General features: G+C 42.3%; 1 protein-coding gene, 1 long non-coding RNA gene and 1 pseudogene across 4 annotated transcripts; 2 read left to right on the top strand and 1 right to left on the bottom strand.

The window, feature by feature from the left end:
- Positions 1-1,422: 1,422 nt before the first annotated feature.
- LOC145714814 (U4 spliceosomal RNA) lies at positions 1,423-1,536 on the bottom strand (annotated as a pseudogene).
- Positions 1,537-14,072: 12,536 nt separating this feature from the next.
- Positions 14,073-29,350, top strand: MSL3 (MSL complex subunit 3). Of its 2 annotated transcripts, XM_081793401.1 has the most exons (13): positions 14,074-14,229; positions 15,587-15,669; positions 16,051-16,146; positions 16,477-16,577; positions 17,360-17,445; positions 18,035-18,157; positions 18,852-19,012; positions 19,807-19,965; positions 22,111-22,373; positions 23,032-23,141; positions 26,986-27,085; positions 27,535-27,619; positions 28,539-29,350. In XM_081793401.1, the coding sequence occupies exons 1-13, from the start codon at positions 14,128-14,130 to the stop codon at positions 28,636-28,638; spliced, it is 1,569 nt and encodes a 522-aa protein (XP_081649527.1). In that variant the 5' UTR covers positions 14,074-14,127; the 3' UTR covers positions 28,639-29,350. The 2 variants fall into 2 exon arrangements, with proteins under 2 accessions (XP_081649528.1, XP_081649527.1); XM_081793402.1 differs by lacking the exon at positions 16,051-16,146 and having other exon boundaries at positions 14,073-14,229.
- A 42,722-nt stretch (positions 29,351-72,072) lies between these two features.
- On the top strand, positions 72,073-140,840 carry LOC145713520 (uncharacterized). Of its 2 annotated transcripts, XR_014136626.1 has the most exons (5): positions 72,073-73,118; positions 79,008-79,208; positions 86,911-87,032; positions 125,185-125,314; positions 140,666-140,840. It is a non-coding gene; the product is annotated as an uncharacterized LOC145713520 (long non-coding RNA). The 2 variants fall into 2 exon arrangements; XR_014136627.1 differs by lacking the exons at positions 125,185-125,314; positions 140,666-140,840 and adding an exon at positions 106,494-106,660.
- The last annotated feature ends 3,339 nt before the right edge of the window (positions 140,841-144,179 follow it).

Raw genomic sequence — 144,179 nt, 5'->3', positions numbered from 1 at the left:
TGCACCATGGAGAAAAGACTGTACAGAGTCCAGACTAGAAGCAAGGCATCCGGTTACGAGGTTACCATGCTGATCCAGGAGAAGGGTAGCAGTGGCTCAGACCACTGTGGCAATAGCAGAGATGGAAAAAAATAAAGTAAGTTGGACAAGTGTTTAGGTGACAGAACTTGGTGCAGGATCAGTGAGAGGGCAGAGAGAAAGGGGGTGTGAAGGATGACCACAAATTTTTAGAGTTGTTTAGGAAGAACTGATTGAATGGTGAAAGTGAGGAAGAAAAGTGAATAGGTGTTATCCAGACATATGACATGAACGATAGAATGTATAATGATTTAGCCACTGAAATTTACTGAGACACAGCAGCAAGTTTAGGGAGAAAGGTGATGAGTTTCATTTTGGACTCACTGCATTTGAGATATTTTGGGTATTCCATGGGTACAAGACAAGCAGGTAGTTTGAAGACCAGGGTCTGACACTGTGAGCAGAGTGTCTGGAGTAGAGACAAAGGTGTGGGATTCCTGATTTTGCAGGTTACAGCTGGCCCCCTCAGTGGGATTGAGATGGGACTCTGGGGGAGTACTACCAGTAAGAATTAGGATTGCTGCAGTGCCTGGGTGGCTCAGTCGGTTGAGCATCCAACTCGATTTCCACTCAGGTCATGATTCCAAGGTCGTGAGATCAAGCCCTGCGTAGGACTCCGTGCTAAGCATGGAGCCTGCTTAAGATCATCTCTCTCTCCAACTCTGCCCCTCTCCCCGCCTCGCACTCGCACTCTCCCTCTAAAAATAAAAATAAAGGTGCGTGGCACACCTGGGTGGCTCAGTCGGAGGAGCGTGTGACTCTTGATCTCGGGGTTATGGGTTCAAGCCCCACATTCGGTGTGGAGATTAGTTAAAAATAAGATATTTTTTAAAAAAGAATTAGGGCTGCAGGTCTTACAATCCCTTAAATTAGAACCCAACCTCTTTCCAGCCACATGTTTATATAGACCCTAAGTAAATCTTATCTTGTCTGTGCAAACTCCTCAGGTTTAATTACAACCTTTCCTGGCTGGGTGCTAGTGATTGAGAATCTGATTGAGAATCAGATACACTATTTTCCTCCAACGGAAACCAAGTGCTGAGTAAAGAAAAGCAGAAGAATTTAACATTTTCACCTCTTTCTGTTCCTATATGAGAACTGGTCTTTCTCCATCCTCTCTAGCCTCTTCATGCAACAAACCAACATTCATGAGACCGTATGCACAAGCCAGGCTTGTGCGTGCCACGCTCAGAAAACCATGTGCAAACCGGGGATGCGATTTATCATTATACGTAATAATTATTTGCTATTAAACTTTAATTGCACACCCATACAATGAAAAATTAAATCTGGTATAAGGCTTGTTTGTGGACAACCTTGCACCACGCCAGTACAACCTTTGGTACAATCTTTTATATTTCACATCGTCACAGTGGGATATCGGGAAAAGTTTTCAATTAGCAATAATCACAGTTCAGATAAACCTCATTGACTACGATCCTGCCCCTGTACAAAGCTACAATCCTCTACATTTCAAACGTATAACAAACGTATTTCAAACGTCCAAAATAATTTGGCTCACGTTCCTGCTTTTGCTACATACAAAAATAGTGGCCCTGTCAGCAGGTATTCAGTATGTTGACTATTACATTCATTAGGACTCCTGGTTGCAAGCGGCAAAAACCCATCTGAAACCAACTTCGAGAAAAAAGAACTATTGCCCTTGATAGCCAGGTAGCTCAATGAACCTAAGCAAAAGCCACAGAATCTGAAAAATCAGGGAACCCCACTACCAAGACGCTTTACCCATTGGGATTTCAACTTGTTTCTGCTTCTCTTTATAAGTTAGTTTCACACATTGTTATTGTACATCATCCTCTCCATGGGGTGGGAGAGATGTCACCCCAGTCAGGTTTTGGCTGCTTCCTTTCCACTCAGGTTGCTTTCTCCCCATGTTCAGGTAGCAAGAACAAGGAATGATTCTGTTTGGTGGGGAGACACGATATTTCACTGGGCCAGGCCTGGGCCAGAGAGATTTGCCACCACAATAAAGAACATGGCAACTCTTTTGAGGCCTATCAAAGAAAATCATTACCATACAATCCAGTCATTACCATACAATCCACACAACAGTGATGTTGAAAATCTAATCTTTTGGGTGGCATGAAACAAGCTGTGGCAATACCTCAGAATCATCCTTCTGAATGTTAATTCTCATTGGGGACTATTGTGCGCATAGGCAGAGTAAGATTGGGGGTGGAAGCCTCAATGTCCCTGAGCATCCCTAAAATATCGCATTTGTAGTAAATGTCAACCTCTAAAAAATGAGATATGAAAATCATTTTCAGTTACTTTTGAACCCAAACTTGCCAAGTTTAGTCTAGATTTTACTACATGCAAGACAAGTTTAATAAAGAGTAATCTAAACCAGTAACTTTTAATTTGGTGAACAAGCTAATTTTTTCATGATCCATTAATCACATACTCATATGGTATTCTCTTCACAAGATTCTGTTTTTCAAAAATAACATCAGCATGACATCTTATAAACATTAATTACAGATTTGAGTAAAGAGGAAGTATACCTCTAACCATGATTCCTGGGAGAACTGAAAACTAATGAACATTTACTGTAGCTCAATTCTCTTTACCGGGCCTTCTTCAAAAACAAAAAATTAATTATAGAGACCAAAAAGCCATTTTCCAAACATGATAAAACCAAACAACACTGTTTGCAAGATTCACTTACTGGAATGGGAACACTTAAGTGATTAAGAAACTAATACATTTCATAATACAGTTAACAGCAAAATGTACAGCTTATGTGAATTTTGTTTCCCAGTCAAGGTTCACCAGTAATTCAAAATATACAATTAGTTTTATTACTCACATTACAAAGTCATTTTTATGTAAAACTAGCCTAGAATGTGTTTTACACCGAAATGTCATCTGAGTCTTAAGTAAAGCAAATTTGAGATGAATTAGACATTCAGTGCTCCCTTTAAAATTACTGCACCAAACTTCAATTAGGCTTTAATATTCCAGAGGCCTTGGCATGTGGACTCTATTATGTAAGTCAATTTTTTTAAACACTGATTTGGTATTTTGGACCTTGTATAAAACTATTTTCTATAAATTTCTCTGGAATTCCAACTCTAAGGAGACTTTTTATTTATTTATTTTACTTTTTAAAATTTATTTGAGAGAGAGAGAGAGAGAGAGCGCGCTCCAGTGGGGGAGAAGGGCATAGAAAGAGGGAGAGAGAATCTTGAGCAGACTCCACGCCCAGCATGAGCCCAATGCAGGGCTTGATCCCATGACCTGAGTCGAAATCAAGACTTGGACACTCAACCAAATGAGCCTCCTAGGCGCCCCTCTAAGGAGACTCTGAATCTGGCCATTGTAGCTGATCTGACTCTCAATATCATGAAGACTGAAACGATTCTCTGACTGTAAGCTCCGTGTCCTTTTCTCATGCAAACGATATTCTGTGCAAGTGTGCATTTGATATATCACAGGTGCAGAGAGCATAGATGACATGGTAGTGTAAAGACGGACATTTGAAACCCTTTTAGATTTGTGCATGCCTTTTTTGAAGCTTGTAAAACTTGCTGGAATGTTAACAAGTAAACTGAGAAAGTAGCAGGACATGGGAACTGCGATCAGAATGACGCAATCATTGACGTGTCTCCTTGGACAAGTCCTTCACTGTCCCTGTGCCTTAGTTTTGTTTTTAAGTGGAGATAATAGTAGTTACATCAGAGGCTTGTTTGTGGCAATAAATAAAATGATGAATGAAAAACCTGGCATGTAGCCACTTCATAAATAGTTATTATTTGGTTCTGTTACAAGGAGTAAGCCTCAGCCTTGAGCATTTAATATTAATTTTGGTTGAGAAACAAAAGTTATTTTTTGGATTTATCACTAGGGACAAACCTAATGCCAACAGTGACTTTACTCAAACTTGCCAATGGATGTATATAAATGTAAAATGTCCAGAAGGAATGTTAAATAGCCATGTCCCACAGTTCTGGATTCCTGAGAACCCAATTCCATGCTGGGTGTTGGCCATCAATATTCTTGATCACACAACAGGAAAGTCTGATGAGCATCTGCCTCGGTTTACCCCTCAAAATGCTAGGCTTAGCCTGTGCAATGAGTTCAAATTCCTCAGGTGCCTGGATGGCTCAGTTGGTTAAGCGTTTGGCTCTCGATTTCAGCTTAGGTCATGATCTCACAGTTCATGGTTTTGAACTCATCATCAGGCTCTGCATTAACAGCGCGGAGCCTGCTTGGGATTCTCTCTCTCCCTCCCTCTCTCTCTCTCTCTCTTTGCCCCTCCCCACGCAAACACATGAGCTCTCTCTCTCTCAAAAATAAATAAACATTAAAAAATAAAAAGTTCCTCAGGTGAGCAGAAATCCAAATTGTGTTTTGTAATGCCTTTTGTTGCTAATGTATCATTAGCAGTTTTTCCATGTCAATAAGTATCATTTTACAACATGATTTTAAATGGATTCACAATATAGATGTGCTGCTATAATTTGTTTCAGATTTGTGCTTGGCTTCTAGTTCAGGCAAGGCACCTTGTATATCCTTGCTACTTACAAAGTGACCTTGACTTGAGTCTTAATGCCTAGGCACAGCCTTATGGTTTTGTAGACCTGAGTGGTTAAGACATCATGGGCTCTGACATCAGTCTGAACTCACACCCCAACCTTGGAAAAATTGGTTAGCAATGCCGGTGCCAGTTTGTACATCTGTTAAATAAGAATGATCATAATGCCACCTCATAAGATGGGGGTGATTCAATCTGAATATGTAAACTACTTTGCACAATGCCTAGCACAACAAAAACACTCAAATCTTAACTACTGACAAAAAAAAAAAGAAGAAGAAAAAAGCAGCCTCTGGCACCCATAAGCTAGCCAGGCCTTCCCAGCTGCTTCTGGCTGTTTTCCTACTCACCATAAACGATGTCACAGAGTATTAGACAAGCCCACCTTAGTGACCGCGGCCAGTAGGTGACCCACTCTATAATCCTGCCTGAACACGGACAAAACACAAACATTGTCCAAACCACAAACAAGGAAACAGCCCTTCTCCCAGCCAATGAGCGGCTGCTGCTTCCTTGCCCGTTACAGCCTCAGCATTACTCTGGTGTCCTCCTAGGTAAGATGTCCTCAAATATCCAACCAGAAAAATCCCTTCTTGTTGGCTGCATCCAATGCAAAGCCAAGCCCCAGTTCCTTACCTCCTCCCCAAATAACCTAACACAAGCCCCAATTCTCTACTAAGCCCTTTCTAACCTCCTCACCGAGGGAGACGCCTCACAGCTCCGCAAGGTATACATTCTCCCTGGCCGCAGCGCATGATAAACCCACCTTGTTCCACTCAAGCTGAACGAGTGTGTTCCCGGTGGTCTTCAGCTGGAGGGCACTGCTGGTATTATTCTGGAACCCTTTCTTCATAATGGAACTACAATGTAGGAAGCTTGTTTTCACCTTGGAACTACATCCGTGTATCATTTGGAAAAGCAGAGGTAGGAGCCAAGAAGCAAAGGTCATCTCCACTTGACTTGAGAGAAGCATCAACACAGATTAGGGATTAAGAAGCACTGCAACCTTTGGGCGCCTGGCTGGTTCAGTCGGTGGAGCATGCGACTTGATCTCGGGGTTGTGGGTTCGAGTCCCACGTTGGGTGTAGAGACTAAACATAAAATCTTTAGAAAAAAGAAGAAGCATTTCAACTTTTGTAAAAGGGTCACAACTTTTTATCAGAATATTGTTTAACCACAAAACAGATTGTTAGAATGTTGGCCTGCATATTACTCAAGACTAAAAAGTTTTAAGTGTCTAGCTGTTAAGGCCGTAGGTTGTTCCTAATTTATAAATGGATTGTTCTAGAAATTCACTTAAAGTTCGTTGGTAACAGAGCTTCCAATTTAAACCATATCATAAATGATCATTAGGTTTACTGTTCATCCCCAAAGCCTATTTATTCCTGAATACATGTGAAGTACTATCTCAAATGCACCATCATTTATGCCTTACTGTCCAGGTAAAAATGCATTCTCACTGTGGGACTTCCGTCTCACCAATATAGCCAAAAATAGCAGTGTATATCATGCTAGGTGCCAGTAACTTAAGTTCCTACAAATGTAGAAACGGTATGCCCAGGACAGGGTTTATCAGAGTGCATAGCAAGAACCTTGGAGTTAAAGCGGCAGGGATGGTTAATTCGGTGAGTCGGCCGCTGAAAAATGTATCAAGGAGTCGAGTGAGCGAGCCCACCCCTATCTCTCTGCCCTTGTAAGAGTATCATGGCGGGCTGCCGCGCTTAGCCACGTTCCAGCACAGACAATAAATCCCAGAGAGGAAGACGAGACTTTATGCCAGAGCGATCCCTTCCTGAGGCAGGGGAACCTTCTCTTAGAGAAATGCTCCCCCCTCCTACAATTTCCCTCACCGTGCAAACTTCTCTCATTGGCCCAGGAGTGTATCACATGACCATGCTGAAACTGACCACCGCAAGAGGTAAAGTTCTCAGAATCACCTGGGAGCTTTGGAAACAAAATTCCAATTCTCAGCAACAGTAGGTTTTAAAAGTTCCCCAGCTGTTCCAAGAGTATACTTAGAAGCCAGGCCTACTGCCCTAGCCTCATCAAGTTTCACCCCTGCCTGGGCTTTGGGGCTCTGCCAGCAGCCATGGCGCAGGGAACAGCTAAGGCCATGGGTGACCCACGAACTACACCTAGCACGCGGACACACCTTTTGCTATAGCTAAGAAAAGGGGTGTCTGCAGCTCGGTCCACCCGCTAGAAGAAGAAAGTAAAAAGATTTGTTATAAGAGATCTGACGCCTATCTTAATCCTTAATCCGCTGGAAAAAGTGGAAAATGAAGAAAATACCTTATAAACTTCCGCTCCTGAGTGTTGTTAAACATACAAGCCTGTAGACCGAGGTGGCTGTAAGGCTGTGGCACCTTACGGAAGCAAAGCAAAATCTAAGTCTCTAAATGCCTCAAGGTTATGAACTCAAAACGCTATGAACAACCAATCACAAACAGCCAACGAGGCTTGAAGCGATAGCCCATCCACCGTCTCCTGGCTTTGCTTCTGCCTTTCCTCCAGAAAATCTCTCGCCGGAGCTCCGGTCGGCGGAGCCCACCCAACCACTTCCGGTTCGGTGCTGCCACATTCAAAAGGACTTCGGCTCAAATAAACCCTTAACATTTTTCATATGCCACCGTTTATGTTTGAAGAGTTCTCATCTCAGAGCAGGGAGCCGGAGGAGGCCCCCCACAGCCCCCAGCAGCCCTGAGCAAGGAGAAGTACCTGCTGAGCCCCTCGTACTCGCTGCTCTGTAGGGATGGCGGGCAACCCCCTCGGATCCGGGTTCTGGCTCTGCAGCGGCACCTGCAGCTTCCCGCCTCATGAGCTTTCAGGCGTTCATGGCTTATTTGAGCATTTCTTTTTCCACACGGCTCCAGAAAGCGGCTGGCGTTGGACTGGGTCCGACTTCAAAACCAGACCGGGTCCCGGGCGGACGGGTTCCGCCCTAGAAACTGGTCCCGGAAAGGACTGGGTCCGCCTTAGAAACTGGGCCGGGTCCTGTGGGACACCTCAGCTGGATAAAATTTTGTCTTAAGGCGGAACAAGTAATAAAGATAATCTTCAGTTACAGTGAAGAACTTTTAACCATCTTAGATAATATTAACAATTTACAAGATGCCCTAAAGAAAAAGGGGGCTTCACACTCACTGTAAAGGGGAGACAGAGGGGTGCCCGGAGGCTCAGTTAAGCATCTGACGCTTGATTTCCACTCAGGTCATGATCTCAGGGTTCATGAGTCCGAACCCTATGTTGGGGCTCTGCGATGGCATGGTGCAGCCTGCTTGGGATTCTCTCTCCCCCTCTCTCTCTGCCCCTCCCCTGCTAGCCCTCTCACTCAAAAATAAATGAATAAACTTAAAAATAAAGACAAAATTCTTTTCCTCCTCTACACTTTCTGGCGACCAGCATAAGACCCGCAGGGCCACCCCACTCACTCTGGAGCGTACAGACAGCATCGTGGGAAAACTGGCACAAGCCAGCAAAGGGTAAGAATTCTTACCAAAGTCAACTCTCCCAGACCTCTGTTGCCTGGTTGAGAGAAAGTAAATTTCATGTTTTCCCTTCCTTTCCAAATTCAGATTGGCAGAAAATATATCAGTTATTCATCCTTTCTCTCCCAACGACAGGTATTGTGGCCAGATAAGGCTGGGCAGAAATGCGGACGGCATTCCATTTGCAGCTAGGGTCCTACCAACTGTTACGATACCCCAGCAATTGCGGCTCTCAGGGGGACTGTCCAGGTCTTTCTCTCTATTGGGTATTTTTCACAGTGGCTCTGGATTTGGGTAACTAGTATCATCTGCACCTCTTTGAGAACCCCCTCTTAGCTCCATGGGGTGGCTCAATACTGCCAGAAATATTTACTGTTTGCTCCAGCTGAAACCTGGCAAGATACTCAAAAGGATTTTTTTAAGTAGCTCTGTGGTCATAAATTAGCCAAATTGGAAGCTGATATTCAGAGCCTGATAAGAACTTTTTTAGGCCTTCTCCCCTAAGCTAAAACAAAAATATTTGCCCAGAAGAAAGAAAAGCATTGTAAAGGCACTGTGGAAGGATTTACTAAAATGTTGTAAAGAAACCCAGCTGTAAATCTAGAACATACAAATCGTTTGATTTGTTGCAGATCTTCTCCCTGATACAAAGAAGCAAATGGAGGCTCCCGTACTTCCATGGCTGGGTCAGGGGCTACATATTCAGATTGCAACCTTACTCTTTGAAGAATTAAAAACAAATGCACTACAGTATCAGTCTTTCTAAGAACAGAAATGCAGCTCTAGAAACAATACAAGGCCCACCTATCCTCTCTACCAACCCCAAATCCTCCCCTATTCATCTCAAAAGGCTTGCACATATTGTAAAAGATCTGGCTTTAAGAAACAAAAGCTCCTCTTGGAGAAACATTTTTTCTCTGTGCCTTTGAGATGCAAATGTTCTACCTAGTTTTCTCTAGGAACTCAGAGCCATCTCTTGAAGTACTGACTTCGGGGAGATAATTCTTATCAGAAAAACAAAAAGAAGCTATTTGGAAATTAGGTGAATGAATCCAGAAATATTAATAAAAGCTCTAGCCATCGGAGCAAGTAACCTTAACTTATTCCATCTGCCAGAAACACAATTTAGATACAACCATTCTTTTTAAACTAGTGAGTTTTGGGGTACCTGGGTGGCTCAGTTGGTTGAGCGTCCAAAATAAATAAACATTAAAAAAAATAAAAGCTAGTTTAAGTTTGTCGGCTTAATTAAAACAGGCATGTCTTCAGAGTTACCAGCATTAAACAGAATACTTCAATTCTACCTAGGTTTACTAAAAGTCAAATAAGCTAATATGTTATCTGTGTTACATAATATGTCAGCAAGAATGGTTAACTGGGGCTCAGTCAGTTAAGCATCCAACTCTTGATCTCAGCTCAGGTCTTGATCTCAGGGTCGTGAGTTCAATGAGAATGAAACGGAAATGAAGCCTAGTTAAAAAAAAAAAAAAAACAATGGTTAGCTGTTTAACATCTCATGAAATTTTCATAAGCACAGTAATCTAAATATAATTGTTAAGAACAAGTGAATTAAATAAATGTAAGTGAAAGTTTTAAAAGATATTTTTCAACAATAAATATGGTTTGTGGTAGGTCTACTTAAGATAGTTGCCAAAATCTTGAGAACTTGAAACCTTAGTTATACTGAGATAAGTTAAATGAGGGCTATTCATTGAATATCTCAATCATCCCAAATATGATAAAATACTAAAACAGCAAATACTGAACATGGGTTTATCCACTTTTGCCTTTCTTTTACAGAGGAACTAAATATATTGGGATCTATTAGTAAATATCTTTTGTGCCACACTGAAAATTTTACTATGAGAAAGAAGGTACTTCTAGAAATTGTGAAATGTATTTATAAATTTCCCGAATCCATAGAATGCTAGTGTAACAGACAGTCACATCGCTGACTTCTTAGTTTTCACAAGGAATAAAGGATCCTAAGGGGTAAGAATTCTAATCAACATAATTAGTAATTACAACTACTTAGGAATAATAAGGGTGCAAGGAAACCACTGGGTCTGTCTGTAACCTGAACTGGGCCCTGAACTCTCCTAGTTTCCTCAAATGTCTGGCGACAACTCTCCAGACTGACATTTCCCATTTTCTCCCACCCTTCTGACTTGGAATCACTAAGCACAAAGACTGCCCTGGAACCTCCCTGGAAGAAACCATCCCAGGTCCTTCTCACTGCCGACACCACAGCCAAACTTCAGGGACTGGAACCCTGGGTCCACATCTCCCCATTAAAAAGGGCTCCCCCAGACTCCTGGAACCACACACCAGCTGCAGACCTAAAATTAAAGTTATTAGGGAGGTTCCTCCCCAGAAGCAGATGGCATCTTGAGGTGGACAGTTCCTCCAAGATCATGGCTCAAGAAGATCTTCATCTCCAATATGAAACCTTTATTCCTTTTGCCTTTCTGCTATTTGCCTCTCCTCCCTGTGAATGCACAGGAAGATGATGCTCTTTAACTCTGGCAACGATCACTGAATGTACTGCTAAGGCCATAGCTACACAACAAAGTCTCTGGACTTTCTTGCTAAGATCGTTTCAGATAATAGAACTGCTTTAGCTTACTTCTTGGCTGAAAAAGGAGGAGCTTGTGCCACAGCAAATACCTCCCACAATACCTGGATCAACACCTCTGGTGTTGCAGCAAATATGATAAATTAACACATCAGCCACTTGGCTAAAACAGCTTGATGTCCCTTCTTTGATTTATCTGATACCATTTGGTTTGGCTCATGGGGGCCCTGGCTAAGGCTTCTGTATAGTTGTCATCGTAATGTCCCTTGTACACTATGTTCTCTCAAATGCCTTAAATGCATGTTCACAGCCGTCAGCAGTACATACATCGAATGGTCTCACTGGGCTTGGAGAACCAGAAACAAGATAAACGAGGAGATGAACAGGAAAAACATTTTTTCCATGGATCTGACATCATAACCCAGGAGTTTCACAGTGAGACAAAGAGCAACTTTGATGGTGGCCGAGAGTGGCACTAATACCAAAGTTCTGGTCACTCCTTCACGTAGAAGATGACCAAAAGGGGGGAATGGTTAATTCAACAAGGAGGCTGTTAGACTGAGGTAAGGCTAATGCCTTGGCAGCCTGAAACGTAAGCCTGTGAATGTCTCAATGTTATGAAATAAAATACTAAGGATAGCCAATCACAAACAGCCAACCAGTCTTTACACTGTAGCCAATCAATAACTTCCTTATTTCTGCCTTTTCTCTATAAAGTCTCCCTCTGAGCTCCTGACACTGAAGTGCTCTGAGTGCTTCTGGTTTGGCACTGATTCCGACTGATTTTTGCCTGAATTCTTCAAGATGTTTAATATGTTTCAGTGTATTATTTAACAAGGGAGACTTCCTCTCTGGAGTCTTTTCTGACACTCTCCCTCCTCACAGGGAGATGTAAGCACCTGTGTCTGCTCTCTTCCGTCCTGCTCTGTCAGAGAGCACGTGTGACGTTTGCATTTATTTGTATGCTGCTGTGCCCCTCCTGAAATGTGTCTTCTTCAAGGCCAGGGTAATATCTGCATTCTACTTTGTGCGTCTAGCATCCAGTACACAGGAGGCCCCATAAATCTTTGTTGAGTGGGGCCTCCTGGCTGGCTCAGCAGGTAGAGCATGTGACTCGATCTCAGGGGTCTGAGTTCAAGCCCTCACACCGGGCATAGAGATTACTTAAAAAAAAAAAATACATTTGTTGAATGAATGAATTAGGTAGAGGAGAAATGGCCAAGCAGTGCCTAATATTAATGGCAAGTGTTTATCCAAAACCTATTATACGCTAGGCCCTACGCAAATGCAAGTACATGGAGTAGATTTAATCCTGAAACAACGCGATGAGGTAGGAGCCACTATTACCTTTAAATATAAGAGAACTGCATCTCACAGAGACTAATCACTTGTCTAAGGTCACAAACTAGCAGTGACGGGTGTGGCACTGGATCACAGAGCCCACCAAGTCCTTTACCTTTACACTCAAGAGGGAGAAGGATGCTTCACCCACATTAAAGGAGAAGGCTTCTATAGTGGTTCCTAATCTAGAGAAGGCCTGCAGAGGGGACTGTCATTGGTGGGATTTGTAGCTTTGGGGATCCTGGAGGCTTCTGCATCCTTGGATTGTTTAGGGGGAACAGGGAAGAAGGTGTGGCTCAAGGACATAAGAAGGGGTGGAAACGGAGAGACAAGAAAGGATCTAAAGTCTTGCCCTGCAAGGTTAGAATCTGAAGAGGAAACCTCCATTCTCCCACAAGAAACATTTTTTTAAAAGCTAATATTCAGTTGTGGTTTCGCCACGGCAATTACTTGTGCCCTGGAGCTTCCCCTGTCATTTATGGGGAACATCACCATCAAGGGCTCATTCCTAATAAACCACAACCTGAAGAATCACAGCTCCAGTTCTGGTCCACCACTGTATCGTCATTATAGACATAGGTCACTATCTGTCCATCTTCCCCCAACCTGTCCCTCTCACGGCCCTTATTCTGGCCAATGGATCTATTGCTTACTCAAATCATTAGGCCAGAAAATCTGGATGTCTCTTGAGATTTCTCCTTTCCTCTCCCCCATCACATCCCATGGGTGACTTGAGTTTTGGGGATTCTATTTCATAAATCTGTAATGTTTATTTGTTAAACATTTATTGTGTGCCAGGAACATGCGGTAATGAACTGGATGAGATTCATCCAGTTCCCCGCAGCTCTGCCCTCCCAGCTTCAAAGAGATGGGCATCTTATGGAGGATATTTTGCAAACGAACAGCCCATTGTACGGCGGAGTACAGTAAACACAAGAAACGGAGAAGTAGAGGGCTGGGAAGGGGTATGTAATTCACCTGGGGAAGCCCGAGGGTTGTTCTCCTGACAGTATCCAAATTGAAATGTGAAGGATGTCTACCAGGAAACCCAGTGAAGCGGAGGACAAGTGCAAATTTCTGGAGGCCAGAACAGAGCCCAGAGTGTGGAGAACCGGCAGTTCACCACGACATCAGAGTCTCAAAGCTGGTCTCTAGGCCGGTCTCAATCCAGTAACTACACTACCCACTTTCCACCCCTCAAAGAAAGCAAAAAACCCAGCACCGTCCTTCCTGTGCCTGCAGGTTTGCCCTTCAAGAGTCTCGGAGCACTTGCCATAGGTTCATCAAAGATGTCCTGAGCACCCCCTCAGCGCAGGTACCTTCCAGGACCAGCCTCACAGTACTTTCCCCCTTTAGGGAGTATTCAATGTATTGCACCAGACCTCGAGGGAGGAACTCTTGAGTGCTGGGGGTTGAAAGACCACGCTGGAAGCGGGACTTAAAGATGTTAATGACCAGGCAAGGACTCATGGGCCTCACTGCTCACCCGCTGTCACTGGAGGGCTCCAGGTCTGCCACTACCTTGTCCCAACCCAGCTATGCCCCAGTGCTTTCTTCACTCCCCCTTCCTTCGCATATCTACACCCGACTCCGGCCAGACGTCCTCCTCGCGTTGCCACACTCGGCGGCGCGCAGCTCTGCTAAGATGGCCCACGCGGCGCGGCCAGTGGCTGCTGGAGGGCAGCGGCCGGCAAACCTGCCCGCCGCCAGTGCCCACCCCAGAGAGGCTGTCTCCTGGGCGCCTGCCACCCCCGGGCCAGCCACCTTTCCCACGGGGGCGGGAGGGGCCGTTCTGCCGAAAGACCACCGCCGAGGGCAGCGGTCCCCGCCGCAGCCTTCACCGGGCCCGGCGGGGACTCGCGGAGACGCGCTCCGGCGGGAGCGCGCGCGCCCGGAGGCTCCGAGGTCCGGCCGCGGCGCGGGGCGGGCCGAGGCGGGACTGAGGGCGGGGCGGCCGCAGCCTCCGCCATTCCCCGCTCCCTCCCCCCACCCCCGCCGAGGCGCGCCACCTCCCCGCCCCCACCCCCCCTCCCCCACCGCGCGCGCTCCGCCCGCCCCGGAGCCTCGCCCTCCGCCACGATGAGCAAATGAGCGCGAGCGAGGGCATGAAATTTAAATTCCACTCAGGGGAGAAAGTGCTGTGCTTCGAGCCTGACCCCACCAAGGCGCGAGTGCTGTACGATGCCAAGGTGCCGCCGCGGAGGGACAGGGAGGAGGCGCGGGCCGGGGACCCCGGGACGGGTGGCGGAGGCGGATGCGGGTGCGGACGGCGGCGCGGCGCAGGGGAAGTGGCGGGGCCCGGCGCTCCATGCCGGCTGCTCCTCGGCTTGCGCGGCGCCGTGCGTGCAGCAGGGGGCGCTCGCGGGACGCTGCGCGGGGGAGTCGGGGCCCGGGCGCTTCCGCTTCCGCCGGCGCGGGGCCGCGCACGCGCCTTCGGAAACGAAACCTCGCGCGTGCAGTGTCGCGAGGCCGGGGCCGCGACGTCGGTTTGCGCACGCGACGCCAGCGAGGGCTGCGCGTCGAGGAGGCCGTTTGCCGGCGGCCTCTACCTTCGTGTTAACTCTCACCGTTCTGCGCGGTGCATCGTTGCTTGGGCTCCCGTGCGGCACCCTGACTGACCGAGCCAGGTCCTAAACTGTAGCGCCAGAGCACTGGCCGTCGACCAGCGACGTCGTTGCCCTGGAGCACCAATCGTGTCTGGGCCCGATACCTCCCGTAGGCCGGACCCCCTCCCCCCCAAACCCGAGGGCAGTGTTGACCCGGAGCTTTCGTTCCTCAGCGTCTTGCAGCATTTAGGTTTTCGATCCCCGACTCGCGCCCCGTGCCATCTAAATTTCGGGGGCTGGGGGAAGGTGGGGGGCGGGGGGGAAAGTGAGCCATAACTGCAGCTCCTGGGGTTTGGATGGCGAGTGGGAGTGGGCCCCGTAGGCCGGGGATGGGGGCTGGCCCCGGGCCCCAGGGCCCCAGGTGCGTCTGGGCGACGCCGGCCTTGGGGGAATTCCCGAAGCCTCCGGGCTTTGTGAGTTCCGTCTTCCGGCTCCTCCCCCCGCAGCCTTGGCTGTTTGCTAACCCACCTCCCTCCCCTCCTCGAGTCTCCCCAGGGGTGACACGCCCCATCGTTTGCCCCAGGTGTTCCCTCTGGGGACTCCGCTGGGAGGGAGGGCGTAATCCTCTGCCGTCCTGGCCCTGGACGCAGCGGAGCTGGGGAGACTACAACTCCCAGAGGTCTCAGGGCTGCAGCTCTCTTGTCTGGCCTGGACTCTTGTGTTAGTGACAAGTCGGTCGGCCAATGGCTTCAGGAGCTGAACTCAGTCTCGGTATCCGAGGCCAATCGTGGGTCGGTTGGAGGGATGTTTCCTATTTTGAGGCATCCACTCAGGAAAAAAAATGGAATTGAAAGGGAAAATGTTTCAACCCAGCTTTCAGTCTAAAAAAGGAGAGAATGCGTTCTTTTCTTTTAAAAAGAGATCTGTGATCTAGTTTTCCTGATCTAGCTTGCACTAGTCTGTGTGTTCTGTCATTGTGGACAATATTTCCTGGTTTCAGATTGTCGATGTTATTGTTGGGAAAGACGAAAAAGGCAGAAAGATTCCAGAATATCTGATCCATTTTAATGGTTGGAACAGAAGGTGAGTGTACTTGTTAAACGGGATTGAAGATTGGTCATCTTTGCAGCACAAGAACATTGCAAACTTAAGTTTTAGAAACACTTGTAGAGAAGCTTCACTTCCTGTTTCTGCTTTTTTATCAAACCTTTCCTATTCTGAAGAATGATTACTTTCAAGTCAATTGTGTTTGGATTCTGGAAACCCTAGTTATTTCTGTGCCTGAATGAGTTCCTTTTTCAGTTTATTTGCATCTTTTTTGTGTGAATTTAAAATATTTCAGTAGTGTTCTAAAACTTCAGTACTTTTGGGACACTTCTGCTTCTGTGAGGTGCTGTTAGTATTTGTTCATACCAAACTAAAATACTGAATTTTGTATCCTTTTCTCTTTTTTTGTTTGATTAGCTGGGATAGATGGGCAGCTGAAGATCATGTCCTTCGTGACACCGATGAAAATCGGAGATTACAGCGTAAATTGGCAAGGAAAGCTGTAGCTCGCCTGTAAGAATACAAAAGTCATGAAATGAATGTTATTTAGTGTGCTTTCTCTCAATGTTTCGAATTTTTTAAATATAAAAGTAAAAATACGATAGACCTGGTTTGTTAAATAGTCATATGTTTAAAGCGTGTTAATGAGGAATTGCTATTCTAACTGCCGTGTTTTCAGAGAGGTTACTGTGGAATCTTCTGAGGTGGAGATTAACATTTATGTTCTAGGATTTAATGATTTTTAGGTCCCTAAGAATCGTTGCTGTTATGTCTTGTTTGTACCTCCAGACCCATATCAGGTGGCATCGGAATTTATTTCAGCGGTGTTTGGTTTTCTTTCAGAAGAAGCACAGGAAGAAAGAAGAAACGCTGCAGGTTGCCTGGTGTTGACTCTGTCTTAAAAAGCCTCCCTATTGAAGACAAGGATGAAAATGATGAAAACTGTGAGTGGCTTGACTTCGTTTTCTCTGGCTGAAAGAACTTTTACCTCGTCCTTTTATGTCACAGGATTGAGGGGTGGATTCGCTGCAATTACAGACAGGGAACCAGTTCAAGCTCGAGCTCGTTACGTGTAATGTCTACCCGTTTTGTTTTTGACAGTAGCAGCCCATAGTATCTCATCAGTCTTGCCCGTGACCACTGCCTTCTCAGCCAGTGTCTTTCTTTGTACTAACCCCTTATGTTTCCTTCTTGCCACTTCCTGGGCCTTGACCCCAGTTACGAATGCAACAGAGAACCATAGGCTCTCCTAGGTGACCAAACACGTTTAGATCATGAACTTGTGTGGTTTTTACCTTCACTGAAATCAGTGTTCCATTTCTCAAAATAAATTTCTTTTCCAAAAGGTCCAGTATTTGTGTTCAGCATGTAAAACATATGCAGGGTTGGGGCGCCTGGGTGGCTCAGTCGGTTAAGTGGCCGACTTCGGCTCGGGTCATGATCTCACAGTGTGTGAGTTCGAGCCCTGCGTGGGGCTCTGTGCTGTCGGCTCGGAGCCTGCTTTGGATTCTGTGTGTCCCTCTCTCCCTGCCCCTCCCCCACCTGCAATCTGCCTGTCTCTGTCCCTCAAAAACAGATAAATGTAAAAATAAAATTTTAAATATACGCAGGGGTACAGTTAATTATTGCCAGCGGCAAGACACACGTGCCACCTTAGCGAATTATGAGTGTAAAGGTTAAGGAAGTATATGATGCCGGTTTGCCTGATATTTTCTGTTTTACCTAGCAATAAGCAGTTCCTCTGATGACAGTAGTGAAGAAAAGGATGAAGAAATAAGTGAAGAAAGTGATATTGAAGAAAAGACGGAAGTGGTATGAAGTTTTTATTGTAAAATCTCTGTCTTAGGTATATATTTAGTGGTAAAATTATGTGATAAAATTCTCCACTTGTGGATCATTTTCTAAAAATGCATTTGCTTAACCAGATATTATAGAGCTGTACTTGATTTTTATGGGAAAATAACCTTTATTTATATTTATAGTCACCGTATGAACCTCTTGGTGGCTCTTCTTACCCATAAACTGTTTGCATGAATCATGGTTACTTCTTTCTTTCCAATGAAATCATGAACTTTATTTCTGTGATGGTGATTAGTGTTTAAATGTCGTGTATCAGAGTTCCGTATCTTCCGCCTGCCTTCAAAGTTAACATACATCTCACTGCCAACGCTGAAAGGAGACAGAAGCAAAGTAAGCATTTGCAACATGCTTAGTGCCCTAAAACCCGTAAACCTGGGGCCTTTCATGTGCTTTTCTCTAGGACATGTGGCATCATTACTGGTATGAATGTTGAGGATTAACTGCGTTTGTTTCATAGTAGGCTCTCATGTGTTTGTCTTTGGATATAGACCCCCCCTCCCCCTCATTATAAGTAGTTAAAGATGCAATTGTGACATTGCAGAAGGAAGAACCGGAGCCACACACAAGAAGGGAAATGGAAGAAAGGACAATAACGATAGAAATCCCAGAAGTTCTGAAGAAGAAGCTCGAGGACGATTGTTACTATATCAACAGGAGGAAACGGGTATACAGGGAGAATACATAAAACGTGGATTTGTAATAGAGCTTTCATTTAGCCATATTTTGCAATCACAGACTCAAATAATTAAAAACCTTGTAAGAATGAAATTCATATTTTAAGTTTTGTACTGAGTCAGGTTCTAAAGTTCCCTGACTGTGGCATTCTTGCTGATTGCATTAAGGCGTGCAGTCTTTCCCAGCCCTGGTTGTCCATTAGAACCATCTAGGGAGCTTTGCCAAACTCCTTATGCCTGGGCTTCATTCAAGAGGTTAAGACGTAATTGATCTGTCATGGAGGCCGACTGCCAACATAGTCTCCCCAGGTGGCCCTAATTGATCACTAAGATGTGAGTCACTGCTTACATTTATTTTGAAAACTTATACTGTGATCTTCATGGGGATATGATTAGGAGAAGCAATCAAGGAGCCTCAAAGTATATTTAAAAGATTCTCCTCAAGCAGAATTGGCTTTATTTTTTTAAGATTTTATTCTTCAGTGATCTCTACACCCAGCGTGGGGTGTGAACTCACAGCCAAGGTCAAGAGTCGAATACTGTACTGACTGAGCCAGCCAGGCACCCTGAGAACTGGCTTTATTTTTGAGTTAAAAAGTTTATAGAGACAAGAGCACTGTTTCTTGGAATGTACGATTTACACAACGAGATGTGTGCATCAGATGTCTATGTTTTCATTAACAGTTAGTGAAGCTTCCGTGCCAGACCAACATCATAACTATTTTGGAGTCCTACGTGAAGCATTTTGCTATCAATGCAGCCTTTTCAGCCAATGAGAGGCCTCGGCACCATCATGCTATGCCACATGCCAATATGAACGTGCACTATATTCCAGCAGAAAAGAAGTGAGTAGTGGGGAGGGGGGGATTGGTGGCTCAGTGGCTCACGCTCTCTGTGTATTAGAGAAGTGACTTCCATTTAGGATAGGTGACACTCTCCTTTTCTCTAATTTGGAATTCATTTAATACATCACTTAAGAATTCACTAATAATTCATTTAGTAACAAATTTAATCTCAAAATATCCCTGTTTCAAAATGCCCAATAACTTTTTAGGTGTCTGGTGTGGATACATTGAGCATATGCACTGCCTCAACACCCAAGACCTGGTTTTCTCAGTGATACAACATAGGGAGATAACTCTTTTTCCTCGAGAAGCACCAGAATGGGGGAATAACATTTTGCAAACAGCTTGTTTGCAAACAGGTTTTTATTCCAGTCAGGATTATCGTGTTCATGGCCTGTGTTCTGCATGTGGCCCAGCTCGATTAGAGTCCGCCAGGCAGAGTGTTGGATTTGAAACCAGTATTAGGAGTAGTGCATCGGGCTTGCCCCCTTCAGCTCCCGGTAATTGGGTTCTGTCCACCGTCGGCAGCGCAGGCTGCTTGGGCTCCTCATGTGACACTGAACATAGTCATTTGTGTTCAGTGTGATGTTAAAATCACTAGTGTACTTTTTTCACTTTGTACTATAGTTTTGTGTTTGCGCTTAATTTTCTGTTGACAGCATCTATAAACTCTTTATACATATAGGTGTAACGTATAGTGTTTAACTTTAAAACACCACCTTCTTAAAAATGTGCAACTTGATTCTGATATTTTGGAAAGTATTTACTGCATCTGTAATCTCTTACTCTCCTAGCGTTGACCTTTGTAAGGAGATGGTGGATGGATTAAGAATAACGTTTGATTACACGCTCCCACTGGTTTTGCTCTATCCATATGAACAAGTTCAGTATAAAAAGGTGACTTCATCCAAGTTTTTTCTTCCGATTAAGGAAAGTGCCACAAACACTAACAGGTAAGTTAGCCTGCAGTCTGACTGATGTCAGCAAATAGTTGACTCTGTCTTTGAAGATTTCTGTCTGATGCTATGGGGCCAATAGGTTTGGAGGAGGAGATTGAAAGGTGGAGTTTTTTCCTGGGTTAGCCAAGTCGTTCACTTTCAAATGGCTCTGAGGGGGCGCCTGGGTGGCGCAGTCGGTTAAGCGTCCGACTTCAGCCAGGTCACGATCTCACGGTCCGTGAGTTCGAGCCCCGCGTCAGGCTCTGGGCTGATGGCTCAGAGCCTGGAGCCTGTTTCCGATTCTGTGTCTCCCTCTCTCTCTGTCCCTCCCCCGTTCATGCTCTGTCTCTCTCTGTCCCAAAAATAAATAAACGTTGAAAAAAAAAAATTAAAAAAAACCAAAAAAAAAAACCAAATGGCTCTGAAAGATTTTACCAAGTGAAGATTCCAGTGTGAGAACTTGGTTGGATTTTGAGCAGCTAACTCGTCTTCCCAAAGACAAGTGGGGTGAAGACACAGGGCTGAGAAGGGCAGAAGATGTGTGTTTGAATTTAGCTCCTTTACTTGCTGGTTGTGTGACTTGTGGAAATGCCTTCTGAGCCTCTTCCTTTTGGCTCTGTTCAATGGAAAGAGCGTTTGCCTCCTCGAGTAGTTATTATTAAATGAGAAAGTTCTCCAAGGGTTGGCCACCTTTTGCTTTGAAGTAAAGGTTAGTTCCTCTGCTGTGTCACCACTTTCTTTCCTCAGCCACCAAGCATGCCCAAATCTCTATTGTTTGGTTGAGAGAGTAGGGTCGGAGATCTCACCCTGAAGTCTGTACCTTCACTGGACAGGCTACTTCCCTGTCTTCCTGGGCCTCTTTTCCTGGAAGAGCGGCCTGTTCTCATGTTTTCCGCACCTCCATCTCCGCTCGCCTGCCTACCGTCTGCCTCTGTCTACTGCTGCCCCTGCTCATTCTGCTTCCCCAAGAGAGGGTGCTGACAGCTGCCCGCTCGCCAGACGCCATGCTCTGCTCTGGCTACCTTTCCCTTCCATCCCCTTCCTTCCCTTCGTGGCTCCTCGTTCCTGGTTTTCTGCCTGCCTCATGATCATCTCTTTTCAGCCTGCCTGCCTGCCTCCCCGCCTCTCCCACTGGTTTCACCCTACGTGAGAGGCCTGTGCAACTCCTTGGGGACCTGTGTTGATGTCCCCATGCCCTGCTTCAAACCTCAGGGTGGACTGTGTGTTCCACAAAGCTTGGCGGATGCTTGTGGCTTTTCTTTCTAGTCTTGTAGTAGTTACAGCGTAACGGAACGACACGGTATTCCTACGCTTTTTAAAACAAAATCTATTGAAGTATAGCAGACCCAGTGTTACATTACTTTGAGACGAACAGCACAGTGATTGGACAGTTCCGTACGTTATGCTGTGTGGCCCACCACAAGCACAGCTGCCGTAGTATTCTTACTCTCTTGAGTAGGGTTTCTCAACCTTGGCCCTATTGACGTTTTGAACAAGATCATTCTCTGTGGTGGGGCTTTCTTGTGCCCTGTGGGATGTTGAGTGGCAGCCCTGACCTCTCTCCATTAGATGCCAGTAGCGCTCTGCCGGTGGTGACAGCCGAAACAGCGCTGTCTCCAGATAGTGCCAGTGTCCCCTGGCAGGGCGAGACAACATCCGATTGAGAACCATCGGTATAAGATATAAAAGGGGCATGGGGCTTTAATGCCAACATGCCTTGCAGAGTTATCAAGGGGATGTAAATGATTTAATAGGTCTGGTTACTCCCTTTTTTTTTTATCTTTTCTTATATTTATTTATTTTTGAGAGAGAAAGAGCGTGAGTGGGGAAGGCACAGAGAGAGAGGGAGACAGAATCCGAAGCAGGCTCCAGGCTCTGAGCTGTCAGAGCCCGAATGTGGGGCTCAAACCCACAAACCGTGAGATCATGACCTGAGCCGAAGTCAGACGCTTAACCAACTGAGCCACCCAGGCGCCCCAATCCGTTTGGTTACTCCTTAAGAAAACATTTGTTTTGTCACACTTGAAAGTGAAAGTTTATAAGCCTCCTGGAGGAGAGGCAAGAGTGTTTTCAGTGTGAAGGAGGACATGTAAGAACCGCTCCGGGTTTTGCAGAGGTTCTGTGTGCCAGGTGTGTGCGATGCTCTCTCTTCTTCCGTAGGAACCAGGAGGAGCTCTCTCCGAGCCCACCTTTGCTGAATCCGTCCACACCGCAGTCCACGGAAAGTCAGCCCACCTCCGGTGAACCAGCCACCCCCAAGAGGCGCAAGGCCGAGCCGGAAGCCTTGCAGTCTCTGAGGCGGTCCACGCGCCACTCTGCCAACTGTGACAGGCTGTCTGAGAGCAGTGCCTCTCCTCAGCCCAAGCGCCGGCAGCAGGACACGTCCGCCAGCATGCCTAAGCTCTTCCTGCACCTGGAAAAGAGTAGGTCCACTCCCAGGCGCAGGGCAGCCGTTCGCTTGTGCTTGGCCCGTGCCGGCCGCTGCTGTCCTGAAAGGAGGCTGGCCGGCAAGGGGGGTGGGGAGGGGAGTGAGGGCGAGCGCCCAGTCACAGCCACGTTCGCCCGCTCGCCTGTGGGAGCTCCGCTCAGGAGTTGGCTCCAACCGAGGCTCATGAAGCATTTTGCCTATGGCCGGGAGAGAGAGGAGCCCCCACGCCTGAGCCCTGCGGTCGGATGCTTGGCACCTGCTGGTGTAGCTGGGTCTCGTGGGTCTGGTAGCGGTAGCTCCCCGTTGCCTCCCCCCAGCCCTAATCCAGCAGGCTGGGTGACCACTGCTTACTTCCCGTCCGGATGGATTTGCCTCTTCCAGGCCTCATTTCCTGTCAATGCGAGTAACGCAGTAAGTGGTCTTTTGTCTGTGACGTCTTTCGCTCAACGTAATATTTTCAAGGTTCATCACATTGTAACGTACATCAGCACTTGATTTTTTTCCCCAGATAATCGAGGTACCGGCTTTTATGGTAGGAAAGTCTTCCCGTTAAAGATGAATAACTTCTCTGCCGTCGGTAATGGTCTTCCGGCAGTCTTTGGTTCAGTTCCTGTGACTTACGAGTGAATAATTAACACCTATTCCTTTCAAAGAGACACCTGTGCACAGCAGATCATCCTCACCTGTCCCGCTGACCCCTAGCAAGGAAGGCAGCGCAGTGTTTGCTGGCTTTGAAGGCAGAAGAACTAACGAGATAAACGAGGTAAAGCGTTGGCATTACTGCTCGGCCTCCTATGGCTGCTTGAGTCCTGTGGGAGGAAGTCGGGTTTGCTGAGAGACAGGATGTCGCTCCTGCTGTGGGTATTAACAAAATGCTTCAGATGATGATGCTGAATATTGGTTTTGGTTTCTAAAATGAGAAAATCATTAGGATTCCAGCCCTGTGCTTCTGCTCATCTCTCAAGTAAGCACGACTGTTGAAATATGAGTACTTTCATTTTATGTAACAAGCATCAGCACACTTGTTGTGCAAAAGGCCAGAGAGTAAATATTGGAGGCTTTGTGGGCCACATGGTCTCCTTCAAGAGTACCTGATTCCAAAAGCATCCATAGACACTATGTAAATGAATGGGCGTGCTGTGTTCCAATAAAGCTTTATTTAGAGACACCAAAATTTGAATAGCAGATCATGTTCGTGTTATGAAACATGGTTATTCTTGTGTTTTTCCAATCATTTAAAAATAAAAAATTCGTTCTTAATAGTAATATTAGTAGCCATCCCTTTGCGGGCATGCTGTATGTCAGCATCGTGCCAGGCACTTGTCCTAAATCACCTCAGATTTTCTAGAACAACCTTGCCACTAGGTTTTCGTTTTACAAATGGGGAAACTTTTCATTTAAAAATTCTGTTTTTAAGACCGGTTAACTGATGTGTAGGTAGTGAGTGTTTCAGGGGTTCAGGAGGCGTCTTAGTCTACTGGGATATTTTGTGAATCTCACTTAAGTAGGATTTCCTTGTTTCTGTGCACGACTTTACTAGGCAAGGAGAACACTAAGTGATGAAGGTTGGCAAACTTTTTCTGGAAAGGGTCAGATTGTGAACATTTTCAGGGTTGTGTACCATACGGTCTCTTTCGAGGTTAGCCAGCTCTAGTGTCGTGTGAGAGGGCTACAGACCACTCGTAAGTGAGGGGGTATGTCTGTGTGCCCCCACGATTCATTCATGGACACTGGTAATTGAATTTCATATCATTTACACGCCCTGAAACACTATTCGTGTGATTTTACTAGCCATTTAAAAATACGACAACCATTTTTTTCACAAGGGCGTTTGGGCTGGATTTGGCACAAGGCCTTACTTAGTTGGCTGGCCCTTGATAGAAAAACTGGAAAACTTAATTTGTTTTACGATGACATTGAGGGAAGATTAGGAAATTCCTAGGATGAGCAGTCCCTGACATCCTGTTCCTCAGACACGGCCCTGCAGGTGTTATTCAGGAGAGTCCTGTTTCTCGGAAAAGGCAGGGGAATATTCAGGCAAGGCCATTCCCACTCAGGTGAGCAGTGCGAGCCCACCATCTAGTGGTCACGGGTCCAGCCACAGGCCCTAGTAGAACAGGATTTCTAGTGAATGGTTGGAGGGTGCAACAGGCTCCCAACAGTGACTCCTGAGGCCTTAGTGAACTCCCCCCTCGTAAGTGCCTCTGTCTTCGTGTGTTGTAACCAAAGCCCTGCATCCGCCTCCCCTGAGACTCTCTGCCATTGCTGTTTGCTGGCCTGCATCGGGGGAGAGTCTGGATGCACACCTTTCTCATCAGTACTCACGGGTGGTTCTCTGTATGCCCCTGCTGAGACTGCCTCTGCTAGAAACCTGTTTTCCTCCGTGAGACTTACCTTCAGTTAATAGGAGGTGATACGCTGCATTGAAACGTGCAGTTGAGCGAGTGAGGCCGACTGCCCGCTAACCAGCCGAATGGCCTGCTGTCGTGCACACGTGCGTTTCATGGTTCCGGTGATTGCAGATTCCTCCACGTTAACTTTAGGTGTCACTGTCAAGACAGTTGCCGAGTTTCAGGTTGAGGTGCCGGGCGTGGAAGAATGATGCCGAAACCAAATCGCCACCCTCAGTGATCTGAGCCACGGATGGGTGGTGTGGGTGGGTGAGGCCAAAGCCGAAGCTAGGACCTTAGCATGGAGTGCCGCAGAGCCGTGGCGAGACTCACTAGCTTCTCCAGTTTCATCGTGTTAAATTGAGTACATCAGCCTTTCTGGGGTCGTTTGGGCATCCTTCTGCTTTGTCTTGTGGAGGATTTCCTTTGGCTCTACTGTTTCCAGATTAAACTTGATAGATCCCAAAAGGCAAAGCAGCAACTCAGGAGAATAGATCTATAATTTGCTAAAGTATTTCTGTGGAATCTCATCAGAGCACTTTTATTTATTTATTTTTTTAGTGTTTATTGTTTTTGAGAGAGGGGGAGAAGGAGACAGAGGGTCTGAAGCAGGCTCTACGCTGACAGTAGAGAGCCCGACACGGGGCTTGATCTCACAAAGCATGAGATCATGACCTTAGCTCAAGTTGAACGCTCAACCAACTGAGCCACCCGGGCGCTCCTCATCAGACGGTTTTTAAATACAGCTCTGCATTTCTATTTGGATAATGTGCTCTCAGAAGTCTGGCATATTGTTTTTGACAGAAAATAATTAGCTCTATTACTTGCTTAGTAAGCTTGGCTATTAGAAACAGAACAAACAAGTTTGCCCTCACTAAATAATATTCAACATCTCATTCTGAAACTATGTTAGGATGAGAATTTCGCTTATGGTAAAAGGTGGGATGGCATCTGATTTATGGAAAATAGGTTAGTCGACAAATATTGGTAAAACCAGGAATCCAACTAGGGGGAGGAAAATAGTTGAATTTATTCCTAACACCTTGTAAAATTCTAAAATTTTATTAGGGTAAATTCCAAATGGATCCAAGTTTTAAATGTAGAAAAATAAAACCATAAAACACCAGGAAAAAATAAATAAATAAATACAGCTCTGACTTTAACAAAACTTTATATCCATCCCCAGTTCTGAAATTGAAAAAGAAGGAAAAGAAATCAATTCCCAGGGTTGCAGTCTATTTTCACTTGATTCAGTGGGTCAGATTAGTTTCCAAAGTCAATCAAATATATTAGGAGATTAGAAAAACCTTAAAACATGTCTGGGTTACTTTTTACCACTTCATTCTCTAATATGGCATGATTTTCAAGAAAGGAAAAGAGACGAAATGACCAGAACAGTTACAGCTAATTTATAGGTAGTAGCTGTTGGAATCTCACTTAAGGAGGATTTCCTTGTTTCTGTGCACGACTTTACTAGGCAAGGAGAACATTAAGTGATGAAGGTTGGCAAACTTTTTCTGGAAAGGGTCAGATTGTAAACATTTTCAGGGTTGTTGTAGGAAATCAAATAAATTTATTGTTAGAATTTTTAGGTGACTAGAAGTATCTCCATGTTGCCAAGGAAGGTGGGTCCTCGTGTGCTTGGTTTAAAAGGCAAAAATATTTTGAAAAAGTTGCTGTAGGAAACTATAAGATACACGCTGACACGTAATCCATGTGGGAAACACATGCCTTTATCCTCCCCAACTCCCTAAATCATAATTCCACCAATAAGACATGAACATTGAACATTTTGGTATGTACTTCTACTTGGTAATTTTTCTGTATTTACATAATCATACACATCATATTGTGTATTTTTTGCAAGCGTTTTTTTGAACTTTGTTATTTTGTAGTTTTTGGTTCTCTTCAACATAAAGCATTATACTGGCCTATATGCTGAGATCATGCCCTTAAATGGCTTCGTGGGAAAGCTAGAGGAGTGGCTTTCAAACTTCTACATTGGTTTGTTATTATTGTGTACTCCCATTTTCTGGTCCAGCTGTGAAGCAACTCATGAGGCACCACAAGGACAGGAAGCTTGGGAGTGAGAATGTCACGCTGCATGCGAGACGGAGAACCTCACAGCATGTGTATTTCTGCTGCGATTCCAGATTTTGAGATCTCTTGGTAACAGTGTTAAGATGCAACAATTCATGCAACTCATGCTTTTCCCAGGTCCTCTCCTGGAAACTGGTACCGGACAGTTACCCCCCAAGTGACCAGCCGCCTCCACCCTCTTACATTTATGGGGCACAACACTTGCTACGATTGTTTGGTGAGAAGTCCCTGGCCCCTGCTTTCTTCTTCCTTTTTTTTTCCACTTTGGGTTTTTTTTTTAAGGTTATTATTTTTTTTTTTTTAACAATCAAACTCGTGACCCCAAGATCAAGAGTCGCACATTCTTCCAACTGAGCCAGCCAGGTGCCCTCCAGTTTGGTTTTCACACCCTTGTTCTTTTATGTACAGCTTGTAATTTTGAGGGTCTAAGAAAAAGCATTGAAAAATGACCTCTTTAAAAAAGGCACTGAATGAATCTTAAATTTCATAAAAATGGTGTTTGTATCATTTGTACCACTACCCTGTGTTCAGTAAGACTTTTTGGTTTTATCTGATAACGTAGATGTTAATTTCAGCTTGAGCAGGATAAATAAGGACCCTCAGTATGTCCTACTCATTGCCAGAGTCTGCTGATTGTAGATGGTTTGGGTTTTATTTTTAATGCAGTGAAACTTCCAGAAATCCTTGGAAAGATGTCCTTTTCTGAGAAGAATCTGAAGGCTTTACTGAAGCACTTTGATCTCTTTCTTAGGTATTTTGATTTCTTTTTTATTATCTTTTATATATCTTTTCTGAACTTCTCCGTGACAGCGGTGGAAGCTAATAATCTGTGTGGTATTTTTAATAGTCGCAGTATTACCTAAGTATGATTGGTTCTAACTGTAATCGTAACATAGGGGGGTTTTGGAAATTTTTTTTCTGTAATTTATCTGTGTTCTGAGTCCAGGATGTTCGTTGTATTGAGGTAAAATTTTTTGTGTCACACTTGAAGAATCCAGTTGGGTAACTGTGAATAGAAAATTAAATTTTTACAGAAGTGATTAAGATCGATAGTAATTTAGTTTTACATTTTTTCTTTATAAGTACCTTAAGTATTAGACTTTTTTGTTGTGTGTACATAAACCTAAATATTAGCATTTACAGGTTGGGTTTATGTGTTTATTTTTTTAAAGTTTATTTTTGAGAGAGCAGGCGCGTGAGAAAGAGAATCCCAAGAGAATCTCCACGCTGTCAGCACAGAGCTCAACGCAGGGCTCGACCTCACGTACTGTGAGATCATGACCTGAGCCAAAATCAAGAGTCAGACACTCTACCGACTGAGCCACCCTGGTGCCCTATCGTTTGTTTTTATAACATGAAAATGTAGAAGTGGTCAGAACGCTTTTTTGCAGGAAGCGTTTGTATAAGGCAGCCTGCCACCTAGTGGAGTTTAGGTTGTTTCTATTTGTACACTTGATAGTGGAAGGGTTCTGATGAAATGGTAATTACTGCAGAAGCCAGATACGTGCAATGAAAGTAATCTGTATATAGAAATCAAAATCATGTTCGTTTTTTTTCTTTGGAATACCGAGAAGGGGTGAAATGTTAGAGTGCTTGCAAGTTAAAATTTTGCTTGCTGGTGTTCAGCCCTCACTGTAATGATCATCGGGGCAATGTTTTTCTTCTTCCAGGTTTTTGGCAGAATACCACGATGACTTCTTCCCGGAGTCTGCCTATGTTGCTGCCTGTGAGGCACACTATAGCACCAAGAACCCCAGGGCGATTTATTAAAGTTTTGATGGTTCTGGAAGAACATCTTGTCTGTCTAGCTTTGTGCTCTAGGTTCGCAGTGAAGAGTGAAGGTCTGGGGAGATGGTGGGCCTTCTTTACAGGGCTGAGACAACAGCCACCCCCGGGGCTCTGGCGGAGGTGGGCCCGTTTGTTTGAGTTGCTTACATCCTGTAGTTATTCTGTAAAGGTTTACTTCCTGGGTGCCTGAACGGCCTCCAACATCTGACCCTTGCCACTGTACATGTCATCTGTGACAGCAGTTAAGGAACAGCTGTGTTCACAGTGAAACATTAATGGAAGTATGTATAGGTTAGGCTGTTTTAGTAGATGTTGGAATTGTTTGTTAGCAATGACCACGTTTTTTAGTTACTCATTAGCATTAAGCAAAATTGTTTTCCAAACTGTTTTCATTCTTGTGACGAGGCTCAACAGCTCTGTCCACCAAATTTCAGTTTTGCTTGGAAATCACAAAATAGTCCCAAAATATTTTAGAGGGAATTGATATCGATGGCAAAAGAAAATTTGCAGCCCCACACTTGCTTGTTATAGTTCCTTTCGTCCAAAACCTTATTTTTGGTGATCTAAATAAAGTGTTGCCTCTCTTGTTTGAGATTTTACAGCTATACTTTGTTGTGTAATGTTATGGTTCCCTTTCTGTAAAACCTTATTTTTGGTGATCTAAATAAAGTGTTGCCCATCTTGTTGCAAAGAAGCAGGAGTTTTCACTCTGGTCTTGGCCTCTTTGTTGCAGACGGAGAGTGAGGTAACCTCTTGACTAATAACTTTTTGTTGTACTTTTGTGCCTGCTTTGTTAAGGCCTTTTGTTTTCTATCCCTCTGTGATTTTGCCCCACTTGATGGCTTGACCAGAAGGTGACTACTGGGAGATGCTGCACGCTGGGCTGGGCCAACACGTTTCTCCTCCATCGTTACCAGCTGACAGTCTCTGAAGACACCTTTCTAATCCTCATTATAGTCTCTCGTGTGCCTCCCTCTCCCCCAGGATGCTTCACAAAGTTGTAATTCAATTAAAGGGGTACCAGTACCATACTAGCCTTGACTGTGGTGCCTGCCTTTTCTTACAGCTCAGTTCAGTGGACTTTAACTTCCAAAGACCACTGCTCATGAATGACAAAGGCCACAGGGAATTTTTTTAAAAATCTAAAATGGCTCAATGGTTCCATCAAAGAGATTTCTGCATGTACTGACCAGTGAGATTCAGAACCTGTAAACCAGAGTAAACATCATCTTAGTGCAGTTAGTTGCTGAGTAAGACTCAAGTCTTTGGTGTCTAATCTGGACTAGAACTATACTTCCTACTGTGTTTCATCCCATTTGGTTTATGCAGTGCCTGTTTAAATCTGGTGTACCTGCAGTGTGCTTGAATTGTTAGAAAAGTTTAATCTGTAATTACTCGTGGCCCAGAAAAGAAAAAAAAATTTTCCCTTACAAGAATCTTCTTAAGTGTCCCCAGTGAAATGAACACAGACTATCTGTTGGAACATTTTTTTTAATGTTTAATTTTATTTTTTTAACGTTTTTTATTTATTTTTGGGACAGAGAGAGACAGAGCATGAATGGGGGAGGGGCAGAGAGAGAGGGAGACACAGAATCGGAAACAGGCTCCAGGCTCCGAGCCATCAGCCCAGAGCCCGACGCGGGGCTCGAACTCACAGACCGCGAGATCGTGACCTGGCTGAAGTCGGACGTTTAACCGACTGCGCCACCCAGGCGCCCCTAATGTTTATTTTTGACAGAGAGACCGAGTGAGAGCAGGGGAGGGGCAGAGAGAGAAGGGGACAAAGAATCTGAAGCAGGCTCCAAGTTCTGAGCTGTCAGCACAGAGCCTGACATGGGGCCCAAACTCACGAACCATGAGATCATGACCTGAGCTGAAGTCGGGTGCTTAACTAACTGAGCCACCCAGGCGCCCCAAGGAACATTTTTTTTATTATGAATCTAATTTATTGTCAAATTGACTTACATACAACACCCAGTGTTCATCCCAGCAAGCGCCCTCCTCAGTGCCCATCACCCATTTTCCCCTCTCCTCACTGCCCCCATCCCCCCTCAGTTTGTTCTCTGTATTTATAGAGTCTCCTGATTTGCCTCCCTCCCTCTCTGTTTGTAACTATTTTTTCTCCTTCCCTTCCCCATGGTCTTCTGTTAAGTTTCTCAAGATCCACATATGAGTGAAAACGTGATAATATCTGTCCTTCTCTGACTGACTTATTTCACTTAGCACAATAGCTTCTGGTTCCATCCACATTGCTGCAAATGACAGGGTTTCATTCTTTCTCATTGCCAAGTAGTATTCCATTGTATATATAAACCACGTCTTTATCCATTCATCAGTTGATGGACATTTAGGCTCTTTCCATAATTTGGCTATTGTTGAGAGCGCTGCTGTAAACATTGAGGTACACAATTATCCTCAATGCAGAAAAACCGAGAGCTCTCCCCCCTGAGATCAGGAACACGACAGGGATGTCCGCTCTCAGCGCTGTTGTTTAACATAGTGTTGGAAGTCCTAGCACCAGCAATCAGACGACAAAAGGAAATCAAAGGCATCAAAATTGGCAAAGAAGTCAAACTTTCACTTTCGCAGACGACATGATACTCTACATGGAAAACCCAAAAGACTCCGAGAACTGATACACGAATTCACAAAGTCGCAAGGTACAAAATCAATGTACAGAAATCAGCTGCATTTTTATACACTAATAATGAAGCAAGAGAAAGAAATAAACTGATCTCATTTACAATTGCACCAAGGGACATTTTTTTTTAATGTTTATTTTTGAGAGAGGGAGAAGGTGCTTGCGAGCCGGGGAGAGGCCTAGAAAGAGGGAGGGACACAGAGGACATGAAGCAGGCTCTGAGCTATCAGTGCAGAGCCCGACACAGGGCTCAAACTCACAAACTGAGATCATGACCTGAACTGAAGTCAGATACTTAGCCTACTGAGCTGCCCAGGTGACCCTCTCTTGGAACATTGCAATAATTACACACCTTGAGTTTACAATTTATTCTGTTTCTAGTAATGAGATACTATTTTCTTCCCACAAGGCATTTCCTAACCATAACTTCCTTTAAGCTAATTATTTGGAGCTTGGGTTGATTTAAATATCTTCAAAATGTCCCTTGATTGTATATTACTAATAATTTTTCAAATAATTCATCACTTAAAAATATGATTTAAATGTCTGGACAGTTCTCATCAGAATTACACTTCATCCTCTTGTCAATTTTTAAATTGTTACTTGCCTAAACTGCCAAACCTTGCAATTAAGTATAATGTTCATCATGTTAATGTTTTCAAGTCCTTTAAAGATGTATCGAAAATAATATTTTAGTAACTTGTGTATCAAGTCCTTGTACTATCAGGCCCTTGGACTTTGAAAAGGACATTCAAGAACAACAACGACAAAAACAAAAACACTCCTGAACAGAAGTAGATTTATAAATCATTTCACAGAACAGTGTACACAAAAACAAAAGAAAAAATTATCAGGGCACCTGCCTGGCTCAGTCGTAAAGCATGTGACTCTTAATTTCAGGGTCATGAGTTCAAGCCCCACATTGGGTGTGGAGCCTACTTAAAATGTAAAAAAACATTTTAAAAATTACCAATTTATAAAAGTTGACGTCTGTCATAAGACTTTATTATCAACTCTGTAAACATTTGAGGAAGTGAAGTCACCCAGTTTTTCCATTATTGTTTTAATAAGTCGGTGGCCTCTGCCTTTTAATATTTAGCTTGTCAAATAAGTTTATCTGAACATTTATTGACAACCACCTCCTGGGATACCAAAAACTGTGCTAGGTATTGGAAAGATAAGGGCAAATGAGATATGATTTGGGGCGTCTGGGTGGCTCAGTCGCTTAAGTGAATGACTCTTGGTTTCGACTCAGGTCATGATCTCATGGTTCACGAGTTCGAGCCCCACATCAGGCTCCACACTGCCAGTACGGAGCCTGCTTGGGATTCTCTCTCTCTGCCCCTGCCCTGTGCTCGTTCTCTCTCTCGCTATCTCTCTTGCTCTTTCTCTCCCTCCCTCCCCCTCTCAAAATAAGTAAACTTTAAAAAATTTTCAAAATAAATAAGATACAATCCTTGCTGGGGAATATACTTAAGATTGATTCCTCCTTAACTTCTATATCAAGGAAGTGTGTCACTTTAACCAGTTCTTGATTTTAAACAGTATAATGTAACCATAAATGGCAACATTTTCCAAAATTAACCTTCCCATTGTGCAAGAAAGAATGGATAATTCTCTTAATTAATTGGTATGTGGATGTCAGCTTAGGTAGGTTTGATTATTAAGTTTTCACTATTGAAAAATCTGGCAAGATGATGTTAAGGGACTTGATATCCATTGGGGAAAGGAGTTTCAACAGATTAAAATTAAAAGCAGTTGGGGCACCTGGGTGGCTCAGTCGGTTGAGCATCTGACTTCGGCTCAGGTCATGATCTCACGGTTCATGAGTTTGAGCCCTGTGTCGGGCTCTGTGCGGACAGCTCGGAGCCTGGAGCCTGCTTCCGATTCTGTGTTTCCCTCTCTCTCTGCCCCTTCCCTGGGCATGCTCTGTTTCTCTCTATCAAAAATAAATAAACAATAAAAAAAATTAAAATTAAAAGCAGTAATTTGGGGAGATTGTGTTTACTTCACAATGAGAAAAGACTCCTCAATAAACCAATTAAATCTTTTTTTTTTTTTTTAAGCAATGCAATTGGAAAGACACCCTTTTACTCTAGCTTCTTTTTGTCTTAACGCTTGTGCCAAATTCTTCCTGATGCTCATCTGGGACAAATCCTTAGTGCGTATTTAAGCTAATTGAGTTGGGTCGTTTTTACCTAGTTTCAGTAAAAAGAGAATGCTACTTCCTGCCTCTCTGTTCTCTGGAATCCACCTAAACTCCAAGTGAATTTGCAAATGGCCATTTCTTTGCCTCGGCTTTTCCTCTGATTGATGAGCAGAATGTAAGTGCCCTGTGAACGTCCACAAGGCCTGGGATGAAGCTCCTCTGTAGCCCAGATCATCTTCTCAAGATTCTTCTACATGTTGCCGATGTGCCTCGCGCATTAAAAGCGTACATGTTGTATCTGTCCTCACACAGCAAGGGCTACAATTAGCATCAGTGAATAAGCAAGTGTTCACGTGGTGGTAGACAGTTGGCTGTGAACTCGGGAGAGTGGAGATTTCTGAGGACAAAAGGAAGAGAAAAGCGGCCAAGGGCCTGCTTTACAAAATTGGGGTGTTTGGGCTGGATAGTGCGTGGTGGAAGCCTCCCCCCTAAAGCTCTGTAAGATAACTCTGCTGAAATGTCGACCATTCACTTAAAGCTTGAGGAAATGGAGTTGTGGCCTTGACCCTCTGTGGAGATGGGTTGTCGGGCTGAGACTGACCTCTAGGCAGGAGGGGCAAGAGCCACAGCGCCCCAAGAGTTGGTTCATATGTTCTGTCACTTATCAAAAGGGTTCTAGGAGAAGGCAGGCACAAAAGGTCACATATTATATGATTCCATTTCTACAAAATGTCCAGACTAGGCACACCATAGGGACGGAAAGTAGACCAGTGGTCGTTAGAGGGTGGGGAGAGAAGGGAATTGGAACTGACCGCTAATAGTTCTGACGTCTCCTCGGGGTGGTGGAATATTCTGGAATTAGTCGTGATTGTGTACCACTCTGTGAATTTACTAGAAACCACTGGATTGTCTGCTTTTAAAAGGTGATTTTTACAGTATATGAATTATATCTCAGTTGAAACAGGGAGATCCAGGGATCAGCTGTGCCTGCAACTCAAGAAAAATCCACCATGAAAATGCATTTTTGAGAACTGCAAAGCTGTTTGCTCCAATACTTCAGCATGGCTTCTTTAACGCACCGTTGCCCCGCGCAGGCCGACGTTCCTTTTCTCACTCCACTGAGTTCACTCTTCACCTGAAGGTCAGAAAACCAGTGCTGTGCCTTCATACGATTTCCTTTGTGAGCAAATACGGAGCTGACAGGTCTTCAAACTTCTTTGACCTCCAAATTCTGCATGGCAGGGCGGAGGGAGTAAGTAAATACTGATATTATGACATAAGCAAAAAAGGTTCACAAGCAGCAGAGGTTAGTAACCGCAAAAATAGCATGCATTGAGAATAATGCCAGTACGCGTTCACCAGTCTTCATGTTTCGGAATTTCTTTGCAACGTCAATCTTTATCCTTCCAGAAGGTCGTGAAAAATCATAGGTAGGAAAGCGTTCGACTGTGTTTTTCTATTGATTGTGCTTTTCTCACTCAGATTTACAACTTTCGGTGGAATGATTTAATAAGTCATTTAGAGATCTGCTTTGGCACAAGGTAAATTACACCAGCCTGCTGATTCTATTTACTGCTCTGTCTTCACTATTGTAAAGGTGACTTCTGAGACCATTACTCTCCAGAAAATGATTTGGGGTGAGATGACTTGTGAGCTGTATAGAAACACACCTATTAATGTTAGAGGAGAAAGGCTGTTCCAGTGTGTTCGGGCAGTACGTAAAACGAAGTCTAAAAACCAAAAATGCTCTATTGGAGAGAAGCCTAGTAAGCTTTTCCTTTGATTTACAATAATTCATCTTATCGTTTATATTCCGTAGCATGTAAAGCTTAACCAATCATAGCATTGAAACCCTTTGTTAATTTCGTGGTCCAGAAGAAGCCATGGTGTGGTAGGTGGATTGAAAAATGTTTCTAAATCTTTACACACAAACACACACACAACCGTGTCTCTATCCTTCATCTTTCAAAGGCGAATTTTTAGTTTCTCTTATCAAGAGTTAGGATCTATTTTCCTTCCCCTTGAATTTGGTCTGGCTTTTATTTTTCTTGGGCTGACGGCTGACTTTCAATAGATCACAGCAAGAAGAGTGTTCTGCCCAGTACAAAACCCAGATTAGTCTGGCCTGGGGATTTGCTCTAGCCAAGAAAATAGGGCGGGAGTGCTTCCCTTCCCTTCTCTCCCTCGGAACCTTACTGAGCTGTGAAACGACCCCGGGCTAACCTGCTGGACGATAAGAGACATATTGCCTAGTTATTCTCTTCTCATCACCCAACCAACTACCGGCCAACTGCCCCACACGCGAATGAAACCCTTTCAGACCAGCCAACCCCCAGCCTACCTACGAGTCCACTATAGATGCGTACATAAGCCACCCCAAATCTTCCAGACCTGACCTAGGTTAGCAGAACCACCCAGTTGGCCTCTACATTGTTGATCAATAATGAACACTTACTGTTTTAAGCCACTGTCGGGGCACCTGGGTGGCTCAGTTGGTTGAGCGTCCGACTTCGGCTCAGGTCATGATCTCGAGGTCTGTGAGTTCCAGCCCCGCATCGGGCTCTGTGCTGGCAGCTCAGAGCCTGGAGCCTGCTTTCGATTCTGTGTCTCCCTCTCTCTCTTCCCCTCCCCTTCTCATGCTCTGTCTCTCTCTGTCTCAAAAATAAATATACGTTAAAAAAAATTAAAAAAAAAAAAAGATAAGCCACTGTATTTTGGGGCGGTTTGCTATACAGCGATATAGCTGTATCTTTGTGGTGTATATGTTTTGCATCCTATCTATGGAAGAGCTCGAGCTTCATTGCCTTAGCTGAAAGAGCTGAAATTCTGGTATGTTCAGAGGCCATCAGCTAACCAAGGGACCATGTACCTGCTCCTGCTCCTGCTCAGGTAACAAGGAAGAAATGGATAGAGACCGCAACCTCTCTTTGGGATTTGGTAGCTAGCACAACGTGGGTTTTATTCTGTAAGAAATTTAGTTTGCAGAAAACTCAAGAGGACATAGAATATGTTTTCACCGTAAAATTAACAACTATTATTATTTTGTAAGATTTGTTTCCAGCCACTGTTTTAAAACCAAATAAAACATTTGTTGCTGCCCGGATCTCAATCCCCAGCCCTTCTCCCAGAGGTGATAATTCCCTGAGTTTGGTGTAGTGTGGACTTGTATTGTGCACATGGGATTTCTCGGTCTCATACTCTACACCTTGTTCCTGACATGTTTTGATGCGTATTTACACATATACATGTACGTATAACAGAAATATGTGTGTATATAAGTACATCAACCTGTGTTTTTACATATATTCGTATTTAATTTAATCCTGTTAACTGCCGCAGAAGATGATCACATGGATATAAAACCTTTTATTAATTACCTTACCATTGTTGGACGTTCAGATTGCTTCTGAGTCCCCCTTTTACTAACAGTGCTGCAAAGAACAGTGCTTGTACGCAGGTCCTTGTATTCAAACAGCAGTCATTCTGTGGGTCATATGCCCAGAATTGCTGGGTGCTCAGACACATGCTTTTTCACATTTTCTAGAGTCTAGAGTTACCCTGTTGGACAGGGAGCTGGCTTTATCAGAGTTTCTGGGTGTTCAGTTTCAGGGCGGTTGTCTTGTGGGACAGATTTATAACACTGGGAGCTAAAAAGAAACTTGAAAACTTGAAATCTCGGAAACGTTCTCCACATTGCCTCATCTCATATCGCCCGCTCCCCCCTGCCCTGTGTTTTTGTGTAGTGTTGGGGGTTATTTGGTGGTCTCATAGAAATTAGAAATAAATAACTTCATGGTGGTACAAAGCAGGGTAGGAGTTGATGATCTGCTACTTTGCTCACAGGGCAACTGTCAATGACACTGTGGAAAGGAGTTGATTGGCCATGTGAGGAATATTTCAAATATTGCATGGAACGGGGCAAATGCACCACATTAGGTCATTTCTGAGGGGTATCAGGTTCATTATTCAATAAGGCAAACCAGGGGCGCTTGGGTGGCCCAGTCGGTTAAGCAGCCGACTTTTGGTTTCGGCTCAGGTCATGATCTCATGGTGTGTGAGTTCGAGACCTGTGTTGGGCTCTGTGCTGATTCTCTTTCTCTCTCTCTCTCTCTCTCTCTGCCCCTTCCTCCCCGCCCCCCCACTGCTTGTGCTCCATCTTTCAAAAATAAATAAACTTTTTTTTTTAAGAATAAGGCAAACCAGTTCTTTTGGCTTTCTCAATCTCGAGGTCAAGTCTAAAAACCTGCATTTTCACATTCCAAGACATGAGATGGTAAACATACTATGCCAGGATCAAGGTTAGGTCAAACAATATCGTCTCTGTAAGGGAGAGAAAATCATTCTTGTTGTTTAAGGAGTAAATGGCTGAATGTTCTTAGATTTTACACATCCCCTGTCAAAAGTGAATTAGAACATAAGAAGCCTGTCCTCATAATAAATGTGCTTCTCAACCAATTGTGTGTGCCCTTTGTCCTTTGGGTTCAGTCCAGACCAGCTGATCATAATAGCATGATGTCAACCTCACCTTATTGCTTTCAGTGTGTAACCGTATCTGAGAGCTGCCTGAAGTTTCTCGATTTATGTCAGGTTACATTATAGGCGCTCTGTAACGCAGCTGCTCTTAGTTTAAAAATTTTATAACTGGCGATAAGAATTTCTGGCTAGTGGAATAATACTCTATCGTGACTTTTGTATAGCAGAATGAGGAGAAATAAATCTATTGAAAAACTACATCCTTGTCCTCAAATTTCCAAGCTAGGCGGATCACAAAATCATGATTAAAATGAGCAAGAAGATAATATTAATGAAGTAAACTGCGTGCTCCCAGAAAGCACTCTAATAGAACATCTGGGGACGCCTGGCTGGCTCACTCGGTACAGCACAGCAAGCGACTCTTGTTCTCGCGGTGGGAGGGGTGGGGAGGGTGTCGTGAGTTCAAGCCCCACGTAAGCCGTAGAGCTTCCTTAAACGGAGTAATACACAATAATAAGAGGAACATCTGATGCTCGTTTTCTAGTTCTGTTCTTTAAGATTTTTGGAAACAAGGCTCTGGTTTGGGAAACAGCCAGCGTATTGTGCACACCTGAGGGAAATTTTATAAAGAGGTTTCAGGTGCTGGCCCGTTTTTCAGTGATGAGCTGGCCGCCCCAAATCCACCGCTCTGGGCTGGGCTCTGTGTTTGCGAAAACGCGACGGTGCAAAGCAAGCTCCGGTGACGCGGGCTTGCTTCCCGTTTCTGCCAGGGGAGGGCGCCCGAGAGCAAGGGAGAGCGGGCGGGCTCGCGTCTCCCCGCCCCGACGCTAGGGCAGCTGGCCCCCCGCGCGCCGGCGGCCCGCCTGCAGCCCACACCTGCCCTCGGTCCTTCCGGAAGCAGCCTCCTGGGAGGCGCCCCTTCCTCAGAAGCCCCTGCTCTGAAGCCCTGGTCCCAGCAGCGGCCGGGCAGCAGCGCCCCTTCCTGCACAGGTAGCCACATGTCTAAAGGCTTTTAAAGTTCTTGATACATTTGCGAATTGCTTTCCAGATGAGTTCCTATGATTTACACCCTCGCTGGTTATGTGTGAAGATACTTCTGGAAAGCTCTCTCCCACACTATTGGTAAGGAACTCATCACGGTCTTCTGCTGATGTTTTACGTTTAACTCTTGAATTCAGAGGTTCCCAAATGCCGGCGGAAATTGAGGGGGTGCGACAGAGACCGTATGGCCCGCAAAGCCTAAGCTCTGTATTGTCGGGTCCCTGACAGTTCAAGTTCGCCAAACCCGATCTAGATTTTCGAAAATATTACGATTGTGCCTGACTAGTTCATACATTTCCAAGGCTACTTTTCAGTAGCTGTTCTTAAGGTCCACTTGAACGCTCAGAATGTCTTTTGGAGGCATTTTCTTTTCTATGGATTACATGTGTCAAAGGTTGTCACTTCCTTTTTTTTGTTTTTTTGTTTTTGAAGAAATTTGCTCTTGGAGTTATAAATAATGCCGTATTTTGGTTTTCTAACGTATTTATTTTTATGTTTTATTTTCTTCTAAATACGTACACTTAAAAAACCATTTCCTAAAACCTTAACGATTTTATTTATCTATTTATTTATTTATTTAAATTCAAGTTAGTTAGCATACAGTATAGTATTGGTTTCAGGAGTAGAACCCAGTGATTCATCTCTTACATACAATACCCAGTGCTCATCCCAAAAGTGCCCTCCTTAATGCTTATCACCCATCTAGCCCATCCCCGAACCCACCTCCCCTCCAGCAGCCCTCAGTTTGTTCTCTGTATTTGTCTCTTAGATTTGCCTCCCTCTTTGTTTTTGTCTTATTTTGCCTTCCCTTACCCTATGTTCATCTGTTTTGTCTCTTAAAGTCCTCATGTGAGTGAAGTCATAGGATATTTGTCTTTCTCTGACTGACTCATTTCACTTAGCATAATACCCTCCAGTTCCATCCACGTAGTTGCAAATGGCAAGATTTCATTCTTTTTGATTGCCGAGTAATATTCCATTGTATATATATACCACATCTTCTTTATCCATTCATCTATCAATGGCCATTTGGGCTCTTTCCATACGTTGGCTACTGTCGATAGTGCTGCTCTAAACATTGGGGTGCATGTGACCCTTCAAAACAACACACCTGTATCCCTTGGGTAAATACCTAGTAGTGCCATTGCTGGGTCCTAGGGTAGTTCTGTTTTTAATTTTTTGAGGAACCTTCACACTGTTTTGCAGAATGGCTGCACCAGTTTGCATTCCCACCAACAGTGCAAAAGTATTCCCCTTTTTCCACACCCTTGCTAATATCTGTTGTTTCCTGAGTTATTAATATTAGCCATTCTGACCGGTGTGAGGTGATATCTCATTGCAGTTTTGATTTGTTATTTCCCTGATGATGAGTGATGTTGAGCATTTTTCATGTGTCTGTTAGCCCTCTGGATGTCTTCTTTGGAAAAGTGTCTATTCCTGTCTTCTGCCCATTTCTTCACTGGATTATTTGCTTTTTTTCGGGGCGGGTATTGAGTTTGGTAAGTTCTTTATAGATTTTGGAGACTAACCTTTTTATGTCATTTGCAAATATCTTCTCCCGTTCCGTCAGTTGCCTTTTAGTTTTGTTGATTGTTTCCTTTTCTGTGCAGAAACTTTTTATCTTGATGAGGTCCCAATAGTTCATTGTTGCTTTTATTTCACTTGCCTACAGAGCCATGTCAGGTAAGAAGTTGCCGTGGCCGAGGTCAAAGAAGTTGTTGCCTGTTTTCTTCTGTAGGATTTTGATGGTTTCCTGTCTCATGTTTAGGTCTTTCATCCATCTTGAGTTTATTCTTGTGTATGGGGTAAGAAAGTTGTCCAGATTCATTCTTCTTCATGCTGCTGTCCAGTTCTCCCAGCACCATTTTCTGAAAAGACTTTTTTCCATTGGATATTCTTTCCTGCTTTGTCAAAGATTAGTTGGCCATATATTTATTTGGGGGTCCATTTCTGGGTTCTCTGTTCTGTTGATCTATGTGTCTGTTTTTGTGCAAGTACCACACTGTCTTGATGATTACAGCTTTGTAATACAGCTTGAAGTCCGGAATTGTGATGCCTCCTGCTTTGGTTTTCTTTTTCAACATAACTTTGGCTATTCGGGGTCTTTTGTGGTTCCATACAAATTTTAGGATGGTTCATTCTAGCTCTGTGAAGAATGCTGGTGTTATTTTGATAGGGATTACGCTGGATGTATAGATTGCTTTGGGTAGTATCGATGTTTTAACAATATGTGTTCTTTCAATCCATGAGCATGGAATGTTTTTCCATTTCTTTGTGTGTCTTCTTCAATTTCTTTCATAAGCTTTCTATAGTTTTCAGGGTACAGATCTTTTACCTCTTTGGTTTATTCCTAGGTATCTTATGGTTTTTGGTGCACTTATAAATGGGATCAATTCCCTCATATCTCTTTCCGTTGCTTCATTATTGGTGTATAGAAATACAACCGATTTCTGTACATTGATTTTATATCCTGCGACTTTGCTGAATTCATGTATCAGCTCTAGCAGTTTTTTGGTGGAGTCTTTCAGGATTTCCATGTAGAGTATCATATCATCTGCCCTCAAGAAGGTCGGGATAGAACGATCATCCTCAACATCATAAAAGCCAGTTATGAAAGTCCCACAGCTAATACTATCCTCAATGGGGAAGAACTGAGAGCTTTCCCTCTGAGATCAGGAACACGACAGGGGTGTCCACTCTCACCACTGTTGTTCATCCTAGGAAGTCCTAGCCTCAGCAATCAGACAACACAAAGAAATAAAAGGCATCCAAGCTGGCAAGGAGGAAGTCAAACTTTCACTCTTCACAGATGACATATAACCATTAAGGTTGGTATCATTATTATTCAGCCAAGCAACCCCCATTTCTCTTAAAACCACGATACTAACATGTTCGACCCCCAAAGTAGCACTGGGTTTAACAACTAAAAGGCACCAACACATCAAAGCACAATTTAAAAAAAGGAAAAAAAACCACCCCTCTTCCCCCACCGCCATAGCCACTTGCCATAATCATTTCGGAGGTTTTTTCTTCTAGTCTCCTCTCTGAGGCTCATGCGTTTCAGGGGTCAGTTGGTCACTCTGTCCTCTGAGATTTAAATTCAGTTTGCCTGAGTCCCATTTCCACACCCCATGGGGAATCGAATCCCCTGCTCCAAGTTTCTGTGACTACAAGGGGACTTTTATTCTCTCATCTGTATCAATTTCTTCTCTCATTGCCTTTCTCTCCTTAACCATCCTCACTTTTTTTTGTGGGAGTAGTGATCAACTTTAATCCTTTGATCACTAGTCAATTACAATCACCTCTCGTCAGCAGACTTGAATTCAGCAGCTATGTTTTTTGTTTCCATGATGTCTTTCCTTCTCCTGACCTGTTTTCTGTTTAATAAGACAAGTGGAATGGAGGGGGAAAAAATGCTTTCTTCAAAGATGAGATTCTGAAATCCCTGACACTGAGACAGTAGATTTAAAACGATCTTTCCAGAGTTTAAAGTGTGATTGTATTTTGTGTCTGATGCTGTTGCTCAGTGATTTTTTCTCTTTCTTAAACAATTCTCCATGTCTTACCTATGGTTTAGTAGAAGCGTTTTTCATCCAACCTGCTCACGCTGCCATCTGAACAGAATGATGTTTCTTGCTTTTAAGTTATAAAAGAAGATGATGGGGTTGGCTTGTTTTAGAACTGTTTTTAAATATCTTAAAGAAAGTTTTGAAATACTAAATGGGACATCACAACCTTAAGTTGAGTTCATTTAGTGCCGCATAATGACAAAGCTTGGTAGTTTCAAACAACAATTCCTTCTTACCGCTCCCTTATTGCCTAGACCGAGCTAGGCAATTCTGCCCCATAAGGCTGTAGCCCTCCTGTGGTGGCATTCAGCTGGGAGCTCGTCTGGGGTGGGAACATCCAAGATGGCTTCACTCAAGACTTGGCACTTCCACTGGGCACTGGCTATGTCTGGAGACTGGCAGGACCCTTCTCTCGAGCAGAGGAGGCAGACTTTCAACGTGGTGACTTGGGGCACCCAGGGCAAAGCAAAAGCCACCAAGCATCGTTTGTCATATTCCGCTATCAAAATAAGTCACGGGGCTGCTGCGTATTCAAGGGGAGAGAAAACAAACTTCATATCTTGATCGAGAGAGCAGAATGCAACGCGGTGAGCGGAAGACTCTTTGGCGGCCATATTTGAGGATAATCTACCCGAACCTAATGTAAATCCCATTATGTACATTCAGGAAAATAGCACATTACATACTGAAAATTTACATATCTGGTATTTATTGTGCCATGGGGACACTGGGGATAAATAATTAAATGTCTAACGCATTGATTGGTAGAGGGCCAGATAATAAATAATGTAGGCTTTGTGGGCCATACAGTCTCTGCTGCAAGCCAACCTCTGCTATTAGAGTGTGAAAGCTGCCATAGACAATATATAAAAAATAGGCAGGGCTGGGCTGGCGGACAGGATTTGTCCTGTGGGCTGTACCTTGGTGCCCCTGAGTCTAGAGAAATAGTGCTTTTTCTGCATCTAAAGGAATTCAAGGGGCACCTGGCTGGCTCAGTAGAGCGTGTGACTCGTGATCTCAGGGTCATGAGTTCAAGCCCCACGTTGGGCGTGGGGCCGACTTAAAAAAAAAAAAACTAAAATAAAAACAAATAAAGGAATTTAAAATTAACCACGTAGGAAGGAGATTTTAGATTCTAGTAATACCCACATAAACGATCTAAAACCACCTGAAGTTAATATAATAATCAACACGTAGTGAGCTTGTACTTGTTATTTTTGTATCAATAACATCACCCCGTGCTAATAGCATTGTGCACCATGTGTGGAGCCATTTATTACTTGAGCGTGACGCATAGCAGCACATCGTGTTTCCTTACTTGATTACCGCTGCCTTTTACATTCTACAAAATCACTCAGTGTTCTTAGAGAAAGGATGTTTGATCCCGTGAGATCCTATTTGGTAAGCAAAAGGCAAACAGTGGGATAGTTGCTATTTTCAAAATACATTTCCTAGCTTTCTGTTCTCACAACTCCAAATATACGAGTTCTTCAGTTCTTAATAATGAAGTGCTAGGCAAGGCATATTGCAGAACCCTCTTGACCACTTCTGTAGTGAATGATTTTTTTGACTTCTGCACTTTTCTGTAACGCCCTCACCATCTCATATTTTGTCCATGGCACGTTAGTGCTTTATGAGGTCATAGTTTGTTGTTTTTGTTCATACGCACACATGTCCATATGTGGGTGGAAGTTGCAGAGAGCTTCTCGTCAGTGTGCATACCATTTAAAAGTACAAGAGTGGGGGCCGCCCGTGTGGCTCAGTCTGTTAAGTGTCGGACTCTTGATTTCGGCTCAGGTCATGATCTCACGGTTTGTGGGTTTGAGCCCCACATCAGGCTCTGTGCTGGCAGCAAGGAGCCTGCTTGGGATTCTCTCTCTCTCTCTCTCTCTCTCTCTCTCTCTCTGCCCTTCCCCTGCTCACACACACACACACACACACTCTCTCTCTCTCAAAATAAATAAATAAATGAACTTAAAAAAAAAAGTACAAGAGGGGTCGCCTGGCTGGCTCAGTCAGTGGAACATGTGACTCTTGGTCTCGGGGTTGTGAGTTCAAGCCCCACGGTAGGTGTGGAGATTACTGAAAAAATAAATAAATAAAGTCTTTAAAAGTGCGAGAGATCCCAGGGAAAATCATTTCCATCCTCAGCACCAAAGATACTTCTTTACATATATTTTTATGTACACACATTATATAAATCAATATCCCATTCTTTTCCTTGCTACAATATGGCTTACATTAAATCCACAGAGAAGTATTCCTTTTTGAAATTCAAATAGGGAAGCTAAGAATATGCAGTCTATTAAAAAGCAAATATTGTAAATGTTTCTCAAAACTGTAGTAATATTATTGCCCTTGACAGCTCTCAGGTATTACGGTGCAGTTTTGCTCTTAGTATAGTTTCTTTTCTTTTTTTTTAAGTTTACATATTATTTTTTTCCCCATAATCTCTACACCCGATGTGGGGCTCGAACTCACGACCCTGAGATCAAGAGTCGCATGCTTCACCGACTGAGCCAGCCAGACGTCCTTTGCGTAGTTTATTTTCTGCCTGCAAGTGAGACCCCGGAGTAGAAAAGCTCTTCCTTCCCGCCTGAAAGAACTAATGCGAAAATGCTGTCTTTTGTGGCTGTGTTGTCATATTTTCCAGCGTGCCACCTGGGCCAGAGGGTCACCAGGAGCCCAGCCCCAGGCTGCAGGCAAAGGGGCTCCGGGCACAGTGGAAAGTGACAAAGCCCCACTTCCCTACAGCCTGGCTTTTTGCTGAGTGCCTGTTTTGTAAGTGCCGCACCCTTGTCTTTGGAGCTCATGTCTGAAACACTGTCGGCCATCGGGTGGCTTTACGCGGACGGCAGGTGAAGTGCTTTGGACTGAAAATGTATACACGACTAGAATAGAGCTTCCTGCCTGGGCTTCTCCTGCCCCTGCCTCCTCTCAGCTCCTCTGCCCACCGCGAGTTTCTCCAGGAACTGCCTCGGAAAGGAAATAAACATAAATAGAATCCGTTCCTAACACCTTCCTTGAGACGCGGGTTTTGCCTCCCTCTTCAGCCCTTTCCAGCCCATACTTCCTTTGTATTATCTTTTCCTTTGGTGATTTTTCCCTTCAACCCTGAACACTTAGCCTGAAGGCTGGCTCCTCCCCTCTGGCTCCTTGGGACCAGGCTTCTAGAACCCAGCACAGAGCCTGGGTCTCTGGGCAGAGCCATTTTTCTTTTATGCTCCCTTCAGGAAAATCATTCCACAGCGTGGCACAGACTTTATTCTAGTCCATCCACCAGCCGGCTGACTGGCACTTTTTAAATACATATGAAGTTTCCATGCATTAGGTTAGTTTCTCTAAGCTTCGTTTTGGAACCATCTCCTTCGATTCTTGTCTTATTTCCTTTTCCACCATCTGTTAAACTATCTTTTTTAGAGATCCCGAAATTGAGGCATTAAATACGTTTGTGAGGCTGCTGGCTGATGTTGGAGATTTAAGGCTTGAGAGGGCAGTCGGAGATCCACTCTGAAACAGAAACCTCTTTTTCCTATTTTCCAAAAGGCCCACAGTAGTTTGAAAGTGCCAGTAATGAGCTTTTTGAAGACTTAGAAATGACAGTTATTTCGTTTTGATTTCCTAGATTACTGTGTAAATTGCCACCTCATAAGGATCCGGGCTTTGGCAGGTGCAAAATGAACACTTTATAACATGCCATTCGCTTTTCAGCCTAGCTGCCTTCGTAGAAACTTCTGTATGCTTTCCTTGGGCACATCACAGTACATGTTTCTGAGAAATGATTCTTCCAATAGGCTGTCCGGTCCTTCTAAACTGATTATTTTATCTTTAATGTCTCATTGTAAACAATAATCTGAAGAAGGACATTCTTTTCCCGTGTATATATTCCTGCTTCCCAGATTTTCCGTCTAAGTGAACCAAATCTAGTATCTTTTCCTGTGATGCACTGCAAAATTAGCTTGCTATCAGGATATGCAAAGAGAGTGATGTGATGCAAATTAGGTTTTCATGTTGACGACCGAGTTGCATATTTGGATCAAGTCAACCAAAGAGCATCTGAGCATATTTGAGTTACCTTAAAATATGGAATTATTTAAGACAGCATTACACAGATAATACCTCGTAATTAGTGGCAATCACGTGCTTTTTGCTGCAGACTTGCCTCCAGTCAGGTTGAAAAACGTTTGCATGCGCCCTAGGCCCGCGATGGCCAGGTTGACAAACAATACGTGCTTGGGCCCCTCTGACTGCACCACCGTGTTTCGTAGTTGGCTATTCTGTGGCCAATCTGTCAATGGAGTCTGCTCGAAAGTGTATTAAATTAAATGGTTTAACTTAGGCATTGCTACATGATTCTGTAATTTTCTTTTTGCATTGATGTAATAGGGAGATCCTTTCCACATAGACTACAAAACCAAAATCTAAAACAAACAAATATGTCTATCTTTTTTATGGTACCTCTTGAATAGAGGACAAAGAGAGGTTTTGTCTGACCAATGAAATGTGTTTCATATGTTTTATAACAGGAAAGGAGGGTGTAATGATTTTTTTCAACTAAAACAAAAACTACAAATGCATCATTTTTTAAAATTTGGCTTAAATTTATGAAAGGAATGTATCAAATATGTTTATTTTTAAACTTTTTCTTTTTTTAATTTTTTTTTAACATTTATTTATTTTTGAGACAGAGAGAGACAGAGCATGAACGGGGGAGGGGCAGAGAGAGAGGGAGACACAGAATCGGAAGCAGGCTCCAGGCTCTGAGCCATCAGCCCAGAGCCCGATGTGGGGCTCGAGCTCACGGACCGCGAGATCGTGACCTGAGCTGAAGTCGGACGCTCAACTGACTGAGCCACCCAGGCGCCCCTTTTAAACTTTTTCTTATGAGAGATGTTGAACATGTACAGATGTCGACGCAGTAGACAGTTGCAACCATTATTGATTCATAGCCAATCGTGTTTTATTCACACTTTCCCCACTTCTTACATAGTTCTCAAATTATTTTGAAGTACATTCTAGATATCGTATCATGTAAAAGTATTATGTCTACATATTCAAGAAATGGAGTGACATCTGGCCTTGACCACATGTCTTTCCTAAAAGCAATCGCCATGGTGGCCAAGGGTCTATGGGGAGCTAAATGTCAACCTTACGGCAGAAAACCAGACTCACAAAATAATGAATGAGGTAAAACCTGAGAACCAGTCCAATTGAAATATTCTAATTGGGCAGCAAGTATTTTTTAACAATCACTGCCATTTTCATCTTGGTTGCTCAGAGTAGTGAGATTTTTGTTTCTTTATGCATTTCCTTGTTTTACAGATTTCTTCCAATGACATTTATTGCTTCCGAAATGATTTGGAAAGTATTGAAAATGACTTTGCCTGTGTGCAAGCTATTGTACAAAGTGCCAGTGTGAGGTAGAAAGATACTGTTAGATTATTTCTTGTTCCCAGTTCATGATTAGTTTGGGTTGTGCCAGCTCTGTGGAAAGCCAGTGTGGCAGATGTTTTTGCTTTTTGCTCTTGTCTTTGTTCCCTCCTCTTTGCATTTCCTGTGGGGAGTACACTTTCCTCCCCCCAGTGCCTGTGACTTGTATGTGAGGTGGGAGGCTTCCACCCCAGCTCCAGGACTGGGCACAGAATATAGACTGGCCAGGCAGCTCCCCATAGACCCTCGGCCACCATGGTGATTAGTTTTAGGAGAGACATGTGGCCAAGGCCAGCCAGTCCAATAAGAGCTCGTGTGGATTAGACACCAGGAAAATGTGTGGGGAAGGTACTCAAAAAGTTAAACATAGAGTTATTATATGACCCCGCAATTCCACTCCTAGGTATATACCCAAGAGAACTGAAAATGTACGTCCACACAATAACTTGCACACAGATGTTCATAGCAGCATTCTTTATTCATAATAGCCAAAAAGCATGGAATATTATTTGGCCATAAAAAGGAATGAAGTACTGATAGACGCCATGTACATGGATAAACCTTGAAAACATACTATGTGAAAGAAGCCAGTCACAAAAGGCCATAAAGATTATATGATTCCATTTATATGAAATATCCAGAGTAGGCAAACCCATAGAGACAGAAAATAGATTAAAGGTTGCTTAGGGTGATGAGGAGGCCACAGATAGTGGGAGCTCTAGGAAGGGAAGACTAATGGGGACAGGATTTCTTTGTGGGGGTGATGAAATTGTTCTAGAATTGGATAGTGATGACAGTTGCACAACTTTGTGAATAAGCTAACAACCGCTGAGTTGTATACCTTAAAGGGGTGGATTTAATGACGTGTGAATCATACCTTGATCTAAAAAAATGCTATAAAAAATGCTATGGAAATAAGAATAATCATACCATAAGAAGGGAGATAGATCCACTTTGCCACTAAAAGCTTGAATGGTTAAGGCAGGGATGTTAATCATTATTGTAAAATGGCGAAGCGTTTTAAAAGCATCTAGTATAAAATTAGAGATGCCTGGCTGGCTCAGTTGGTAAAGCGTGCCACTCTTGATCTTGGGGTCGTGGGTTCAAGCCCCATGTTGGGCATAGAGCTTACTTAAAAGAAATTCTTAAGAATTAAAGAAAAATTTAGTACAAAATTAAACAGTGAAAGGAAGATATGAGAATTTATTTGATGTTTTCTGCCCAAGTCAAATTCCAGATTGTTAGGCTCAATCATTTTTATTTTCATTATGTTTTCAAGTTTTACTTACTTAAGTAATCTCCACACCCAGTGTGGGGCTCACAACTCTGAGATCAATTTTCATTTTGCTGCATTTTTGAACACTGGATATTAAGCATAATATAACCTTTTCTATTTTGGTCCAGGGTAATTACCACATGGCTTGGTCATGGTATGTACTCAAGAAGCCTTGGTCAATTGCATGGGTAAATGAGTGTTTTTACTATGTTTTCTTAAGATATTGGGTGTGTAAGACTCTCTTCCCCCTGAAAATGAATTATTTCAGAGTGTCGTATTTTGTACTTGTCTGCTTGAAAGTTTTTCCTTTATATTTATATACTTAGTCTTCTTTTTCACAATTTGTTTGGATCAGAATTGAAATAATATTTAAGCATTCTAATTATTGATCTGTCCTTTAGTCTTTAATCTGTAGGCTCTCTCCCTCCTTTTTGTTTTTAATCCTCTTGCAATTTATTTTTTTACGAAATTCGTTCTTTGTCTTGTAAAATTGCTCACAGGCTGGATTTTGCTAATTGTATTGGCATGCTATTGGTTAGCATGTCCGTTTGTCCTCTCTAGTTCCTTTACATTACTAGACAGAACCAGAGGCTTAATCAGATTCAAGTTCAAATTTCTTGGCAAGACTACTTCATAGCTGCTGTTGTTACTTATATCAAGTGGCACTCCCGGTCTGGTTGTCTCCTTGTTGTGATGTCAGCAGCCATTGGTGACTATGGTATAGATCCATTCACTCATTGGGAGTTGGAAGATGGTGTCTGTTGTAGCCAGCCTCTAAGACCCTCCCCGCCCCCCAGTGTTCCCTGCCTCCTTGTATTCCTGCCCTTAAGTGATATCCTCCCGCATTGTATCAGGGAGGATTGTAGTGAATGACCAATAGAATATGAGAAAAGTAACAGTATGCGACTTTTGAGGTGAAGTCATCAGAAGCAGTGTAGCTTCTGCCCCCCTCTTACTTGGGCCACTTTGAGCAAAGCCGGCAGCCATGTCATGAGGACCACGTGGGAAGGAACTGAGGCCTTCTGCCAATAGCCCCTTGGAAGTCAAGTCTTCAGATGGCTGTAGCTCCAGCTGGCATCTTGACTGCACCCCCTGGAAGGTCCAGAGCCAGAACCCTAGCTCAGCCACTCCTGAATTCTCGATCCACAGAAACTGTGTTGTTTTAAGCCTCCATGTTCTGGGGTAATTTGTTACTCAACAAAGGTGACTCATTCAGTGTTATTCTAATTCTTTCATTTGATCTTCATCTATTAGCTGGGATACTTCTTTTTTTTTTAATTTTTTTAATGTTTATTTATTTTTGAGACAGAGACAGAGCATGAACAGGGGAGGGGCAGAGAGAGAGAGGGAGACACAGAATCTGAAGCAGGCTCCAGACTCTGAGCTGTCAGCACAGAGCCCGATGCAGGGCTCGAACCCACAAACTGAGATCATGACCTGAGCTGAAGTTGGACGCTTAACCGACTGAGCCACTCAGGTGCCCCTAGCTGGGATACTTCTATAAAGAGAAACTTTTCTTTAACAGCTATTTAATTACTCTGTGGTACAGTTGGTATAGGAAATAATAGTCATTCTTTATACTCAGAATTATAATCCTATCATATGTAGGCTTTTGTATGCATATATACATTCATGCACATATGTATACATATGTGTACAGATAGATGGATGAGTGGAGATAAGTGTAAAAACTTTGGAGCATTTTCTTATACTTTTACTAGTTGTCCTGAACATCATGTTACTGGTTGTGTAATATTCCACTGAGTTCATGTAACCATTCTTTGTTGGAAATTTGATTTTTTACAATGTTACTCCCAATAGCCTGTCAATTGGAAATATTTTTGCAATAAGCCTTTTTATGGCTTTAAGACTATTTTTTTTAAGTTTATTTATTTATTTTGAGAGAGAGCGAGAGAGTGCGCACACAAGTGGGGGAGGGACAGAGAGAGAGGGAGAGAGAATCCCAAGCAGGCTCTGTGCTGTCAGTGCAGAGCCAGATGTGGGGCTTGAACTCGTGAACCCTGAGATCATGACCTGAGCCGAAGTCAGACGCTTAACTGACTAAGCCACCCATGTGCCCCAAGATTATTTTAAAAATTTTTAATTTTTAATTTAAAAAAAATGTTTATTTATTTTGAGAGAGTGTGCATACATCGAGCAAGGGAGAGGCAGAGAGAGAAGGAGAGAGAATCCCAAGCAAGCTCCTTACTATTAGCACAGAGACCAACATGGGGCTCAATCTCACGAACCGACCGTGAGATCATGACCTGAGCTGAGATCAAGAGTTGGACGCTCAACTGACTGGGCCACCCAGGTGCCCCAAGACTATTTTTTAGATCAGATTCCTAAAACTATAATTGCTGAATCCAAAATTATGGGCATTTTTAAGACTTGATATATTTTTCTAAATTGCTTGCCGAAAAGAAAATGTAGGGCCACCTGACTGGCTCAATCGGGGGAGCATGAGATTTGATCTTGGGGTTGTGAGTTTGAGCCCCACATTGGGTATCGAGATTACTAAAAAATACAATGTTTAATTAAAAAAGGAAGGAAGGAAGGCAGGAAGGAAAGGAAGAAAATGATTTCTCCTGGCAACAGCAAAGTCTGGTCACCATTTGACTGGATTCCTGTCAGAGATCTGTGTTATTTATCTATTCAATACTTATACGACAAACATTTGTAATGTGCCTACTATGTGTTAGGTGCTGTTCATAAAAAAATTCAACTTTTTTTTTTTTTGGTCCGGTCCAATAGTACCTCAGAATATTTTGAAAATTTTAGATCTACTTTAAAAACAATTCTTGATACGTCTTCTTCTCTACCCTCTGGGTCAGGCAGGCATCGGTTTCCCTCTGCTCACCACCACCACTAGCCTTATAGCCTACATCTCCGAACCTTCTCTCTCCATCCATCTCCTATTTTCCTTCTTTTATTTCTTTAAAAGAAAATTGTTTTTAATGTTTATTTTTGAGAGAGAGAGAGAGACAGAGCATGAGCAGGAGAGGGGCAGAGAGAGAGGGAGACACAGAATCCGAAGCAGGCTCTGGGCTCTGAACTGTCAGCACAGAGCCCGACGCGGGGCTCAAACTCACAAACCGCGAGGTCATGACCTGAGCTGAAGTCGGGAGGCTTAACCAACCCAGGCGCCCCTGCTCCTTTTATTTCTTGTAGGCTGGGAAGGCAGATAACCATACTTGTTAGGACAATGAATTAAATGAGGTGACTTTGATTCATCTACAGCCACCATCCATTCTCATAAATGGAAGTATAAATCCATTTGTAGGCCATATTTTATTTAGCTTGATTTATTATTTCTCACAAGGATAGTTTTCCCTGAAAGTCCTAGAGGGAAAGCAACCTTGTAAAGATGCAACAAGACATTTTCTAAGGAAGACTCTTTGTAACAGAGACTGTCACTTTCTAAAGAGACATGCACTGGTTTTGCTTTTGGCAACATTTAGGGTGATAAATTGAGAGCAGAGATTAGGCTTCCCTTAAAGTCGGCATCGCATAGATTACATCCTTAAAGGAACCAGTGGTTAATTCCAGACCAAATCACCAAGTAGATTTGTTTCTTTTGAGGGGCAACTATTTGGGTGGCTTCAAGTTCATTTGAGGTAACCATCATCCCCCACTCCGCTCTAAGGGTAACGTAGGAAATTTGCAGTCAGAATAGTAAAAAGAAAATAGCCGTTGCCTACAGCCCTGCCACCCAGATGTGATCACAGCACTATTTCAGCTTACGTCTGTCATGCAGGTATTACCTTTGGCTGCCTATGGGTCATCCGTCAAGATTTGGAATAGATTATATGTTACATAGTATGAAGTAAGAAAAGACATGAGAGGCATGGGCACCCCATCCTCCCAATATTCCACAGAAGGGAATGTTCAAGTTAAGGCTTCTTGCTGTCTATGCATCAGATCCACGTTCTAGTGGAACTACCCTGCCCCTCGTGAGTTTTCATTCTTCCGGGACAGTGTGAGAGCGAGCGTGTCAAGGGTGGAGTAATCCAGAGGTTGGCACTGGGAAGTCTAGATTTGATTGCCAGATGTTTGCAGGACTTGTCTGGAAACGCTAGCTACCTGGGACCTGAGGCTTTTGGAGTCCATGGGAACTTCAATGGGCCTATGGGAAGCTGAGTCGAGGTGACACCCCTTTCACTGGGAGAAAGAGCAGAAGCATCCTTTTTTTTTTTAAATTTTTTTTAATGTTTATTTTATTTTTGAGACAGAGAGAGACAGAGCATGAATAGGGGAGGGGCAGAGAGAGAGGGAGACACAGAATCGGAAGCAGGCTCCAGGCTCTGAGCCATCAGCCCAGAGCCTGACGCGGGGCTCGAACTCACGGACCGTGAGATCGTGACCTGAGCTGAAGTCGGGCGCTCAACCGACTGAGCCACCCAGGCGCCCCCAGAAGCATCCTTTTAACATAAACCGTGATCCCAACCACTTCATAGTCCAGGTGACCCAGATGGGAGTGGGGGTGGGTTCCTGGGTCATCCTTGTACCCTAATTTTTTTTAACTGATTACGTGTATATGTGCCTATTAATCTCTCTTTCTCTCTCTCTCCACCCCCCACCCCCCCCAACACACAGACATGTTTTCTATTACATGGTTTCTATTTTTTAAATTTTTTTAATGTTTTTATTTATTTTTGAGAGAGAGGCAGAGCATGAGCACGGGAGGGACGGAGAGAAAGGGAGACACAGAATCTGAAGCAGGCTCCAGGCTCTGAGCTGTCAGCACAGAGCCCAACACGGGGCTCGAACTCATGAACTGTGAGATCATGACCAGAGCCGAAGTCAGATGCTCAACTGACTGAGCCACTCAGGCGCCCCATATTTGCACAGTTTCTAAAGTGAATTCTGCAGGCGGGGGGCGGGCACCAGGGTGGCTCAGTCGGTTAAGCGTCTGACTCTTGGTTTCAGCTCAGGTCATGATCTCATGGTTCGTGAGTTTGAGCCCTGCCTTGGGCTCCATGATGACAGTGGGGAGCCCTGCTTGGGATTCTCTCCCTCTCTGCCCCTCCTGTTCACGTGCATTCCTTCTCTAAATCAATCAATCAATTAATCAATCAATCAATAAATAAAGTGAATTCTAGTTCACTTTCTGACTAGAGTTCTTCATAGTATTTCCACAGCTGTAAAGCTTCCTATCAATTCTGCTTTATTTTTAGTATGCTTTTAACTTGAATGGTTTTGTTAGTGTTATATTCCTGTTTTTTAATTAAAACAGCAAATAATCATCTTTAAGTGTATAAGCTTTTGTGTGTATTTGAAAGGTAAACACAGTTTGATCGATGAAAACTTGATTTATTTGCACCTTTCTAGGGACAGAGTTTTTATGTCAATCACACCATACATTGTGCTAATTTCTATTTGTCTTGTCAAGTCTGGCTACCTCTCCACTGTTGGGGGATAAAAATAAGAAAGGGTGAGGTTCAGGCTGTGGCTTATTTGTTTACCTCAATTTATTTCTTTTAAAAAACATTTTTTTTAATGTCTTATTTATTTTTGAGACAGAGAGAGACAGAGCATGAACGGGGGAGGGTCAAAGAGAGAGGGAGACACAGAATCTGAAGCAGGCTCCAGGCTCTGAGCTGTCAGCACAGAGCCCGACGCGGGGCTCGAACTCACTAGTGTGAGATCATGACCTGAGCCGAAGTCAGACGCTTAACCGACTGAGCCACCCAGGCGCCCCAACCTCAATTTATTTCTGTCAAAACTGGGATTTTTCCACAGAGAAGCCCCAGGTAGCTAGCTCTAAGACCATAATATGATTCCTGTTTAATCCCTCGCCCAGAGAGAACAAAGCAAGGAGGAGAGTTTTAGAAGCTTAGAACAAGGTCAAGGTGAAAATCTTGACGAAGTGCCCCCTGAAATGTCTGCCGATGCCATCTGACTGGGAGCTTGTATGGAGAGAATGGGAGGAGAGAACTGCCGTCAGTTTAGCATGTGCTGAGCCACAGCCTAATACACATGCTCATTTCAGCCTTCCAACAACTCCTGGAGGGATCTCTGTTCCCATTTAGCAGATGAAGAGATTGAGACACAGGCATGAATAACACGAATAACAATAAGGGAAAAGCAGGAATTTCAACCAGATCTGTCTGTCTCCCAAAGACCATGTATTTTCCACTGCCACAGCTGATGATGCCCTGATGAACCCCATCCTCCGGAAAAAAAAAAAAAAAGTGTATATATATACATATATATGTATATATTAACAATTATTATATTTTACCGTCATTTTGACATAAAGACAAGTATAATCCAGGCTGGATTTATTATTATATGTACATTACTATATATTTTTTCTTCCTATTTTTAAAAATATTTTATCTTTAAGTAATCTCTACACCCAACGTGGGGCTTGAACTCACAACTCTGAGACCAAGAATCACATGCTTCACCAACTAACTGAGCTAGCCAGGTGCCCCCCATTTTTTTAAGTGGGCTCCACACCCATTGTGGGGCTTGAATTCACGACGGTGAGGTCGAGAGTCACATGCTCTACCGACTGAGCCAGCCAGGTGTCCCTCTTCTGTTTTCAAAATAAATTAAGATAATTTTCACGGACCTCTAAACATATTGTGGGCCCTGGACTTACTGTGGCTATTGAAGAAGTTGGTCCTGTCCACTCTAACATGATTCCTCCTTCAATTTTTTTGTTTTATAGGGGAGGGAAAGCTAAGGGAAGCCAGAGCTGTAAGGTCAAGAGAAGTAAAATGAGTCACAGCAGCAGAGAATGTCTAGCACTGAGCAGTTTTAAAGTCATCATGAATAATTATTTTTCAAAATGTTTCTCTAGTGTTAGAACTCTTTGTGGTAAAATGATGAATTCTTACAGGCAGAGTCAATGTATAAAACTGGGCAAAGTGGGCAGATACTGGAGCTCCCATTACTGACCCCCCTCTCATCCCAAGGGGCCCTTAAGGGACCCTCGCTGACCCTTAAGGCACACTGGAATATAATCTGAAACCTCACCTCATTCTCAGGGGAGGGCGGTGAGACCCAGAGAAGGTGGGCGGCTCACAATTGCTCAGCAGATCAATAATTGCACTTGGACCCAGTCTGGTGTTACCTGGTCCCCAGGCTGGGGCTCTTTGCACTGGCCCTCTCTTCTACCTATGCCTGCCTGAGTCCAAAGACATATCCAGTTTTGAAGCCTCTAAACGTGATTCAACAGGAAGATATGTGAAAATAATGATGGTTACCAACCTTCCCTCCATCTTCCGATGACTTTTTAAGCTTTAGTCGCATGTTCCCTTGACGTATTGTTTGGGGACCAGAAAGTTGTGCTGTCAAGTGGAGGGATCCCAGCCACCCCTCTGTCCTTGCTGTGTCCTGTGCAGTGGGGCTCGTGGACAGAAGCTGAGCCCAGCCCTGCTGTCAGCCCTCCCATCTGTCTTTCCCTGAGGACCAGCATTCCGAGCGCGGGCACTATCTGCTTGTGATGTGGGAGTCACACATAGGAACAGAGTCCCCTAGATGATAGGTTTTGCTTGGTAGCTGATTCATTAATACTTGAAAATGAGTAAAAGAATGCATGGGGAAGACTTTCACACACTGGGAAACATTTGGAATTTCTTTGTGAAGTCTCCTTTGGGCTTGAGCCTCAGGCCTTCAGTCCCCCTTATCCTCCCTGTTACCTTCTGAGATTTGCTACTGAAGATCCTGGGGAAAAATAAAAGACTGGAAGGAAGACACTTCATCTGGGGAAAGGCGGAAGACTCTAGAATGTGTCTCCCTTCTCTCAGTGCTAGTTCTTCTCTGGGCTTCATTCTCTTCTGTATCTAGAAGTTTCTAAGGAGAAAGTAAGGTGTGAACTTCAGAAAATACAGACATTTGAATGCTAGCTTTGCTGGGTAACCTCGGGCCAATTACATAATCCCTCGAAGCTTTGGTTTCCCTGTTTCCCAGTGGAAAGCAATGATGCCTAGCTCACATCACCTCTTAGAAGATCTATTGTGATAATATCTGAAATAGCACTGAGTAATCTCTCCCCTGGATGTATGTCTCGCAGAAATTCTCCCACAGATACGTAAGGAGCATTTTAGAAGATGTTTCTTAAGACATTTGTAGTAGAGGAGCATTGGAAATGCCACCATTGGCGTTGCGTGGGGGCGGGGGGGGGGGGGGTGTTATTAGTAAACCACGATGAAAGTATAGTCTGGAATACCTCTTAGCAGTCAGGACCACGCTGGATTTGCACATAGCAACATGGGTAGATCTTTTTTTTTTTTTTTTTTTTTTTTTAGTTGTTCTTACAATGCATTTTATTTTTTTATTTTTTTTTCAACGTTTTTTATTTATTTTTGGGACAGAGAGAGACAGAGCATGAACGGGGGAGGGGCAGAGAGAGAGGGAGACACAGAATCGGAAACAGGCTCCAGGCTCCGAGCCGTCAGCCCAGAGCCTGACGCGGGGCTCGAACTCACGGACCGCGAGATCGTGACCTGGCTGAAGTCGGACGCTTAACCGACTGCGCCACCCAGGCGCCCCAACATGGGTAGATCTTAAAACCAGTGCTGTGTGAAAAAAAAAAAAAGAGAATGTTTTGGGTCTAGATCCCAATGCTGTGCATGTAACATAAAATACATGTACACAAACACACTGCTGGATAAGGTCATATGCGAAATAAAAAGGATACACATCACATACATTAGAATGGTGGAATAGGGGAAGGGGGATAGAAAATAAATAAAATGAGGCCTTGTAAAGTTCGATGATGAAAATGTGCCATACACTGCGGAAGTTGCTTAATTCAACCCTCTGCATCTAAAATCCCAAAATAAGTTTGCTTAGCAGTGAGCCAGTGACACAGTAGGCCTAGTTGTCCCTCACTAGTTATACGGACACTAGAGCAGAGTTTCTCAGACTCAGCACTACTGGCATTTTGGACGGGATCATTCTTTGTCATGGCGGGCTGGCCTATGCATAGTAGGAAGTTTAGCCGCATCTGTGGCCTCTAATAAATACATGCTAATAGCATCCCTCCCCCGGTTGGGTCAATCCAAAATATCTCCAGACATTGCCAAACGTCCCTAGCAGTACAGGGTCAGCCCTGACCGAGAACCACTGACTGACCCGGTGGCCATAGTGACGCTGAGACTGGGCTACCCAAAGCAGTAACATTAGCCTCCTGCTATGTGCTGGGTGAAGTTCTAGGTCAAAAATCTGTATTTGGTCTGAGAAATAGATCCAGGCAGAGAAGCAAAGAAGGAAAAGAGAAGAACAAAGCATTAACAACTGTCAGACCTCTGTACGGCTAGCAAACCAGAGTTCCCTTTCCGAGGGCACTCACACTGGAAGACACTCGCATATTTCATCCGTATTGAAATTAAGCAAAAGCACTTTGTCATTATTAAGGTATACACACACACACACACACACACACACACACACACGCATGCCCACATATATGATTCTTTCATTCATAAGAAGATAGTATCCTGAATATTCTTGTTTCTTCCCCTGTTGGTTCTGAGCGTGGTGACATATTATACTTTTATTTTGAGTCATCTTCTCAACAGGTAGACCATAATTTGACAGAGTGAAAGCATATTAATTCTTCAGGACAAATTTGGGAACTTTATATCATGCAGTGGGTGCTCAGTAAATACCCACTAGACAATATCTCTCATGATTTTGTCTGCCGTGTGCTAGGTGTTTTAATGCGTTCTCGTGTACCTTGTTTTCTGTCACTTGTAATTTATGTCCCTTTGGAAAGGTAGACCTTAGGTTTAAATATATTATTAGCATCCCTTGAAAACATCTGTTTTGTAAACATCCCATCAATTCTGTTTCCACGACATGTTTATGATCAAATTGGAAGATGTTAGAAGAGGTAAAGAAAAGGGGAATAAGGATGTTACAGCTTTCTGAAACTCTGGCTGGTGCTAATTGAAAATGAAGGCACTTTTATTCCCCTTGTCATTTTGATGTATCTCTGAATTTTTGTAAACGGATTTTCTTTTAAGCTTCAGAGATTACACGCTATGCAGTATTCCACCTCAGCTGCTGTAATTGATTAGCCACATCTTCCATTTTAACAGTGCAGCGGCTAGGGTGAAAAGTAATAGATTATAGTCCCAGCCTTCTAAATTGAACTTCAGTCTGTTACATTTCAGCCTGGGACAAAAGACTTTCCTTAGAGTGTCTAAGTTTCTCTTCAACATCAGGGTTTTCAAGTGTGATGCATACTTAATTTTGCAGAAACTATTCTTTCTAGTTCAGTCTATGAAGATGTGCTACTTGGCTTTTCTATAAGCTAAAGTTAGTTCCTAAACTCAGATGGGTAGAAGACCAAAACAGGGCCTCTTCATTTTTATTTATTAAAAAATATTTTTTTTTAATGTTTATTTATTTTTGAGAGAGACAGTGTGAGCAGAGGAGGGGCAGAGAGGGGGAGACACAGAATCCGAAGCAGGCTCCAGGCTCCGAGCTGTCAGCACAGAGCCCGACGTGGGGCTCGAACCCACAAACCACGAACGAGATCATGACCTGAGCCGAAGTTGGACGCTTATCCGACTGAGCCACCCAGGTACCCCAGGGCCTCTTTATTTTTATTTTTTTATTTTTATTTTATTTATTATTTTTTTTTTTTTATTTTATTTTTGGGACAGAGAGAGACAGAGCATGAACGGGGGAGGGGCAGAGAGAGAGGGAGACACAGAATCAGAAACAGGCTCCAGGCTCCGAGCCATCAGCCCAGAGCCTGACGCGGGGCTCGAACTCACGGACCGCGAGATCGTGACCTGGCTGAAGTCGGACGCTTAACTGACTGCGCCACCCAGGCGCCCCTCTTTATTTTTAGACAGTAAGTTGGTTCAGGGTCAATAAATGTATCTGAAAGAAAATGCTTTTATCAGATAACAGAAAAACTTGTCATCTTCCTGATCTAGTACACTATTTATGAAAATGCATTATTATCTCCTAAGCTTGAGTGTGTAGAATTGTAGCGGTTTAAAGGAAATTTCCATGGGGTGCCTGGCTGGCTCAGTCAGTAGAGCATGTGACTCTTGATCTCAGGGTCATGAGTTCAAGCCCCGTATTGGGCGTGGAGCCTACTTAAAAAAAAAAAAAAATTGTAAAGAAAATTTCCATTCGGAAATACACCTCAAAACACCAAATTGAGAAATGAAGAGATTTCAGTGTATCAAAACTCCAGTATGAGTTGCCTGCTCAAATTGTTATGTAAGGTAGGAATTTTTTCAACTGCTTTTAAAAATATGAAAAAGTGATTTATACACCTGCTAACCTTTCAGTTCTTTGAACCGTTCCCAAATATTAGCTTTCTCATCACTGTGTTCCTGCTCGTTACACATCATCTCTCAACTTCTGTCCAGAGTGATGGGTGGTAGTGAAGTGTTTGCCCCCGACAGACGGGGGTTTGGAATCTGTGGGGTGGAACATGGGATGCTGAGAGCCACATGGTTTATTTAAGGTCCAAGCCAACGTGGAAGCAGCTGAGGTTCAAACTCCTTGAAGTCTCCCTTCAGTAGCAGGGCCAAAGGGTTAGAGGTGGGCCGGGCAGAGGTCAAGACTTCACAGTTCAGAGACCAGTGAGGATAAGATTAGGGATTTGGGACTAGGCAGAATAGAGAGACCATTGTAAGCAGAGTTCCTTGCATGCTCTCAACTGTCCCCCCCCCCCCCCCCATTGCGGTTCATGGACATATGTCACAGTTCTGGGGAGAGGGGACCAAAAGTAGGAGTCTTTTTTGTAAGTGATGGAATGCACCCATGTGCTGCTTGAGGCCTGTTGGGATTGTCCAAAGAGGGGGTCACTGGAGAGGCTTAGGGAACCACAGAGCCAACAACATTTTCAGAGGGGACCATGGCCACCTGGCCACAGAGCCCCACAGCAGGTGACTGAGCGCTGTGCAGCTGTCACGATAGAACACAGACGTAAGACATGTGGGGCTGGTGAGACCACATTGATGAGTACAGGTGAGCTGCAGAGAACGCTGTCTGCTCTTCCTTGTGTGACCTTGTGCCTGCTACTCTCCATGTTATTAGACCCCGCAGAAATAGTGGAAAATACTAGCCACTTCTTATGACATCTGGCCTCTTTGATGGAAAGTAAATGTTAGTAAAACAGTGCTAGAACACTTGCTGAAGTTTCTTAGGATATTGCTCTATGTGGAACCTTTGGGGGAAAAAAATCTAACTTACATTCTATAATCTTAACTCTAAGATTCTGGAAAATTTCTTATGAGTGGGGAAAACATGGAAGCAGCAATGTATGTTACCCATGAGGAAGACATTTCTACTGAGGCATGATGTGCAGGCAGTAAAATGCAAAGATCTTAAGTGCACAGTTCATGGAGTTTTGACAAAGGAATACATCCATGTACCCATATCCTCAGTCAAGATGGGGAATATTTCTGTCTCCCCAGAAAGTTTCCTCATGTCCCTTTCCATCCAGATCTACCTCCAACCCTTCTGCCTCCAATCCTAGGTGACCACTGTTTGATTTCTTCACTATAGAAGCTTTGTCCTAGAACTTGATGTAAAAAGAACCATACTATATGTACTCTTTCACATCTGGCTTTGTTCACTCGGCATACCGATTTTGAAATTCATTCGTGTTGTCGCGTGTATCATTAGTTTGTCCCTTTTTATTTCTGACTAACATAACATGGTATGAATATACTGCAATTTGATCATCTACTCATTTGTTGATGGAAGTTAGTATCCAGTTTTTGGCTACCACGAGTAAAGTTCCTGTGAACATTTACATATGTCTTTGTGTAAACATATGTTTTCATTTCAACTGCAAAACTACCTAGGAGTGGAATACTTTGAAGTAAGAGTATGGAAGATTTATAAGAAAGTGTGAAAACTGGGGCCCCTGAGTGGCCCAGTCGGTTTAGTGTCTGACTCTTGATTTCCGCTCAGGTCATGAAAAAAGAAAGCATCAAGACTGTTTTCCAAATATATCACACGCCATTTTTCACCCCCACCAACAATGTGAGAATTCCTGTTGCTCCACACCCTAGCTATCACTATTATTAATGCTAATCTTTTCATTTAAGCCATTTAATTGAGTTTATAGCAGTAGCTCGTGCTTTTAATTTGCATTTCCTAATGACTAGTAATGCTGAGTATCTTTTCATATGCTTATTGGCCATCTATTATCTTTTCTTGTGAGGTGTATTTAAAATATTAAGTTGTTTGTCTTTTTGTTATTGATTTGTAGACGCTGTTTTTATCATGTAGATTCACGTACTTCCTCATGGATTACTATTACAAATCTGATCAAAGTTTGTGGCTTGCCTTTTCATTTTCTTTAAGGTGTCTTTTGGTGAGCAGAGGCAGTTAATTTTGATGAAGCGCATTTATCACTTTTTGTTTTCTGGGTAATGCTTTTTGGGTCCTGTTTAAAGAAATCTTTGCTTTCTACAAGGTCAAGAAGAGATTTTCTTTTGATTTCTCAAAAACTTTTATGGTTTTTGCTTTTAGGCCTATGATTCTATGAAGGTATTTCTTATTTACTACTTATATACAAATCTGTCAGCGACATGAAAAACAATTTATATGACAAAACAGTTCTTTGTGAAAATAATGGCATGCAAAACATATGTCCTAAAAATAAGCTATTCAGAGTGGCCTATTAAATTGCAATCATGTATTAGTAAGCAAGTGATTTGGAAAATCAGCTGCCTTTCATTCTGTTGGGAGAGCTTGCTAATTAATGTAAAACTCGCTTTGTAATAATATGGGAAACATTATCTATCTAGCTGAATTCAGTTTTGCTAACAAAAGAATGTGCAGGTTTTTACATGCATTTCTTTTACACAGATGCATTTCGCAATTTGAAATAATTTCTTATCAATGGCATATTGTCTCTGGAAATAGTTCCGGTTTTGGAAATCTCTTCCCTCAGCTTCTATGCAGAACTCATCAGCCCTTTTCTTTTATGAGTGGCACATGGTGAACCCTCCAAGAGGTGCTGAGAATGGTCTTTATCAGCAGCAAGGCCAGCTGTTATAGATGACTTCCATCTCCATTTCCAAGCAGAAACTCCAGAAAAGTTTGGTTTGCGCATGGAAATTCCTTCCTCTATTCTTCCTTCTTTTCTTCATCAGAAAGAATTATGAAGTAGGGGCGCCTGGGTGGCTCAGTCGGTTCAGCGTCCGACTTCGGCTCAGGTCATGATGTCACAGTTCGTCAGTTCGAGCCCCCATTGGGCTCTGTGCTGACCACTCGGAGCCTGGAGCCTGCTTCGGATTCTGTGTCTCCCTCTCTCTCAGCGCCTCCCCCGCTCGTGCTCTGTCTCTTTCTCAAAAATAAATAAACATTAAAAAAAATTTTGTAAATCTATAGAAAAAAAGAGGAGCACCAAGGATATTCTCGTTCATTAAATGTAATTTTCTTCTTAATTTTTACCTACATGATATATGTGAATAAGTAGCTATATTGGTCAGGTTTTCTAGAAAAACAGAACCAATAGGGTATATGTGTATGTATATGTATATGTGTGTGTCTATATGTGTACATACATACATACATTTAAAAACTTTATTTTAGGGTCACCTGAGTGACTCAGTCAGTTGAGCATCTGACTCTTGATTTCAGCTCAGGTCATGATCCCACGGTCATGGGATCGAGTCCCGCATCAGGCTCCGTGCTGAGCGTGGAGCCTGCTGAAGATTCTCTCACTCCTTCTCTATCTGCCCCTCTCTCTGGCTCGTGCTCTCTCTCTCTTTCAAATAAAAAATAAAAATTTTTATTGTAAGAAGTTGGCCCGTGTGATTGTAGGGTTTAGCAAATCTGAAATCTGTAGGGCAGGCTGGAAACTCAGAAGTTGATGTTGTAGTCCTAAGTTCTAAATGCGTATGGCAGACTAGCAGGCTGGAAACTCAGGCAAGACTGCTCTATTACAGTCTTAAGGCAGAATTCCATCTCTGGGAAACCTGTTTTTGGTCTTAATGCCTTCAACTGATTGGATAAGGCCCACCCACATTATGGAGAGTAATCTCCTTTACTTAAAGACAGCCGATTGTAGATGTTAACCACATGTACAAAATACCTTCACTAAGCTAGTGTTTGACCAGTCCACCGACAATAGCCTAGACAAGTTGACACATAAAATTTAACCATCACAATAATATTGAGCAGGTATTTGACAATTAGGTTATTTGGAACCAATATGTTTTATAATAAAGTCCAATTTTTCAAAAGTAATACCATTTATCACAAATCTTGTCATAAATAACTATATATATTCAATGCTCCGTATAATGAAAATACCTACTCCTGCTTACTTGAAGATAAACAATGTCTACCATATGCCATAGGCATAAAGTTATGGCTTAGTTTCAATAGAAATGATAAAGGGGGAATGGGAGTCTTTCTCTTAGATCCAGGCAGCAAATATACCTAGTGGTGTGATGTGAAAATGTTGAGGTTCAGAGCAAATGGTCAAGAAAGAATTCTTGAGACATCTTCGGTGCAAAAGGGTCGTTTCATTAAAGCATGGGGACAGGACCCGTAGGCAGAAAGAGCTGCACTGGTGTTGTGAGGGGTGGCCGATTATGTACTTTCAGGTTGAGAGGAGGTTAAGGATAGTGTAAGTCTCTAAAGAATTTGGAAACAAAGTTTCTGGGACCTTGAGGGCTTAGCTGTTGTTAGGAAAAGGTCATTTATTACTGTTTAGTAAAACCTCAGCCATGAGACCCTTCAGATGTATATCAGTGGGCCATATGCTTGGGGTATGATTGCTAACATACATCTTGTGCGGGGGGGGGGGGCACGGGGAGTAGAAATAAAGGGAGTTTCCAAAGGAATTTCTATATGTTAAAGGAAACTTACAGGATCCTGGAGGTTGGGATAATGTTAAGATTGCCTTTTGCCATTAGTAGAGTGTCAACCTCGAGGCAGTTGAGTTCCTAGAGGAAGGTTCCTCTGCCTGTTTCAAGGACTTGTCAATGGGCTGTAAGTTGTGAAGAAATTTAATTTTTTCCTTTGCCTTTGTTCTCCACATCATGGTGGATAACCCAAGTCTTGTCTTTTCCATGCTCAGCGCAAAGCCTGATGTGGGGCTCGAACCCACAACCCTGGGATCATGACCTGAGCTGAAATCAAGAGTCAGATGCCCAATTGACTGAGCCACCCAGGCACCCCACCTTATGTGATGATTTAAAATATGTCCACAAACTCTTTGACACATTATTCAATAAGTAGAGTCTAATTCCTCTCCCCTTGAGTGTGGCCTTGACTAAGTGTCTTGCTTCTAATAAATAAAGGTGTAAGTGATGATACATGACTTCTGAGACTACATCATAAAAGGCATGTGGCTAAAAGATGCTCAACATCACTCATCATCAGGGAAATGCAAATCAAAACTACAATGAGGTATCACACCTGTCAGAATGGCTAAAATCAAAAGCTCAAGAAACAACAAGTGTTTGGTGAGGATGTGGAGAAGGAACCTTTGTGCACATTTGGAGGGAAAGCAAACCTGTGTAGCTGCTGTAGAAGACAGTATGGAGGTTCCTCAAAAATTTAAAAATGGAACGACCCTATGATCTACTAATCACCCTACTGGGTATTTATCCCAAGAATACAGAAACACTAATTCAAAGGAATATATGCACCCTATGTTTATTAGCAGCATTATTTACAATAGCCAAATATATATATATACACACATATATGTATATGTATGTGTATATATATACACATATATATGTGTATGTATATGTATATACTTATATGTATATGTATACATATATATATAACCTCTTTATCCATTTGTGTATCAATGGACACTTGGGCTGCTTCTATTTGTCTATCTATATTATATATGTAGCATATAGATAGATAGGTCTCAAGCATGCAGCTCTTGATCTTGGGGTTGTGAGTTCAAGCCCCACACTGGGTGTAGAGCTTATTTTAAAAAGGGGGGGGTGGGGTGTCCAGTTGGCTTAATCAGTAGAGCGTGCAACTCCTGATTTCAGGGCTGTGAGTTCAAGCCCCATGTTGGGTATAGATTACTTAAGAATAAAAAAATCTAAAATATATAAAAGCATAAAAAAAAGAGCACACTTATGATGAGCACTGGGAAATAAATGGAATTGTTGAATCACTATATTATACACTTGAAACTAATATATATCATATGTTAACTATACTGGAACTAAAATAATTAATGAGTTAATTAATTAAATGGCCTGAGGCTTCCTCCTTGCCCACTCTTGAATTGCTCATTCTGGAGAAAGGCAACTGTCATGTCATAAGGGCATGGAAGCAGCCCTTTGAAGAAGTTCATGTAGCAAGGAACTGAGGCCTCCTACCAGTTGCCAGCATCAACTTGTCTACCATATAAGCCTTTTTGGAAATAGATCCTTCAGCCCCAGTGAAACCTTCAGATGACTGTATGGCTATATCCCAATGAATATCATGACCACAGTCTCATGAGAGACCTTGAACCAGAACCAGTCCCCTAAGTTGCTTCCAAGTTCCTTACTCACAAAAACTGTAAGATAATAAACATTTTTAAACTGCTTATTTTTAGGGTAATTTCTTATGTAGCAATAGATACCTAATACACTTTCCTTGGTTGAATCCCAATTTGGGCATTTCCACATCCTCATTCCTTAATAAGTCTTCATCCTAACTCACTCAAGGTTCCTAGGAGCATATCTGCAGTTCCTATTACCTTCGAACATCTCATATTTAAAATAATATTCGTTTCACAAATTCCCTTAAGTTATGCCTTGGATTGATTCTCACATGATCAGTGTTGTATTTTCTTCTGGTATTAAGGCTTTAAACAATGAAGCATGTTGTTGGAATTCTTCCTCATTCTTCAGAGAGGAATTCCCGTAAGTTGGGGATAGTTTTAATGTATTATGTCTATTCCACATTTTCCTTCTGGATGTTAAGAATTCAGTGATATGACTTCATTCTGATAAAGTCCTTTGGACATGAAGGAGACACATCCTCCTACTTTGTGGTCTGTGGTTAAGAAATATAACACATATGCTAAAATTTTACAGCATTAGTTCTCAACCCTAGCTACACATTAGAATAACCTGATGAGGGACGCCTGGCTGGCTCAGTTGGTGGAGCATGCAACTTTTGATCTCAGGGTTCTGAGTTCGAGCGTCACGTTTGGTGTAGAGATTACTTAAAAATAAAATCTTAAAAACAAATGGAATCACCTGGCAGTCTTCATAAAAATTTAAATCAGAATCTCTGTTGGGGTGGGGACAGGAATTTGTATTTTAATAGGCTTCCATGTGCCTCTATTAGGCAGCCAAAGTTGGGACCACGCTTTGGATCATACCCAGCATAGAATTTAGTCCTTTAGTACCAGCTCTAAAGAAAGCACAGTGCTGGTGGTTCTGCTACTATTTAGCTGTGTCATCTTTGGAAAGTCAATCTACCTCCTGGACATCTGTTTTCTAAAATAGAGCAATGGTTTTAAATCTTGGTTATAGTACTGGGGAGATATAAAAACACTAATGTTTTGAGTCCTACCCCTAGAGATTCTAATATAACTGTTTTGGGATGTGCACTGGACATCAAGATTTTTAAAAGTCCCCCTTGGTGATTCCAAATATTCGGTCCAGGTTGAGAACTAGTAAAGAGATAATTCCTAAGATCCTTTCCAACTCTGTTTTTATTTTCAATGCCAATGATTTTGGTGGCCACAGTCCATAATATGAAAATATTTTACACTCATGGGGAGAAGGCATTCTCAAGCGACATAGCTGACTCTTGACATATAGGTACCATTATTCATGAGTTATTTGAAGTTATTCAATGAATAGAATGGTTGGAACTGGAGAGGGCTAATCATGGAACACTTTCAGAGGAGTTGAGATTTTGGCAAAGTTGGGAAGTCAGGGAAGACTATGTAACAACTAAGAGGAGGAGGTTTCATGGATTGTGCATGAACAAAGACAAAAGGCCAACTTACAAACATTTCCCTAAACTACACACTGACTGATGTTTTCCATGGTTGCTCCCCTAACAACCCTAGTTGTTTTTTTTTTTTTTTAACTCTAACAACCTTATTGTCTTGATACGGCACCATTACAACAAATAAAGTACACATCATCTTTTCTTTTTATTCCTTGAATGGTGTGACAGAGGAGTAGTTGTGTTTTCATTTCTAGAAGCAGGAATGGAAACAGTAATTTCAGTAAGAGATACCTGTAGTAGGTGGTCTCTAAGATGTCTTCAATGATCTCCAGCTCCTGGTGGTCATGCCTTTGTGTAAGTTCCTCCCTTTGAGTATGGGCTGAACCTAGTGATATGCTTCTAACCAACAGAATACAGCAAAAGTGACTGGATGTCCTTCTGGTATTATAAGACTTATTTACAAAATAGTCACACTCTCTTTGACTCACCTCATGGGCCATCTCTGAATGAAGCAAACTGGATGAGGCCAAAGTGGCAAGGAACAAAGGGTGACCTCTGGCCAACTGCCAGTGATGACCTGAGGCTCTCCGTCCAACAGCCCTTGAGGAGGTAAATCTTGTCAACAATCACTTGAGTAAGCTTGGAGGTGGATTCTTCCCCATCAAGCCTTCAGATGGGAGAGGCTCCTGGCAATTACGTCACTGGTTCAGACCCTAACCTGTGTTTTCCTAAATATGAATTTTCCAGTATGCCAGGCTGCATTTATAACCAATCATTGTGATCTGGATGGGTTATTCCCACCTCCATTTACTGCCACACAAATATAAAAAATGACCCCTCTCCCCCTTAATACACACCAAGGTTTGCTGAGTTATCACCACCACCACCATCATCATGTCTGTCATTTCTGTGGAGAGAGCAATAAGCAATGCAACCCCTTTTTTACTTCTAGTTCCAACTTCAGTTGCTAAAGAACAAAAATCCAATGGAGTAAATTTGAAGACCCAGTTGGCTTTATGAAACCGTTCACGAATGGGGCAGCATTCCATCCAGCAAATAGAGGGGTTGCTCTGAAGAGATGTACACAATGGAAAGTTTCTTTCTTTGTTTGTTACTTTCTTTTTTAATTTGCATCCAAATTAGTTAGCATATAGTGCAAGAATGATTTCCGGAGTAGATTCCTTAGTGCCCCTTAGCCATTTAGCCCACCCCTCCAACTCACAACCCCTCCAGCAACCCTCAATTTGTTCTCTGTATTTAAGAGTCTCATGTTTTGTCCCCCTCCTTGTTTTTATATTTTTGCTTTCCTTCTCTTATGTTCATCTGTTTTGTATCTTAAATTCCTCATGAGTGAAGTCATATGGTATTTGTCTTTCTCTAATTTCGCTTAGCATAATATCCTCTAGTTCCATCCACGTAGCTGCAAATGGCAAGATTTCATTCTTTTTGATTGCTGAGTAATACCCCATTGGGTGTATGTATGTATATGTGTATACATATGCATATATGTATATATATGTGTGTGTATATATATATATATATATATATATGGTATATGGTATGTATATGTATATATATATATGTTGTGTGTGTGTGTATACACACCCCACAGATACCACATCTTCTTTATCCATTCATCTGTCGATGAACATTTGGACTCTTTCCATACTTTGGCTATTGTCGATAGCACTGCTATAAACATGGGGGTGCATGTGTCCCTTTGAAGCAGCACACCTGTATCCCGTGGATAAATGCCTAGTAGTGCAATTGCTGGGTCGTAGGGTAGTTCTATAAGATGGAAGGTGTCTATGGAAAAGAAGGTGAGGCAAGGAAGTTATTGGCAAAACAAAAAAACATTATTCCAGGCAAGGCTACTTTCTCTTAGGGTTAAGACCAGAAGATATTAGCATGTAGATTACCTGCTGTACCTTTGGTGGGGGATGAAGAGGGCCCTGTGACAGATTACCTCATTGGTGCTTATGGGGAAATTTCCTGACTGACCAGTTTTGGACTACATTTCTGGGGGAGGTGGAAACTGCAATTAGGTTAGGTATTAAGCCATGGTTTAGTGTTTGGGCCTCAGTGGCTCCATTTGGGGCCTGTGATGTTCCTTTTAATATTTGGAAATAGGTTTCGTTTTGTTGCATCCACACAACTCCTGAAACAGAATGCTACGGGCACCAGTGACAGTCACAACAAAGTTTATTGCAATGAGAGGCAAGGCCGACCGACACTCTTGATCAGAGTGTGGCCTGGAACAGCCGGGGTACAGTTTTTGTAGCCGACCACATTGTCTTATCATCACCTGGTAACAGAACAAAGAAATAGTTCCCAGATGGGGGTGGAAACAGTTCAGACAGGCCCTTGCCCCAATCCAATCAAACACTAATCCAGTTGATTTTCCTTGAACTTTTGTTCCCTTGATTGATAGGACAAGGCTGTTAATCTCTTAACCTAGTGTCAAAACAAAGCTGTTATTTCTCAAGGCTACAGGTTAGCCCTACACTACAATTTAACCCTTACAGTTTCCTTTGCCAATGTTAATTGTTTCATAGTGGTTGCTGGAACTCAGTGTTGAGAAGGATCCTAAGGAGGCCAAGTCTAGGCTCTGTTACAGGCAAAAAGAGTTGTGATCAGTTAGAGATTAGTCGGGGGTAGGGTATACTTGACAAGAATTGTTCTCTCTAGTAAACGTCAGTCCTGATGACGGGGTTTTGGAGTGGTGTTGGGGGGTGGGGGTCCAGAGCTGATGGCCATGAAAGAATTCTTGAGACATCTTTGGTGCAAAAATGTGATTGTATTAAAGCGTGGGGACAGGACCCGTAGGTAGAAAGAGCAGCACTGGGGTCGTGAAGAATGACTGGTTATATACTATGAGTTTGGGGAGAGATAAAGGCAAAAGGGAGGCCTCCAAAAGGACCTTGATATGCTAAAGAGGATTCCTAAAGCTACCTGAGGCCTCACTATTGTCAAGCTAAGGTTGTTTTCCCTCTGGTAAGGTATTAACATTGTAACAGTAAGGAACTCCTGGAAGGCTGTTATACTCGGCCTATCTCAAATATCTGTCAATGGGCTGCAGGTTGTAAGGAAATTTAATTTAACCTACCACTTCCTTCTGGCCTTTGTTCCTGACATCACTGTGGCGGGGAGGGTGGAGGGGAGGGTGATGCTAGGGCTCAGGAAACTGAGTCTGTAGGTTTCTGGAGATTAGGCTATTGATAAGATTGTCTTCTTCTTATAATTTACTAAGATATTTGTAAAGACTCCTGGCCTGCATGACTGTGATCTTTATCAGTTAACCGTTGGTTTTTCCCTTTCCTTTGTTCCTGGGCGGCCAGGAATACCTGAGGAATGTGAATGCTGGCGGGCGGTGGGGGGGCTGCTGCTGGCAGGGTGTCAGCTTGCCTTTTGCTCCCTGACTACTGACCGTCAGGCACCTGGGTTGGAGGACCAATTCTTCCTGGTTTTGTCTGGAACTTTCCTGATTTTAGCAAGGAAAACCAGGAACACCATCCTGGCACCACCCTCAATCCCAGGCAAAGCGGAACGGCTGATCACCCTATACCCAGGTATCTTTCTCAAAGCCAGGAACACTGGGAATTGGGTGTACTGCAATACCTTGCTCCTCAAACGTGATCCATGGACCAACTGTATCAGTATCCTCTGGGAGTTTATTTACAATGCACAATCTTCGGCCCCACCCCAGACTTACTGAAGCAGAACCTGCACTTTTACAAGGTCTCCTGGGGATATGCCCATTAAAGTCTGAGCAGCTGCCCTGCTGGAGGATCACTGTTTATGGATCAGTGGCTCCCAATCCCTTTTCACTTGGAGCACCCAAAATTGATCACATCACCCATGTGACATAATCTCACACACACACACACACACACTCCATGCTCTGCAGAAGTGGCCAATGGCACGCCTCTTTCCCAGATTTATACGAACAGGAGAGGAGGGAGAAGTGAGGCTATATTACACAGCTATGGTGAAACTGCTCTAATATTTTAGTGACACAGCAGTATGCGGGGGTGCTGTAGAGGGGAACTGCTGCTTGACACTTGCTCCAACAGCATGTTGGCCCTGAGAGAAGGGGAGTTTCCTTTGTCCTCTCTTGCTCCGTGTTCACCCTTTGGCCACGGGGTCGGTGGCGTCCGTCCCAAGATCCCCCTTCTAGATGCTGGTTGGGGGAGACAGGAGTTGGATTTGTGAAGGCTCGGGGGTCCTTAGACCAGTGGTTCTCAAACTTGAGCATGCATCGGAATCACCTGGAAGGCTTATAAAAGAGATTAGCGGGGAGCGAGAGTTGCGGGGGTCGCCTGCTGAGCGAGCAGGCGCTCTACGGAGAGAGAAGGAGGAACGCAGGGAAGCAGAAGCCGGAAGATCTCACACCGAAAAGCAACAGTGTAGGAAGCTAGGAAAGAGGAGGTGCCGGCGCTCCCGGAGGCCGCTCACCCCAGTTCCCACGCGCCGGTTTCCCAGGAAGAGGGAGGGGGGCCTGGGGGCGAGCTGGCTGGGCTGATGAGGCGGGGCGGAGCACGCGCGTTTGGAAGCTGCCCGGAAAGCTAAAGCGCGGGTTGGCGGGGCGGTCTCGGGGGGCGGCTCCTTGGGACCGGAGCGCGAGCTTCTGAAGGAGGGATAAACTCGCGAGCTCTGGTGGCGAATTGCCTTTTAGTAATAGTTAATCTTTTATGATTCTCGAGTTTTACTAGGGCCCGTCTCTCACTATTGGGCCAGGGGTCCTTTAAGGGGGAAAAAAAGAGAAGCCAATTGCGGAAGTCTCCTGCAGCTCCTCCCCTCCAGCCGGCGCGCGCAGCACGGGCGGGCACGTCCTTCCTGCGCCGGATACGTCATCACGGCCTGCGCCCGGGGCGGAGCGGGGCGGAGCCTCTGGGTCAGGGACGAGCCTGAGCAGAGCGTGGGAAAGGCATGCGTTGTGGCGTCTGACGTATCCGTGGAGACATCTTAAGTTTCCCTCAGTGGGCACGAAAAAAAGCAAGTGTAGGTCGGCTTCTCTCCCCGCCTGCATTCCCAGCCGGGCTCTGCCGCCGGCTCCTTGTTTCCGGCGAAGGGAATTTCCCGGCGCGATCCCTGAGGGTCCCTGAGGAGCAGCAGGCGCCCCCGCGCCGCCCCCTCGCCCCCGCCTTCCGGGTTCCGGCCGGCTCCGCGGGCCCCCGAATCCTTTCTGTGGCGGTAGCCTGGGGGAGCCGTGGGCGCCTGGCGCTCCACACGGTCAGTTTAGGTCGGATCCACGCCGCACTGAGAAAAAAAAAAAGAGGAAAAAAAAAAAAAACCCCAACCCTCAGAAATATTGAAGTACGGCGCCCCGCTCTGGTATAAGTTTTAGGGGACCTGGACTCTAGCAGTAGCTGCGAATATATAATTACAACGCATTTTGTTACTTTAGCGCTACAGTAGTTAAAATGGGAGTAGTTGTTGTTTTGAGGAACAAGTAATTCTTGACACGGTATTATCTGGGCCTTAACTGAGTTAATTTTAGGGATACAACAATGGTTTTTAGAAGACCCTAGTAACTGGCATGTAGATCAGCTCTACTGACGCTGAATGAGAAGGATCTATGTTGGATTATCAAAATCACTTATCTGTATGGTTGTCCACAGCTATTTGATTGTAAAAGGGAGGGCCATCCTTTTCAGAAGCCCTGTCCTTCGTGATGGAAGGATTCAAACTTTGAGAACAACCTTAGGACATCTGGATAATATATCAAAATTAAAGTGATTTTTAATGTGATTTAAATGATACCTCAGTGAATATAGATGGGAAGATTTAGTGTTCAAAGCCTTGTACAAAGTGACTAAGAAACTTGGCTGCTACAACTGAAGACTTTCTGCCATGTTGGGCAGGAGGTTGATTTAATCTGCCTTCAGGCACCTCAAAACTCCAGACCTTGTGAAGTTATGAGCAGAAACTTAGATGAGGATTTCGTTAAAAAAAAAAAGAAGAAGAGTTTGGTGTAATTGGTCTGGAGATGTCAGCTCTGCTAAATGCTACTGAATTGCAAACTAAGCGAATTTCTTACCCCTAACATCTTTTCTACCTGTTCTCTAGTTAGGTTCAATTAATATTAGATAACTTATGTGGAACCGCTTTAAGACAATAAAAGCACTACATACATTTTTATTTTTTGGCTAGAATGAATTATTCCATTGGCATTCTTGTCAGTAAACTGAGCTGAGAGAATTAGGGCTTAGTGAGACACTATTTAAGTGAGTGTAACAGGTTTAAGGAAAAGATGTATGGAAAAGCTCTTTGGACTTCTTAAACTATTCTGTTTCTGGGGCTCCTGGGTGGCTCAGTCCGTTAAGTGTCTGACTTCTGTTCAGGTCTCGATCTCACGTTCAGTGAGTTCAAGCCCCGCCTAGGGCTTGCTCTCTCTCTCTCTCAAAAATAGACAAACATTAAAAAAGTTTTTTTTAAAAACTATTCTTCCAAATCTTTGGAATTGAATAGGTGTTATTTGGAGAATGGAAGTAAAAAAAGGTTATTAGTCTATACAAATTGAATCTTGAAAAATATTTGCTTTGTATCTAAATATTTTACATTTGTTGAAAAGCCCTGATACTTTTTTTAATTTCAGTTTTCTACATTTTTGTCAAGAAGATAGCCTTCAAGAACTTAATACGTTCCTCAAGGGGGGAAAAAGGATTAGAGCCATAGGAGATAAACTCAAGAGTGTTTTAAAGTACTTTATTAGGGTTTCAAAAAAAGATTAGTAAGTGAATGTCAATGTACCTTACCCACCTAAATTTTAAAATGAGGATGCTTTTGGCTAATGGATTTGAAGCTAACATTTAAAGTTCTTCCCAATAAGTTTAAATAATGGCAAATAATATAATTTCCAGTGCATTATAAAATGTTATTTTACACTCTTGCGTAAATGTATGCAACTTATTTTCATACCTGTCATCCACTTAAAAAAAAGCGAACTAGCTCTTTGATAGTCAAAGCTTTATATTGTATTGCTTTATAGCAGTGGTTCTGATTTAGGGACTAGTGCTTCCTGGGGGACATTTGGCAATATCTGAAGACATTTTTGGTGTCATAACTACGGGGTGGAGGCTACTGGCATCTAGTGGGAAGAGGCCAGGGGTATTGCAAAACATCCTACAGTGCATAAGGCAACCCCCAACAACAAGGAATTAACCAGCCCAAAACGTTCTTAGTGCTGTGCTGAGAAGCCCTGACCTACAGAATTCTACTCTTATGTAGTGTGGTTTCAGGAATGAAAGTCTTACTGGTTATCATTCTTTCCTGCAGCAAAAATGTGTGTATATTTAAATTTATTGCATATCTTGCGGTCGTAAAGTTCTAAATGTTAAGTCAATCTAGAGAAACATTTTTTTGTAATCATTACAAGTATCCTCTGCTTTTTGAAAGTTTACGTTATGCCACTTTGCTTTTCAAAAGCCCTACATTAGCACTTGTTTTTGCTAACCGAAAGAAATCCCAAGAGGATTTTTGCTTTTACTAATAAGGTGAAAAGAGAAAATAGCCTCAGCTCCCCGCCCCCAGCAGGGTTCACGCCGAGGGAGAGTGGCGCCACCAGGCTCCTTCCCCAGGAATTACACTCAGCATCTCAGCATCAAGCAGCCATAGCTTTTGAATAGCAACTCTGCTATATCTTCATCTATTTTGTGCATCTATTGGCGAGATATGTTCTAAGGTATCAGAAAAGTCTAAGAGAAGTGGTTGTTTTGGGTCTGGGCACACTCACAAATTTTTCAATGTAAATTAATGGTAATTGCTTCTTCACTTCATGCCCTTTCGGCTTATGAAAGGTTTCATAGGAATGCTCTACTTTCGGATAGTGAGGGAAACCTGTATAACTATTACTAGTATATAGCTAATTAAAAGTATAAATATCCCAATTTTGAATAACTATGAAAGTAATATTTGATTACAATGTATTTCTTAATGAGATGGGGCTTTTTATCATTTAGCTTAAGTTTCCATGGATAGATAGTATTCATTGCTAGAATCTGACAAGAGTTCAACATCAGTTCTTTCTCTTTTATTTTTATTTATTTAAAAAATATTTTAAATATTTATTTGTTTTTTGAGAGAGAGAGACAGAGTGTGAGCAGGGTGGGAGCAGAGAGAGAGGAAGACAGTATCTGAAGCAGGCTCCAGGCTCTGAGCTGTCGGCACAGACGCCAGTGTGGGGCTCAAACTCACCAACTGTGAAATCATGACCTGAGCCGAAGCCAGATGCTTAACCAACTGAGCCCCCCAGGCGCCCCTATTTTTATTTATTTTTTTAATACTTACTTATTTTGAGAGAGAGAGAAAGAGCAGGCATGTGAGGGCATGCGTGAGCAGGGGAGGAGCAGAAAGAGAGAGAGAGAGGGAGAGGGAGAGAGAGAATGCCAAGCAGGCTCCCTGTTGTCAACACAGAGCCCAACATGGGGTTCTATCTCATGAACCCTGAGATCACGACCTGAGCTGAAATCAAGAGTCAGATGCTTAACCGACTGAGCCACCAAGGTGCCCCTCTTTTATTTTTAGTTATGTAAAGGGCAGAACATCTTGTTCATTCAAGTTGATAGGAGCAAAAAGAATTTTAATATAGTAATGTCATCCAATTCTTTTTATTCCTTCTGAGTTATATGTCAAAAACCATTTAGAGTGATCTATCAGCATAACTTAATGACATATCAGTTACATGCTCCAATTTAATCTGGTTTAGAAGTAAAGTACTAGAATCCCAACTTGAAAAATGATTCTACCTAGTCATCAATTTTCTCAGTATTGACTGTTTAGCACCTGGCAGTTATGTCCTAGAACAATGCACCATAGGAAGATTCGGGATGGGTCAGAAATAATTCCTCTTGTAAAGGCCAAAAGGGCAATCTCTGTGTACCTAAGTACCCAAATGTCTGATTTAAGTGATTGTTTATCAGTAGCTGTTGGACGGGTGGATGGGTGAACATTTGAACGAATGAATACTTTAGGATTAAATATTACTGTAATAATCCAAGCTAGAAATCATGAGTGATAGCCAGAAAGTTGGGGAGAACATTCTGGATATACTCTGAAGACAGACGTAACAGAATTTTCTCAAGGTTTGGATGTGAGAGAAGGGGAAGCATCAGCAATCGCTGCATGTTTTTTGTCCTAAACCCCGGGGAGTTACCATTTACTGAGCTGGGGAGAAGGAGGAGGGAAGAACAGGGCAGCTACAAGTGCAGTCCCCTGTGCGTTTTCTGGGTGCCACAGTTGTGTTTCCCAGCTTAACCAAGCTGTTGAAACCTGTGGGTTCTCTATCAAAATACATGTTGTATCGTTACTTCTGGTCTAATTAAAAGACTGATGCAATTGTTTTCCCACAAAATGATGGAGCCTTTCCCCTTGTTTCGAATTCGGGTGCCTCAAATTCAAACACTTGACAGTATTGTTAACTGTGTTACTAAGTGATGTTAATTATTTGATTTATGTATATTAGATGTTCCTTAAGGACAAGTTTTGTAGTTTAAAGTTGTTAAGTGTTTTAATAGATTATTTTAAAGATTTTATGTTTTGGGGATGCCTGGTGGCTCAGTTGGTTGGGCGTCCGACTTCAGCTCAGGTCATGATCTCACGGTCCGTGAGTTTGAGCCCCACCTCGGGCTCTGTGCTGACAGCTCAGGGCCTGGATGGAGCCTCCTTCCGATTCTGTGTCTCCCTCTCTCTCTGCCCCTCCCCCACTCACACTCTGTCTCTCAAAAATGAATAAATGTTAAAAAATTTAAACATTTTATGTTTTTAAGTAATCTCTACACCCAGCAAGGGGCTCGAACCCACAACCGTGAGATCAAGAGTCACATGCTCCACTGACTGAGCCAGTCAGGTGGCCCATAGAATTTTAAACATGAATTTTAAATTAATTAATTAATTAATTTAGAGTGTGTGTGTGTGTGTGTGTGAGAGAGAGAGAGAGAGAGAGAGAGAGAGGGAGAGAGAGAGAGAAGGAGAGGGGGAGAGATAGAGGGAGAGAGAGAATCCCAAGCAGGGTCCACACTGTCAGCACAGAGCCTGATGCGGGGCTCAAACTCACAAATTGTGAGATCATGACCTAAGCCAAGATCAAGTTGGCTTAACCAACATAGCCACCCAGGCGGTCCCTGTACTGTATTTTAAATCAATCATCCTCTACAGAGGTATTGTTTAGGACAGATTTAATAGTCAGCAATTGGCTCTTTTGGATATAAAATAGATTTCTCAAACTCCTAAACAGGAGAGCCATGATTTTGCTTCACATAACGGAATCCCAGCTTTCTGACTAGGTCAGAGTAATGCAAATTAGCTCAAATGCAAATGCAACTTGTAATTTATGATTTACGTTGACACAGATGAACATGCAATGTTGCATAGAGTTTTCCACCTTGATAGGCGAATCCAGAGAGACACGTTTTTCTCTTAGTAAATGTTGAATACTTGTTTGTTTTTTTCCCAGTTTGTTTCAGCAGAGAAAATAGTATATGCAAAGACAAAAAAAATTAACACCATTTCAATGGGAGGGCACTTGCATACCCAATTGTTAAGATCTTTTGAAAAGTTAACTGGAAATGTGTTTACCTGTGTAATGTTTTCAATACCTATTTTATGGATTGGCATACATACTGAGAATGCTCCTTATTCAGTTCCACCCACGTAAAAGATTCTGAGGATGTGGGTATTTAGAGTTCGAAGGGGGAGACAGATGCATGCGTACCAACTTTATTACCATGTTGGTGGTAAATATGGAAATTGTAAGCAAATATTAAGGAGCATAAACAATGAAGAAATTCCTGTAGCTACAGATGCCATCTTTGCATCGATCATGCTCCTCTTGGGAGAGGGGTTTGTACGCACTAAGATAATTTTCCCTGTTTCTCCTGTTTCCCTCCTAAGCCTCGCCTCCAGTGTCTCCTACCTCTCGGCATCTCCGGGCTTGTGCAGGGGTGGTCCTGCTGCCTCTGCTGGATGACGGCACCCGCAGCCCCCGCCGTCCTGTCTGAGAGAGCGTGTCAGAAAGCTCCGAGGTCCGCAGCTGCCCTTTCAGAGCAAAAGCATCCTCTGGGTAGCTGAAGCTTGGACTTCTTTCTAAGCAAGGTATGTTTTACCAGGATCCCTTCACGGAAGCCACATATATCCATAAAAGACCTGTCATAGACGTCAGCCTAATGGCTGTGCCAATTATGAGGACCAGCCACAGCCGAGGGAGGCCTTTTATGTTTTGCACTCGGGTATCAAACAGAATGTATAGTTAGTGCTCGAAATTAAATGGTTGAGACGTGTCGATTTTTTGTTTTTGTTATTTCCTTACAAAAGGGCTTATAAACCCTGTAGGTAAATAATTAAGATTTCCCATTTGGGGGAATTAAAGATTCTGGTCACCAAAATAAACAAACAAGCAAAAACCCAAAATGCCTCTGGGGATGTTCCTGATTCTGTAGGTTGGAGGTGGGACTTGAATCTTTGTAGCTCTTGCTCATTCCCAGGTGACCTTGCCGCTCAGAGTGTGGTCCATGGGCCGACAGCATCGGCATCAGCTGGTAGTTTGTTAACAGTGCAGACTCTCACAGATTCTCGGGCCCACGGCAGGCCTCTGTATCAGAATCTGCATTTTAACATGGTGCCAGCTGACGGGTGCACCGTGGCCCCCGGGCCACCAACTGTGAATAGCAAAGGTCGGATAGCCCTGAGAGGTTGTTTCTCCTGTTCCGGTCTTGTCGGAGGTGATGGCGGCCGTTAGAGCTGGCTCCCCTCTGAGCCTTGACTTGCTGGTTGGTCCCTGCCAGTCAGTGACCTGCTCTGTGCCGTCCCCTGCCCCAGTGTGACTTGCCTGCCTTGAAATATTCCTCTGTACATCCCTGAATGGAAATACTACTTGGCTCTGCTCCAGAACATTCGTTCTGAAAAAATGTAAAGAAGGCAAATGCCTAAACATCTGCTTACCTTCCTGCTTCCCTGCTTCCCACTCACTTCCCTCAGCTCCCACCTTGGCTAGCTGTCTTCCTCAGCGTCTTCTGGCAAACATGTGGGAGGCCAGAGCATCACCTCTGCACGGCACCGTGACAGGAAGGCTCCACACAGAGATTTAATGGCCCAGAAGAATGAATGGCAGTCGCGTGCCCATGCTGGGTATAGTGGGACGTTACTTGACAAGAGTCGCTGACCACCCTGATGGGTCAGGGCTGCACCTGGTGGTCCTGGACCGAGAGGAATCTACAAACATTCAGAAAGAAAGCAAGGACTGCAGCAATGTAATACATGTTAATGTGCTAGCCCAGCACCACACTGGCTGAAATTGAGCCAGTCTTTCTCAGATTTTGCCCCCATCAGCCACCACTCGTTTGTCTGCAAAAGATTATAGAGGCGCCTGGGTGGCACAGTCGGTGAAGCGGCTGACTTCAGCTCAGGTTATGATCTCACAGTTTGTGAGTTCGAGCCCTGCGTCAGGCTCTGTGCTGACGACTCAGAGCCTCAAGCCTGCTTTGGATTCTCTGTCTCCCTCTCTCTCTGCCCCTCCCCTGCTCATGCTGTCTGTCTCTCTCTCAAAAATGAATAAACATTAAAAAAAATTAAAAAGAAGATTATAGAAGTATTATTAAACAATGCAAAGGGTTTGGAAAATAGAATAGCAAATATTCACCCACCATCCCACCGCCCTATTATATAGTTATATTTATATATGTATATTTTTCTACCTGTTGAAAACCATATGTGATTGGCGGAATAATGGACTCTCAAAGATGTTCATGTCCTAATTCCTTGAGACTGGTAATTTGTCAGGTGACATAAAAATTTGGAAATTAACGTTGCAGCAGGAAAAAGTCTGCTTATTGTTGACTTTAAATATGGAGATTATCCGGGATTATCTGGGTGGGTCCAGTGTAATCACAAGAGTCCTTTAAAGTAGAAGAAAGAGGCAGGAGGCTCTGAGGGAAATGTGACTGGAGGGAAGTCAGAGCAATTTGACGGGAATACTCAACTGGCCTTTGCTGACTTTGAAGGAGGGCAGGGCTGCGGGCCAACGAATGTGCGTGCCCTCCAGAGGTTGTGAAAAGCCAATGGATTCTCTTGTGCAGCCTCCAGAAGAGAAGGTAGCCTGGCTGGATACCTTGACTTTAGCTCAGTAGGACCTGTGTCGTCTAAAGTCCAAAATAGTAAGCTAATAAATATGTGTCATTTCAAGCAGCAGAGTTTGTGGTAATGTGTTACAGAAGCGACAGAAAACTAATACGTCATATTTCTCATAGTATATCATGCCTAAATATTTTTTATGTTGCTATAGCTTTTATAATTATTTGAATGGGCATATCTTATTCTCTGGGGCTGAAGTACTGTCATTCCTTAACTCCACCTTCATTTGAACATCAGATGTGTGAAATGCTTTCTGTATTTTCCCTTTTTCATAGGTTTCATTATTTTCTAAGGCTATTGTATCAGAAATTACATTCGGACTTTGAATTTCTTCAAATTTTTTTGTAGTTAACTTAAAAAAAAATCTCCTAAGTCCGCATGAAATTTAACTTGATAGCTGACACAAAATAAGAATCTACTTTTTTCCTAATCTATTTTTTCCAACAGCACATGTGACATGATTTTTTTCTCTTCTGTTGTTTTTCATGCATTATTAAATCTTCAATTAAAAAATAAGCTCATTTTTGGGCTACTGATTCTCCTCTTGTATTAATTAACTTTTGTCAGTTCTTGAACCACTGCTGCACTACTTGAATTCTTGTTGCTTTATAATACATTTAAGTTCCTGTGAGGGCTAGTCTTCTCCCTTATTACACTTAAAAAAATAATTTTTTTGTTAAAGATTTTATTTATTTAAGTTCAGAAACGAGTCTATTTTTTTTGTTATGCATCAACTCCTCTACTTTTTATTTATTTTTTTAATTTTATTTTTTAAAATTTACATCCAAATTAGTTAGCATCTAGTGCAACAATGATTTCAGGAGTAGATTCCTTAGTGCCCCTTCCCCATTTAGCCCATCCCCCCTCTCACACCCCCTCCAGTAACCCTCTGTTTGTTCTCCATATTTATGAGTCTCTTCTGTTTTGTCCCCCTCCCTGTTTTTATATTTTGTTTCCCTTCCCTTATGTTCATGTGTTCTGTCTCTTAAAGTCCTCATGTGAGTGAAGTCATAGGATATTTGTCTTTCTCTGACTAATTTCGCTAAGCATAATACCCTCTAGTTCCATCCACATAGCTGCAAATGGCAAGATTTCATTCTTTTTGATTGCTGAGTAGTACTCCATTGTGTGTGTGTGTGTGTGTGTGTGTGTGTGTGTGTACCACATCTTCTTTATCCATTCCTCCATCGATAGAGATTTGGGCTCTTTCCATACTTTGGCTATTGTTGATAGTGCTGTTATAAACATGGGGGTGCATGTGTCCCTTCGAAACAGCACACCTGTATCCCTTAGATAAATGCCTTGTAGTGCAATTGCTGGGTCGTAGGGTGATTCTATTTTTAGTTTTTTGAGGAACCTCCATACTGTTTTCCAGAGTGGCTACACCAGCTTGCATTCCGATTTATTTATTTTGAATGTTTATTTACTTTTGAGAGAGACAGAATGTGAGGAAGGGGAGGGGCAGAGAGAGAGGGAGACACAGAATCTGAAGCAGGATCCAGGCTCTGAGCTGTCAGCCCAGAGCCCGACATGGGCCTCGAACTCCCAAACTGTGAGATCATGACCTGAGCCGAAATCAAGAGTCAGGTGGTTAACCCACTGAGCCACCAGGTGCCCCTAAAGATTTTATTTTTAAGTAATCTCTACACCCCTCATGGGGCTCAAACTCACAACCCTGAGATCAAGAGTTGCATGCTCTATTGACTCAGCCAGCCAGGTGCACCTACACTATTTTTTAAAATAGTACATACTTTAAACATTTAAACTTTTTTTTAAAAAAATTTGTTTTTCCTTTGAGGTATAGTTGACATATAACTTTATATTAGTTCTTGGACTTATTATACTTTCACTTATTTTTTTAATTAATATTTTCAGATGAGTCTTAATTTATTGTTTCTAGCTCCTGGGGAAATCCCATTGAGGGTTTTTGGTGTCTGTTGCCTTGGAAAAGCCCTTCAAAACCCATAGGCATGCGGTCAAAGCCCTCAATCTTGTGGTCCCACTCTTCCTATTTCCATTTTTCACCAACTTAAGTTATAACATTAGGCTATTTTTTTTCATAGCTTGATTGTTTTTGATCTTAAGTCTTTGTGTGTCCTTTTCCCAGTCCAGGTTGCACTTTTCACAGTGACGTGATGTGTGATTTGTCTTACAAGCTTTTCCTCAGCAGCTTGGTATGCGAAGAGCGTGAGCTTTGGAATCGGACAGCCCTGGGCTTGAATCTCAGCTCTGCTTCTCACTAGCTGGATGGCCTGGAGTGAGTCACTTGTCTCCTTGAGCATCACTTTCCTCTTTGGAACGAAGTCAACAGTTTTCTTTGCATGGTTGTCAGTTGGATTATAGCTGATGTATACAAAGAATCTAGGAAGATCCCTGCCACTTAGTAGGCCATCAATTGAAGATCACTGTTCATCTTAGGACTTTTTTGGTCTACCCTCATTAAACCATAAATTCTTTTTTTTTTAATATATGAAATTTATTGTCAAATTGGTTTCCATACAACACCCAGTGCTCATCCCAAAAGGTGCCCTCCTCAGTACCCATCACCCACCCCCCCCCCCTCCCACCCCCAAACCATAAATTCTTTAAACATAACGACGGTTCATTCTTTTTAAATGTATACCCTATGGAGCCTAGGATATAATAGGTGCTTGCTAAACATTTACTATTTCGACCTCATCCTCCCATTCATTTTCCCAGGTTCCTGTTGCAGCCCCATCTCCTTTGTGACTCATCCTCACCACCTTTACCACACTTAACCTGGGTGAGTGAGTACAGTTGATGTAAAATGGAGGATACGGGAGAAAAATAGTGGTTCATGGAGATGATCCATTGGATCCCTTTTAGCTCTAACTTTTTATGTGATTTTGGAATTTTCTGGGGAAGGAGTTATTACTGAGCTCTTGTTAATGTGCCCAAATGTTCCACATATGCTAGGGCTTGTTGTGCCATTTAAAACTCAACCCAGAATGAGAAAATATTTGCAAAAGACATATCTGATAAAGGACTGCTATCCAAAATATACAAAGAACTCTTAAAACTCAACAATAAGAAAACAACCCAATTAAAAAATGGGCCAAGGACCTTAACAGACACATCACTGAAGACAGCGTGCAGATGGTGAACTAAACATATAAAGAGATGCTCTACATCGTATGTCATCAGGGAAATACAAATGAAAAGAACAACAGGCCTCTTTGGCCAAAATCTGGAACAGTGGCAACATCAAATGCTGGCAAGAATGTGGAGCAACAGGAGCTTTCTCATTCATTACTGGTAGGGATGTGAAGGGCTGTAGCTACTTTGGAAGACAGTTTGGCAGTTTCTTATAAAATCAAGTATACTCTTACCATATGATCCAGCACTTGCATTTGTTGGTATTTATGCAAAGGAGTTGAAAGCTTATGTCCACACAAAAACCTGCAACCGCATATAGACAGCAGCTTTATTTGTAATTGCCCAAACTTGGAAGCAACCAAAACGTCTTTCAGTAGGCAAATGGATAAACAAACAGCAGTCCATGCAGACAATAGAATATTATTCAGCACTAAAAAGAAATGAGCTATCAAGCCATGAGAAGCTATGGAGGAATCTTCAATGCACGTTACTAAGTGAAAGAAGCTGATCTGTAAAGGGTCCATACTGTAGGATTCCAACTATATGACACTCTGGAAAAGGCAAAACTATAGAGACAGTAAAAAAAAAAGTGTTTGCCAGGGAGTGGGGCAGAGAGGGTGGGGAACGAATAGGCAGAGCACAGAGAACTTTTAGGATAGTGGAACTACTCTGTATGATACTATAGTAATAGATACGTGTCATTATACATTTGTCGAAACCTATAGAGTGTCCGACACCAAGGGTGAACTGTGTGGTAAACTATGGACTTTGGGTGACGACGATGTGTCAGTGTAAGTTCATCATCTGTAACAAATGTACCACTCTGGTGGGGATGTTAAAAATGAGGGAGGCTGTGCGTGTGTGGGGCAGAGGATATAAGGGAATTCTTTATACCGTCCTCTCAATTTTGCTGTGAACCTACAACTACTCTAAAAAAATCTTCAAAGAAGATCCCCAAAACTCAACCCAACACTTACCATATTATATGCATTTTTAGAATAAGGAAAGGGAAAGACAGAGTGGCAGAAGCAGGACTTTCACCTCGATTTCTCTACTTCCAAAGCCTGCGGTCTTTCTACCCTATCAATCAAAATGGTGCAACACTGACAGTGCCTTGTCCACAACCTCTTGGTTCTCACTCTTCCCATACGTGGCATACATGCCTACAGATTCCTATTGAGAGCCCCTTTGCTTCTCCACCTTCTCAGACTGCAGAGGTGTTCTTGGCCCATGTGCCAGGTAGTCTAGAAAGACCAGGAGTCAATATCTGGGGGATCAGCCCTTGAAAATGGTGGGTGGGTATCAATGGATAACTGTTCCAGCCTCCTCACCCGGTAAGAAAGACAGTGGGCAGTTTTTAAGAATTAGTTCATCATGGGAGTTTGAGAAACGCTATTCTATGGCAAGGAGTTGACAAACTGTAGCCGTTGGGGTGGCTGCCTGGTTTTGTAACTAATGTTTTATTGGAACACCGCCATACCCATTCATTTATGTATTATCCATGCTTTTGGTCTACAGTGGCAGAATTGAGCCTTTGTGACAGAAAACGTGTGGCTCCCAAAGCCTGAAATATTCACTCTCTGCCCTTGCAGGGAAAGTTGAGCCAAGCCCTGTTGTACTCTGTCTCCCCTGGTTCCCCAGCTGGCTTGAGCTCCACAGTGCTAGCTTGCTTGCTAACATACCTTCTATCAACTCTTTTCCCTTCCCTGTCTCATTCTTTCATTCCCTGCCAGTGTTTCCAAAATGTCCTAAAGAAATGACTTATACTCACATTCTTGACCCAAAGTGAAGTTTTGGGGGAGCCCACCCAATGCACACATCACATGCTTGTTTGTGCTGATCCCAGGACAGACTTACGAGCAGAGCAGGGACCACTTTCTAGCCATGTCAACCTAGGAACAACAATTCCCCTATCACATTCCTCCCACCCCCACCGTCCTGTCTCTTCTGTAGCACCATTTGAAAATTCAACCTTGTGGGTATGACTTTCTGGTTCATATATTCTTTCTTATTGAATACCACCGCGGCACCAGGGATGGTGGAGGAGAGGGTAAGGAGCAGCAGGAGGAAAGAAAACCCCATATTGTCCTAGATAGGATGCTCCCTTTTTACAACAGAAGCCTGCTTGGAGCCGATCCCAAGGTGCCCATGCACCTGAGTCATGGCCAGTTGTTCTCAGCCTCCTAGGACATGGCCAAGTCATTGCTCACCCCCACTGTTATAGCTGCTGCTTTCATTTGTCTCTGTCTACCCCTCCTAATTACTTAGGTCACTTCAGACTTTAATTCTGTCTTCTAAAGTGTAACACAGCCATAATTAGGCCATATGTTAATTAGCAAAATGACGTCTTGTCACTCGTGAGAGATGTGGATCATCCCAGAAAGTACCATAGAAAGGGCAGTTCAGCAAGAAGAGAAAGTCTAAGGAGGTTGAAGTGACTCTCTAGCTGAAACCACCTTAGAGAGCAGGGGAAAATGGCAGGATGCAAGAGGGCAAAAGGATGGGGTCGCACAAAGAAAAAGAGCTAGAATTGACCTCTTTTCCACTCCAGGAATGAGATGTAAGCCGGGAGACAAGCCTGAGGCTGAAAAGCCACCCGGGATGGCAGAATCTTCTGAAGGACTGGAGGCGGCCAGGGCTGAGGTCAAGGCCCCGATGGAGGCTACAGGCAAGGTGAGTGTCAGGCATGCTCCCGTCTGTTACTCCTGGAAGCATGTGGGGATGCCAATCAAACATCAAGGCCATTCTTTGTTTATGTGGCCACTCAGAGTGTCTTCCAGGAAATCTGGAAGAGTGGTGTTCTGGTAGCTTGGAGGCCGTTTCTACATGCTAATTACTTACTTAGTGTTCCCCATTTTCTGTTAACTTATTTTGTGACATTCTTGGGAAGACAGAGTTGGAGAGAGGATTGGACAGGTCATGATAATTTCCTTTTTCAGATAGTGTCACCTTTATCACTCAGGAGACAGTTTTCCAGGAAACTAATTACTCAGGGAATTCATGACTGGGTACAATGACATTTGAATTATTAAGATATTAACCTTCCTCCAGTTTGCTCTCAAAACATGATGTGATGAGAACTTGTTCTGTCATCACCCAACTAATGGATGAAAGGGACCAGGACAGCCGTTTCAAGTTGTGTATTTGCCTGGATTTTAGGAAAAGGCATTTGACATAGGAACTCAAAGCATATCAAAGGGAGAATTTTGAGGGGTAAAGTTTGTGTTAATATTGCTTCTTCTTCTTATTGGATTTATATAGTGGTTCCTACTATGCTCCAAACCTTTACAGGCATTACTTCTCATACTCCTGACAATCCTTAAAGGAAAGTATTATTATCCTCATTCAACGTGAGGCTCACACATGTTGGATCATATTCAAACATCACATTGCCAGCTGAGGTGAACTTGAAATCTATGTTATTTGTCTCTAAACTCTAAAATTTGAGCCCGTATCAGTATGCCGGGGTCAGCAAACTTTTTCTGTAAAGGGCCAGATAGTATTTTCAGTTTGTCGGCCACATGGTATGTATTGCAACTACTCGTTTCTGCTGGTGGAGCACGTAGGTAGCCATAGACAATACGGGAACGAATGAATATGCCATGCTCTGATAAAACTTTATTTACGCCCACTAAGATTTGTTTTTAGCATAATTTTCACATATCATGAGTTATCATTGTCCTTTGGAATTTTCCCCCCCAACTATTTAAAAAATGATAAAGTCATTCTGTTCACGGGCCATACATACTAAAGGCCCAAAGCAGGAGACAGCCCAGGTTTGGCCCATAGGCTGTAGTTGGCCGGGCCCTGCCCTCCACAAAAGTGTGTATCTAGCAATGACTTCTAAAAACAAGTAGAAGCAACTGAGCTGTGTCTTTTACCTGAGGAAGTCAAGTCATCTACAGGAAAGGTTATTAAATCCTTTAGGACACAGAAGCCGTAGGAAACGATACTCCTCATTCTGACTGTGCCATCAAGTTTAATGTAGACATGTAGGTACATCTCAAGAACTTCCGGGTCTCGCTCGCCTCATCTCCTGAATGAGACATACCCCTAACAGCTCCACTGTTCTTTGATTCTACACATAGTATGCCTGCACCAAACGATTTCCATAAAATCGGGATTGAAATCTAAGACAATTCCTTGGCCGATGCCATTGTCCACGTGGGGAAGACAGGGGGAGAAGCACGTTCGTGTATGCCAGCAGTAGTTTGGTTGTGGACAAGTTAAGTTTGAGGCCGTAATAGACATAACCGGAGACAGTTGCATGTAAGAACCTGGGATTGGCAGGGCGAGGCAGGACTAGAGATTGTATTTAGAAGTGGTTGGCATGTGCACTGATCTGGGTATATCATAGCATTGAGTAAGAGCTTTTAGGGCAAAATTTCATAACCTTGGCACTATTAACACCTGGGATGGGGATAATTCTTTGTCGCGGGGGCTGTCCCATCCTACAGTCTACAGCGTAGGGTGTTTAACAGCATCCCTGGCCTCTACCCACCCCACCCCCAGCTGTGACTACCTAAAATGGCTCCAGACACTGCCACATGTCCCGTGGGGTGAAAATCACCCTTGGTTAAGAGAGAATCACTGTCTTAAGGAAAAGGCTGAGGGTGGTCCCAAAGGTCCACAGCTTTGGAGGTCAGAAAGAAGAGGACAAGATGGGAAAAGGGATTGAGAGGAATGGCCAGTGAAGTAGGAGGAAAACCCAACTGTGAGTCCCCAGCTGTTTAGGCTGGACTTGGTGTAATAGTTGATGAAAGGCAGAGGTGGAGGTAATGGCCCATAGCTCAGGGCTGAGCCCCCCGCTGAGCCCCACCATGTTTCCTTCGTGGGACCCCCAGTGGTAGTAGAAGGGACAAGGGCACATGGAGCATTAAGGTCATACGTTTTCTAACTGCACGGAGCCTGAAGACAGTGCGGTGGACAGAGTGTTTTCTGGTAGGGGAACTAAACTAAATAGCAGGTTAAAAGTAACATTTACAAACCAAAGATAGAGACCTTTCCGTGTTTCTTCTTCTTTCTGATTTTATTTTTAGAAATAATCCTCAGAGGATAAAAATGTTATTGTCTGGGTGCAGGAGAAAAGCAAGAACAGAAATAGAGTTGCTATGGTTTTGAGGGAAAGCAAAAGGGACTTAAGACCTGGGGCTTTTGCTGTCCTGAGCTGCAGGATGGATCCTCTTTGTTTTGTGATCTCTTCACTCACTTCGTGTCTAACGGTAGTAAAAAAAAAAAAAAAAAAAAAAAATGAAGACGTGTGAACTTGTGTGAACTTTCTCTTTATACATTTGAAAATTGAAGAGCTATGACTTAATGAAGGCCCAATATAAAGATTTTAAAAATCAGTCCCTCATACTGAAATTGATGTCATCAGACAAGAGTTCCTGTTAGGCACATGCCTGATGGTAAAGGACCAAAACAAGGGGAGATGTATGCTTTCTCCTTTTTTTATATGTGTTCTCATTCCAAAAAGGAGATCGTAAGTTTACATCATGAGGTTATTATGTAAAATTGCCTAACAGTGTCTAGTGCCTAGTTGGGCTTTCATAAATGTTTTAAAATAATAACATGTATCCTGGTTGTGGTGGTGGTTACACATGTCTAAACGTGTAATAAAATTACATAGAACTAGACACTGAATCCCCACCCCGAAAACAGGATAGCAAAAGAGTGAAATCCAATTAAGGTTATTAGTTAACAGTATTCTATCAATGTCAATTTCTGGTTTTGACAGTGTACTATAATTATGGAAGATGTTCTCATTTGGGGAAGCTGGCTGGCTGCAGGTACACAGAACTCTATATTGTTTTTGCAACTTCTTGTCTTAAACTATGTCAAATAAAAAAGTATTAAAACCCCAAAGAATGAGATTTTAAAATAGATTGAAAAGCGCCTGTTTGTGACTATTGCGCATCTCTGGATCCTTTTGTTTTGTCGTAGATTCATTTTTATTTTATTTTTTATTTCAATGGAGACTCCTATCACGAGTGAACCAAATTAGGAGGTTTTATTTATAAATGACCAAGCAGAATCAAATCACTGTATGTTTAGGCTAATGCAATAGGTTATAACCCGGATCGTGAACCTGAATTGATCTTAATAAATATGCAGTCATGCAGCCCAATGACAGGTGAAAGTCTGAAATTAAACAGGATTACCATTTAGCCTTTAGTCTTGGAATATTTTATTTTTGGATGGTCCAAGACTCATCTAAGTTTGCCAAAGATTGAAATTTTCACACAACACATCCTTAAATTCCCCGAGAAGTAGAAAGTAGAGGTGGCTTACGTACTTTTTTAGGTGAGAATTTCTACTTCAGCAGACTTTGGGGAAGGCAAGCCTCCTCTATCTTGCTGATATGCCTGAGATGTGATCTATTTATATTACAAACCATATGCAGAGCCTGGCAAGCCTTTCTGTAAATGAGCTCATCGGTTCTACCCTAAAATAGGAGGCTGAAAGGAGGGTGCCAAAGACATTAGGGACCTTTCACAACCATTACACCTCTTGGTGGTGATTGAGCAGGAAGGATAAACAAAATCTATGGGTTCTGATAGGAAGGATAAATAATAAATACCTGTCAAGGGGAACAACATGCTTTCCTTGCTCTTTGCCATCAAAGTCAAGTTCTTAAAGACTCGAGTACTTTTTAATGGATTTTCCTTTTTTGTGTATCGTACAAATTGCAAGTAAAGATAATTTCAAATTTGTCATACTGATGGGCCTCCTTCAAAGTGTGATGAGTTTTATCTAGAGCTTCATTCAGAGCAACCAGTATTTATAGAACATTCTATCCAGTGTTAAGTAATTAGACTTATCTGTAAGGAAATAGAGAAGAGCAGTTGCTGACCTTAAAAGGCTCCCAGACAAGTAGGAAAGAGATGAGAAAACAAAGAAGTGCGTTACAAAATGGCAAGCACGGCGAGAGAGGCACATGCAAGGTTCAGAGAAAGGAGTAAGAGGGGGGTCATTAACCATGTAGGACAGCATGGGCCTTCAAAACTGGGCCTTCAAAAGCACGCATTCTTGGAGTGTGTCGTTTGCCACAAGAATGTAGAAAGGTTGTGTCTTCGTTAGGGGGAAATTATATGTATGCATATGCACACGTAAATATATAATTTTTCTAGTTCTCTGGATGCGCGTGTATGAAAAAATTTCTTTTATTGCAGTTAGAACATTTAACATGAGATCCACCCTCTTAAAAATTTTGAAGTGCACATTGCAGTAGTGTTGACTGTAGGCACAGTGTCGTACCGCAGGTCTCTAGAGCTCACTCATCTTGCAGAATCGAATCTTTATACCCGTTGAGTAGGATTTTGCCATTTCCCCCTCCCCCAGCCCCTGGCAACCACTCTTCTACTCTCTGCTTTTATGAGTTTAACTACTCTAAGTTCCTCATATAAGCAGAATCATAAAGTATTTGCCCTTCTGTGACTGGCTCATTTCACTTAGCAGAATGTCCTCCAGGTTCATTTATGTTGTAACAAATGGTAGAATTTCCTTCTTTTTAAAGGCTGAAAAACATTCCATTGTATGGATAGACCACACTTTCTCTATCCATCCATCCATCCCTGGACATTTAGGTTGTTTCCATAGCTTTGGTATTGTGATTTGGATGAACCTGTATGTTATTGAATAGCCATGTCCACATGAACTATTCAGACAAGAGTTTTGCTTTAGTTTGGATAGAGGGAAGTGGATAAGAAAACTGACTTATTCCACAGCACAGGGTAGCTGGAAACATGGAATTCAAAGAACCTGAACTGGGGGGTATCTGGGTGGCTCGGTTGGTTAAGCGTCTGACTCTTGATTTCAGCTCAGGTCATGATCTTACGATTCTTGAGATCAAGCCCCACCGGAGCTCGGGATTCTGTCTTCCCCTCTCTCTCTCTGCCCCTCCTCTGCTTGCACGTGCACCTGTGTGCTCTCTCTCTCTAGATACATAAAACTTAACAACAACAACAACAACAATAACGACAACAACAACAACAACAACAACAATGAACCTGAACTAGAACATCAGTGGCAAATTGTGAGTTCCAGGGGATGTTCTGCAGAGTTACCATCTTTATTTGTTCCAACTAGCAACCCTTCCTTAACAGGAAGTGTGGTAGTACCTATTCAATGAAGAGTTAGTGTACTCCTGACCTCAACCACAACTGGTTAAGAAGTCCATTCAGTTTCTGAATAATGCCCCAGTGCTTACCCTTCCTTTAACTGAACAGGAAAGCTGTGCCTGTGACAGACGCTTTCCCCTCTCCATATTCTTGTAATAAGCAAGGCAGCATCAATTTTAATACTTTAATGAAAAGGCCAGAGGAGCTATAGATACATTGACAGTATATGAATCAGAAATTGCATTCAGCCGCTAGTAATAAAATCCCATAAAAAGGTGGCTTAAAGTATGGCTTTATTAGTCCGGAGTGGGTTGTCTAAGACTGTTATGGTAGTTACATGATATAACTAGGGACCCATACTCCTTTTGACTCTGTGCTTTGACATCCTTGTCCTCCTGTTCTCAAAAGGGCTGTCAGAATTCTAGCCGTCATATGTTCATTTGGGGCATAAAGAAGGGGGAGAGCAAAGAGAAAAGAAGGTATATGCAAACCCTTAAAATTGCCTTCCTAGAAGTCCCCTTCAGTGACTTTTACTTACATCACATTGACCAGGACTGTCTCAAATACTCCTAGTTGTAAAGGAAACAGGAAATGTCATTTTTAGCTCGTCACATTATCCCTTCAAATAATCTCAGGGTTCAAGTAATACAGAAAAGAGATAATAGATATTTGGTAGACAGCCAGTAGCCTCTGAACATTGAGATCTCATTGTCATTGGGCTTTTGATCCGACTTGAGCAGCTACCTACTTCCAAGCTTCTTGATTTATGAAAGGCAAAACCCCTATTCGTTAAAGGTACTGTTATTTAGATGTTTGTTATTTGCAGCTAAACATATTCCTAACTGAAACAAATGTAAACACTGCTTTCAATAACACTTAAAATTGACTCATTTAGGGGTGCCTGGTTGGCTCAGTCGGCTAAGCAGGCAACTCTTCATGTCAGGATCTTGAGTTTGAGCCCTACATTGGGTGTAAAGATTACTCTCAAAAAAATTTTTTTAAGGGGAGTGGCTCAGTTGGTTAAGCGTCTGACTTCGGCTCAGGTCATGATCTCACAGTTCATGAGTTCGATCTCCACATTGGGCTCTCTGCTCTTAGCACAGAGCCTGCTTCAGATCCTCTGTCTCCCTTTCTCTCTGCCCCTTCTCTGCTCGTTCTCTCTCTGTCTCTCTGTCTCTCTCCCTCCCTCTCTCTCTCAAAAATAAACATTAAAAAAAATTTTTTTACTGAAAATTGACTACTTTACCAGGAATCACAAATTCAAATATATTCAGAGCTAGATAGGCAATGTGAGTGAGTGATGTTGGTTAGGAAAGAGCTCACGACAACCTGGAGAGCAAGTAGCCAATTTAAAGTGGGCTGCTGCTGGACTAAGAGGGTTGTTTTCATACAGGATGACCGACCCCTGTTACCAGATAAAGACATTTCAAGAGAAGGAGAAATCTGGATCTTTTTTTTTTTTTTCTTTAGTAGATTTTATTTCTAAGTAATCTCTGCACCCAACGTGGGGCTTGAACTCACAATCCTGAGATCAGGAGTCACATGCTCCACCGACTGAGCCAGCCAGGCACTCCAGAAAGCTGGATCTTGATGTGTATCACAGGGTCAGAGAATCCCTTTCACACCACATTGTAGATATGAACAAATTAAGCTTATTTATATAGTCCATAATTTTGGCCTCTCCCCACTTCCTTCCTCTCGTTAGGGAAAAACCATAAGAAGATACCAGCAACACCTGAGTGTCACTCTTGTGTAAGTGTTACTGCACTCTGAAATTTTAGGAAATGTTGTTTTCTTCTTTTCTAAAGTATTAAGGTATAATTCAAATGCCATAAAATTCACCTTTGAAAGTTTATAATTCAGTGGTTTTTAGTATATTCCTAAAGTTGTACAACAATTGCCACTATCTAATTCTAGAACATTTCATCACCTCAAAAAAAAAAAAAACCCATACCCATTAGTAGTCACTCTCCTCACCCCAGCCCCTGGCCACCACTAATCTACTTTCTGTGTCTATGGATTTGTGTGCCCTAGACATCTCCTATAAATGGAATCATGCGGTATGTGGCTCTTTGTGATTGGCTTCTTTCATTTAGTACAGTGTTTTTTAGCAATTATCCGTGTGTAACATGTATCAATACCTCATTCTTTTTTATGTCGGAATAGTATTGCATTGTATGTGGCTAGACCACATCCTGTTTACCTGTGAGTTGATGGACATTTGAGTTGTTTCCACTTTTTGGCTATTATGAATAATGCTGTTATGAATGTTCACGTATAAGTCTTTATGTAGACATATCTTTTTGCTTCTCTTAGGTATATACCTAGGAGTGAAATTGCTGGGTGAAATAGGAACTTTGTGTTTAACTTTTTGAGGAGCCGCCCAACTGTTTTTCAAAGCCGTTGTACCAATTAACATTCCCTTCAGCAGTGAATGAGGGTTCCAGTTTCTCCCCCTCTTTGCCAACTCTTGTCATTGTCTTTTTGATTATAGCCATCCTAGTGAGTATGAAGTGGTATCTTATTGTGGTTTTGATTTTTTTCCTTCATGGCTTATGTTGAACATCTTCTTATGTGCTTATTGGCCATTTGTATATCTACTTTGGAGAAATGTCTATTTAAATCCTTTACCTACTTTTAAAAATGGGTTAGGTCTTTTTATTATTGAGTTGTAAGGTTTTTATATAGTTTGAAACATATGTTATTATCATATTTTATGGATGATTTCAACCATTTTAACAAATGATTGAAAATTGGCAACTAATGTGGTTCTGGTTCAAACTAATATAAAAATACTCAGTCTCCTACTTCTTTTCTCCCTAGAATAGCACTGAGGTTGGTGGGGCAGGGTGTAACTTTTGTAACCTCCTGGCAGGAGGGAAGAGTCAGGCTCTTTGGATCTTCTTCTGGGCTCACTTCTTTGATGGGAGAATTGGTGATGTGGCCACTCTTGGCTCGTGAGGGTCTCGTGTGGCTCTGGCTGCTTTGGCCTTAGATCTCCCTCTGTTGTCACTGCAGATTCATCTGTGGTCTGACCCTGACTTTCATTTGGCCCTTAGTCCATTTGGGCTGCTCTAATAAAATACCAAAGACTGGGTATCTTATAACAACAAAAGTTTATTTCTCACAGTTCTGGGAACTGGAAGTCCAAGACACGGGTGCCAGTATGCTCACATGAGGGTCCTCTTCTGGGTCACAGACTTCTCATTGTATCCTCACATGGTAGCAGAGGCTAGGGAGCCCTGTGAGATCTCTTTATAAGGGCACTAATCTCATTCGTAAAGGTTCCAGCCTCATGACCTAATCACCCCAAGGACCCTCCTAAGACCATCACCTTTGGGGGTTGAGGTTTTAACATATGATGTGGGGGCAGGTCACAAACATTGAGACCGTAGCAGTCTTGACTTAAGTGGTCTTCTATAGAATCTCCAGTGGCTACCACCTTACCCCCACTACGGCCATTCTCTTTAGCAAACTCTACATCTAGATACACTGCTGTTTTCCATGTTGGAACCCAGGGCAACTTGAGCAAGCTGAATTTCAGGGTCTTCTCTTGCATGACTTGGTTATCAGGCAAGGTGATATGATTGCACTGCAGAGTGGGGTGAGGAAGCTTCCTCTCAGACTTGTAGATTCTCTCTATTCTCCCACATTTGTCCATGATGTCTCTCCTTTGCCAGGCACAAGATAAAGAAGTCAGGAGACCCAACTCTGCACTTGGCTCTCCTGCTTTTTTCTCTCTTTCTTTCTCACAGTTCCTCAGATCACAAGGCAGGAGGGTGTAATAGTTAGGGTTCTTCAGGAAAACAGAACCAGTAGGGTGTGTGTGTGTGTGTGTGTGTGTGTGTGTGTGTGTAAAGATATTTACTCTAAGGAGTTGTCTAATGCAATTATGGAGGCTGACAAATCCCAAGATCTATAGGGTGACTTGGCAGGCTAGAGACCCAGGAGAGACAATGATGTGGTTCAAGTCTGAATCCAAAGGACTAAGAATCAGGAGAATCAACAGTGTAGTTCCAGTCTGAAGGCTAGCAGGCTCAAGACCCAGGAAGAGCCAGTGTTTCAGTTAGAGTCCACAGCCGTGAAAAAGCCAATGTCCCGGTTTGAAAGCTATCAGGCCAGAAGAGTTCTCTCTTACTTGGGGAAGGGTCAGCCTTTTTGTTGTCTTTAACCACATTAAGGAGGGCCATCTGCTCTACTTAGTCTACCAGTTGAAGTGTTAACCTTGCTCCAAAACACCCTCCCAGAAATTCTGAGAATAGCGTTGGACCAAATAGCTGAACACCATGTGGCCCGGTCAAGTTGATGTATAAAATTAACCATCACAGAGGGCTGCCCCTTTACTTCCATTAGAACCAGGATGGCCCATAAAATGTATCACGTGACCTGGAACACATTTGAGAGTTGAAAGGAGGCACTGCGTGGGTGGGATGAATGGACAAGTGTAACCTGGGACTGTGCAAGCCAAACCAGGCTGTATAGTGACCCTCCTTGTAACGTCCTCTGACTGCCGTAGCGCGTGTCCAGCTGGCTGAGATGGATTGCCTACTGTCAGGCTACTGTAGAAGTCTGTGAGGCTCGGTCCTCAAAGCTTGATCCTTAGCAGACTAAAGAGGGACATAAAGTAATTTAGAAAATCGTCTCTCAAGCAAAGAGCTCGTTTTGGAGGATTAGTGTCCTGCTTTATAAGCCTGATTTTGAAGACCAGGAGATTAATATTTCCTTGGGTTTTCTCTTCAGATTTTTTCTTTAATGAATTCTAGTCTGTCTCCAGGCAGCTAGATGACTGAACAGGCCAAGGTGATGGTCATGAAATTCAGAAGGCAAAACAATGAAGCACAAAAGAAATAAGAAAATAGTACTTCAGTTACAAGTGAGATTCCTCAGCTTAAAATACTAGGAAACTAATTTATAAATTTCCATTTAAATTAAACGAAAAAACGTCTATGTCCTTGTTCACTCAGGGGCCAACAGTTTGCGACGCTTGCTGGGCAAATCACAGATGAGTTTTGTTATGAAATCAGGATGGTGGGGACAGTGAAGGATCAGCAGAGGGGAAAGGAGAGGGCGTTACTGCTTCTTTTACAGAATGAAGAGACAAGTGATGGGCCTTTGGTGGACAGAACATGGAACAGAGAAACAGAAGTGTACTTACTAGCAGCACTGACCAGTGGAGGTCTTGATCTGGAGGTATAACCGCAATATATGCCCGGAGCTAAGTGGGCCCTGATTATAAGTGAAAACATCCTTCTCCCAAATGAGAGAGTTGAAAACAACCCTTTTTTTTTTCAACTTGAATATACAATATTTAAAAAATTTTTTTATGTTTATTTACTTTTTTGAGAGAGAGAGAGAGAGCGAGCGAGCAAGCAAGCAGGGGAGGGGCAGAGAGAAAGGGAGACCCAGAATCCAAAGCAAGCTCCAGGCTCTGAGCTGTCAACACAGAGCCCGATGTAGGGCTCGAATTCACAAACCGTGGTGAGATCATGACCTGAGCCAAAATCAGATGCTCAACTAACTGAGTCGCACAGGCGCCCCTTAACTTGAATATACAATATTCAGGGAAGGAGTTTAAATAGCCAAATGTCTACTGACAATATTTAATTGAACTTTAATTATATCTATATGTTTTAAATCTCATGCTATATAAAATATACAGAACTGTTCTTTTTCACTCACATTTCATGATACAATTTTTTTCAAACTCCACATATGCACATCGACATTCATTTCTCCTTCATCAAGAGCCACTTGAAGACAGTGCCATATTCGCTTCCACTCAGTTTGATAGCAGCGTTTTTTGAATCTGAGCATGATGCTGCCATTAGAGAGTTTATCATGATTCACACATACCCATTCATTTGTAGTAAGCTTCACAACGTATGCATTTAATGTATTGTAATAAACTGATATTTTAAAAAGGCTTATATGCTGGGGCACCCAGAGCTGCAGTTTGAAGTCATTTCTCCAGAAATGGTGACTCAATCTGTGTTTTTATTTACCTTCCCCCATCACGTCAAGTGACCTCTATAAGCATTGAAGCTGAGTTTGATTGAGGTCATTTCAGGTTAATGTATCTTCCCCAAATAGCACTTTGTTGTTCAAAAGTAAGTAATTGAGTAATTGAGAGACTGCCTACTGCCTGTAATATGAAAATCTTAATAGGGACTTGATTTTATTTTTTTAGGACTTTATTTATGATGGGATAATTTTGAGGAAAAATCTTGCCTTATATTTGGGTATATACAGAATTTGGGGAAGAAGGACTCCTGGAGATTTGGGAGTCAGAGAGATAGGTTAAATCTCATTTAGAGTAGCAGAAAATTAATAGAAATTTTATTTTGATAAACCAAGAAGTTGTGACATAAAGCATACTATCTAGAGATACTGTGGCAACAACAAGATGATCAAATACCTGTAATAGTTTCAGTTAGCAGCTTGTAGGGAGCTAGACTGGAACAGGATAAGATCGAGTGAAGAAATTTGTTTTTCATTATAAAAGCACTAAAACTGTAGTATAGTATAACGAAATATGTAAAAGTTAAAGCAGGATGTTACAGTAGTCCCAAGCGAGAGACGATGAACCATGTTGTTGGTGATGAGGATGGAAGGAAGAGGCAGATTTTAGAACTGCCTGAAGATAGAGTTGATGGGACTTCATGCCTGGATTATGAAAGTTCATGGAGAGGGAGGAGTATAGGACGACTTCTGATTTCCCAGGTGTGGAGACTGGGTAAATATGGTGCCAAGTTGAAAATGCATGAACAGGGGAGTAAATGACAATGGGATCCATTGTGAGCACCTATACTCTTGGCATCCGTGCCCTGTTTAGGTAGAGATGAATTGGGAGTGCAGGAGAGAAGCTCTTGGGGAGATAGGCATTTGGGATGCATCAACATGTAAGTGTAGATACAGGCATGGGAGTGGATAGATTGCTCAGCAAAGGTGTTTTATTAGCAAGGCTGGGGACTGGGCTTTGGGAAAACCACCACTGTTAGAAGGAAGGGGAGAGAATCCAGTGAAGGAGGTTGAGAGAAGATAGGCCAGAGACAAAGAAGGTCAAGACAAGGAAGGTGGGGCGGGCGGGGGGTGGGGGGGGCGCCTGGGTGGCTCAGTTTGTTGAGTATCTGACTTCCGCTCAGGTTATGATCTCACGGTTCGTGGGCTCGAGTCCCACATCGAGCCTGCTCTGGATTCTGTGTCACCCTCTCTCTCTGCTCTACCCTGCTCACACTCTGTCTGTCTCTCTCTCAAAAATAAATAAACATTAAGAAAATGTTTTTTTAAGGCAAGGAAGAGGAAAGCATCAAAGCAAGAGTATTCAGTATAGATTTCTAAGGAATACCAAGCAAAATAAGGAATGAGCAGTATCCCCTTGATTTGGCAAAATTCTTTTATATTTTCTAAGTAAGGCTGTGAACTTGTTAGAAGATAGATCCTTCTGTCTATAATCAATTTAAAAGAACCTTTTGGGGGAGGAATGATACAGCAATGTTTAGTTGAAATAGGCTCAATAGTCGTCAATAGGATGATGACCCTCCCAAAGAACAAATGAATGTGCTCTTTGCCCACATTTGCCTGTGGCCCTACACAGTGATAACCTTACAAACACCTAAAGTGAGGTCCTGCCTCTGTCCTTTAGGACCTCAAGGTCACTGTGAGTCTAGCTTGCTGTCTGGTTTTCCCTGATCCCTGCTTCATTTTCTTGAAAAGTCTACCTGTAAGGCAAGGGCTTCACATTTACTGGGGGGATTTCTGTTGAATAGATATTAGATTTGCCTCCAGACACTTACTGCTATCTTTCTGATTCCCATTGATATATCTAAAGAGTGGGAATTATGGGGAGACAGGTTGGTTCAATGCTAAGATGACCTCAGGGTGATTTGAGGAGGTATTGAAAGAGTTAATCAAAGATGCACCAAATTTCCATTCTCTGAAGATCGTCCAGCATACATTAGATGACCTTTCAGCAGTCATGCCACAGAGAAAAGAATTCATCCATTGGATGACCTTTCAAATCCCTTTTTGTCCTGAGAGTCAGTGGTCTCTCAATATCAAACAGGGCATAGAAATCAGGGAACCTCAGGGTTGGAAGGGAGTTTAAGAGGTCATCTGATTCACTTTGTACCGAATAAATACATCCCTTCTACTGCCTTATTGATGAAGAACATCCCTACTTTTTTTATTAATAAACTTTTCTGAGAGCCTTTTAGATTCACAGAAAAATTGAGGGGAAAACACAGAGAATTCCCATATACCCCCTGCTTGCATACTTCTATAGCATCACTCACTATCAACACCCCCCCACTAGAGTGGTACATTTGTTACAATTGATGAACCTACATTGATACATCATTATCACCCAGCTATAAAAAGCCATGGAAGAACCTCCTTTCATTTTAGTGCCAAGTAATATTCCATTGTCTGAATATACTACTGTTTATGGATCCGTTCGCCTACCGAAGGCCATCTTGGTTACTTCCAATTTTAGCAATTTTAGATAAAGCTGCTGTAAACATCTATGTGCAGGTTTTTGTATGGGCATAAGTTTTCAATTCATTTGGGTAAATACCAAGGAACACAATCGCTGGATTATATGGTAAGAGTATTTATAATTTTGTACGAAACTGCCAAGCTGTCTTCCAAAGTGGCTGTACCATTTTGCATTCCCACCAGCAATGAATGGGAGAGTTCCTGTTGCTCCACATCCTTGCCCACATGTGGTGTTGTCAGTGTTTTGGGTTTTGGCCATTTCCCAGCTTCTGTTTGAATGCTCAAACAATGGTAATCCACCATGTCAGAAATTCAGAACTTACTTAATGGCTGGCAAGGAAAGCCTTATAAGGTAATAGGCTGAGGTAAAGAATGTTTGTGGCATCTCTGCCTGGAAGGGGTTTTATCTAGGCTTTGGGCAGTGCACCCTCCAATAACTGAGCTCACTGAAGTCCATTTCCTTCCCTGCATTTCCTAGCCTCCCTCATAATTGGGCTGGAGCATATGACTAAGCTCCAAGGAGCTTAGGAGAAGAAGTGAAGCCTCACTTTAGTTCTCGGTCACTTAAGAGTCCATGTGCTCCTGCCTTTTCCTGTTTCTTATATTCAGAGAAATTGGAGCCTCTGTGATACGGTGGAAGCAGCTATAAAGCATGAGACAGACCTCTGTGAGCCTGGACCTCAGAATTACTCTGGGAAACAGAGCTCCCTACCTACCTGCTTTGGAACATGTATTTTTTTGGTAATGTTTGTTTATTTATTTTGAGAGACACAGAGAGAGAGAGGGAGAGGGAGGGAGGGAGGGCAGGGCAGAGAGCAGTCTCCATGCTGTCAGTACAGAGTCAGCACAGAGCCCAATGCAGGGCTCGATCCCATGAACGTTGAGACCGTGACCTGAGCCGAAATCAAGAGTTGGATGCTTAACTGACTGAGCCACCCAGGCACCCTAGAACATGTATTTTGAGCAGAAAATAAACTTTGTTGTGTTAAACCACCAAGATTCCAGGGCTAATTTGTTACTTCCACATCGTCTAGCCTAACCTGGCCTCTCTTTGCTGACCCTTAAGTTTTCTCTTGGGGCTCAATCCCTTTCTCTCCATCCAGTTGCAGTTCCTTTCTTTGTTTATGCTAAACTTCAACTTCAGAACTCTTTAGTTATGTTGGGCAACTTGACCCTCTCACAAGGCGTTTGGAATCTGTCCCATGTCAATAAGATTTCCCAGTCTCCCAATTCATTCTTTGTAGCCAATCTTTGTCTTTGGGCTCTTTGGGAATCTCTTTGTTCACTCTTCTGTCCAGTCCTTCCATTGGCTCTCCACTGATTTCTCAGAGTCTTACTAATATCGGCATTCTTGAGCTCTCTCAGTGACAATGCCCTTCACTTGACAATTATAAATGGGGTAGCCATTCTTTGTCTAAGAGGAACTAACTGATAGCAGATACCAAGTTTTTCCTTAAGTGAGTTTAATGTGCCTAATGAAAATTGTCTTCTATTTGTTCAGCCTGTATTCTCTGGGCTTGTCAAAATATCTTCTTCTTTTTCCATGGGGTAGACTTCTAGGTAACTGAAGATGGAAAGGTATCATGTTCTTTCTAATTTCTTCTCTTACGTAGAAGATCTGTTTTTATCCAGATGTATACATATATATTTTTACGAAAGTGAAACCTTCTTGATAATGTGAAAATGGAATGATAGAAGGATATATATTTCAGTACATAAGTATAATTAATATTATACATTTAACACAAGAGAGATGAACTTGTTTAAAAAAACCATAACATGTGTGTAGGCGGTATGATTATACCTATAATCCATCTGCTTTTTACATATCTTTCAGTTTTCTTGGTAAGATTTCACTTAGGGTTGAAACTTGGCAAAGCCTTAGTCTGACAGCAATTTTTAAAATACAAAATGTGAGAAAAGGAGAAAAGGATCTGTTATATTTTTCAATTACAAAAGTACTAGGGCAAGAAATAGCTCGCTTATCTTCTTTTCCTTTTTATGAACTCATAAAGTCAAAAAAAAGGGAGGGTTGGAAGAATAAAACCCTAGTGTCTTTAAACTTTTTGAAAAAAACTTGCTCTAGGTATTTAAATGAGAGAAGTAACCAATGACCTCTCAGAAGTCAAGGAGGCCACCATAATTTACAAGTACAGCTGACCCTTGAACAACACTCGTTTGAGCTGCATGGGTCCACTTATATGTAGATATTTTACAGTACAGTACTGTAAATGTATTTTCCTTATGATTTTCGTAGTAATGTTATCTTTTCTCTAGCTTGCTTTAGCTTAAGAATATAGTATACAGTACACATGAAAACTATGTGTTAATCAACATATGTTATCTGTAAGGCTCCTGGTCAACAGCAGGCTATTGGTAGTGAGTCAAAAGTTATCCGCAGATTTTCTACTGCATGGTGAGGAGTCAGTGCCTCTGATGCCCACATTGTTCAAGGGTCAACTGTGCATTCAAAAGAGCCCATTGTGCCATATTTTCCCAGTGTTTCTTGTCTTCTAAAGCCAGACGGGCTATATATTTCTTTCAAAGTTCGGAGGGGCTCTGGGAGCCTCTTATTGCCATCTTGTTCCATTTAACTCAAATGCCTTTTCCTATTTAATCTCCTCACTATTGGGCTTTCCCTCCCTCATCCTTTTTTCTCCTTATCTTATCAAAGCAGCCAGATTACACCAAGCCAGCAGGGTAAAGGGAACAGCTATATTTACACGTATATATATACGTATATGTATATGTATATGTATATTTCTAAAGTCAGGGGATGAAAGTAGCATCTACAAGGCAGCATTGTGGCATCTGAGGAAGTGGAGAGTGAGCTGGGGCTTTGGGAGGAGCAGAGCCCAGCCAGGGAGCTGGAGGGCCAGGTGGCTGGGGTAGGAAGCCACATTGGGTGAGCCCGGGGATTATTTTCTCTTCTTCCTGCCCTCCCTCTTCCTTTTCCTGCCTTCTTTCCTTTACTTCATTTTCTCTCTTTCCTTTCCCCTATTTCGTCCTTTCTCTGCTTTCCCCAGTTCTTACTATTCTTCTTTCCTGAAGCTTCTGCCCTCTTTTCCCAGTCTGTCACTTGCCATGTGTGCAGGAAGCCTGAGGCTGCCTTCTTTCCAAGGCTGGCCCTTGGCTGGCACCTGGGAACTTTGCGTTTGGGAACATTCTCAAGTGGTGGGCACGAAACACCTCCTCCCTTCTGGAAACCTGGCATTTTGGCAGTTGTCCTGGGTCATTATGCTGATGTGACAAACTCCCAAGAAGACCTTGAACTCTGAGTCTCAAGAAGACTTCACGGGTACATGTCGCTGCATGTCATTGCTAGAGGAACACATTCCTTCCCGCTGCTGGGGGGTGAGCAGGAAACGTGGGCCCGGGTTTCTCTAGACACCTCCTGATGAGTCCTTCCCCCTTGGTGATTGCTGTAATACGCTATAACCCTGAGTGCAACTCTTTCTGAATCCTGTGAGTCCTTCTAGCAAATCACTGAAGGTATGAGTGGTCTTAGGACTCCTGAAACACATACCGAAGCTAATGTTTTATCTGGTCCATCTTTGTGGCCTTCAAAGTGGCATTTAAAACTCAGAAAAAGGACTGCTGATTTATTTTTTTTTTATCTTGTAAAAATTATTACTCTTCCTCATTGAGAAGAAATTTGTGTTAAAAGAAGAGGCGAGGGGAGTGGATACTGCTATATAGCAGGCACTGTGCTAAGTTCTTTCTACATATTGTGTCATTTAATGTTTTTTTTTTTAATGTTTATTTATTTTTGAGACAGAGAGAGACAGAGCATGAATGGGGGAGGGGCAGAGAGAGAGGGAGACACAGAATCGGAAGCAGGCTCCAGGCTCTGAGCCATCAGCCCAGAGCCCGACGCGGGGCTCGAACTCATGAACCGTGAGATCGTGACCTGAGCTGAAGTCGGACGCTCAACCGACTGAGCCACCCAGGCGCCCCAACATATTGTGTCATTTAATTAACATCCCTGTGAGGTAGTTCTATCATTCCTACTCTGTGCGAAGTTGACTCACTAAAGATCACAAAGATGGGAGCTGGAGAGGCAAAACATCAACGCTTTAGTTTTGCTTAATCAACACGTATTGAATAACTAATAGATACCAAGCATGTGTTCGGCACCACAGAGAAAGCGATAAATGAGACTAAGAACCGATTATAGAGTTGCTCACTGTTTAGGGAGGAGACAGATAAACCTAACAATTATGCTCTGGTGAAAGCTTAAGACAAATACACACCTGGTGGGCTGTGGAATTTGAAATTAGGCTTTTTCAAGTTCATTATTGCTATGGCCCTCCTTTCTTTCAAGGGACATACATATGAGGAAATGGAAAAGCTCTCTGTTCTTGAATAATTTTTATTAGGTTTTGAAACGTAAAAGAAGTATATGTGCATGACAAAAATGTCTGCCAGTCCAAAAAAGCAAAGCAAAAAGTCGAAATCCACATCCATGTTTCAATAATATCCCCCATTCCATCCCTCAGAGAGAACCTCACTTTTCCATTTTTCTATTGTCCTACTCACTCCTTAATGCCAGGAGATGTCAAATAAAAAGATGTGAGCCCGACAATTCCTAACTTTAATCCTTAAAATAATAAATGACTTTTCTTCCAGCCTTTCCGGGTACAATTAAAGCATCCTGCCAGCCCATGGCCATGTTGGACTGGATATACGTTTCTGACGATGAATTCTATTTCTGACTATAAATTCTATTTCTGACTATGAATTATATTTTAGTTTATCTTTGAGTTCACTTTTAAACTGAAAAAAAAAAGAGTTGTATTTCAATGCATTTCTGTTTTATTTTTAAAAAATCCTACTGGTTAATGCTTTACGTTAGGAATCTCAAATCTTTATGTCGATGTTGGATTTTGAGAAAGCTATTTTGAAATGTTCCTGGATTCAGCTTTTAAAAAGCTGAGATTTTGTTTCTTCTATTCTGGATTTGAAAAAAAAAAAATCTTACTTTCCTAAGGATTTATTCTTGGTAAAAGAATAGTGTGACAAAAATAGATTTATGCTCAGCTACTACAGAAATAGGTGATAATGGGTAGAAATGATAAATAATAGTCAGGAATAATAGGGGGTCATGATTTATGTTAGAACTGGAAGGAAGCTTAGAGCTCATCTGGCATGTCCCCTCATTTTACATGTAGAACTCTCCATGCTGCTAATGATGAAAAGCAGAAATGAATATTAATCCACAATGAGATTACAGCTTGTGGTTTGTTTTTTTTTGTTTCTTTTTTTAACTTTATTTACTTATTTATTTAGAGAGAGAGAGAGGCAGAGAAGGAGAGCGAGATCCCAAGTAGGCTCTGTGCTGTCAGTGTGGAGCCTGACATGGGGCTCGATCCAACAAACCTTGAGATCATGATCGGAGCTGAAATCAAGACTCGGATGCTTAACCTACTGAGCCACCCAGGCACCGGTTGTTTCTTGTTTTTATCCTAGAGTCTACTTTTTGTTTGTCCCTGGATATAAGTATTCTTGTGTATGTTTGCAGAATTCTTCACGATACAAGCTGAGTCATTAAGGAGTAGAAAAGCCACCATGTGTGATCCGATTCAGGAGAATGGCTCGGTTTCACCACGCTTATTCCGATGAATTTAAACCAAGTAAGTTTAGTTCAAATTAACTCATCGATAATTTGTCACAAATTCTTGCCTCATATTTACTTCATCTTATGGGAAATAGGACCCTCAACATGAAAAGTTAGAAAGCAATATCAGAGTTCAAATACAAGACACAAAGCAAAGGTACTAGAAGGATATTCAGACATTTTTATGGGCTGAAGAAGGCAATTTTCTTATTTTTAAATAAAGATTTTGGATTAAATTGACCGAGTGGTTTTCTTTTTTAATTTTAGTAAATTTACAGAGTTGTATAACCATTATCCCAATCTTGTTTTAGGATTTTCCCATTACCCTCAACATTTTCCTTGAGCCCATTAGTAGGCAAGTCCTAGCCCTATGCCCCCACCCCCGCCCCTACCAGGCCCAGGCAAACACTGATCTGTCTTCTATCTCTAGAATGGAGTTGCCTTTCTGAAATTTCATATACACGGAATCATATAAGATACAGTCTTTTGCATCTTGCTTCTTTTATTTAGCATAATTTTTGAGTTTCATCCATATTGTAGCATGTGTCAGTAGTTTGTTTTTATCGCCAAGCACCACTCCATTGTGTGGGTGCATCACATTGTGTTCATGGAGTCAGCAGTTGATGGGCACTAATTTACTTTGTGACTAGTATGAAGAACGCTGCTATGAACATTCACCTGCAAGTGTTTCTGTGGACATATGTTTTCATTTCTCTTGGGTAGATTCCTGGGAGTAGGCTTGCTGGTTTGTATGATAAATTTAATTTTTAAAGAAACTGCCAAACTGTTTTACAAAGTGGCTGTACCATTTTTTATCCTTCCCAGCAGTATATAAGTGTTCTAGTTTCTCCAAGTGACTGGTGATATACATCCTTTCATGTACTTATTATTTATTTGTGTGTCTTTCTTGGTGAAATGACTATTTATGTCTTTTACTCATTTTTACTTTGTTTAATGTTCTGTTTGTTTATTTTGAGAGAGAGAGAGGGAGAGAGAGATCCCAAGCAGGCTCCATGTTGTCAGTACAGAGCTCAATATGGGGCTCAATCTCAAGAACCGTGGGATCATGACCTGAGCTGAGATCACGAGTTGGATGCTTGGGGCGGTTAAGCGTCCGTCTTCGGCTTAGGTCATAATCTCACAGTCTGTGAGTTCAAGCCCCGAGTCGGGCTCTGTGCTGACAGCTCGGAGCCTGGAGCCTGCTTTGGATTCTGTGTCTCCCCCTCTCTCTATGCCCCACCCCCACTCCCACTCTTTCTCCCTCTCTCTCTCTCTCTCTCAAAAATAAATGAACATTAAAAAAATTTAAAAACAGAGTTGGACACTGAACTGACTGAGCCACCCATGTGCCTCTATCTTTCATTCAGTTTTTAAATTGACTTGTTTTTATTGAGTTGTAAGAGTTCTTTATGTATTCTGGATAGAAAGAACTAAAAAAATAAATATTTAATTTTTGAACTCTTCTTATGGATTTCGTTAACGAAGGATTTGGGGAAATACTTGGGTTTCGCTTAGGTATGATGACAGTAGAAATTTTCAAGAATGGCTAAACTCATACCTTGGAATGCAAATTATATATAGTTTACCTATAATAGCAGGTATAAATATATACAAAAAAACCCCAATTCTAACAGATACACAGTAAGGTTCTGTTCTCAACTTCTGATTCTTTATCACAAGGAAGTTAATGAAATCCTTTCATCTGGTATGGCTAAGAAAAGAGTTGTTGTGGTCCAGTTGCAAGACTTCCTTCTTCGCTGCATATTAGCTGAAAATAAGAGGCCAGCCCAGTTGCCTGAAAAGTGGATATTCTCGTTTGGGCATTTCGTGCCATTTGGGGCACATAGTTATACCTTCTATTTGGAAATGACTTCTATATGAGTAGGAGGAATCACCAGGCTTCATTAGTAAAATGGACCCACTCCATTTTCTCAGAGTCTATGGTGAGAACACCATTTGTACACCTTCACACTTTTCAAATTTATTGTGACTTTAAAAAAAATTTTTATGTTTATTATTTTTGAGAGAGGGAGAGACAGAGTGCAAGCAGGGGAGGGGCAGAGAGAGAGGGAGACACAGAATCGGAAGCAGGCTCCAGGCTCTGAGCTGTCAGCACAGAGCCCGACGCGGGGCTCGAACTCACGAACGGTGAGACCGTGACCTGAGCCGAACGAAGTCAGACACCCAACCAACTGAGCCCTCCGGGTGCCCCTATTGTGACTTATTTGGTGGCCCAGTCTATAGTCTATCCTGTGGAATGTTTCATGTGTACTTTTTTTTTCATATGTACTTTAAAAGAATACTTACCAGGAAACTCTTATGAAGTTGATTCAGACTATAAAGTAGCCTGTGAAATGTACTTTGAATGTTTATGATACCCTTGTGTAAATGAGGCTTCTTTCTATTCTCCTAAGGTAAATTTAACAAGGAGATGCATATTTATGATGCAGATTATTACGAAAGCAAATATTATACTTGCAGAAATCCTTAAAAATGTAGCTGTCAAAATAATTTATTTTTTCCTCTCCCTGGTTTTAATAAACAGTTGAAGGTATGAAAATATTATTTCTTCCTCAAAGCATTCTTCAACATTTGTGTACACAACAGAGGCTTAGTAAGGCCATTCCCATGCCTGAACTAAGCTATTTGACATTTATTTAATTAAAAAATTATTCATTTACTGCACATGGGAAGTAAATGTGGCAGACTATACTGGCAGACAAGGGCATAATTATCCAGGATATCAATTTTTATTCTCTGCAGTATGAAGTTGATAATAAGTAAAAGTAGGAAGCACAAAGAAGCAAAGCATAGCATTATGTAATGTTTTGAGGCTTTGTCATGCAGTGTTAAAAAGAAATTTCAGGTTTTCACATGACAAAATTTTGCAAAATATATTTACTTTTGTTCCTTTGAACTTGGAATTGATCATTTTGAGATTTGAACTTGGAATTGATCATTTTCAGATAAAGTCTTGAGATGAGGTGGACATTTTCTAGAGTAATTACAAAAAATAAAATCCATGTTAGGACAACAGAATTCCTTCATTTTGCATAAAGTAAGGAAGACCTCTTTATAAGACTTTGAATTTTTGCCTTTTAATGTTTTAGAAGCTAGATAGTTTAGACTGCTTTATTATTCAATTTATCACTTCTTTAGAAATAACGTTGAAGGTCAGGGAAGAATTACTAAGATTGTTTTCACCATGTATTTTAAGAGTTTTGCTGGGGTGCCTGGGTAGCTCAGTCTGTTAAGCATTAGACTTTGACTCATGTCATGATCTTGTGGTCCGTGAGTTCCAGCCCTGCATCAGGCTCTCTGCTGTCAGCACAGAGCCCACTTCAGATCCTCTGTCTCCCTCTCTCTCTGCCCTTCCCATGCTCTCTCTCTCTTTCTCTCTCTCTCTCTCTCTCTCTCTCTCAAAATAAATAAACATTTTGGGGTGCCTGGGTGGCTCAGTCATCCAGCTGATGTTTCAGTGTCCAACTTCGGCTCCAGTCATGATCTCGTGGTTTGTGAGTTTGAGCCCCACTTGGGGCGCTACACTGACAGTGCAGAGCCTGCTTCGGATCCTCTGTCTCTGTCTCTCTCTGCCCCTTTCCAATCAATATGCACGCGCGCTCTCTCTCTCCCAAAAATAAATAAACATTGGAGAGAGAGAGAGAGACAGACACAGAGCACCAGCAGGGGACGGGTAGAGACAGAGGGAGACACAGAATCTGAAGCAGGCTCCAGGCTCCGAGCTGTCACCACAGAGCCCGACGCGGGGCTTGAATTCACGAGCTGTGAGATCGTGACCTGGGCCAAAGTCGGATGCTCAACCGACTGAGCCACCCAGGCGCCCCCATAATAAAATCTTTTTTTTAAAAAAAAAAAACAAAAATATGGGGCACCTGGGTGGCTCAGTCGGTTGGGCGTCACACTTCGGCCCAGGTCACAATCTCACAGCTCGTGAGTTCGAGCCCTGCGTCGGGCTCTGTGGTGACAGCTCGGAGCCTGGAGCCTGCTTTGGATTCTGTGTCTCCCCTTATCTTTGCTTCTTGAGAACCATGCCCATGCTCTGTCTCTGTTTCTCAATAATAAATAAACGTTAAAAAAATTTAAAAACAAAACTCTTTGTTAAAAAAATTATTTTTAATCTTTATTTACTTTTGAGAGAGAGACAGTGTGTGAGCAGGGGAGGAGCAGAGAGAGAGGGAGACACAGAATCCGAAGCAGGCTCCAGGCTCCGAGCTGGCAGCACAGAGCCCGATGCGGGGCTCAAACTCGTGAACTGTGAGATCATGACCTGAGCCCAAGTCGGATGCTTAACCGACTGAGCCACCCAGGCGCCCCAGCAAAACTCCTTGTTTAAAATAAATATTTATTGGGGTGCCTGGGTGGCTCAGTTGGTTGAGTGTTCAAACTTCAGCTCAGGTCATGATCTTGCAGTTTGTTGGTTCGAGCCCTGTGTCTGGCTCTGTGCTGATAGCTTAGAGCCTGGACCCTGCTTTCGGATCCTGTCTCTGTCTCTCTTTCTCTCTCTCTCCCCCCCTTCCCCGCTCATGCTCTCTCTCTCAGAAATAAATAAACCTTTAAAATTTTTTTAAATAAATAAATAATAAAGATTTTATTTTTAAGCAATCTGTATACCCAACATGGGGCTCAAACATACAACCCCAAGATCAAGAGTCACATCCTCTACTGACTGCACCCCAAGAGTTTTGCTTTTGGAGTTATCTACCATGCTGCGTCTGCCCTTGTTACATCAGCTGGCTTACCATCAAGTTTAGGCTAGCTGCTGCTGCCGCCACTTCAAATGAAATAATCCCTTCTGTTTCTTGATGTTTTCACTCTGACTGTGTCCTTCTCCTTCTTTGGAGATATATTCCTATCGTCCGTGTGCTTTGTCTGGTCTTTATATTCAAAAGGATTTGGACTGTCACTTCTATTGACTTTGCTTGACTTTTGCCTCGTGTGTTGCAAACTTCCAAGATTTATGGTTGACTTAATGACTCAAATTAGCAATTAAATGCAACAAGGATACTTCTTGGGACAGTGTAAAATTAAGAACACATTTGCCAGAGCACCTGACAGCTACAAGAATAGGCATATATTTTGGAAATAATAGTTTCTCAATTTATTGTTTTCTCTCCAAGAATGCGTTGCTGTAGTTCTGGGCTGTCTGTTTTATTCTGTGCAAACGTACTACATGTGGTTACTATTTCTCAGGTTGATCACCTTCTTGAGATTGAAGAACTTTCTGTTTGAGGATTTTCTATGGGATGTTGGTCTAAAGTTCAGCTTCTTCCAGAGTGTATCTGGACTGTGTGCTTGAACCACTCCATGCCTCAGGTGGTATTTGTAATCCTGATTCATCCCTTGCAAGCAGTATATTGATATCAGAGAATGTCTCCCGATAATCATCAATGTTCCGTTTGCTCAGACGTACTTGGTTTTTCCAGGAAAGAGAGTCGGCAGCTTAGAGCCAGTTGGTACCTGACTAGCTAATGGTGATGTGTTCTTTTCCCTCTGTGTGTCAGTTCCCTAAGGGCTTTGTGACAATCACCGTTAAATGATATTTAAAAAAGACGAATTGTCTTGGAGAAAACGTTTCTGCCTTGAAAGCATCTTATGAGGTTCTTGAAACCTGATTATAAATGAACGCATGAAAGAGATAATTTTATAAAGCAGTTGGATTTTCTCTAAACCAAGTTAGGGATAGATGGTTTGTTCATTGCTTCAGGTATGGTGAGCTGAGTTTTAAGGGCTTTCTATTAAACTCAAATTCCTGGTTATCGGAAGGTAAGGTTATCTTGAAGGTAAGGATTGATTGATCTTCATTTACTACTGATTATTCTTTTATTGAAAAGTTTACAAGGTTCTCTATTTACAGAAGAGTAGAATTAATTTGGAGATTTTCTTTTGAGTCTGATACTCTTGAATTCAACTGAAATGCTTTCTCAAAGGATTTAATTTTAAAAACAATACAACAACAGTTACATCTTTGCTTTGAGACTCTTAAGCAAATTCAAGCCATTTAATGATTTTATTTCTTTGTATTAATTGTGGATTTGGTACAAAGCTGAACAAGAGCCAAAGGCCCAACAGAAGTTGGAGACTGAGAGCTAAGATGTGTGATATAGAGATAAAAAGGACATAGATAGCTGAAGGGGTTTTAGTAGGATTGTTAAAAGATAAACTGAGGCATATTGACAATTTTAAGACTTTGAGCAAACATCAGTTGGAATTGGGAAGCACCAAACTGAAAGTGGTTAGGAGCCCTTCGCCAACAGGAGCTTGCGGGGGGTGGGGGGTACTTGTGTAGATCAAAGGAGGAAGCAACGTAGCAAAGTAAGGAAATTATTGAATGGCTGTACCTCAAAGCCTAGTGGCTGTTTGTGCTTGGTTATCCTTAGTGTTTTGGTTTTATAGGCCTAGATTTTGGTTTCCTTCCGTAGCCTGCCACATTATGACAGCCACCTCAATCTAATGACCTCCTTGTTTCATTAATTTAACAATTTCTCCTTTTGGTCATCCTCTCAGAATGACAGATTGAACATGTCTTGGTATTGGTGGTACTCTTTTTTTTTCTTTTTTAACATCTTTTTGAAGTAAACTCTACGCCCAACACGGGGCTCAAATCCACGAGCCCGAGATCAAGAGCCACATGCTCCACCGACTAGCCAGCCACGTGGTTCTCGGTATTAATGCTACTTTTTTTATATACAGTTTATTTATTTATCTTGAGAGAGGGGGTCAGGGGCAGAGAGAGAAAGAGAATCCCAAGCAGGCCCTGCGTTATCAGTGTGGAGCCCAACATGGGGCTCAAACTCACGAACTGTGAGATCGTGACCTGAGCCAACATCAAGAGCCTGACAGTTACCTGACTGAGCCACCCAGGCGCCCCAGTATTAGTACTATTCTTAACCACCATCAGAGTTACGTTGTTCTTGTCTCACTGTGAAACTCCTAGGTTATGATGTCAGATCCATGAAAGAAATGTTTTTGCTGTTCATCTCATTAATCATCTTGTTTCTGGTTCTCTAAGCCCAGTGAAACCATCTGATGTACTGCTGATGGCTGTGAACATGCATTTAAGACCTTAGAGAGAAAATAGCATACTAGAGGACTAAAATGATGACTTATTATAAGGATAATACCAAGAAATTGAAGTATACTTCTTACTAGGGCCCCCATGAGCCAAATCAATTGGTATCAGATAAATCAAAGAAGGGACAGCAACCTGCTTTAGCCAAGTGGCTGATGTGTTAATTTATCATATTTGCTGCAACACCAGAGGTGTTGATCCAGGTATTGTGGGAGGTATTTGCTGTGGCACAAGCTCCTCCTTTTTCAGCCAAGAAGTAACCTAAAGCAGTTCTATTATCTGAAACCATCTTAGCAAGAAAGTCCATCTGCTTCTGGGGAGGAACCTCCCTAATCAACTTTAATTTTAGGTCTGCAGCTGGTGTGTGGTTCCAGGAGTCTGGGGGAGCCCTTTTTAATGGGGAGATGTGGACCCAGGGTTCCAGTCCCTGAAGTTTGGCTGTGGTGTCGGCAGTGAGAAGGACCTGGGATGGTTTCTTCCAGGGAGGTTCCAGGGCAGTCTTTGTGCTTAGTGATTCCAAGTCAGAAGGGTGGGAGAAAATGGGAAATGTCAGTCTGGAGAGTTGTAGCCAGACATTTGAGGAAACTAGGAGAGTTCAGGGCCCAGTTCAGGTTACAGACAGACCCAGTGGTTTCCTTGCACCCTTATTATTCCTAAGTAGTTGTAATTACTAATTATGTTGATTAGAATTCTTACCCCTTAGGATCCTTTATTCCTTGTGAAAACTAAGAAGTCAGCGATGTGACTGTCTGTTACACTAGCATTCTATGGATTCGGGAAATTTATAAATACATTTCACAATTTCTAGAAGTACCTTCTTTCTCATAGTAAAATTTTCAGTGTGGCACAAAAGATATTTACTAATAGATCCCAATATATTTAGTTCCTCTGTAAAAGAAAGGCAAAAGTGGATAAACCCATGTTCAGTATTTGCTGTTTTAGTATTTTATCATATTTGGAATGACTAAGTCAGTGAATAACCCTCATTTAGCTTATCTCAGTATAACCTTCAGGTTTCGAGTTACTAAAAAGATTTTGAAAACTATCTTTTTTGACCCCTCAAAATGTATTAATCATTGATAATCATAATATTAACAAAATCTACAGTGTTTTTTTTTTAAGTTTATTTATTTATTTTTGAAAGAGAGAGAGAGAGAGAGAGGGAGCACAGATGGGGTAGGGGCAGAGAGAGAGAGAGGGAGAAAGAATTCCAAGCAGGCTCCACTCGGTCAGTGTCGAGCCCGACGTGGGGCTCGAACCCACACACTGTGAGATCATGACCTGAGCCGAGATCCAGAACTGTACGCTCAACTGACTAAGCCACCCAGGTGCCTCAAATCTATAGTGTTTTTTATGTTCCAAGCACTTTATATTTAATTTTCATATTGAGTCTATGAAATATGTACTATTAGGGGTGCCTGTCTGGTTCAGTGGGTAGAGCATGTGACTCTTGGTCTCAGGGTCATGAGTTTGAGCCCCACGTTGGGTGTAAATAAATAAAAAAGAAATGTGTACCAATATACGTACACACAAATACATGCATGTATACACACACACACACACACACACACACACATAACCCACAGAGAAACATACATATATAATTGCCAAGAATACATATATGGTAAAACCTTAGCTTTCAAGCATAATTTGTTTTGGAAACATGCTTGTAATCCAAAACACTTGTATATCAAAGTGAATTTCAAGAACCATTGGCCCAGTTGTGATCATGTGACATTCAGTGTCACATACTACTCGTATTGCAAGATATCGCTCATTTATTAAGTTAAAATTTATTAGAAATGTTTTCTTGTCTTGCAGAACACTCACAGAACAAGTTACAATCCAAGGTTTTACTGTATTATTGATAATTATATACATAATTTTACATTTGTTTCATATCTTAAAAATAATTTTTTTCCACCACTAAAGTAATAGAACAGATGAGTTTTGGCAAATAAAAATATATACATAAAACACGTAACAAAATTGTACCACAATTCATACTATAAAAATGGCTTGAGTTCTTCATTTCATTAAGTTTTCTTAATATACTATATGGATTTGTTTGCATTATCTTTTTATTTTTATATTTATTTATTTTTATTTTTATTTTTTTAAGTGTTTATTTTTGAGAGAGAGATTGAGAGAGAGGGAGAGAGGGAGAGAGAGAGAATGAGTGGGGGAGGGGCAGAGAGGGAGGGAGACACAGAATCCGAAGCAGGCTCCAGGCCCTGAGCTGACAGCACAGAGCCCAATGCAGGGCTCGAACTCATGAGCCGCGAGATCATGACCTGAGCCAGAGTCAGCCGCCAAACTGACTGAGCCACCCAGGCACCCCATCTTTCTGTTTTTATTTTTAATTGTACTGTTGGCAGGTAATATTAGTTTCAGGAGTACAACAGTGATTCAACAATAGTAACATTATGAAGTGCTCACCACAAGTGTAGTTACAATCTGTTGCCATACAAAATTATCACAATATTACTGGCTATATTTCCTATGCCATGCTTTTCATCCCTGTGTCTTACTTTATAATTGGAAGTTTATACCTTTTAATCTCCTTCACCTGTTTTGCATATCCTCCCACCCCTTGGATTTGGGAAGCTGTTTTTTGGTAGATATATCATTAGGCATAATTATTATTGAAAAGTGCATTTATAAACCTTTATCTTCCTTACATATATTTAATTTACTTATTCTTAATTATGTTTAAATTACTTATGAAAATTTTATAAGGCATTAAACAGCTAAACATCATTCTTGCTGACATATTCTGTAACAGAACTAAAATTCACTTTTAGTAAACCTAGGTAGAACAAAAGTATTATATTTAATGCTGATGACTCTAAAGGCGTGCTTATTTTAATTAAACTAACACACTTAAACTAGTTTCTATTTACCAAAGATTATCCTAGATCACTTTGTACTTGAAAACCATTTGAGTTAGTTCCTATATTTCTGAGAGTATAATGATTTATGTAAATACCTTTTTGACTTTAAGCCTATTAAATAAAGCCCTTTACAAATTAATTTTGGCAATATCATCTGGAGGTAGAAAAATATCATATATCTGTAACACACATACATAGACATACACAGAAATCTTACAGCTTTCATTTTTAAAAATTTTAGCCATGAGACCAACAGACACATACAAAGATGCTCAACCTCACCAATCATTAGAGAAATTTGCAAATCAAAACCATAATGAGATATCACCTAACACCAGTCAGAATGGCTAGTCCCAAAAAGACAAGAAATAACAAACACTGGCAAGGATGTGGAGAAAAGGGAACCCTCATCCTCTGTTGGTGGGAATGTAAATTGGCACAGCTACTCTGGAAAACAGTATGGAGTTTCCATAAAAAACTAAAAATAAGACCTACCATATGGTCCAATAATTTCACTTCTGGGTATTTACCCAACGAAAATGAAAACACTAATTTGAAGAGATACATACACCTCTATGTTTATTGCAGCATTATTTATAATAGCCAAGATATGGAAGCAACCCAAGTATCAATTAAAACATGAATAGGGCGCCCGGCTGGCTCAGTCCATAGAGCATGTGACTCTTGATCTTGGGGTTGTAAGTTTGAGCCCCACATTGGGTGTAGATATTACTTTTAAAAATCTTTTAAAAAATGAATAAAGAAGATATGGTGCATATACACAATGGAATATTACTCAGCCACAAAAAAGAGTAAAATGCTGCCATTTATGGGGCACCTGGGTGGCTCAGTCGGTTGGGTGTCTGACTTCAGGCCAGGTCATGATCCCGTGCTTTGTGGGTTCAAGCCCTGCATCGGACTCTGTGCTGACAACTCGGAGCCTGGAGCCTGCTTCGGATTCTGTGTGTCCCTCTCTCTCTGCCCCTCCCCTGCTTGCACTCTGTCTCTCTGTCTCCCAAAAATAAGTAAACATTAAAAAAAAATACTATCATTTGTGACAATATGGATGGACTTAGAGGGTATTGTGCTAAGGGAAATGTAAGAGAAAGACAAATACCATATGAAATCACTTATATGTGGAATCTAAAAAACAAAACAAAGAAACAATAACAAAACAAAAATAGAAACAGATTCACAAATATAGAGAACAAACTGGTGGTTGGCAGGAGGCAGGGAAGGAAATAGACGAAATAGGTACAGGAGATTAGGGGCTTCCAAGTTATAAAGCTTCCAGTTATAAAATAAATTAGTCATGAGGATAGAAAGTATGGGTACAGAATTTAGTCAATGTAATAACTTTGTATACTGACAGATGGTAACTGCACTTATTGTGGTGAGCATTTCATAATGTTCATAATTGTCATATCACTATGTTGTATACCTGAAATACTATATATCAGCTATACTTAAATTAAAAATACATGGGAGACCTGGGTGGCTCTGTTGGTTGAGCATCTGACTTCAGCTCAGGTCATGATCCCACAGCTTGTGAATTAGAGCCCTGCGTTGGGCTCTGTGCTGACAGCCAGAGCTTGGAACCTGCTTCAGATTCTGTGTCTCCCTCTCTCTCTGCCTCTCCCCCACTTACACTGTGTCTCTTTCTCTCTTGAAAATAAATAAACATTAAAAATTTGTTTTTAAATACAGATAAATTTTGGGGCACCTGGCTGGCTCAGTTGGCAGAGTGTGTGACTCTTGATCTCGGGGTTGTAAGTTCAAGCTCCACGCTGGGTGTAGAAATTACTTAAAAAAAATCTTTAAAAAAATACAGAAAAATTTGAAACAATAAAAATAATAAAAGATGAAAAGAGGTGCTATAAAAATGTAAGATAACATTTTAGCAATTAGGTATGATAACGCAGAACTTTATAAAAGAATGGTTGTATATAAATTGTGTTTCTGGCAGATAGAATAAGTTTGCTTGCTCAGGTGGCTAAAGCTTTTACTAATATTTGTGAAAAAGACTTTTAAGGTTTTTCATTTACCTAATTTTCAAATAGCTTCTTTTTTTTTTCAAATTTTTATTTAAATTCTAGTTAGTTAACCTACAGTGCAGTATTGGTTTCAGGATTAGAATTTAGTGATTCATCACTTACAGACAACACCCAATGCTCATCATAACAAGTGTCCTCCTTAATACCCATTACCCATCTAGCCTATCTCCCACCCACCTCCCTCCATCAACCCTCAGTTTGTTCTCTATCTGTATTATTATTATTATTGTTATTAATGTTTATTTTTGAGAGACAGAGTCTGAGTGGGAGAGGGGCAGAGACAGAGGGAGACAGAGAATCCGAAGCAGGCTCCAGGCTCTGAGCTGTCAGCACAGAGCCCAACAGAGGGCTTGAACCCACGAACCACGAGATCATGACCTGAGCTGAAGTGGGACACTTAACTGACTGAGCCACCCAGGCGCCCCTGTTCTCTATCGTTAAGAGTCTCTTATGATTTGTTTCCCTCTCTCTCCCACCTCCCATGTTCATCTGTTTCTTAAATTCCGCATATGAGTGAAATCACATGGTATTTGTCTTTCTCTGACTTATTTCACTTAACATAATACACTCTAGCTCCATCCATGTTGTTACAAATGGCAAGATTTCATTCTTTTTGATGGCTGAGTAATATTCAATTGTGTGTGTGCGCGTGCGCACGCGCACACCACATCTTTTTTTTTTAATGTTTATTTATTTTGAGAGAGAGAGCACATGAGCTGGGGAGGGGGGCAGAGGGAGAGAAAGAGAAAATCCCAAGCAGGCTCCACATTCAGGGTGGAGCCCGACAGGGGACTCCATGTCACAACTGTGAGATCACGACCCAAGGCAGTGTCAAGAGTTGGATGCTTAACCAAGTGAGCCAACTAGGCTCACTGCTATTATACCACATCTTCTTTATCCATTCATCACTTGATAGACATCAAATAGCTTCTTCTTTTTTTCTTTAATTAGAATTATCTTCCTGAAGTTTGCATTTTAAGATGGCTCTGAGTTCCGGGGCACCTGGGTGGCTCAGTGGGTTGAGTGTCTGACTTAAGTTCAGGTCATGATCTCGCAGTTCATGGGTTTGAGCCCTGGGTTGGGTGGGCTCTGTGCTGACGGCTCAGAGCCTGGAGCCTGCTTCAGATTCTGTGTCTCCCTCTCTCTCTGCCCCTCCTCCACTCATGCTCTCTCTGGCTCTCTCTGTCTCTCAGTAAATAAATAAACGTTACAAAAGATGGCTCTGAGTTCCTAGAGAAAACCAGGTAGAACATCTGCATCTCAAAGGCACAGAGAAAGGATGTAAGTTTCTCCAAGAAGGGCTTTTGCTGTCTGAATCCAAATCTTTTACAATATCTGCAAGCCTTTGAGATGGATAGAGGGGGATTGGTAGAGAGGATAGGTGGGCTTTGTATTGTTTCTAGAGCTGCATGTCTGTTCTTAGAAAGACTGATACTGTAAGATGAGTACATTTGTTTTTAATTCTTCAAAGAATAAGGTTGCAATCTGAATATGTAGCCCCTGACCCAGCCATGGAAGTACGGGAGCCTCCATTTGCTTCTTTGTATCAGGGAGAAGATCTGCAACAAATCAAACGATTTGTATGTTCTAGATTTACAGCTGGGTTTCTTTACAACACTTTAGTAAATCCTTCCACAGTGCCTTTACAATGCTTTTCTTTCTTCTGGGTAAATAGTTTCGTTTTAGCTTAGGGGAGAAGGCCTAAAAAAAGTTCTTATCAGGCTCTGAATATCAGCTTCCAATTTGGCTCATTTATGACCACAGAGCTACTTAAAAAAATCCTTTTGAGTATCTTGTCAGGTTTCAGCTGGAGCAAACAGTAAATATTTCTGGCAGTATTGAGCCACCCCATGGAGCTAAGAGGGGTTCTCAAAGAGGTGCAGATGATACTAGTTACCCAAATCCAGAGCCACTGTGAAAAATACCCAATAGAAAGAAAGACCTAGACATTCCCCTGAGAGCCGCAATTGCTGGGGTATCGTAACAGTTGGTAGGACCCTAGCTGCAAATGGAATGCGGTCCGCATTTCTGCCCAGCCTTATCTGGCCACAAATAGGGTGCAACACAGATTTATGTTCAGCCATCTTTTGGGGGCCCCTAATCTGACAGTTGCCTAGCTAAGTTCTCAGGGTACAAAATGAGACAAATAAGAAGGCAATAGTTATCCTTGTTTGAGAAAGGATGGATAACCCATGTTTTTTTTCTGCGGATCCAAATTTGGAAAGGAAGGGAAAATGTGAAATTTACCTTCTTATCTTGACCAGGCACCACAGACAGTCATCTGGGAGACCTGACTTTGGTAAGAATTCTTACCTTTTGCTGGCTTCTGCCAGCTTTCCCAGAATGCCTTCTTCATGGCTGCATTGTGAGTGAGGTGTCCCAGCTGGTCTTATCCTGGCCAGCAGAAATTATAGAGGAAGAAGAATAATTTTCCCTCTACTTTTTATAGTGAGTGTCTGGCTGAGACCCCTTGTTATCAGGGCACCTTGTAAATTGATAAGATTATCTAAAATGGTTAAAAGTTTCCCACTGAAGCCAGTATAATTGAAGATTATCTTTGGTAAGGTTAACCTACTTGTTCAGTCTTAAAAGAAAGTTTTATTCACCTGAGGCCTCACGTGGGCACCGGTTCATTTAAGTCAGACCTAGTCTGACCCCAGACCCAGTCCAGTTTTTAAGTCCGACGCAGTCCATTTCCAGCAGTTTTGAACCCAGTCCGGAAGTAGAAATGTTGAAATAAAGTGGGAAAGCTCATAACGCGAAAGCTGTGGAACCCGGATCCAGGATCCGAGTAGGACTTGCTCACCGTCTCCACAGGCAGCAGGAAAGCAGCATGCTCCAGGGGCTCATGTTTGCTTTCCGTGTTTGGTTTCTCATTGCTCTGGAACTGGTAAAAGATAAACTGAGGCATATTAAAACACTGTAGAGTTTAAATGAGCAAAAATCAATTCGAATCGCGCTGCACCAAACTAGAAGTGGTTAGAAGCACTCTTTTCACAGGAGCTCGGGGAGAGATTTTTTGTGAAGAAAAGATGGAAGCAAAGTACGGAAATGATTGATGGGCTGTCACTCTAAGCCTAGGTGGCTGTTTGTGATGGGTTATCCTTAGCGTTTTGATTTTATAACTGTGAGGCATTTAGAGACTTAGATTTTGGTTTGCTTTTGTAGTCCACGGCATTAGAGCCTCCTCAGTTTAACAGCCTCCTTGTTTAATAAGATTTTATGTTTCAGTCTCTCACAAAATATTCATTTATTGGGTCAGTTTCCTATGTCAGCTAATTATACTGTGTGGATTCTCTATGACTACAGCAGTGATGATGTCCTTTCCCAGGTAGTTGGGTTTTTTTTGCCTTGAGTTTTAGAATCACTATTACCTTGGGTTTGATAGTTCCTGTTATCCTATAATTTTTTTTTTTTAAAGTCAACACAAGGGATGGGCTAAATGGGTGATGGGTACTAAGGAGGGCACTTGTTGTTATGAGCACTGGGTATCGTATATAAGTGATGACTCACTAAATTCTACTCCTGAAACCAATACTACACTATATGTTAACTAACTTGGATTTAAATAAAAGTAAAAATAAATAAATGAGTAATCAATACAAACATGAAAATAAGAAATAAAAATGGTCTTTTAGCCTTATTTTTAGGCCTGGATCAATAGATATGCACCAGGCCAGAATTTGTCTGTCGTTAATTCATTTGCTTTTTTCAGTTTATCTTTTGCACAATAGTATGGGAAGACACACTTGAAATGTGGACATTCCTCCTTGGGATTTGCTATGGAGATAAAACTTGTAAGAACTGAAGCAAGTAAAAAGTGCTTAATACTCTAAGTACAAGAGTATATGAAGTTCCATGGATGTTCTAAGGAGGGGAAGAACGTTTCCACTAGGGTAGCAGTTAAGTAGATGGGGTGGAGGCAGGAGTTTTGAAGATGGTCTTAATGTTGGGTTGGCATTTCAGAATGACCTTACAGAGTAGGTAAGATCTTAAAAAGAGGTTTTGAGGTGGGAAAAGTATTACAGGGAGGAAATAGTATGAAGGAAAGCATTTTGGTCAGCAGTGGGACTGATATGAAGACCAAGGGGTTACTTAGACTAATGTGAAAGTGCCAACAAAGAAAGTGCCAGAAACTAAGGTTACACATGAGTTACGCGGAGATTAGGGAAACTTTGGGTGCCAAACTCAAGATTTCTTGCACAGGTATAAACTTTTGAATTTCTACGTAGCAGTGGTATACGGGCCCTGAGAATGCACCTCATAGGCCTCCTGCATGGGGCGGGGGTGGGGGGGGGGACAATTGTCCCAGGACCCCAGCCTCCGCCCTCTGGAATCCATTGTAGCTCTTGCCTCCCATGGGCTGCTCCCCAGCAATGACTGAGTGGGGACACTGAAGCATGCTGTTTCAGGAGACAAACTCTTTTGTTGGTTGACCTTGGATTAAGAACTCCCAGACAGCTTTGCCGAAGTTTCCTTAGACAGTAAAGGTGGGTCTGTCAGCTCTCTTAACCTTGCCTGACCCCATCTGTTTTCTCCCTTTGCGTGGCATTTCTATTAACAAAATGCTCATATATTTAATCTTGGCTTGATTCCTGCTCCTGAGATAAAGGACCAGGACTAAATCAAGGTGTTTAAGGGTAGCAACCTGGTTGGAGGTGTAGGACTTGGGAAATTGTCTCGAAGATGTGTTTGTATGGCAAGCACACTGCTTTTATTTAGATCACGTAGATATTTGAAGACCCTTTGATGGAACCGGTGGCAATTATAGAGGTCTGTTAGCAACCCCCTAGGTTACCCTGGGTGTTGGCAGTGGGAGTCACTTAATATTTTTGACTTATTGGGGCACCGTGGTGGGTCAATCAGTTGAGCAACCGACTCTTGGTTTCAGCTCAGGTCATGATCTCAACGGTTCGTGGGATTGAGCCCTGCATCAGGCTCTGTGCTTACAGTGCAGAGCCTACTTGGAATTTGCTCTCTCCCCCTCTCTCTCTGCCCTTCCTCCACTCATGCTTTCTCTCTCTCTCTCTCTCTCTCTCTCTCTCTCTCTCTCTCTCAGAATGAATAAATAAACATTAAAAAAAACATTTTGACTTACAGGAATGGTGACACAGATTATTTCATAGTTCAGTCATTAACTATCTATTATTACATAATAACACTAATTCTTGCCTCTAGTTCAGCGCTTCTGACTTAGAAAAAAACTAACGTGTTAAGTGTTTGACAAAGACAGCTTAGAAATTATTTTCTCCATTATTTTTTCTCCTTGGTATCCTTTTAATACATTTTGTCAGGAATTATGGCATGGCTGTACAATTTCTTAATTTGTATGTTCTTTCTTTGTATAATTCGTGAAAGAACTCTCGTGGCGGCCAAAAATTACTTTGACTCCATTTAGTATTAATAAAGACATGTGTTAAAGCATGCGCTCTGTTTGCCTGTTACTCAGCTTTGGGTTATGCTTGGTCTTGCATTGAAATAATTCTATGTTAAGGACCTCGCCGTTGGTTGCCTTGGATATCATGGTACTGTCACAACTTTAGGCTGTGACTTTGCTGCAGGTGCTAACAGGAGGAGACAATAGGCTGCCAAGCAGAGGCAGGGAGGGAAAACTGGATTCCCACACATATCGCGGCCTCGGCATGTTGCACACATTGCATGAGTCTGTGAAAATAACTTCTACTGGGAATATGTGCCATAAATAAACAAAGACTGCTCAGAAAGTTAACAAGAATGAAGGAATGAGGGAGGAAGAAGAGAGGAGTCTGGGCGAGGACTGACGGCCCTTGAAGGCCATTGTAGTGGCAGCGCTAAATGGGTGGTCAGACACAGCGGAAGGCCGAGGACGGAGGAAGCCATCTGCGGGACACTAGACCCCACAAGAATAAGCCAAGACCATGAACAGGGTAAGTAGAAGTGAGGGGAAAATGGCCAATTGTTTTTGAGTCGTGTGCACAACTGGAGAATTGGGAGCTTTTGGTTCCTTTAGGGAGAGCTCGCACTTCCTCCCAGTGACAGTGGCGTTATTTAACAAATGCCAAAGCAGCCAGGCCTATTGTCTTTATTTGCAAAGCCATCCTGTCATTCTTTTGTTGCTCTGGGAACTTTATAGAGAATCGGTGCCTCGTTTATCCGTGGAGACTTCCGTTCATCTGCTAATCCCCTAAGAACAAAGCTGCATTCCAGAATTGAAGAGTTTAATGGACATTTTCCATTGACCTTCTCACTCTGATTTTGTTGGCATTCTTAGGTTCTGTTTATAGTAAAATGTGTTTCCTTGGGTAGTAAAATGGACTTTTTCCCTAGTAAATGTCTGTGCCTGTGTAGAAAAATGTGGAAGAAACTTTATTATTCATTGTTACGAGTAGTTTCATAAAGTTAATCATTATTTAAATTTAGTAGAGATAGGAAAAGTCAAAAGAACATCTGTTTGTGACATTTTCAGGAGATGAGTTCTTGCGATGAGTAAAAGGGAGTGGCTTATACTGTTCTTTAAAAATGTATAACACATTTTGTATGAAGAAGATAATCAAAACCAGATATCATTTATCTCATAGGTGGATGGAAAAGAGACCAAGAAAAAAAAATAAGTGGCTTGGTGACCTAACTTTACCCAGAGAATGGAAAATAAAATGCAAGACTCCAAACCCTGCCCTTCTATTTCATCTTCATTTTGGAAAAATACAGGTGAGTATAGTCATTCTGAAAATTGATCTAGGGGCTGTGAAAACAAAGTCTCCAAGACAGCAGTGCAGATGTGAGTCAAAGAAGTTTTTGGTTTCCTTGCAAATATAATTAGAATGGTATTGTTTTCTTATTCATGAATGTGGAAATGTGCGACTTGATTATTTTTTATTTATTCATTTATTTATTTTTAGTTTTTTGAAATTCAAGTTAACATATAGTGTAGTGTTGGTTTCAGGAAGAGAATTGAGTGATTCATCACTTACGTACAACACCCAGTGCTCCTCCCAACAAGCGCCCTCCTTAATGCCCTTCACCTGTCTAGCCGAACCCCCTACCCACCTCTCCTCCAGCAGCCCTCAGTTTGTTCTCTGTATTTAAGAGTCTCTTATGGTTTGCCTCCCTCTCTGTTTTTATCTCAGTTTTCCTTCCCTTCCCCTATGGTCATCTGCAGTGTTTCTTAAATTCCACATATGAGTGAAATCATAGGACATCTGTCTTTCAGTGACTGACTTATTTTGCTCGGGATAATACACTCGTTCCATCCGCTTTGTTGCAAGTGGCAAGATTTCATTCTTTTTGATCGCCGAGTAATATTCCATTGTGTGTGTGGGGGGGGGGGGGATGGATATATGTATATACCACATCTTCTTTATCCGTTCATCAGCGACTTGATTACAAAGCACATCTATGTGCTTTGTAGTTGTACAGGACATATGAAGATGTGCTAACACAGAACTCGGTCTGCATAGAAAAGGCGACTGTGACAACAGTGATGGTGACAGTCACAGCCTAGGGTGTACTCATTCTATGCTGAACATTGTACTAAGGTGTGCTCCATAGGTTTTCCAATCAATCCTTATAATAAGATTAATTATTTTCAGCATTTTATGAATATGGAAACTGAGGCATAGAGAGGTTAAGACACCGGCTGAGCTTCATGTATCTGGTATGACGAGTCCAGGTTTGTTATCTCTCTCCAAGGAGAATTCTCTTAACCAGGGCAGATTGTATAACTGGTATACTGAGTGACGATTGGAAAACACCAGCTTCTTTCACACATTTGATTCTTCCGAAAGGATATCCAGATTGTAGAGGAAGCTGAATCAGAATGCGCTGATTCGTACAAGGCTTTGGCATAGGAATGACTACTATGCGGCCTGGTCTTACGAGATCTTAGGTCCATCAACGACTCGCTTTTGGAAGAAGGACTTCACCAGGTAGGTTCAGTTTCCAGGCAGGTAGTTGGAGTAATGAAGGACCGCAAACATTGAATTTAGGCAACAGCAGGAGAAACAGGGTGAAAAGCGTAGTTCTCAGTTCATGGGTCCCGGAAATCCAGACAGCTGCTGAAGGTCCAGGGTAGACAAATTCTGTGAGCTGTAGTGGTGGTCTCCAAACTTATTTGTTCACACGTCACCTCAGCAAAAACTGCTAAGCCTGTCCATATATGCACATGTCTGTGTATGTCTATATATGTTTATAGATCACACACAGTAGGCCCCTCACACCCGTGCTGTCGCTTTCGGCGGTTTCAGTTACCCGCGGTCACCTGCGGTCCAGAAGTAGGTGATCCTTCTGCTGACATATCGTTGGAAGGTCGGTTAGTAGCCCAGCACTCCATCACAGCGCCTGCGCCACTAACCTCACTGCACCTCCTCGCGCGGGCGCTGTGTCCTGTCATCGTCACAAGAAGGGTGAGTACGGCACAATAAGACCTTTTGAGTGAGACCACATTCACATCATTTTTGTTACAGTACATTGTTATAATTGTTCTATTTTGTTACTACTTCTTGCTGTCCATCTCTTACTGTGCCTCATTTATAAATTAAACTCTATCACAGGTATGTACGCATAGGACACAACATAGCATTTATAGGGTTTGGTGCTACCCAGGGGTTCACGCGTCCACTGGGGGTCTTGGAATGCATCTCCCTCAGATAAGGGAGGCTGACTGTACTACTGAATTAATATATTAAGAGATCTTAAATGAGATTTTTAAACACGCATCAAGTTTAGTGAAGTTTTGTAAAGTAATGGACTGAATGTTGTCTCATGGTTTTTTAAAAGTTTTAATTCCAATATACTTACCATACGGTGTTACATTAGTTCCAGGCGTGCAATATAGTGATTCGGCGATTCCGTGTATCGACTCGGTGTTCATCACAAGTAGACTCCTTAATCTGCATCGCCTGTTGCCCCACCTTCTGCCCCTCTGGTGACCATCAGTGTGTTTTCTGTAGTTAAGAGGCTGTTTCTTGGTTTGTCTCTCTCTCTCTTTTTTTCCCTTTGTTCTGTTTCTTAAATTCCACATATGAATAAAATCAGATGGTATTTGTCTTTCTCTGACTTATTTTGCTTAGTGTGACACTCTTTAGTTCTATTCGTGTCTCATGTCATTGTAGACAGCAAGATTTCATTCCTTTTTTATGGCTGAATAATATTCCCCCCCCCACATCTTTATCCATTCATCTATCGATGGACACTTAGCCTGCTTCCACATGGTTTTTATTTTTACTGAAAAAATATGCTAGTGGTGTGTTTTTATAGTCTGGATATTTAATTTTAAAAGATTTCACAAATTTTGATGACTTTGTGCCACCATTAGCCAATTTCTCAGGTAGAAATATACTTTTGTGGTGCGATTGATGGTTAACAGTAATGGATGTTAATTAATTCGTATGTAGGGAGTCTTCTTAATTTTGATGTCCTGTAGCTGATTTCTCCTCAGATCTGATTGCATGAGTATTTTTCAAATACTGCATATCACAACCTATCGTGGGTTATAATAGTAATAGTAACTAATACCAGTTTTTAATAAAATAGAAGGGAAAATGTTAGAGTACATAATTAAGAGGTATTGTTTTGAGAAACTCTTACCTCGTGTATATACCTATAGCTCTATATTTGTAAATACTTACATGTCTATAGATACATATCTAAATACTGAATCAGGATGTGAAATGTGGTAGTCACACTTTTGAAAATATTGAATTAGATCATTATTTTTTTACTCAGGACTTGTCATTGTTAAAGAGCTTATGCTAGGTGACAGAGAAAAGTAAACTATTTTCTCTTGTTTTTAAAAAAATTTTTTTTAACATTTATTTATTTTGAGAGAGAGACAGAGAGAGACAGAGTGCGAGTGGGGGAGGGGCAGAGAGAGAGGGAGACACAGAATCTGAAACAGTCTCGAGCCAGTTTCAGCACAGAGCCCGATGCAGGGCTCGAACTCAAGAACCGTGAGATACTGACCAGAGCCGAAGTCGGACACTTAACCGACTGAGCCACCCAGGTGCCCCTATTTTCTTTTGTTTTTTTAATGTTTGTTTACTTTTGAGAGAGAGACAGAGTGGGGGAGGGGCAAAGAGAGAGGGGGTCAGAGGATTGGAAGCTGGCTCTGCACTGACAGCAGAGAGCCCAATGTGGGGCTCAAACTCACAAACTGTGAAATCACAACTTGAGCTGAAGTTGGATGCTTAGCCGACTGAGCCACCCAGGCGCCCCAAACTCTATTTTCTTACTTTTCAATTATGCTTGTGTAATTTGCATTAGTGTCAGTCCTTGACAAGTAGAGAATATAATCTGTAAATTCACTTAGGTCCATGTTAGGACCTTAGGTCCGCTTAAGGTCCACATCAACTGCAACAGAACGAAAGTATTCTGGGTGCCTGACAGAACCTTTGATAACTCATTTCCCTCGGGAGAGTTCCAGCAACGTACCAGGTTCATGGCCTTTAGACATCCCCACTGAGAGAGAGTGCCACTGACAATCTTTATATGACCTGTTAGCAAAGCTTAATTTCTTTCCTATTATTTTAGACCAAAAAAATGCATTTAAATAAAAGTGCTGATATTTTTATCCTGCACCCCAGTGGACTGTGTTGGGCCACACCCTGTGGAGCACAGTCTCTGCTTTGTAGGCACGTTCTCCACTGGCAGCCACCCTTGCCTTCTGTTCTGACCTCATGTCACACAACTGTCCCTGCTCTGGCCTAATCACACTGAACACACCAAACAGATTCCTGTCTCAGGGCATTTGAACCAGTGGTTCTCATTACCCGACATGATCTCTATGAGTCTAGCTCTTTGTCATGATGCAAGATTTGGTTCAAAGGATACCCTCTTGAAGAGGCCTTCCTGATTACTGTATTTCACAGAGCCCCCTCCTCTTTCCATAGCCCCCAGTTACTCTCTATTCTCTTTCTGTTCTATTGCTCTCTTTGATTTATTTATTTTTACAGAACTTACCACTATCTGTTTAATCCCCCTCACACATTCTAAGCCCCTCTAGAATGGGATCTTGTCTCTACAGTCCACCCCCCATATCCCCAGGATGTTTTGGGGGCTGGTAAATATTTATGGAGAGATTCAACATTTCTCCTGTCCCTCTGCCTCACTTGAACCAGTGCCTTTGGATCTAGTCTTTTCATTTGTGTCTGAAAACAGTTCCTCCCCATGATATCAGTTGGCAGAGACACTGTATTAGGAAGGATGGGGTGGTTGATTGTAGGGTAAGCTGGATGCTGTGAGAACTCCCTGGAAGTAATACTTGTGACCTAAGGATTGGGTAGGGATGCTTGTCCTGGAAATCCTGATGACTTATTTCTGGTAATGAAGTGATTAGTCCACTTTTATGTCTGAGAACAGAGACCTTCACAATTGCAGGTGAATTATGCTTTTAGCTCTAAAGGAGATCAAATTTTTGTGTTCCATAGATAATTTCCCCGATCAGAAATTTGATCTCCAACTGGAGATGTTTTCTTGAGACACAATTAATAGAGTCTGCTAAATTTTATCCCTGAAGACAAAATATTACACTCTGAATTTGGAGTTAACCAACTGTACCTAAATTCCCTACCATCCTGCCTTATGTCTGGTACTCGGTAGACTCTTAATAGGTATCAGTTAGATGAATAAATAAATAACCACAGTCATGGGGGTTTGGTCTGATCTGGCTCTGACATTATTCAGCTGTGCTACCTAGATCAGGGTCTGACAAACTATGGTTCATAGGCCAAGTCCAGGCCACCACAGTTTTTATAAATAAAGTTTTATTGGAACACAGTCATGCTCATTTGTTTAAGTATTGCCTTTCACACCATAGTGGCAGAGTTGAGTAGGTGTGACAGAGATGAGATAGCCCACAAAGCTTAAAATATTTACCCTCTGGACATTTATAGGAAAAGTTTGCTGACCCCTGGGCTGGGGAATGCCACTTAACTTCTCCAGGCATTGATTTGGTCATTCATAAAATGAGTTGAATGGACTCAGTGATGTCCAAGGTCCTTCTCAAAGCTTACATCCGCATTTTCTAGATTCTAAGATACTATGTTCCTAAAGAAACTCAAAGTGAATGGACTTAAGGTTACCCTCACTGTCTTCTTAGAAAACATATGATTTCATGAAGCTGTGTTTTCATTAAATGGAGATATAGGTTTTGCCACATTTATCTGAAAGACATACGGAATGTTGCAGGTTGAGTTTATTTCTCTGGTTTGGTGTTTAAGTGTTTGGAGGAGTAGATGTATTATGCTGCTTAGTACCTTCCCACTGCTTTTGCCAAGGGCTCTGCTGAAGTAAAAGTCAAGAGTTTGTAAAGAAACTGATAAGTGGGTTTGCTTACAATCTATAATGCTTTAAGTGGGGGTCTGGTATATTGAGCTAAGAAGTAAAAAATAACATTAAATATAACATTAAAATCTCAGCTTGGCCTACTGTGAGGTCATTCATGGTCCAGATAAGAAAATCATTCACTGCTACATGTTGCAGGAGAACAATTCTGGTCCGGGAAGAGACAAAAATTGTCTTCGTTAAGTTAGAATCAATTACTCTATCTTGATTGGTTTTCTTGTTTGGGCTTAAATTATAAGTGCTTAAGTACATAAAAGCCCTGTGGATCCCTTTGAAAGATCATCAGCCCTGCAAAAATTTTGTTCAGGTCGCGAAACTTGTAATGGGTATTTCTTCTCATACTTGCCTTCCGCTTGCCTTCCTCCAATTACTGTTGACTGCACGCTTCATCACAGATCACAGAAAATGAGCATCACCATCAGATCACGTAGTCAGGACTTTCTAACAAACTGAACAACAACAAAAATAGAATACATTGAAGTTTTATGAGAGGATAAGCAATGAATTGCAATTCTGGGACTCTGTCCCTCCCTCTTTCAACGTTTCCTGACCATGTACTATGTGGCAGTTCTATACCAGGAGCTGGAATATCTCAGGTATATGTTATCTTTCATAGATTGCACATCTATAGCAATTTAGAGATTTCACACCATGATCCCACTTGGTTCTCACACGAGACTTTGGGAGAGAATCAGAACAAGGATTCCATCTACCCCTAAGGTTTATGTGGGACCCCTCTGTGGGAATACTGGAGTGAGGGAATGGAGATGGGAGCTCAGCCTGACTGCCTGGAGAAACTCCGGCCTCCTCCATGTGAGGTTTTTTGTTTTGTTTTGTTTTAGAAGGGATCTTGGTGTGCTCTGGCGAACGCCTGGCACCTCCATCTCACTGATCTGAGGTAGGGAGCAGAAAAAGGTCAGTGACAAGGTACAAGGGCCCTAATTCCTAAGTTCCACCCTACTCTGTCTTCCAGACCCAAGCAGGAGGCTGGATTTTCAGCTCGCAGTGAGAGTGGCCCTTCTGAGCCTGCAGAATTCCCGGATAACTCTGGTGCTTCCCCAACACCCCCTCTCCTAACCAAACTCAAAGAGCTCCTTCCTCCTTGGGTGTAGAGTGCTTGCACGGGCATCTCTGAAATGTGAAAATTCTTTGCACATCATCCATCAGTGCTTGATGGTGACCTGGCAATAATAGAAACCACATCTTAGACCTGTCAATAGGTAACTCTGCCTTTGGGTAAGTGACTCTCTGAGCTTTAACACCCTGACTTGTGAAATAGGGGAGTTGGACTAGATTATCTTTGAGGTCTTTCCCGGTTCTTGCTTGCCATGTTTTTTGGACTTACATTTGATTCCCAAATTAACTCAGTTTATATAGGGCTCCTGATCCAGAGATATCACTATAGCAGATGCTGTCACGGCAGTGCGTGTTCATATCCCCTTGGCACTCACCGTTTCTGCAGGCTTTCACTATCACTCTGCCAGAGGCTTTCATCTGGCTGCCGAGACATGCTTGGCTGCAAATGCTGGGGAATTCAGATCCTCAGGAGTGGTCCTCAATTAATGCCAAATGCGAGCTGAAGAAGGATATTGCAGCATCCTTGTTCCTTGGGGGAGACATCTCTCAAGCAGGTTCTTGCTTATCCACAAGCAGTAACTGGTTAGTTAATGCACACTGCATTGACTTCTTCCCTTCCTTCTCTTACATCACCTCCCAAATGAACCACTTGCAATCAGATCCTTATCTCAGGGCTTGCTTCTGGGGGAATCCACCCTAAGATCAGTCCCAAGCAAGTCCTATTGTGATTCATCTAGTAGCACATGCATTGGTTCACAGTGGTCAGTTCCTTGAGGAATGTGTCTTGTTTACCCAGACTAGGGTTACCAGATTTAGCAAATAGAAATACAGGAACTCTAGTTATTTCTCAATTTCAAATAGTGTCAAATAATTGCTTAGTGCAAGTATATCCCATCTCAAATATTACATGATGTATACTTATACTAAAAAAAATCATTGTTTACTTGAAATTCAATTATAATGGGAGTCCTGTCTTCTATCGGTCATCCTTAATCCCAGTTCTCATTGGGAGCAGTGGTCATTGCACCTAGACCGACACCAGGGCTGAGGAAAGGAGGGTGATTGGGATTGGCTTAGAAGATATAGAGCGTAGAGGGAGGGAGGGAGGCAGACCTGAATAGCAATGCTTAGAGATAAAGACATGTTGAGTACCAACTAGTAGATGGGTGTGAGGTGGTAGATAAGGAATGATCAATTCAAAGAGCTTGGGCAAGGAGGCAAAAACGGGGTACAAGAAAACTGCAAGCTGCAGTTTCAAACATTGTGGGGAAGGAGGTGCCAAAGTCAGCGAACTTGCCGAGACGTTATCGATTTCTCTAGCCCTATTGCCTCGCACAGTGCCTGGCTCACTCTGGGCGCTCACTAAACATTAAATGAATGATGGGGTAGGAAGATTGGTGGAAATAAGAAATTCTGCCATTGTGAGCTTTATGGAAAATGGTGCCCACTAAAAAATGCACAGGGCCTTTTAGAGCAATGACTTGCATCTGATTATAGAAGCATAGAAAATATGAATTGCTATGTGAATTCTAAGTAATGAGCTTTTCTAATCCTTTCCTCATTTTTCATTGCAGGTACAATTCAACTTAAATCTTTCATGGCTAGTCGGGTTTTTGAATGCCACTTGTATGTTCAAAGCTAATTTACTTAATAGCTAACTTATCTGAACCTTGACCAATATTATTGGAGCATTTAGATTGACAGAAAGTTTGGGATGAAAATTCCCTATTCAATTTCAGAAGATTGTAATCAATTTATGTTTTTAATGACATTTCCTTTTCTTTCTGCAGGAAGGATAAAATCTCATCCTAGGTCTATTATTTCTAGCTATAAGTTCAAAGTTGAAAAAGATTGGTTTTATCCTCAGCAAGCGATGTGATATTTCCTAACTCTTTGGTAGAGAAAATGAAGAGAAATACAAAAATAAACGTCAGCATTTAGATAATAGAAAAGTAGTGCTAACACATCCTCAATTTTCATTAAAGTCAGCTTTTGTTACTAGAGAAAAATGTTTTTTTTTTAATTTTTTTAATGTTTATTCATTTTTGAAAGAGAGAGACAGAGCACAAGCAGGGGTGGGGCAGAGTTGGGGGGCAGACACAGAATCCAAAGCAGGCTCCAGGCTCTGAGCTGTCAGCACCGTGAGATCATGACCTGAGTCGAAGTTGGATGCTCAACCGACTGAGCCCCCCAGGCACCCCAAGAAAAACGTTTTTATGAAACAATAAGCAGGCTGGTCTCCAAAGGGTGGTTTCAGCTTAAAATCATTTCTTCTGTAGATGATGTATCTTTAGAGTTAATATGTCCATTCTGTGTTAACTGTGTGTCAACCACATGAGAAGGGCAGAAATCTGTATATGGAGAAGTACTAAAAATGCACCTAGGAATTCAAAATAATATACATTTTAATGTAAAATTAAAGATGTACTTGTTCTAAGCTTTCTATCAAAAGCAAAAGTCTTCTCCGATGCTATAGAGAAAAGAAAGCAGAAAACCATAAACCCAAAATGGAGTCACTTGTGCTAGGCCCGTGTCACCAAATCAGGGCTTAATACCTAACATAACTGCAGTTTCCGACTTCCCTGTGAGTGTAGTCTTACCGGGTCAGTCTGGAGTTTTCTGGTTAGCACCAGTGAGGTAATCTGCCACAAAGAGCCTCTTCTGTTCCCCAAAGGGAGGTGAGGTAATCTGCTCACTCTTTATCGCTGCTCTCTTCTGTCTATAAAAGCCTTCCATTTTGTATAGCTCCTTGGGCTCCTTTCTACTTACTAGATGGGATGCTGCCCAATTCATGAATCGTTCAATAAAGCCAATTAAATCGTTAAGTTTTACTCCACTGTATGTTTGGTATTTGAGGGAGCCCCTCAAAGCTGCTTTTTGACCTGTTACTTCGAGGTGTATTACCAAATCTGTGTGGTACTCTCATGGAAGTTTGCAGAGGAAGTAAAAGGAGGTCTCCTCTTTCTGAGAGTGTCAGGGTCAGTTATTCAGACCAATTCTCTGAATAAAATCTTCTTAGAAAGCTTAAAATTACTGAAGAGCTGACTAAAGCACAAAAGTGAAGGAAAATGTAAAATAACAAGCGTTGACCAGAATGTGGTGAATTGAAACCCTTGGGCATTGCTGTGGGAATGAAAAATGGTGTAGCTGCCGTGGAAAACAGTTTGGCAGTTTCTCAAAAAGTTAAACATAGAAATACCGTATGATCCAGCAATTTCGCTCCTAGGTGTATATTCAAAAGAACTGAAAGTAGGAACTCAAACATACTTGTACACCAATATTCATAGCAACATCTGTCACGATATCCAAAAGGTGGAAACAACCCAAGTGTCTGTCAGCAGATGAATGGATAAAAATGTGGTCTGTCCATACCGTGGGATATTATTCATCTACAAAAAGGAATGAGGGGGGCGCCTGGGTGGCTCCTTTGGTTAAGGGTCTGACTTGGGCTCAAGTCGTGATCTCAAGGTTCATGGGTTCAAGCCCCGCGTCGGGCTCTGTGCTGACAGCTCAGAGCCTTGAGCCTGCTTTGGATTCTGCCTCTCCCTCTCTCTCCCTGCCCCTCCCCTGCGCGCGCACACTCTCTCTCTCTCTCTCAAAAAAAAAAAAATAAATAAACATTAAAAAAAATTAAAAAGGAATGAAATTCTCATGCATGTTACAACATGGATGAACTTTGAAGGCATTCTGTTGAGTAAAATAAGCCAAACACTAAAAAACAAATACTGTCTGGCTTCACTTATACCAGATCCCTAGAATAGGCTATTTCATAGAGACAGAAAGTAGAACAGAGACGACCAGGGGCTGTGGGGAGGAGCAATTGGGGAGTTGTTGCTTAAGGGGTACAGAGTTTCTTCTGGGGATGATGAAAAAGTTCCGGAAATGGGTAGTGGTGATGGCTGCATGGCATTGTGAGTGTACTTAATGTCACTGAATCGTCCATTTAAAAATGGTTAAAACAGCAAATTTAATATTGTGTATATTTAATCACAGAAAAAAAGAAGGAAAAAAAAATGAAGGAGAAACCTGACAGGTAAATGAGCACAGAAGCTGCTTTTGACCTGAAGGCATTTACCAATTTTCAGAAAATTAAGACCTGTTCTTCACAGCCTCCTGCAGCAGGAGACAGAAAGCAAAGCACAGAGTCTTTTTGTTGGGTTTTTAATATTCATCTCATTGATTTTATCCTGATTGTGTCCGCGAAGTTTCTGAATCAGAGACAGACTGTCATTAGTGTTATTTACATAACAATCATTGCATTGACCGCCCCTCCTTGTCCCAGACCTTACCCCCTGGGGCCTCAAAATGAAAGTCAGGTGGAAAAATCTGTCCTGTGAGGGGCCAGATGATCCATAGGTGAGCAATGGAGAAGAATGGATTTTCTCTGCATGTATACTGGAGAATGAGATAGCTGCCCCCTCGCTTCTCTCAAAAAGAGGGAATAAAATTTTGCCTCCTGGGGATGGGATGAAAGGATCCTGGGTTCTCACTCTAACCTTTTAGTATGTGATTAAATCTTTTTAAGGACCAGATAAGCCTGAATGTCGCTGGCTCTCCAAGGCCCTGAGCCTCATTTTTCCCTTGAAATGTTAACACATACCTCCAGAGTTAAGTGAATCTCTCCAGAGTTCTCTCACTATCTATACAGTTCTAAATTACCTTCCCAAGGCTGCTCTTAGCTCTGGATCCCAAGTTTTCAGCAAGATTTATTCAGAAATCCCCACCTCTGCAGAAACACAAAACTATTTTCTCTGCACCCACACTGTTGAAGACCAGGCTTTAAAAAAATTTCTTTGTTAAAGTTCTGTTTATCAGCTCTTTCTAGTACTTAAGAATGATTTCCCCTTCTCACCGCTTCTATTCAACATTGCACTGGAGGTTCCAACAAGTACATTCAGACAAGAGGAAGAAGTGGGGGGAGAAGGACTCGGTGAGGAAGAAGCAAAATTGATTTCATGCGCAGGTTACACAATCATCTATGTAGAAAATGCTAAAGCATCTACAAGAAGCCTACTAGAACGAACTATAAGTGAGTTTAGCAAAATTGTACACAAGTACCTCTAACCTACGGCAGAACGTGATAGCTGCTTTTATAGAGGTACTGTGTCCTTTAGAAGTACTGAAGTGGGGACATTAATTCTCTTGGAGAAAGTAGAAGGCATCATAGGAGGTAAGCTGTGAATCACGTGTTTGAGGAAGGATTGATCTGGGTCAGGAAGAAGGCAATTGGTGTTCTGATGGGAGGACAGGGAAAAACACAAATGTTTGGAGGTGGAAAATCGTGGTGCTGAAATGCCGGACCTTGAATGTCAGACCCCAAATTAAGGACTTTATCTGAACGACTTGAAATAATTTTCCACACCTTCCTTAGAGTGTTATGTAATTATCTTCTCAACTATAAAATAGTAGGCTTACTTCTTTTTCTATTGGCTAGTCAAAAGAGATGATTATGTTCATAAGTAATTTAAATTGACCTTAGTATTTTGAAGCAGGCAAAATAATCCAGTTTGATGTAAAAGCAAATGAAAACATGAAATGAACATTTTCCAATCTGCTGCTCTTGGATATTTACCATCTTTCTACATAATCCTAGAATATAAGCTTTTCGAGGGTAGCACCATGTGATCTGAATCTTTCACGTTTGCCACCGTGCAGGCCATTCAGTAGGCGTTTAATCCTTGCTCTCCAGCGATGATGTAAAACTGCAATCATCTAGGTGGTAACTCTTGACATTATTAAAAAATGAGTGCTTCCAAGAAAAGAAAAATCCACAGCACACAGCCAAACAATAAATATGGGAAATAGGCTAGAAATAGATTTATTTCTTAAAGCCCCTGCTTCTAGGACCCAGCGCTTAACTGGAGTGTCCTTCCCCCATCCAGGTCACATTGAGCAGCCTGGACATTTCCCAAGGCAGACAGCTTCCTCCTCCTGTAATCCAGTCCGTAGAGGAGGACGTGGTTTTCCCTGATTCCGAACACCATTCCGCTTTATTAAAAACTCTTTCTCCTTCCTATCCCAAAGCAGATGGGGCATGCACCTCTCTTTCCCTGCCTATTCAGTACTCTCTCATAGGAACCTCCGAGCACAAACCTGAGCCCTTCGGAGCCGACCCCTTCACACCAATTTCCAAAATAAGCCCTGGAGTGGACAGACAGCCGTGCAGACACAGTTGACCATGTGAGCAACTCGCCTTCCTTGGGATCACACCCGCTCCTACTCAGAAAGGAAATTCTGAGGCTCTGAACACTGTTCTTTCTCCCAAGACAACTTTCTGTCTGTAAGATTTCTCCCTTAGGCATGCCATTCTTAATGAGAAGATGTCCGCCATCACCTGTGGACTTGAACTGCACTTTTGCTTTTGAAACCATGTGCCTCATTTTCTCAGTGTTGAATTTAAATAGACTGCTGTTATTGTATTTAGTTGAAAAGACTTTTTTTTTTTTTACACTAATATGAGGCTCATAAGGAAACATCCCAACTGGGTTGGTTAAGGTTACCCGAATAGGCAGGGAATCTATGTCCTCATTATCTCTGCCTTGATTTGTTTGGCTGTCAAAGATCTGCTCAGAATAGTTTGCCAGAACAAACCCTACTTGCAATGGGATGACAGAAACTGAGGTAAAATGAAGAATACGTAACAAAGGAGAAACTAGCATATTAAAAAAAATTTAATGTTTATTTATTTTGGAGAGAGAGTGCACTAGTGGAGAAGGGGCAGAGAGAGAGGGAGACACAGAATCCCAAGCAGGCTCCAGGCTCTGAGTTGTCAGCACAGTGCCCGACGTGGGGCTTGAACCCACGGACCGTGACATCATGACCTGAGTCGAAGCTGGACGCTTAACTGACTAAAGCACCCAGGCGCCCCTCGTGTATTTTAAACAGCAGGTTTGGGAGACTTGCAAACTATAGTAGTGTGTTATTTCGAAACAGAACCAATAGAATACATCCACGCACACACACACATATATTTGGACAAGGGTTCATAGAGCTGTCTTATAAGGAATTGGTTCACATGATTATGGAGGCTGAGAAGACCCCATCATCTGCCATCTGTAAACTGGAGACCCAGGAGAACCAATGGTATAAGTTCCAGTCAGAGTGCAGGAGAAGACCCATGTCCCAGCTCAAAAATAGGCAGAGAGAGCAAATTCTCCCTTCCTCCACCTTTTGTTCGATTCAGACCTCCAATGGATTCTCTAAGGCCCACCCACCCTGGGGAGGGAAATTCCTTTATTCCATCTACTGGTTCAAATGTTAACCCATTCAGATGCACACTCACAGGTACACGTAACATGATGTTTAACCAAATATCTGGGCACCCCACGGCCCAGTCAGGGAGACACAGAATTAATCATCACACGTAGTGAGCAGTTTAGTGAAAGTCCATGGAGAGTTGATATTCCCCACTTAAAATGTGTGTCAATTTGGACAAATCAAATTGGCCACCTGCATATGAGTCCTGTGGCTCACCCACTTTGACTTGACTTTGCCTGCCACTGGTCTTTGGCATGAGCCTATCTCAAATGTAAATGGCATCCCTCCTCTTTTGAACAACTTCACTAAAGCAATGGGTCTAGAACAGCAGTTTCAACCGGGGGTGATTCTACCTCAAGGGGATATTTGGCAATGTCCAGAGACATTTCTGGTCATCACAACTGGGGAGATGCTATTGGCTTCTAGTGGTTGGAGGCCAGGGACGCTGCTAAACAACCTCCAGTGTGCAGGGCTGCCCTATAACAAAGAAGTATCCAGCCCAAAATGTCAATGAGGCTGAGGCTGAGAAATCCTGTTCTAGAGAGAAAGAGACAGTCCACACTGCTCAACACAATATGCCCCACATGTCCCCTGTCTTTGTCATGAGAAACCAATGCTTTCTGAAAGCTTTCTAGATCGGGATTTTTCCACTGAGTTTAAATTACTGGGTAGGATCTAGTGTTAAAATTGGCAACTTTTGAATAACTGCATTAAGGTAGACACGTTACATATCAAATTTGGATGAGATGCAGGAAAGCCATGAGAGAAGTTAAGCGGCACTTTGAAATCGAAGAGAACTGTGTGGATGGTGTGCAGGTGGCTTTATTCCAGCTCATAGCGCAAAATACCCCATAGTGAGTTCTCAGATGAGGAAGAGCAAATACTCATTTTCGTCAGACGCAAATTGCTGAAACTGCAGTTATGACCTCTTCAGACCTTCAGAAGGTGCCAGTTCCTTCCCAGTATGACACCACTGTGATTCTAACTGCACTGGGTTGTCTTGAGCCAATAGGGGTCAGTGGGCAAAACTTCAGAAATCTTGTTTCTTGACTTGCCAGTTTGTGTGCTCTATTGCAAACCTGATTGCTTTTTTCTTAAATGGTAACCTGTACGTCTTTGCTCATGGTCAGGAAAAAAAAAGTCCCTGTTAATAATTTACAAAAGACAGAGCTCCTCCTCTCTTGCATCCTCAAATCTCTCAAAACACGTGATCGTCTAAGCATATCTGGTTTCCAAGTAGCTGAGTGAGGAAATATGATTGGCCTCTCAGCATTGATTCCTCCTCTCCTTCCTCTCTCACTCTTCTTGCCTAGCAGTTGTTTGCTACGAGACGGTCATTGTTCCTATAAACGAATAAAGAACAGAGTTCTTTCTTTCCATCCTTAGGAAAAGGTGGGCTGTTTTGCCTTCCTACCATGGACGAGGATCTTGAAGGAGAAACTTGGCAGACCTTTTCCATTCCCTGGGGCTTCGGCCAGGCAGTAGAGGATGAAGGAGGACATACATGCCAGTGAGTAACAGTCCTCAAGTACAAATAGCAGGGGTCCTGTCATTGCTTCCTGAGATTAGCTCCTGGTTTTCAGTAGGATGGATTTATTTGGACAAGGGTTGAAAACCATGTCTCAGAATTATACAAAAATGATGCCTTTGATAGAAAAGCGATGAGATCCTTCTGAGTTTTGTCTCAGTAACTGTAATTTTTACAAAAAGAACATTTGGAGGTGAGGCAGGAATATCCTGCAAAAGAAAAGCATAACGTCATACACTACTCTGGCTGTTTATTTTCTCACGACTACATGTCCAGAGGCATGCTTTTGGGAAGAGAGAAACTGATTTTAGCTGCTCATCCTTATATATGGTATTCTAATCGGCTATCACTCACAGTAAACTTTTGACTGCACTTGTGCACTTTTTGCAAGGGAAATTGGGCTGTGCTGTGTTTATTTTCTTTTGAAAGTGGTATCTTCTCAATGACAAATGTATCTATCAAGATGAAAACTTTTCATTGTTAAGCAGAAAATGCTATGTTGGCTATACAAATTAGTTTGTATTTAATTGCTTATCTTCAGTGGTCTTGATAAATAAGTGTTTCTCCCTTGGAAACCTATTTTACAGAAAGTGCAGATCCTTGATGAGTGGCTGATGGTTTATATAAATATGTAATTCTTTCTTGATTTTGTCTAAGTTTCAAGTATTTTGAAATTCTTGAAATTTGTCAGTGCTGCATGCATTTTGGAATGCAAATTGGAAAGTTTCCAGTCATTGTGCTATTCAATGCTTTCTCATTAATCACTGGTACTTGTGAGTTTGTTTAAATGATATTCTTTCAGCAGATTCTATGATTATCGAGTGTTGCAGCATTGCAATAAGAACATTATGTGAAGGGGCACCTATAAAGGAACTGCCACAGGTTAAGAGAAGCTCTCCAAATGGGTAGAATTCATTACCCTGGACTTTTATCACTTGGGACTTTGAGCCAAATGTGTTTAGAGTTGCCATCATTTTCCATAATAGTAATCACTTGGTGGCACTATGTGTTTTAAAACAGTTTTGACAGTTTGCATGGGTGCGAATGAAACCTCTTTCCTTTCGTTGTAAGGAAAATTTAGAAAGTGACGTTGTCATTCTTTGGGACTAGAACATACGAAACAGCCTGATGTTTTGGAGCTAGCAACAGTGATCTCCCAAAAACTACTGTTCGCTTATGATGTAATTTCATTGGACAGCTTTTCTTTGTAGTGCACACATTTTCTTCCCGATTTCATACCTGAAAGATGAAATGATTGAATACACTTAGGCTAAAGAGAACAGCCGCTTAAGACAGGATCCTGAGCTTTGTGGCTCTTGCTTGTCTGATTAGTACCATGAAACAAAATACATTTGGCTCCGAGCTCACTGAAGCATGTTGTTTACAGGTTTGGGAGAAAATAGATAATGAAAGGGATAAGGAATATTTTAAATCAGAACACTAAAGACAAACCACTGAATTCCAGTTGGATAGTTTGTTGGCCATACTTTTAACTCCATGTACCCAGTGAAAAGTCTAGTGTGTCTTGTTTTATTAGAATTAGTGCTAGATATGTGTCTAAAGACTGGAGTTCCGTGTTATCCCTGGATGTGCTTAGTCATTAGATGATTCAAGTTAATATATTATTAATTTTAATTTTATACATAAAATACTATTTTATTTTTATGACTCAACACAAAAAGCAACCATTATTATAACTTCAGCTCATTTCTGCAGTGGACGATGCTCTCGGGTATAGAACCATGTAAATGTGGTTCAAGATTCAGTCGGTGGGGACAGTCTTCGTAGAGCAACAAGTGAGGCTGGCCCAATTCCCTCAGTCGAGTCTCATTTGAGCTGCTGACTTTTCACAGGAGTACGATCTAAAATCCTTAGCCTGTCGTCCAGTCAGGCAGCGCAGGCTCCCTCGTCTGGGAGGTCCCTGCAGCCCTTCTCCACGTTGCTCATTGCTGATCCGAAGAAGCTATCATAAGACTGAAGTGAAGACGAGAATGGTTCACTTTCCTGAAGTTTGTAACCTTTAAAATTAAAGCGCCTCGAGACTGTTTTTGTTGTTGATTAAAGAGCAACTGGTTGCCCAGTAGAGCAGCCACACAGACTGGTCAGGTTTCCGGAACCGGTCTGACCTGGCTGTGTGCCCTGGTGCCTTCATTTATTGCCTACATGGCTTTGGGCAAGTTTGTCAGTTTCATTAAGCCTCAGTCCTCATGTCTGTAAGATGAGGATAATACCTACCTCATGGGGATGGAGGGCTAAGTTAGTTATTGTAGGAACATCTCCTAGCACAGTGCCTGCCTCAGCCAGTTATCTGATTACCGACGGTCATTCTTAGTATTCGTATTAGTAGCAGTGATAGCGGAGCCTTTCAAAAACAATCTGGATCACAGGCCTTCGGGTTCAGTTTAAGTTTGAGAGAAAGTTATAGGTTATTTGGCTATATCTTCTGGCAGGAAGATTCTAATCTTCTAGTAGGAAAAAGGATTCATTTGGAACCTCACCTACTAGAATGGCAAACAGGGATAACACTGAGAATGCCAAGTGCTAGCCAGGGTATGGAATGACCGGAACTCTCACGGATTGCCCGCACGATGACAGAGATCGATGGGTGCCAGGGGTTAGGGGTTGGAGAAGTGTGTGAAAGTACCTTCTGTAATGGAGCTATTTTGTATCCTAATTGTGGTCATGGTTATAAGAACCTATACATGTGATAACATTTATATAGAACAGTAGTATGTCGAAAAGTCAAATTTAGTATGTGATAATTTAAAACATGAAAAATGAGAATGCAAGCTTTTGGCCCTTGAGGAGTTCATAGGTGCACTGAGGGACAAACACAAATACTTATAATGCAGTGGGGTGAATGCAGTGATCGCAGCGCGCTGAGAGAAGAGCTAACACCTGGTGTGGCATTCCGTACTGGTCTGATGTGACTGGGTTGCAAGCGTACCCAGATATTGCTGCGCAAGAATTGTGGGGTCCTGAGGCCCGGGCCAGTTGCAGCCTTGTCCCTGTACCCTCAACCGTCTTCTATGTGTTCCAAGACCTGAAAAAGTCTGGGGGGGTCCTGGATTAGGGTATGATGAGACCCCTTTGCCTAGTCGCCTGGGAGGAGGAAGGTACCGAGAAACCTCCACAGGGGAGGTGGTGCCCGCAGTGGGAATAAAGGGTAAAAAAGAGAGAGCTAGGCAGAGCCAGCAAGCCAGTCATTGCCTGACAAAGGCACAGAGGAGAGAAAGTGAGTACAAGTTGGGGGCTCTAGGGTATCCAAGATGACAAGAGTACGAAGTGTGACGTGTGGCTGGAGAACGGAGACCGGGGACAGATTTCTGGATAGCCTTGTATAATAAAAGGACATTTGGTTTTATGATAGTG

Source organism: Panthera onca, chromosome X, assembly GCF_046562875.1.
Source record: "Panthera onca isolate mPanOnc1 chromosome X, mPanOnc1 haplotype 2, whole genome shotgun sequence".
Taxonomy (NCBI): Eukaryota; Metazoa; Chordata; class Mammalia; order Carnivora; family Felidae; genus Panthera; species Panthera onca.
This window is presented reverse-complemented; position numbering and strand designations above follow the sequence as displayed.

Coding starts and splice junctions, on each gene's coding strand:
- MSL3 (XM_081793401.1), top strand. CDS start 14,128: ATGAGCGCGAGCGAGGGCATGAAATTTAAATTCCACTCAGGGGAGAAA. Junction 17,446..18,034: donor TTGAAGAAAAGACGGAAGTG/GTATGAAGTTTT, acceptor GTGACATTGCAG/AAGGAAGAACCGGAGCCACA. Junction 22,374..23,031: donor CTTCCTGCACCTGGAAAAGA/GTAGGTCCACTC, acceptor TTCCTTTCAAAG/AGACACCTGTGCACAGCAGA.